This window comes from Macrosteles quadrilineatus, unplaced genomic scaffold (assembly GCF_028750875.1).
Source record: "Macrosteles quadrilineatus isolate MER2022 unplaced genomic scaffold, UCM_ALF_1.0 Scaffold_4__1_contigs__length_99947679, whole genome shotgun sequence".
Taxonomy (NCBI): Eukaryota; Metazoa; Arthropoda; class Insecta; order Hemiptera; family Cicadellidae; genus Macrosteles; species Macrosteles quadrilineatus.
The window spans coordinates 61909924-62027381 of NW_026542597.1; the positions used below are offsets into that span (position 1 = coordinate 61909924).

The 117458-nt window shown below is 35.9% G+C and overlaps 3 protein-coding genes across 6 annotated transcripts; 1 reads left to right on the top strand and 2 right to left on the bottom strand.

Moving 5' to 3' along the window:
* Positions 1 to 18327: 18327 nt before the first annotated feature.
* LOC128992974 (uncharacterized) lies at positions 18328 to 35187 on the bottom strand. Its single transcript, XM_054416722.1, has 5 exons — positions 35064 to 35187; positions 30305 to 30426; positions 23951 to 24032; positions 19886 to 21309; positions 18328 to 18470 (listed from the first exon to the last, which is right to left on the bottom strand). Exons 1-5 carry the CDS (start codon positions 35185 to 35187, stop codon positions 18444 to 18446), a joined length of 1779 nt encoding a protein of 592 aa, XP_054272697.1. The 3' UTR covers positions 18328 to 18443.
* Positions 35188 to 43222: 8035 nt separating this feature from the next.
* Positions 43223 to 59958, bottom strand: LOC128991445 (uncharacterized). 4 transcript variants are annotated; one of them, XM_054414326.1, is made up of 4 exons: positions 59864 to 59958; positions 49771 to 49928; positions 46806 to 46950; positions 43223 to 43942 (listed from the first exon to the last, which is right to left on the bottom strand). In XM_054414326.1, exons 2-4 carry the CDS (start codon positions 49921 to 49923, stop codon positions 43800 to 43802), a joined length of 441 nt encoding a protein of 146 aa, XP_054270301.1. In that variant the 5' UTR covers positions 49924 to 49928; positions 59864 to 59958; the 3' UTR covers positions 43223 to 43799. The 4 variants fall into 4 exon arrangements, with proteins under 4 accessions (XP_054270301.1, XP_054270300.1, XP_054270299.1 ...); XM_054414325.1 differs by having other exon boundaries at positions 59844 to 59957; XM_054414324.1 differs by lacking the exon at positions 59864 to 59958 and adding an exon at positions 59675 to 59796.
* A 4224-nt stretch (positions 59959 to 64182) lies between these two features.
* On the top strand, positions 64183 to 115954 carry LOC128992975 (zinc finger protein 708-like). The gene is made up of 5 exons (XM_054416723.1): positions 64183 to 64323; positions 69142 to 69232; positions 91493 to 91635; positions 99462 to 99599; positions 114169 to 115954. Exon 5 carries the CDS (start codon positions 114671 to 114673, stop codon positions 115952 to 115954), a length of 1284 nt encoding a protein of 427 aa, XP_054272698.1. The 5' UTR covers positions 64183 to 64323; positions 69142 to 69232; positions 91493 to 91635; positions 99462 to 99599; positions 114169 to 114670.
* The last annotated feature ends 1504 nt before the right edge of the window (positions 115955 to 117458 follow it).

Below are 117458 nucleotides of genomic sequence, written 5' to 3' on the forward strand. Positions count from 1 at the left end.
ATCCCGATCAAAGGGTTGTAGGTTGACGTTTATTTGATACACTCAAATAAAATTGGATTCATTTCAACAACGGATGGATAAAAAATAACATTTTCAAAATTAAACAACTATTGCGCGATGTCGTCATTTAAAGATGAGCAATAGTTTCAGATGTTTAAACTTTAGTTCACCTTAATCGTCTTCTATTCAATAATCGTCCTTAATTCGCCTTCTTAAACCACGTTTCTTGGAGTGTCTGCCATGTAATTTAATAATTTACATGGACTGAAAGCAGGTGTGAGTTATGTAGTAGATTATCACATAATACAAACGTCTTGACAGTTTGTAAGGATTTTACATTTTCTGCATAAATCATTTAAAAGAATTGATCGACGTCATTATTCAGATAATGTACACTCCTATCATATTTTCCGTTTATAGCACACCTTGAAATCGACGGGAACCCCCACTTGTTGACTTGTTATAGGCGTGTGTCACTGTGTCCCCTTCTAAGCAAAATAAACAGTGAAATGAAAACTGAAGCTGCCTCAATACGATTAAAAATGCAATCCTGATAGAATTTTTGTTATGAATCATTTCGTTGTTTTCTATTTTATTAAACTGTGAATTTTCTGTTTAAACGATATCCAACAATGTAAATGCAGCTGAAGCACTTCGTCCCCTTAACGATAAGGTTGGAGTGCCCCTTGGGTCATGTCCTTGAACTCTAGAATCTTATCACTCACCTTGTCACGTGGCGTCACGCTAAGTTCTTTCTCCAGCTCCTGCGATACTGAGGTGGAGGATTGATTCAGTAACTTCCCAGCCGCGCCGTCGCGCACAGCATTGTTGTGACTCGCTCCTAGGATACCAAGCTGAATATTTACACCTACCTCCTCCTGTCAATGTGTACACGCTATGATACTGCATACCTTTGATCCTCTACACACAACATTGATCCTGATATCCTACACAGTACACAGCATTGTTGTGACTCGCTCCTAGGATACCAAGCTGAATATTTACACCTACCTCCTCCTGTCAATGTGTACACGCTATGATACTGCATACCTTTGATCCTCTACACACAACATTGATCCTGATATCCTACACAGTACACAGCATTGTTGTGGCTTGCTCCTAGGATACCAAGCTGAATATTTACACCTACCTCCTCCTGACAATGTGTACACGCTATGATACTGCATACCTTTGATCCTCTACACACAACATTGATCCTGATATCCTACACAGTACACAGCATTGTTGTGACTCGCTCCTAGGATACCAAGCTGAATATTTACACCTACCTCCTCCTGTCAACGTGTACACGCTATGATACTGCATACCTTTGATCCTCTACACACAACATTGATCCTGATATCCTACACAGTACACAGCATTGTTGTGACTCGCTCCTAGGATACCAAGCTGAATATTTACACCTACCTCCTCCTGTCAATGTGTACACGCTATGATACTGCATACCTTTGATCCTCTACACACAACATTGATCCTGATATCCTACACAGTACACAGCATTGTTGTGACTCGCTCCTAGGATACCAAGCTGAATATTTACACCTACCTCCTCCTGTCAATGTGTACACGCTATGATACTGCATACCTTTGATCCTCTACACACAACATTGATCCTGATATCTTACACAGTACACATATCATTGTTGTGTCTCGCTCCTAGGATACCAAGCTGTATATTTACACCTACCTCCTCCTGTCAATGTGTACACGCTATGATACTGCATACCTTTGATCCTCTACACACAACATTGATCCTGATATCTTACACAGTACACATATCATTGTTGTGTCTCGCTCCTAGGATACCAAGCTGTATATTTACACCTACCTCCTCCTGTCAATGTGTACACGCTATGATACTGCATACCTTTGATCCTCTACACACAACATTGATCCTGATATCCTACACAGTACACAGCATTGTTGTGGCTCGCTCCTAGGATACCAAGCTGAATATTTACACCTACCTCCTCCTGTCAATGTGTACACGCTATGATACTGCATACCTTTGATCCTCTACACACAACATTGATCCTGATATCCTACACAGTACACAGCATTGTTGTGACTCGCTCCTAGGATACCAAGCTGAATATTTACACCTACCTCCTCCTGTCAATATGTACACGCTATGATACTGCATACCTTTGATCCTCTACACACAACATTGATCCTTATATCCTAAACAGTACACAGCATTGTTGTGGCTCGCTCCTAGGATACCAAGCTGTATATTTACACCTACCTCCTCCTGTCAATGTGTACACGCTATGATACTGCATACCTTTGATCCTCTACACACAACATTGATCCTGATATCCTACACAGTACACAGCATTGTTGTGGCTTGCTCCCAGGATACCAAGCTGAATATTTACACCTACCTCCTCCTGTCAATGTGTACACGCTATGATACTGCATACCTTTGATCCTCTACACACAACATTGATCCTGATATCTTACACAGTACACATATCATTGTTGTGTCTCGCTCCTAGGATACCAAGCTGTATATTTACACCTACCTCCTCCTGTCAATGTGTACACGCTATGATACTGCATACCTTTGATCCTCTACACACAACATTGATCCTGATATCCTACACAGTACACAGCATTGTTGTGGCTCGCTCCTAGGATACCAAGCTGAATATTTACACCTACCTCCTCCTGTCAATGTGTACACGCTATGATACTGCATACCTTTGATCCTCTACACACAACATTGATCCTGATATCCTACACAGTACACAGCATTGTTGTGGCTTGCTCCTAGGATACCAAGCTGACTATTTACACCTACCTCCTCCTGTCAATGTGTACACGCTATGATACTGCATACCTTTGATCCTCTACACACAACATTGATCCTGATATCCTACACAGTACACAGCATTGTTGTGACTCGCTCCTAGGATACCAAGCTGAATATTTACACCTACCTCCTCCTGTCAATGTGTACACGCTATGATACTGCATACCTTTGATCCTCTACACACAACATTGATCCTGATATCCTACACAGTACACAGCATTGTTGTGGCTCGCTCCTAGGATACCAAGCTGTATATTTACACCTACCTCCTCCTGTCAATGTGTACACGCTATGATACTGCATACCTTTGATCCTCTACACACAACATTGATCCTGATATCCTACACAGTACACAGCATTGTTGTGGCTTGCTCCTAGGATACCAAGCTGACTATTTACACCTACCTCCTCCTGTCAATGTGTACACGCTATGATACTGCATACCTTTGATCCTCTACACACAACATTGATCCTGATATCCTACACAGTACACAGCATTGTTGTGGCTTGCTCCTAGGATACCAAGCTGAATATTTACACCTACCTCCTCCTGTCAATGTGTACACGCTATGATACTGCATACCTTTGATCCTCTACACACAACATTGATCCTGATATCCTACACAGTACACAGCATTGTTGTAACTTGCTCCTAGGAACCAAGCTGAATATTTACACCTACCTCCTCCTGTCAATGTGTACACGCTATGATACTGCATACCTTTGATCCTCTACACACAACATTGATCCTGATATCCTACACAGTACACAGCATTGTTGTGACTCGCTCCTAGGATACCAAGCTGAATATTTACACCTACCTCCTCCTGTCAATGTGTACACGCTATGATACTGCATACCTTTGATCCTCTACACACAACATTGATCCTGATATCCTACACAGTACACAGCATTGTTGTGACTCGCTCCTAGGATACCAAGCTGAATATTTACACCTACCTTCTCCTGTCAATGTGTACACGCTATGATACTGCATACCTTTGATCCTCTACACACAACATTGATCCTGATATCTTACACAGTACACATATCATTGTTGTGTCTCGCTCCTAGGATACCAAGCTGTATATTTACACCTACCTCCTCCTGTCAATGTGTACACGCTATGATACTGCATACCTTTGATCCTCTACACACAACATTGATCCTGATATCTTACACAGTACACATATCATTGTTGTGTCTCGCTCCTAGGATACCAAGCTGTATATTTACACCTACCTCCTCCTGTCAATGTGTACACGCTATGATACTGCATACCTTTGATCCTCTACACACAACATTGATCCTGATATCCTACACAGTACACAGCATTGTTGTGGCTCGCTCCTAGGATACCAAGCTGAATATTTACACCTACCTCCTCCTGTCAATGTGTACACGCTATGATACTGCATACCTTTGATCCTCTACACACAACATTGATCCTGATATCCTACACAGTACACAGCATTGTTGTGACTCGCTCCTAGGATACCAAGCTGAATATTTACACCTACCTCCTCCTGTCAATGTGTACACGCTATGATACTGCATACCTTTGATCCTCTACACACAACATTGATCCTGATATCCTACACAGTACACAGCATTGTTGTGGCTCGCTCCTAGGATACCAAGCTGTATATTTACACCTACCTCCTCCTGTCAATGTGTACACGCTATGATACTGCATACCTTTGATCCTCTACACACAACATTGATCCTGATATCCTACACAGTACACAGCATTGTTGTGGCTTGCTCCCAGGATACCAAGCTGAATATTTACACCTACCTCCTCCTGTCAATGTGTACACGCTATGATACTGCATACCTTTGATCCTCTACACACAACATTGATCCTGATATCTTACACAGTACACATATCATTGGTGTGTCTCGCTCCTAGGATACCAAGCTGTATATTTACACCTACCTCCTCCTGTCAATGTGTACACGCTATGATACTGCATACCTTTGATCCTCTACACACAACATTGATCCTGATATCCTACACAGTACACAGCATTGTTGTGGCTCGCTCCTAGGATACCAAGCTGAATATTTACACCTACCTCCTCCTGTCAATGTGTACACGCTATGATACTGCATACCTTTGATCCTCTACACACAACATTGATCCTGATATCCTACACAGTACACAGCATTGTTGTGGCTTGCTCCTAGGATACCAAGCTGACTATTTACACCTACCTCCTCCTGTCAATGTGTACACGCTATGATACTGCATACCTTTGATCCTCTACACACAACATTGATCCTGATATCCTACACAGTACACAGCATTGTTGTGACTCGCTCCTAGGATACCAAGCTGAATATTTACACCTACCTCCTCCTGTCAATGTGTACACGCTATGATACTGCATACCTTTGATCCTCTACACACAACATTGATCCTGATATCCTACACAGTACACAGCATTGTTGTGGCTCGCTCCTAGGATACCAAGCTGTATATTTACACCTACCTCCTCCTGTCAATGTGTACACGCTATGATACTGCATACCTTTGATCCTCTACACACAACATTGATCCTGATATCCTACACAGTACACAGCATTGTTGTGGCTTGCTCCTAGGATACCAAGCTGACTATTTACACCTACCTCCTCCTGTCAATGTGTACACGCTATGATACTGCATACCTTTGATCCTCTACACACAACATTGATCCTGATATCCTACACAGTACACAGCATTGTTGTGGCTTGCTCCTAGGATACCAAGCTGAATATTTACACCTACCTCCTCCTGTCAATGTGTACACGCTATGATACTGCATACCTTTGATCCTCTACACACAACATTGATCCTGATATCCTACACAGTACACAGCATTGTTGTGGCTTGCTCCTAGGATACCAAGCTGAATATTTACACCTACCTCCTCCTGTCAATGTGTACACGCTATGATACTGCATACCTTTGATCCTCTACACACAACATTGATCCTGATATCCTACACAGTACACAGCATTGTTGTGGCCTGCTCCTAGGATACCAAGCTGAATATTTACACCTACCTCCTCCTGTCAATGTGTACACGCTATGATACTGCATACCTTTGATCCTCTACACACAACATTGATCCTGATATCCTACACAGTACACAGCATTGTTGTGGCTCGCTCCTAGGATACCAAGCTGAATATTTACACCTACCTCCTCCTGTCAATGTGTACACGCTATGATACTGCATACCTTTGATCCTCTACACACAACATTGATCCTGATATCCTACACAGTACACAGCATTGTTGTGACTCACGTAAACATCCTCTTAGATTATTTAAATAATATGTTATGCCCTAATATAATACTAACAAGTCCGGTGCTTTACTTCAACAAAAGGGAAATGAAATGCAAAGTTATAAGATTGCTGCTGTTAAAAGTATTTGTAATAGTTAGTAAAATTAAGTAATAAATAATACTAGGGGATTGTAGGGACAGAGTCACAGTCCCTAAAAAGATCAAATGTAAAACTAATTATTCTAATATTTTAACAAACTAAGAATCAAATAGTATATTTCGTACCTAGGGCCGAAAATGAGGTTTTGCCAGCTCGAGATAGTTTTTAAATCGATCGAGAGCTCAATAACCATTTCGGTCCGTGGTACGAATTTTTGAGACGTAGGAATTGGCTAACTCAGGAACTCGCTAACTCGGTCGTGTGGTGGAACTGGCTAATTCTGGAACTGGTTAACCGTCTCAGTCAGGAATTGGCTAACTCCGGAACCCGCTAACTCGATTTTGTCTCGCGGCGGAATTCGCTAACTCTGGAAGTCGCTAACCCGGCCGCGCCCACTGCTCGGAGCGTTGCCAACCTTGTACGACAAAATAATCGTACACTGCCGTATTTCAAAATGTCAGTGTCTATAAAGATACAGTAAATGTTATTGTTTTTTGTTATCAATTCCACTTTTAACAGATAACTAGCCCAAAGTAATTAAAAGACAATTAAAAAATCATGAAAAGGTGTTTTTTTTATTATACTGTACAATGGCCAGTTAAATGTTTATGATTTCGATCTTAAATATAAATGCCATCAGTATAAAAGAAAATAATAGAATATGAAAAATATTCAAAATTTAGTTTAATTGGTAATAAATAATTAAACCTCTACGAAATTAAGCTAAAATACACGCAAGTTCTTAAAAACGGAAAACAGATTTAATTGTAATGTCGTAATAAACCAAAACCATTAATTAATACAGTCATCAACCATCGTAACTTTCATAATTAATTCATAGATTTTAAATTAAACGTTCGTCGTTGAACCGTCCAACTTACGTGTACAAATATGATGACATAGACTAAGTTTTTATCTAGGCCTAATAGTTTGAACCAAAGCATTGTAGGCCTACTAGTAAATAGTTGCCTAATTCTAAAATGTGTTGAATTTTTTAACAATGATGTTACATGTTTTAAAACGGTTTTTAGATTGTACACCTAAGCACCACTAGTAAAAAATAGGAGAAGATATAATATTCATATAATAAAACGTGACAGGGTTATTTTAATTCACGATTTTTAATAAACTAATTGACGGATTTTCCTGATTTGAGTGTTGGGTTTCCTTTATATTGCTTTCACAAACGATATAAACTATGCCAAGCCATTGCTCGGTTCACCGTTCCTTAGTATTGAGCTACACAATAGACATTAGCTTTGTTTTTGGATAAGATAGAACCAGCCTGGAAAAAAACTCCAGACTTTTAAAAAGTAAGCCTACTGAAAGACGTAAAACTAATATTAATTCAACACAATTAAGAGGATGACCCGGGTTCTACACTAATAGCCTACGATAAAAGAAATTTACAAGTTGTATTTATGCATAGTCTAACTTTTAATGCAATCCATGAATACATTAGGCCTACCACTTTATAATGTATTGATAAATATTTATTTAAATTCAATAGCTCTATTTAAAAATACATAACCACTACAATGTAATTCTGTAATGACGTTTAACGTGTAAATTTTATTATATTTATGATTTAAGGTTACAACAAGCCCAGTATATAAAATACGAACTCAAAAATTTTATTTGCAGAAGTTCACAAAATGGTATTTATTCGAATAAAAGAAACAAATGGCGGACTACGAAAATAGATATTTCATAACATGCAATAGATCCAAATTAAATGTGCATTTTTATCTTTTTCATACCAATAAGCTACTATTTAAGTAAGAAACCCACATATAAAACATACTCCCTTATATTAGTACATTTCTCATCCTTATGGATGATCTGAAGACAGTTGTCTTGTTAGTTCTGTCTGGTGCACTGTCTTTAGAGGTCGTGTTTTGTTTACAATTGTTTCTTGTTTTCAGTAATTTAAAACCTCGTTTAACCAAATAAAACGTTCTAATCACAACTAATAACACGTCCCCTAGTTATATAACCAAACAGTAAGGAACAAATCATGAAGTTAACTATAAAATAATAGAAACACAATTTTGTCGACACTAGCGATCAGTGTCACCGGACATGAACTAGACACGAAAAACTAGCTTCAAAGTTTACAATGGGATGTAAAGTTTACTTGTGTTGGTTAGTCTATGGTAAGACTATAATGTATTTTCCACCCTAATAATCATAAGAACTTCTCTGTGGCTAAACATACTTCTAAATATATTTATTTTATCGACTACGTTGCTCTTACTCCTAATTAATGGTAGGATACGACATTATGGTGCCGATACGATATAGGTACTACACTTTCGGCAACACTGGCCAAAAATATTCGTGCTTGGCTCCCATTGGACGGCCCGCGAGGCTTCTGATTGGGAGTTAGCGAGTTCCGCCGAGGGACCGAGTTAGCGACTTCCGTACGAGGACGGAATTCGCTAACCCGGCTCTAGAGCGGGTTAGCGGGTTCCGGAGTTAGCCAATTCCGAAACCGAACAAGTTAGCGAGTTCCTCTCATCGACCAAATTTGAAGATAGGGCATTTAACATGGGGTTAGCGAGTTCCAGAGTTAGCCAATTCCGCGGACCCGAATTTTTCACCACATTATACCCTATTACCACTATTCACCACTATAAAAATGCACACTGATAATCAACACAACTGCAACTGGTTATGTAAAGAAATAATTTGAGGAATCAGCAAAAATAAAAATAAAAAGTTGTTAGGCAACGGTGATAATAACACAATTCTATTGCAATGCTATGGATTTTGATTGTGTATTTAAAATGCAATCATGTTATAAGTAAGTAAGCGGACAGGTGATTTTGCGGCCCCGGGCTGTAAAAACCTGCTCGGTCCCGAAACTACGCTGACAGCTGGCATGGCCAGCAAAACGTAACTTTCAGCCACCAATTAACGTATGCAATACAGCCAAAAACATCATAGTGTGGTGAAAAGATATTTTCACCACACTATGATGTTTTCTTACTTTTAAAACATGAATGCATTTAAAATACACAATCAAAATCCATTGCATTGCAATAGAATTGTGTTATTGTCAACGTTGCCTAGCAACAATTAATTTTTATTTCTGCTGTTTCCTCAAATTATTATTTCACATAACCTTAAAGTTGTTGTTGTGTTGACAATCAGTGTGCATTATTATAGTGGTGAATAGTGGTAATAGGGTATAGTGTGGTGAAAAATAGCGTTCATACCACGGACCGAAATGGTTCTGCAGCTCTCGATCGACTTCGTCTCGAACTTAAAAACTATCTCGAGCCGGCAAAACCTCATTTTCGGCCCTATGTACGAAATATACTATTTAAGTACAGTGTGATGTTTTTAGCCGTTTTACAAACGTTTATTGGAGGCCGAAAGCTACGTTCATGCCAGCTGTCATCGTCATTTGGGGGATGAGCAGGTTTTTACATCCCTATGGTCGAAAATCAGCTGTTTGCTTATTTTCTTAAAACATTAGTGCATATTAAATACACAATTAGTATCCAGGTGGAAGGAAAATACACAGTTGTGCTATTCCTCCCCCCATCATATGCTGACGTCACCCAGATTGCAAACACCGTTTCACCATTTAAAAATAATTATATAAACAACTAGCAGAGTACCCGTCCTTCGTCCGGGGTTGATGTATGTTTTGTATGTGATGTATGAATGGTGCTTTTTGAAATCTGAAATGGAAAATAGTGTAAAATAAGATTCAATTCCAATAATTGTACCTATCAAAAACTTTTAACTTACTAATTACATTTAAAAAAATTCAAACAATAAAACAAATAAAAACTTTAAGCTTTTACTTACTTTTAAATGAAAAAATCACACATAGACAAACAATAATTTGCAACATGTTAATATTACGATTTCAATAGATCTTGCTTCTAAAAAGCATTGCTCACATAGCATTGATTATAAAATTATCTCATTATATACTATGTGAACAAACAAAAACATTAACACTCTTACTACTAAAACAAACAGAAATGTAGGCCTACTTAGCCCTACTATTTATAGCTCCTACTATTCATGCACCAAAGGCAAGTACATATACAACTTAGTTTTTTATTGTTGTTTTTAAATTAAAATATTTGTATATCAGCTTAGAATTAGGAAATTTAACGCCATTCAAACAATGTTTATGTCGAGGGTAGGTTAAGTTAAGAGGAACTTAGTTGAAAATATACATGTAATGACCATGAAACGCTGGTTAAAAGTTATTCATTATTAGAATAGAATGTGAAATCTACAGGAAGTGTCAAAAGTTATAATATAGATAGGTAGTAGTTACCTCTGGATTAGAAAACATGGTGGAAAACATCATAACTAATCTATGGGTAGTTATATGAAATTATGATTAAAAAATCTGTGAAAAGGCAAATGGTGTGAACAATATTTCACTCAAAATGGCAAAAATATACGATTTAACTCCTTGAGAAAAAAGTTTCAATTTTTAAGGTGTGTGCCCTACTCTTTTTTTTTTTTTTTTTTTTTTAGGGAGAGGTGGGAAAATGCATTTATGCACACAGGTTGCTAGCCTGTAGTGTGGGACTCCAACGGGCTTAAGGCCCAGAGACTACCCACTAAAAACCTCCTCTACTCTTCGGACACTAGCCTGGGAACACTTGTCGCACTTCATCAGAACTAGGCCGAGTTTGCCTACGCCCGAGGGGCTTACGCCGTGTCTAGCCGTTTATTTCTTATCAAATCTAGACTATGTTCCGATCTAGATCATTCTTTTTAGCTTGAAGGACATTCCGGACAAAGTGCGACCAGCAGTCCCAGTTGTCCTCACCCTTCAGCAAGGTCTCACAGATCGATTCAATCGACAGCACCCCAAGATGTTGAATGGCCTCCTGGCGAAGCATATCCCATTGTGGACAGTGGAAAAAAGTGTGTTCCGCGTCGTCGGGAATGCATGGGCAGTAAATGCAGTCAGGTGAATTCGTTTTGGCCATCAAGTGCAGGTACGACTGAAAATAGCCGTGACCTGACAAGAACTGCGTGAGGTAATAGTCAACCTCACCGTGCCGCCGTTCTACCCACGGTTGGACCTGCCTGATGAGTCTGGCAGTCCAACGTCCTCGAGTCTCCCTTTCCCAGCTTTCTTGCCACATCTGAAAAGTGCGGGAGCGCTCTTCTGTTCTTGCAGCGTCCTTTCCAATGTAGCCTTGTCTCTGGTAGATTGCCTTCCTCTCCGCTGCCAAGAGTTTGACTGGGATAACTCCAGCGATCACCAAAACGGCCGGTTCGGACACCGTACGGTACGCGGAAGCGACCCTGAGTGCCGCCTGACGCTGCACTCGTGCGAGCCTCAACCTATACGCCTCCTTGTTAAGCGCGTCTGCCCACACCTCAGAGCCGTAGAGAAGCACGGACTGGACTGCAGACATCAGTAGTCTTCTACGGCTGGACCGGGGACCACCGACATTGGCCATAAGCCTACTAAGAGCAGCAACACTCCTAGCAGCCTTGTCCGCCGTACGGAAGATCTGGTCCCTCCAGCTCAGCTTGTTGTCCACCATGACACCAAGGTACTTGGCGGTTCGCGTGGTTTGGACAACTACGTTCCCAACTCGTAGCGGAACGATGGTTTCAATCCGTTTTTTCGTGAGGATGACGATCTCTGTCTTGCTCAGAGCGAGTGTCAGACCATGATCAGTCATCCAGGCGTTTACAACGCGCATGACTTGGTTCAGTTTCAGTTGGGCTAGCTCAACGTTGCGTGCAGCAATGAGGGCTGCGACGTCATCGGCGTACCCAACTAAAACGGTCTCCTCTGGCATCTCAGATCTCAGAAGGCTGTCGTAGGCAGCGTTCCACAAATCTGGGCCGAGTATCGAACCTTGCGCGGCACCGGAAGTAACATCCATCGTCCGCGAACCATCTTTAGTTTCGTAATTAAGAGTTCTGCAGCGCAGGTAGTCCTCGATCAGCCTCAACAGATATGCTGGTACGCGGAAGCTATTCCTCAACGCGCTCAACATATCGACCCATCTCGCCGAGTTAAAAGCATTCTTGACATCTAGCGTAACAAGAAGCACGATACGGCGAGAGTAATGATTGAAGCTCTCGGCACGCTCTACCGCTCTGTGTACCTCGGATATCGCGTCGATTGTTGACCGACCCTTTCTGAAGCCGTACTGACGAGGAGACAAATCTCCGGCAGCTTCCACGGCAGACGTCAGGCGGCAGCGGATCAGTTTCTCGAAGAGTTTTCCGGCCACATCCAACATACAGAGGGGTCTATAAGACGACGGCATATTCGGGTCACCTTTCCCCTTGCTGATTAGCACAAGCCTAGCCCTTTTCCAAGGAGTTGTTGCCCTACTCTAAACACATGTTAATTGTTAAAATGATTCAAGTAAATGTGAACTTTATAATTTCACTATTTTGTACACCAAAATCTTCCAATACAATTATTCACATTAGCGAAATGTAAATAATTAATTAGGGTTAGATACAGCAACAGATATACAATCTCACTTATTTCATAAAATCAATAATCAATGAACCATCAAATATAAGAATAAATAAACATGTTACATGATTTATTTATTCATTTATTTATTTGTTCACGGTATAACACCATTTTTACAGGGTTGACATGCTGATGATACAATATTGAAAGATTATTGTATATATGATTATTGAAGATATGATTGTAGAGAATATTATATGCCTATTTATAACCCATCTGTGGAATTGTGAATTAATGTGGTTTGACAGTTCAGCTTGTTTACATTTGGGTGGCATAGCAAATTGCAAACATTGTATTTGTTCTCATGGCAGCCATGGAGACCAATCAATATTTACTTTTAAAATCATCACCTCAGAACTTTTAAAGCCAAAGGAGCAAATCCCACGGCCAGTATCGAAGTGTGAATAGTCCTATAAAGGTCATTGGTATGGTAGATATATTTTTGTATAATTTAAGCCCGGTCACTTCAGTAGTTTATGCGCCTATTAGTAACAAACATACAGACAGACACCACGAGATTTTTATATAATAGTACAGAAGATAGATAACAACCAAATCAAAACAAATATATACTTTTATGGCAATACAATCAGGTGATTTTTTTTTCAATTTGGTTTACGTTTGAAGAATGAAGGGAATAACGCTCCTATGTATTTTTCTTCCACCATGTGTACCTATCCATAACATTGCAATAGACTTGTTTTCTTGTCTCCGCTGCCTAGCAACTATTTATTATTATTTTTGCTGATTGCTCAAATTATTTCTTCACATAACCTTAAAGTTGTAGTTGTGTTGACTATCAGTGTGCATTATTATTGTGGTGAATAGTGGTAATTAGTGTTTAATGTGGTGAAAAATAGCGTTCGTACCACGGACCGAAATGGTTCTGCAGCTCTCGATCGTCAGGAAAAAAACTCATTTTCGGCCCTAGGTACGACATATATACTATTGTGTCAGGATGGAATAAAAATTCCTGTACACCATATCTTTGTGTAAAAACCTTCCCTTTGTAAGCTTTGGTTTTGTTATTTTCTATACATATTTTGATTCCTTCCAGAGTTTTAAATCTGCTAAAGGAAATAAATGTAATTGTTAGTGGAGATGAGAGTACCAAGTTATCCACATAGCCACACAAAAATGTCTGGTGGACTTATTAAGGTCTGGTGACCTGGCAGGCCAGCGAACCACGCCATATTATTATCATTAAAATATTCATAAATAGTCAATTATATAAATTATATAATTATATAAATAGTCATCCAAGTTGTGCATTTTGCACTGAGTCAATCTTGTACATATCGTTTGAATGTACCATAGTTACTAACACCGTAAACGACATTTAATTTTTCTCAATGCCTAAAAACCCAAGATTGGATATTGATCACAAGGCATGACGATGTTAATCCTATCAATTCCTTAATATTCTTATTATGAATTTTATAAGGATTCTGAAAACTACAATAAAGCCCATTTGAGCATTATTTTTAATGCAGGTGATGCCATATTTTTAAGCAAAGACATGCTTTTTTACTCTATTTTAGCCGTTCCGTGTTTTTTAAGAGGGACTTTTAAATTGTATGATACCACTTCAAAGAATCAGTAGGTTTTATAGGCCTACACCATTTTAAAAGTTATTATTTGAAGAAGTTTTTAAACCTTCATTGCTGAATGAGGTTTTATACAGATGTTTTTTTCTCAATGACACTATGTAAAACTTACTGTTACTATTAGAAATTTAATGAGGATTCTGAAAATTACAATAAATTGGAAATAAAATAATATTTAGTATAGGCATACTTATAGCAATTTTATGTAGGTAGGTAATTACATATATGTTGAAAAATTGTAATTTGTCTTTGATTTCTTACATGTGAGGGTATGGAAACATAAATTGGTGCCATTTGTCACCAATTTTATTTAACACCACATTTTATTTAAAAATGTGTTAGGTTTAAGGGGGGAGTCTGCGAAAAAAATTATTTTTTTTATTTATTTGAATATTTTATCCCAACCTTAATAGCATGTTTGGGTATGCTTCAGAATAAAAAATTGAGGTTTGATTTTTTTTTATACCCACCCCCCCCCCTTGGGGGGGGACTATTTGAAAAAATTGCGGTGACTTACAGGAAACGGTCTTGAGCCTACAGTTGTTTCCCTACATTAATAATTTAAATTGTTTTTGTTTCCTAGCAACATTATCTATGACATGGAGTATGGGTTTGTTTGATATCCAGAAAATAGTGTGGTAAAAACATTTTTGAAGTTCTGATTTTAAAAAAACTAAAATTTTGTTGTTTCTTTATTTATTTTTTAATATTTAGTCACAACCAAATCTAAAACCCATACTCCATTTCATAGACAATTTAATGTTGATTAAAACAAAACCAAAATCATGGTGATATCTCTTCAAATACTTGAACTAAAACATTTCTCGTCATAAAATAACACACTTTCGGAAAACGCCAAAAAACTTGACACAAGAAGGTTTAACATAAGATTTATTGCTTGTAACTTACTGTTTTCAGTTAGAAATCCCCAGCTCCATACATTGGACCTTCCTCCTCTATTTTCTTGTCTTCTTCTGCAATATTCTTCATTCTTAAATAGTTTCTTCGCCTCTTCAACCTCTCTGATTTACCTTGATTGATTTTCAGCTTTCTGCGACGATCACGAACTTTTGCTAAAACGACACTTTTCCTCCCTGGAGATAAATTGGATTTCTGAAGGGCATGAATGACAGCAGTGTTTCCAAAGTTATACTCACTCACACCTTCTGCTACTGCTAACTCAACTAGTTTTTTTGAAACGCTCCTGGTTTTTTCACATCTGCGCCAAATGAAACTATGCAAACTTTCATTCGCATTTTGAGTTTGCCCCCTAAGACATCTTTGTAACAGAGAGGTCTCAGTTAGCCTCTTGTAAATTGGTGCTATGTTACTTAGCACTACCTCATTTAGTGGTGTTTTTATATTGTCAACATGACTTCCAGGAACTTCACCATTGGCAATGGCACGATTATAAAAACACCAGGACTGTTCATCCGATGGGCATTTTGTGTGTCTGGGCTTCTCATCTGTTGATGAGCAGTGGTGAAGTGTGGCTAGTATTGAGTTTCTCACTGAAGGTACATCTTTATTTATGTTACTAAAAATGGCATTGTGATAGTATCTGGTCAATTTCTGTATTGTGGTGTTCTTCAAGCTTCCATGAGTTTTTCCACCGAGAGTTATTTTCCGGGCCTTACTTATTTTCAGTTGGTTTCGAAGAGCTGTACCAAGCCTTTTAGACACATGGTTGATGCATTCTTCCTTTTTCAGTTCAAACTAACTGCCATACACATTTAAACTCTGTAAGTGTGAAAAAACTTTTGAGTCGCCATCACTAATTATGGTCGAGTACCTGAATTTGTAGTCCACTGAGCGGTTCCACAAAATTTCCGCAGCAGCAACCTCCATGCCTGGTGATGAACCTTCATAGTTCTTGTCACAATCTAATTTATGACCCTGGAACCACACTTCAAATTCAGCGGAGTCTTCACCTAGGTCATGTTTAGCCATTGCACAGTTGCGACAAAACTTTGACAACACACAGTAGGTAGTCGATGACAAGACCTGTGTCAATGTGAATAACTGATCCCACGCCGTAATTTGAGGTAAAGCCTCGCTTATGCCATGACCCATCAAAACTTACAGCTAAATCAAATACACTATCATCCTTCAAGCAACTATTCTCAGCTAGGCAGTGCTGTCGGACGCGCGTCCTTGCTACGGACAGACATTCGACTCCCGACATTTTTCCTTTCTTTATAACTTGTTGCGAACATTTATGGTACAGATGCTTGCTCATACAGTCCATGTTCATAATCATTGAAAACTGTTCAAGAGCAGCATGACCTTTACTAATAGAAGTGAAAACTTTCGCAACCCGTATATTAACATCATACCCATCATCGTTGGGAATTTGAGTAGAAGTTGATACTGACACAACGCTATCGGAGCAGTTCTCACAATCTACGATCAGCTGTGAATTGAAACCACATTTCTTTGAGACCACTAGTTTGAGTCCAGATAAATTACAATTAGGACATACAAGTTTTTCAAACAACTGGCTCAAATGTTTTTTGTCTACAAATAAATACTCAGGCGCTGCTTCTAAATTTTCGCCCTCGTTTAGGCCTACCGGTAGTTCAATCTTATTATTCACAAAATCTTGTTTCCTTAGATTTGAATATAAATCACCATCAGTATTTTGATTAGAGATGTTTTGTTCAATCACATTACAATTAGTCTCACTTGTATGTGGCTCGGGTGATGGGCTAGGCCTATCTTCCAATTCAGGTACAGAAATGTTCGGATTGTCAGATTCACTTTCATTTTTTCCCCATCTTTTACTGATAGCTGCTTTTGCCCTAGCTTTTCTAGACTTGGGAGTAGTTTTACTGACCTTACATCTTGTCTTGGTTGGTGCCATTGTATTAGATAACAAAAATAAAACAAAAACCTACAACCAGGTTACCGGTACTGAGTTCAAGGCTATGGCCTAGGTTGGTTCTCACAAAACTTCACTCACAGAAAGTAGGATAAATGCAGCTTTCTATAATACAAAACTAATAAATACTTCTCTATAATATCACATCACTAAACAATAAAAGAACTGAAATAAAATAGAGTTATATTTTCAATACTGTGCAGATAAACAACAGAAGATAAACAACAACAGAAATCAGCTGCTGTATTATAAAAGCAGAAAGCTGATAAACAGAGACAAACAAAACAAAATATCACTGTTATGTAGTGGGCTGGGGGCAAAGGCATTCAAATTAGTTAAAGGTGATTTCTACATTCTGTATATATAATAATGCAGTAATCCTAACTTGAATATAAGAGTGAATGACGAGCAGCAGCGTTCATGCGAAGGTGGGAAGCTAAAATTATTCAGTGTAAGGTTAACTTTAAAAAATATTTACGGGGGTAAATAAAACTTTTTATTGCATGTTTTATATATTTTTTTAATCACAAATGTATACAGAAAAAGAAAAAAATATTTTCAAAAATTGGAAAAAAAATAATTTTTTGTCATTTTAAGTGCAGACTCCCCCCTTAAACAGCTAAAGGCCCTACTTAGTAATTTAACACGTAAAATCTTTAACTCCAACTTCGTTCCACCCTGTATAGGGTGGATACTTTAATACTTTTCTTTGAAATGGTGACCATACAAAGTAGGTATTTTAAGCCACCCTGTACATGATTTGAATTCAAGTTTTCAAAATCTTTAAATAGATTCAAATGTTGGCAAACGTCCGAACAAAGCAGGGTTTAGTAAAATAGTGTAGGTACCGGTAGTTAAAATTGTTACATTTTCGTTGTTTGCCTATAATTAACAGAACATAAAATATTAAAGCGACATTTTGGGCCTAAGGTACCTTATGACAGCGCATAACTTTTTTATATTTTTATACTATGTAATCAATGCTTCCCATTACGAATCTTAGCCAATATAAATATATAGCTTATAATATTACTTAGACATATAATGTGGGTAAAAATAATCCATAGACATTTTCAAAAGGACGTTTATTTTAACAATATTTACAATTTATCACTACTCACTAATTTCATTGGTGAGAAAAATAAGTTAAAACTGTACAAAACAAGAGTTAAATAAATTACGTGATTTATGAAGAACTGCTACTTGTGATATCCTAAAACAGAAAATAAACATTAATAACATTTCCAAAGGCATTTTAAAATCTTTTAAAAAATATACTCGTAAATGTTCTAAGTGTTTAGATTAGGAAAACTTTTGTACGGATTATCATGTAAACTTTTTTTTTACTAGGGTGCATTAGGTTCAAAACGGTCCCCGTTTATGACGATCGAGTACACTAGAACACTCTTGAGTTGACATTTACCAACTGCTGGCTAGCTATTAAACAAACATTTTCATTTTTCAGTCATCACTCATCAGCTATCAACGTTACATTTTGATCATCCGACTGCAATGCACGGACCCTTACCCGGTACAGTATTTAGGCCTACTTATTAATCGTGTGGCTCATAGATACAGAGAATTAATGCGTAGATTCACAAGCAATTTACTGACATGAAGTATAATGTAATTTACATTGGTTATGTTCGCGTGAAACGTTTTGTTTAGTAAACTAATTGGGAACATAGATTCTTCACTAAATTTGTGTATCTAAATTGCCCTAAAAATGTAATCGTTGTTTCGCAATTAAACTAAATTTAATAAGATCAATGTCCAAATACCGATATCAAAGGTCTGATAAGCAAACATGTGTAGGTAGATGGCTTTATCACTTGAAAGTGTTAGGTTTAAATAGCTAAAGGTAAAATTGTTTTTGTTAATTGCCTTTCTATTTCCATTATTTATGTAAAATAGTTCATTTTACATTTTGATAATTGCTCCGTAATAATCCTAAAAAATTTGAAATGCAACAAGAAAAGTTTAAAGGCATCGCATATGTTAATTAGCAGTGTAATAACTACTGGTACAATTTTCATTTGGTTAAATCATGCTAAACAAAATTCATCAAACATTATCAAACTCATCAACTCAAACATCATACAAAACTCATCAATGACAGATAACAACAAAAACTCCCCTAAACCCAGCGTCAGCGTCGACAACGCGACCGGACCGGTAAAACTGGCAGAAAAAACGCGACAGAAATGACGCGAGTTCTGTTATACGGGCAGGTTTTACGCGGCAAATCCGAGCTTCACCCCCACCATACTTCTCCGACAGGGTAGTTCCCAGGCGCCAGTTGTGCAATACTGTTGTTGCGTTGAAAAATGCAAAATCTGTCGCGTTTTTTCTGTCCGTATAAATGGGCCAAAATGAACAAGACAATCAATAGCGACTCGTTTTATACGGTTATTGGGTTCTGTTGACCAATTTAGGGATGTGTGTCGGTATACAATACTTACACGTACGACAGTTTTTATTGATAACGTCAATGTAATCAGTTAGTAAAGAATCCGTCGGTGGCTGGATATGAAACAAGTAAAATTGACGACCAGGGATCGGTTAAGGTCATAAATTATATTCAATATACTGTATCTTAAATCTGGTTTACTAGCTGTAAAGACCTACCTGAGGCTTGAGACTCTGCCATCCTGAGAAGTGGGAGGGTTTGAAGGCTCCACTACTACTGCTGCTGCTGCTGAGAGGACTAGAGTTGTAGTAGCTGCCCTGGTAGGAGCTGGCGTACCCGTGGCTGTCTCCAGCTCCACCGCCGTGCCCTCCTGACGAGTATCCACTCCCGTGGCTAGAGCTGCCGCTGTATCCTCCTCCAACTGGGCTAGAACTGTAGCCGTGGCCACCGCTTCCAGAGTACCCGCCGGTGCCATGCCCGCCACTGTAACCTCCGAGACCACTACTTCCGGAGTATCCGGTACTTCCGGAATATCCTCCGTGGCCACTGCTTCCGGAGGATCCTCCATGTCCACCACTTACGGAACTACCATGTCCGCCCCCTGACGAGTATCCTCCATGGCCAGAGCTTCCGGAATATCCTCCAAGACCACTGCTTCCAGAATATCCTAGACCACTGCTTCCAGAATATCCTCCATGTCCACCACTTCCGGAACTACCATGTCCGCCCCCTGACGAGTATCCTCCATGACCAGAGCTTCCGGAATATCCTCCAAGACCACTGCTTCCAGAATATCCTAGACCACTGCTTCCGGAATATCCACTACTCCCTGAGTACCCACCATGCCCCCCACTGCTATACCCTGGACCACTGCTACCGGAGTACCCACCGTGACCGCCACTTCCCGAGTAACTACCGTGTCCACCACCTCCAGAGTACCCCCCATGGCCACTACTTCCAGAGAATCCTCCATGGCCACCGCTGCTGTAGCCTCCACTGCCACTGTATCCATGACCCCCGCTGCTGTAGTCACTTCCGGAGTAACCACCCCCGGCACCGCCGGAGTAGCCTCCCAGGGTTGCTACTGTGTGTCCGGAACTGTAACTTCCATGTCCACCACCACCGCTGTACCCTCCGTGGCTGCTTAGGTCGTTTCCGGAGAATCCGCCACTGTAACCACCTCCACTACTTCCCGAGTACCCACCGTGTCCTCCACCACCAGAGTATCCTCCATGTCCTCCACCTCCAGAGTATCCTCCTAGACTTCCACTGCTGTAGCCTCCACTTCCATGTCCTGGGTATCCACCGCTGCTGTAGCTACTCCCGGAGTGTCCGCTGTATCCACCGTCCGAATATCCTCCTCCGTAACCCCCGAGGCTACTCCCGTGTCCGCCACTATATCCACTGTATCCTCCATGTCCACCGCCTCCTCCGAGGTTGCCGAAGAGGCTCGACAAGCTCTTCCCGCTTCCTCCATCTCCTCGGATGACGATGGTCTTCACCTTCCCGTATCCCTTCCCTCCAAAACCTCCGCCTCCCTTGTATTTGCCACCGCCATGAAAGGAGTCCTCGTCCAGGTAACCTCCATGCTTGGCTACCTCCAGGGCATGACCTCCTCCACCACCTCCATGGCCTCTATAACCTGAAAAAAACATTGTTTAAATACAACAAATCGACTTGTAAGATTGTAGCCTACTGGTCATTGCCATTTATTACAGCCAATTCTTCAGCTAAGGTATAATTCACTGCAAGAGTAAAAAAAATATAAACGTACGTGTCCAACAAAACGTACCAACTAATGATTTTAATATTTAATTATCAGTCACTGAACTTCCATGGTTGGATTTTATATGACAGTTTTCCATAGCACTAGAAATGTTTGTTTAGTGTAAGGAGATACTTGTACAATACCGGTATTCATTACTTAGATTACATTTCATTCACAGCAAGCTTAATTAAATGTAAGTTAAGCCTTTGTATTTACCGATTCCAAAACTAAAATACACTGTTCAATGAAATTAATCAGAGTTTACGACATCGTAATCCTCAAATATTTTTATAAATTACAAATGACAATTTTACAAATTGTAATCCCAATATATTTTCTAATAAAATACAAACCTTCGTGAAATAACTATTTCAGGATATTAAAATAATATTTATGATCAATGCTTACTATCCACACAACAGTAATATTTTTGTTCTTTGGTATACCTATAGAAAACTAGGTACGGTGTACCTATCTAGGTTTTGCCAGATCGTAAACCTTATGTAACTTAAGTCTACCTGTGGGCAACAAAAAATAACACTTTCCACCGTTCTACCTAAAAGATATATTCAAATCGGTGCACAACTAAGAATCTTTACATCTAAACACCCCTAAAAGTATGTGTACGGTGAACCGTTTTCTGGAAATTTCCAAAAGTATTTATTTATGTAAAATCAGAATCGCACCCATATATTACAGCTATCACATGATCTGGTCCTGCGGTCAAACAGGTATATGCCCTGCTCTCTCTAGGCGGTCAGAATACTGTAGAAAGTGACAGGGATCAAGTGTCGAAATGCTAGGAAAGCAACCATGAAATTTTAACCTGGAAACCTACAAGTGTCGGGTGCACTTTTCTATTTAAATTAAGTTAATTCATCTTGTACATATATAATGCTTTCCAACTTAATCAATTGGAAAATTCTTATGATATAAATCTGAATAACTGTCGTTGATGCCATTTTCAGCTTTAATGTTCACAAGTTTTTTTTAGGATTAGTTAAATTCAGATTTGTTATAATATGCAAAATGTTATAAGATAATTATCGTTAACAACTTATAAAACGAATTAGAGGTCGTCCAGTGGTCGAAAACTCTACCAAAAATATTTAATGTACAGACTCTATTTTCATCCCACGCTGTAAATAAAACACGTGATTGGAATTTCTTTCATTTGTTTTGATTTTCTTTTTATGTTTCGTTGTTATTTCGTCACCAACATGGCAACCCATAAGGCCTATGTTATTTTTATTTAAAATCCATTTTTTTTGTGCTTATTTTGAGCCTATTTTAATTTATAAAGGGATTCTGCACATCTACAGATATATCTTTCTAACAGTATGCGATGAACACGAGCAGAGAAAAAAGGTTTTAAAGAAACATGCTTGCCTATTAATATATAGATGCCATAATACAAGTTTGAATATATAATGTGTTAATTTAAGTAAAGTCTAATCTAATAAAATAACTGAAAAAGGTAAACTTTATTGGATTTATATGTGCATTCACTGGATAACTAAGCATAAATTTGTTCGTCTAATTATGTCGTACAATCGATCAATGTAATAAACAATAAGTATTCTCGCCAAAAGGTGATTGAAGCAGGTTTCCAATTCAGTAAAATTATAAAAGCTAAAAGCATTATAACAATTAATCTATAAACAAACATTAACTGTTTCTGGTTTAGATGCATTATATCTTTGATTGTTCCCAAAACCAATGATTGCATCGTTAACGTTTGGCTATTACCATGACATGCGTTTAATATTAAAATAAAAATAAAATTAGAAAATGATTCAATCCATATCCTAAAATCAGTTCAACCGGACAATGTCAACAAATTTTTCTAAGGGTTACATTATAAGTGTTTAATTTATGAATCGTTGCGTGTTCATAACCAGACTTACATCAATTCAACATAACCGTCTCATCCCATTCGCAAAAGTTGTTTTAATTGTGTTTTTCTATTAATTTGCATATGCATTGATCACAGCTTATCATTGATACTTTTTAATACTTTTTAATGAAATGGTGACCATACAAAGTAGGTATTTTAAGCCAAGTATGAATGGAGATGAGTGTAGGATGAGTAGCGCGATCTTGTAGTCTTGTTAGTGACTAAGGCCGACATATCCTTAGAAACAGCTGTTAATTAATAGACCATGCAGCTAATGGCAACTAAGGGACCTACAGTTTATAGTGGAATCCGAACCACATTTCATTTTCACTTTAGATATCACAAACATATCTAAATAATCATCACTTATAATTTCTTTGAAGGTATACCCTTAGTTATCAAACAACCAAAAGACTCATTAGTGAAAGTACAGTTTCAAAATTGCAAATCCAAAACACATTATCACACTAGTTACGTAACAGAGAAACCCTCCAAAAAACCCAGCTGATCGCCAACATGCCGGAAATGGAGGGAACTGGTCCGTATAATGATACAGAGTGATTATATCGATGAATATGAGCGAAGAAAGTAGTCAAGGTCAGGGTGAAAGTTACTCACCAGAGGGGGGCTCGCCGGTGGCACACGGGGCGAGTGCCAGGAACGTGTAAGCGAGTGCCAGGAACTGCGTTACCAGTGAAACCTGCAACAGTGATATCACAACGATTAGTGAGGTTAACATACTGTAGATTACACCTTGGCGTTGAATACATTGGTTTCTCCCTTTCCATTAATTTTTCGCACTTTCTCGTCGAATAAGTTTGCTCTGAAATGTGAGAAGCTTTGATTAAACTGTCTACTAAGTGATGGAACTTTGAAAAGCAGGTTGATTGAAAAGTCGAATGAGATAATCAGTGTAGCTTTGTTGTTGACTAAGATCTCAAAATCCTATTGATAAAGAATGCTGAGCCTTGCGAACCACCAAAAGCACCTGAGTTATATCAGGATCGAACCAGATACTGTTTGATTGCAGGACAAGTGCTACATTAACTGACAAAAATGCGTTAGTAAGGCTAAAACTGTATACCTTTTAATGTGTTTGATGCTCAATCTAGAAATATATGATATTAGTTTTTATCTTGGCTTAGCTAGGTGTTCTTTTAGTCTACGCTACGAGAGATATACCACTTGCTACTAAATTGCTTAATTTTACTTTATTTCAATATGAAGAATTTTCAACTCATGAGAATCAAATCAATGTCATAAATAATAACTTAAACAATTTTTTGTGATGTACAATAAAATTATGTTACTATAACATAGCCAATTACGTAATTACTTAACTTAAACTCTTTCACACTAAAACATTTCCCCGTAGAACTCGACCAAGTCAGTAGATAATCTATGGGTGGTTAAAGAAAAAGACCTAATATACCAACAAAAATAGTACATTGGAAGTAAAATGTACTAGTTAAAAGATAAATTACCTTATACAGTACCTTATAAGTCTAATTAAAACCATTCCATTTACATGACCATGATTAGAGACTTCTTTATACCAACGAGCACATAATAATATATTAATATTATGTGCTCGTTGCTTTACACATTTTGACACGTGTTTTCACCCAATCTCCCCCCCCCCATCAAAGTAAACAGTACTACATTTTATATGTTAATCTAATGGGAACTTAGGGTTTCATATATTTTATTAATGAGTTTTCTTGATTTTGAATAATTACAATAATAATATTTAGAAAATTCTATTTGAAGGTTTCAAAACTGTAGATTAGCCTATGCGTTACCTCTGAAAATGGGCTTCGTAAGGGACCTACCGAAAAAAATCCTTTAGCAGCATAAAGATAGTAGACCTATTTAATCTATGATTTTAGCTGTAACTAAAGAATGAATACGAGTATAATATTCTTGTCTTTATGGTTTTGGTATTGCATATCCAATATGAGTATTGTGACTCGGCATCTTCATAAATCAATCTTTATTGTTGTTACAAACAACAGCAGCATTATAACATATTAATAGAAAAATTATCACATGGGCTTCTGCCTGTGCTTGATAAGTTCCACAATCCACACTGGCTGCATATGATTATCTTCATGTTGGATCAACCAAGAAAAAAGCACACTTACACTTCCTTAAACTAAATACATCGGTTTAGGCAAGGTAATGGATCTTGGGACTGTGGGTTTGGTCAGTTATCGAGTAGACCCAGTTTCTTCTATTATGACAACTGTGATTAAGAAGATCCAACATTGTATACCGACTGGAAAACGGATAGTTAGTTTCAAACATTTCATTTGACATTGCTCCATAAATATATTTATGTCTAATTTACTGTACAATATTTCCGTCATCTTTCTAACTACTTCATACAACACTGACATGCTAAACTCTACAGGTCTAATTATCAGTTAACATCTGCCTAGTGTACAATCTGTCTAGTAATAGTTTTAGTTTCGTCCCATTTTCCCTCGGATTCCATTCTATCTAATGATGGAATAACCCCCACACCCATACCATTACAATCTCATGAGGCAAGACAAAGAGAAACGAATCCGTAGAAAGCATCTCGCTTTAAACACTGTGTTTGTTATAATTTGACGGTAGAAAGTAGACATAAATCAACAATGCTAGAAACTATGTTTTCTTCATACGTCCAGCGATCGCTTGTCCGTAACTGTGAAGTGCTAGAAAGTGACATAACGTGAAGTGATGAAGTGCACACGTTCACGTCATGTGACAATTACATGGACTTTTTACTGAGTGTCAAAAAATTCCTGGACGGTTTGATACAATGTTAAAATTAAAATTTGGATTCTATCCTTTTGGTAAGTTACCTTATGCATGCTTCCACATGTTTCAAATCATGATTAGTCACGTTTAAGGTATTTGATATGAGATTTGTTATCAGAATGAGTAATCTGTTATAATTTGCTATGTTAATTACAATTATCAGACCCAACTTTTATTCAAACTTATTTTCGCTTACGAGTGTCATTTTTTTTTATCTGAAGTTATGTTAAATTTGGGTACTTACATATGTAACATATGTTACATATGTTACATATGTTATGTTATATTTGCAATATGATACAATATTAACTCATGTCTGTACTTTGGACTAGTGATTCCTTGTCAGATGTCGAACCGTTAAATATTAAAAACAAAACAATTTTATACTCGACAGTATCCCACAGCAATATTGTTTTTTATTCTCAATCTGATTTACAATATATATATTCTGTTGGTTTCTTTAAATGGATTGATATCAGATAGGGATGGATTGTATTGTTAACTGACGCTAGGCTTTATATCATATCCAACAATGTCACGCAACACGCAACAATATTGTCAATCTTTGAACATTATCATGCTTTTTGTGTTTATCTGTACTGTATAAATGATTAACCAATTAGCGATGTAATAACAAATTTTATTAGGATTTACTCTCTTTTAAACACAGTAAGATGTAATTATACATTGGAAGTATGATTAGATGTTCTTGTATAATCCACGATTCTTTATGGGGCGGGATTTAAAACAAACCTGTCATTCATGGAATTACTTTTGAATAATTCCCCAACTGGTTTATTTGTGAAACAAAGAATTTGCTTGAGTACTGAAGTCGATTGTTTTAAGTGACATTCCTTACGACTTACACGTGGGAAAAATTCCCTGTGCGGGGAAATCCAGTAAATCAACCGAGAAGGACACGCTTGGCAACTCCCTGTAAACATATCTCGTCCTTGGTATCAACCAACGGAAACATCTTCCAGATCTCTTGATTGTGAAAACATGTCGGAAGTCCAATGTTGAAGATTTGTTTCCTGTGAACTCTTTGAAATTCGTGGTTTCCTGCGTTTTGCGAGTTTTCCTTATCTGTAATGTTGATGTTGGTGTTGATGTTGTGCAGGATGTTGATGAGTGAAATGTTCCAGGTGTTGATTAACGATGGGGATTTATACTTTTGTAATTGTCATAATAAAAATAGTTCTTTGCAAACTCCTGGTTAAGTTGAAGTCATTTTATGAAGCGAAGGTATATGTTATGAAGGTATCAAACATGATCAAGATTACAACTTATGTCAGTTTTGGAATTAGGAAATGCCTCTGAGGCAGATTTGAATCCAGAAGATTTATGAAGATGTTGTATTTCACGAGTATTGTGTTATTATTCAAGTCGTACAAATAGTATTGCAAATGAAAGAAATGATTGTCCCTTGCGACTCGTAGTTCTGGCTACACAGTTGTCTGAATCCAAGTCTGTAATAGGTGCGTGAACCTCAGGGATCTACTGGATTTATTTTCTACTAGCAGAGTAACCGTCCTTAGTACGGAGTTGGCGTATAAGTATAAAATTCTTATTCCAGTATACTCTTAATGACACAGCTAATCCAGTATAAAACTGGTCTTAAGCATAGATGGAGGTAAAAAGATATATAAGTCATTACATAAGTTTGACTTGGTAAAAAAAATCGTTGATTCAACAGAAATTTTTCATTTTAATCAGCGGAATCTGGTGGTGGCTCACATCAACTACGACTAATTTAATTTAAAACCTGGCGACAACTTTAACATGGGGATGGAATTTCTAGTTGTAGGTCAAATACAGGCTTTCCTATTTTTACCCCACGCTGTAAATAAAACATGTGATTGTAATTTTTCCTTTTGTTTTGAATTTCTGTTTATATTTCGTTGTTATTTCGTCACCAGCATGGCAACCCATTAGATCCATGTTAATTTTTACAAAATTTTAAACTCATTTTGTGTGCTTATTTTTTAGCCTATTTTAATTTATAAAGGGATTCTGCATATCTACAGGGAAATATATTTTCAACAGTATGCGTATATTTTCTCTGCGATGCACACAAGCTGAGAAAAATGGTTCTAAAGAAACATGCTTGCCTATTAATAGATAGATATAGATATAGATACTAATAAGGTTAACATGGAAAACTCTAGAGCCACTGGAGTGGAGCCCGAAAGGATTTTTGGGATAAGAATAATATGTCTACATGATAATCGGGAATGTGAGCTATCATTATACCAAATTTCAACCCAATTCGACCAGTATGTTATAATGCGTGATTGAACTTCAAACAATCAAACGATTTGAATGATTTATCATTGGTTTTATCCTTTATAGAAATGTAAATCGAAATCGTTCTTACAACTGAATTTGTTTTCCTATCAATGCTCTGTAATTTTAATCCCGTAATTATTTTGAGTAAAAAAGAGAATACAGCAGTAATAACTTTAGGACAATAAGGACATACCAAGAAAAATACCATGTGCGTATGAATGTTGATATTAAGGTGTTACCATACTGTAACATCAACTAAACCGTCTTCTACGCATAAAAGTATCGTGTGTTTAATAAAAGCCTTACCTTTGCCCATAAATTAATGTACTTGGCTGGTGTTTTACTTGTACTGTATTCACCTCTGAATATTAAGGTACTTTTTATCATGCCATCAAGATATTTCTGTTGATCACAATTCAAACAATGATTATTTTTTTCCGATTTGAGATACTACGTTTATGTTATCAACATTGGGGAGGGGAGGGGGGTTCAATATCAGAACTTTTTTTACTGTAACTGGTTTTTTTAATTGTATTTGTTGTTTTTACAGCATTGCTTAGGTACGATGTTACTTCGCTATCAATGTATTCAGACATTGTAATTTCAGAACAATTGGTTTATTAATTGGCTTGTTGTATTTAAATCGATTGGAAAAATCATTCAAACTATATTTAATTACAAATGTTATAAGAAAGAGTTCTACGGGTCTCGAATTAAAAATAAGGGTTCATTTCATCTGTGAAAATATACGTGTTTGAGTTAATAAAGGTTTCACCCATAACACTGAATGTGCCAAAAGTATTTATTCTTTATAATAGTTGTGATAAATAGTATTTATGTCATGCCAGTGATTAATAGACGTATATAATGCCTTAAAACCAATGTAGTCCATACGTCAAAAAGCCAAGAAGTAACTATTTACTTGTTTTTGGCATTTTATAAATGGGGAATCGTGTGCAAGCTTTATCTTTTCGTCAATAATGAAAACCAAGTACAATTTAAACTTTTCACAGCGGCTTTTAGAGGTCCATTTGTGTCGATGCAAGCACTTGTTATTTAACTAATTTTATCTAATATTTTGGTGTATTTTCTTTTGGAAAACTACACCAACATCACCAAAAATACGAACAATATTGATACAAAAATTGCTACTCTCATTTTGAATTACTTTTGATTTTTCATTTTGCTTCGTCACTAATTATGAACAATTCCGATATCCCTAGAATTGTATTGTTGACGAGCGTATTGTAATAGTGTTTTTATTCCTCGAAAAACTTAAAAAGTTTATGATGTTATTAAATAAATCTTAATATAGCCCTTTTAAGGCTCTACCGTCGTCAATAATCTAAATTCAACCTCCCGCCAAACATTTCTCAGCATTTCTGGAGTAACATGTGCAATACGCTCTCGCAAGTGGTTCAGGTTTCTAACTTTGTCAGAATATACAATGCTCTTTATATAGGACCAGAAAACCATCTACCCATAAAAAAATTCAATGCAATGTTAATTCCATCCCCGAGAAATGCAGCAAAGGTGTGCGATGTGCTAAATTTTGAATTAACGCCGGCAGAGCCTTACACGGTGACCATATTGAGATTTATTGAATATCTTCAAAAAGTTTTTGAGTTTTTCTTTCTGTACATAATATGTTAATGTTACCATGTAGTTAATATGGTGTAAATAAAAATGTATGTTAAAATCTCTCAGTTCTTTTTGGACCACCCTGATATATTATCAAATACACATATATTCAAAAATATATTATTCCTGACACTAAGTAAATCCAAATTTGATCAACAAAAAATTCAAAACACCAACATCTTTAAATTAAAATTGTTTTCCAAACCTAAAGTCATATTGGTAGTCAAAACTTACCCACATGCTGAAGGGTCGGGAGTCACTAAGGTGGCGGGCGGCAAAACCAGCTTTATACTGACCTTCGGGGGCGGGAGATGACTCCAGGGGGAGAGGGGGGGGCGAGAAAGTGAATCTGAAGTCTGGAGGCGGTAAACACCACAAGAAAGTCCAAACTGCTCTAGACAATCAGACATAACAGGCGCAGCATGAAACTGTCATAAAGCCCTGCAATGCGCCCAGCGTATTGTTGCAAGGCGGTTTAAACTATTAGAAGCACCTTCGTCGCCTTCATCTACTGTCGCCTTCTGTGATGGTATTTCCTGCCCAATGCGATGGTATCAGCTAAATAGACGAGTAGTTAGAGAGTTTGAGACAAGAGAGTTTTTTGGTCATTCGAAAACACCGGTTCGACCTGAGAAAGGTTGGCTTTTGATTGCTCAAAACTGAGTCTAGTTCATGCGGGGGCTGAGCATACTACTGACCCCAGACCCCACTGTTTTTAAACGGGTTCGTTTGGTAGAGATTCAATTTAAACAAAACTCAAGACACGGGTAGCTAAAACATTTAATATCTAGGTACTAAGTGGTACTGATGATTCTCTTATATTGTAAAAGGTAGCCAGTTTTTTTACTTCATAGCTGGCTTTGTATTTAGATAAGTCCGTGCTATAACTATAATAGCAGTTTTTTTACAAGGGGTTTAATAGACTTTCCATTTACCGGCAACACGGTGCATACTGCATATTCAGCCAATATAAACTACAGCAGAGTGGTTTTGCTCGCATTGTATTTAAAACGTTACCAATTTTTTGCTGGACGTTGCCTGACAAAACAGCTTTATGGTTTAAATCAAAGTATAGCTAATGTTAGATTAAACTGAACCCACTAGGCCTTCTGGTCCCATAGTGGTTTTAGAGAAGAATCAAGTTGTACACATTTACATCATCATTTAACTTTGATTTAACTTAACTCAAGTTTCGTGTTTCCGGCACAAATATTTGGGTATTCCTGGGTTAGTCGAGTGGTTGAAGTGCTCGCTTTTTAATTAGAAAGTACCAAATTCGAACTTCAGAGAACCAGAACTGGACCCAGCTGTCGCTCATCATTGAGCTTTCAATTAATTATCCCTGCCAAAGAAATTTGGACTTCATAACGAAGCTTCAAAACGCAAAGCACACTAAGTAACTTATACTATTGTGACTTTGAACCTTTGAATTAGAGTTAATAATTGCATGCATTTGAATAAACTCTTTTATTGAATGAAATATTTATAAACTGTAAATTGAAAAGGTAAACATTGAACTACATTGTTTTATGATTATAATAACAACATCTGATCATATAAAGTAAATGATATAGGAAGTTACTCTACTTGTATTCAGCTCAAAGCAAAAAATAACCATAACAAATCTATTTACAGTTTGATTCCCAGACTGCAATTTGTACATGGATTTAAAAATTCCTGTCAGCAGTTTCAGACACAAATAATTTAACTAATTAAATTAATTTATTAAAATCCATATCACTGATATCTGAAAACACACACAAAAACAAAACTATACTTGATTTTTCACTTAAGACAACATAACATTTCACGAGTATTTTAAAACCATGGCCGATTCGATGAGTTTGAGGTTATCTAGAATACATCTACGCATTTTGCACGACATAAAACGCATGCTCATTACTCTATTACTCAATGCTCAATCAGTGATGAACATAACAGCAGTAATAGCGGTAACAGCCAATCACAACTGATATTCTCTACAAGAGCTTCATGACGTCAGTGTCAGTATAAATCACGAATCCTAGAAAAATAAAGTAATCGTGGTATAAATGCACATGTAACATGTCGTAATGATAAGTCAATACTCTGTGGATGAATATTTTTTAAAGGCAAAATATTAATGCAAACGAGAAAATAATTATTAAATTAATTACTACACAACAGGTGGCCTTTGCTGAATATGACTGCAAGTTCACAGTAAGGTGATCTGTGTAGCTTCACAACTGACTAAAATCAGCTGTTATATTAGTCAGGGTCATTTATTAAAAGCCCAAAAAGGACAGCTGTGCCCAGTTTCAAACTATAAAAAACCAGTTGACTTATCTCAGGATCGAACAGGCGACCTCCTGATTATGAGGTTATCACTATAACCACTACCCAACACTTTTATCCGTAATATTTTAATAACATTACAAACACTAACTATCAACCTTCCCCCTCCACTGAGCCCCCTGACAAGTTTATATCAAATTTGCAATGACAACTAGACGTCGGACATCCAGCGATTCTTCCCAGCAAGGACAGACTAACATACGAGACACATTGATTACGTCTTCAAACATAATAATCATCCAATCGCAGCTGCAGGAAGTCCGTTCAGTTGTGGGTCAAGGTTTGTATTGTGCGGTTGTAATCATTCCATTCAAACGGTTATCTATCTGTGGACATCTCCGTCGCACTGGTGACCAAGAGCTTGGCTTTGTGTAACATCCTCTAAATGTGCAAGGTTCATTTGAAACATACGTTCGATGATCTGATTAAATCACAAATGATCAAACATATTGTATAATCCTTAGGGGTTATTGAATTAAAGTTACTTAAAATTGATGAATGACTCGGAACGGACCTCTCGTTCTATAGAACAATCTTAAACTGCCCAGGTTTGGACAACACAAGTTTGAGGTGTGTGTTATAAGTTAAAACTTTACGTAACAACAAAGCTTTTTTTGTTTCCTCTTCAAGTTATTAATGATTTCTTATCACACTCATTTATCTTAAAACTAGCTGGCCCGACAGACGTCGTCCTGTCCTATATGTGGTTTTATGTCAAATGTTCGTCCATTTTCAAGATGAGCTCGTTCGCATGGCTCAAACACGTCCTGGTCGAAGTTCGTTATCTACGCTCACTCACCTTTAGGTTGGAGCTCGTTCGCTACGCTAACTCGCCTCCAGGTTGAAGTTCGTTCGCTACGCTCACTCACCTTTTGGTTACAAATTAGCTGTTGTCATAAATTTAAAAAATAATACAGTAGTGTTGCACCCTGTTGGTAAATCTATTAACTTTTTATGCTATTGAACATCACAGAATCAAATTGTTTAGTTGAACAAGCTGTTAAGATTCTTTAATTCCATTTAAATATGAGTACTCATAAGGTTAACATGGGAAACTCCAGAGCCACTGGTGTGGAGCCCTTTTGACAGATCTGCACCAAACTTCACACAAACCATCCTTGAATAATGCTTATAATAATGCCTGAAAGTTTCATTACAATCTGTCGAGCGGTTTCGGAGTCCATAAAGGACAAACAAACAAACAAACATACAAACAAAATAAATTGGATTGTATATAGATAGATTTGCTATATTGTTTCTAAAATCAAAAATGCATTGCAAAATTTCTAGCACCAAAGTTTGGATTCCTTTTAAAGAAAATAACTTTTACTGCAAGAACTTTCGCGGAGAAAGGCAACCAGAGTCGAAGGTAGTAATTAAACATGGAATTTCTCAAACACACCTTTTTGTATGAAACAACTTCCAAGCCAATATCGTGTTAATCTACCCAGTCACTGTATTGATTGACAAACTGTAGAGAGTTTAGATGAAATAATTAGCTCATTGTATTGCCTATTATCCATCAAGCTATACCCACGGCTAGCATGCGGTAGGCGAACTTTCACTGCTTTATATTGCTGTACTGTTTATGTCTATAACTGACGCGAGCACGACCGTAGTCCATTAACTCAATGAGGTTTCATTAAGTTGAATATTGATATTTAAATGATTGTACAGTAGTCGCGAATTGTTCACGATAAACAAAATCTACAGTAGTAATGAATAGCAATGCGTATTGTGATGGTCCGGTAACCCCAGTTGTACAAATCAAACATTTCGTAAATCTGGTATCACAAACTGTTTTTATATCCTTTAAAACAGCATTGTTATACCAATGTTATATATCCTGCAGACAGAAATAACCCATGAAATGGAGGTTTGTAGAACGACATATGCCAACTAATTAAGAGTCTTCCTTAGTGGAAGCCATGTTGGATTTCTTCCCCATAAGAACAATGTTAAACATTACATCATTTGTGGACACGTAGCGGCGTTATTTGTTAAGATATAGCTTTGAAATTTATAATTTGTATTTTTAACATAATAGACTCGTGACTGAGGTTTTTGAATTTCGAAAATCCATTTTCATTTCCTTTCAATAATTAGCTTAATTTTAAGCTAATTAATAATCAATTATTCATTATAAAAATTAAAAATTGTGAAATAAAAAACGTCAATCTCTAGAGGACCGCAATTCCTTAAATTTAACTCCTTATCCATAATTATATGACAATTTGCTGATGAGATATTTGGACCCAAAGTTAACATTGTTCTTATGGGGAAGAAATCCAACATGGCTTCCACTACGGAAGACTCTTAAATTGTAATATTAAAGGATGAATAATCTGTAATGTATAAGCAGTTATATTAATTGTTAATATAATATTTGTAACTTTTTAGCGAATTTACCCATAGGGAAGTAGCCATTACCGTAGGTGGCACGGTAAGACCTAAACCCGGGACCGATTTACTTTTAGCGAATTTCCCATATAGGGAATAAGCTATTACCGTAGTACTCATGGTAAGACCTGGACGCGGGACCGATTTTTTTTTTCGTTTTGAGGTCCCTAGAGGCCAAAAACACCATCCGTTCAAATTCATATATATACATACATATATACATATGTATATACATACATACTTACTCTTACTTACTTACTCCTGTGGCCACACAAATCCAAGGAGATTTTTGGCATCGCCAACAAGGTGCCTCCATCTTTCTCTATCTTCTGCCTCGTCCAACTCTGCGCCCAGTCTTCCGATGTCTTCAGCAACCTGGTCATCCCATCTAAATCTCGGTCTCCCCAGTGGGCGTCTTCCTTCAGGCTTTCCCCTCCACACTCTTCTTATACTGCTGCCTTCTTCTCTTCTTCTAACATGCCCAAGCCATCTGACTCCCCTACTTCTAATTAAAGCTACAATATCAGGTCTTTTATAAAGGTCCCTTAACTCTTTATTCTTTCTAATCCTCCACGCCCCATCTTCCAAAGTTGGTCCGTATATTCTCCTCAGTATTTTATTCTCAAACGTTATTAATTTTCTCTCTATGTTCTTTGTGAGGGTCCATACTTCCGAACCGTAGAGAAGAACAGAAATATATATATATGTTTATATATATATATATACATATTGTGTGTGTGTCCTTCAGCACGATAACTCGAGCAAAAATTATCCGATTTTGATGAAATTTGCTACAAACGTGTAAACCTACGTTTATTCGAACGAGTTCGCGATCCAGCATGATCGGACCATGGGAACGGGAGTTTACGGGGGGTTTTATGTGGTAAAAATAGGGTTTTCCCATTTTTGACCCAAAAAACATAAAATTTAGCAATTTCTTTCCAAACCATTTTGTAGAGCTTAAAAAAACAAATAATTTAGTATATTGAAGCGTTATTATGCGCCTAATGGTTACGGAGAAAATTCCAAAAAATTTTAAATTTAAAATTCCCATGTTATTCTTATGGAGAATAAGTAAACTGTTGTAGTTTGCTTGTTTGTGAACATATTTTGATCAAATTTGGAAAATGTTTTTATTTCTTACTAACTATTCACATTTTACAAAAAAAAAACAGTTTTACCCTCCCTGATGCAGCAAACCTAAGTACTTGTTAAACTAATTCTATTTAAATCAAGAATAAATGTTATATTTTTAAGTAGACATTTCAGTGTAAATCCAATCAGTCAAATGGAAATTCGCTTAGTCTGCAGGTTTGCTGCGACGGGGGTATTTAATTTTGACGTCCCCAGTGGCCAAAAACACCAGTTGTTCAAATTTATATACATAGAAGAAAATTGGGGGTTTTTATTGAAATATTCATAGCTTAGTATGAAGTAAACAAAATTTCATTAAAATATGTCCATAGATAAGCAAGCTTACAACAGTGTATTTATTCTCCATAAGAAAAACATGGTAATTTTAAATTTACACTATTTTGGGATTTGTTCCGTAACTGTTAGGCATACAACAATGCTTCAGTAAAAGAGCTCGTGCGTTTCCTGGTAAAGCCTGGGGGTAGGGTTGAAGCCCATACAAAACCGGTTCAGAGCCACTATAACCACCTACCCCCAGGCTTCACCAGGAAACGCACGAGAGAGAATTATTTTTTTTAGTTCTACAAAATGGTTTGGAAATAAATTTCAAAATTTTATGTTTTCAGGGCGAAAATTGAGAAAACCCCATTTTTACCCCATAAACCCCTGTTCCCATAGTCCGATCATGCTGGTTCGTGAACTCGTTTGACTAAATGTAGGTTTACACGTTTATACCGAATTTCATCGAAATCGGATCATTTTTGTTCGAGTTATCGCGCTAAGAGACATACTGTATATAAATAAAGTAAATAAATATATAATATATATGAATTTGAGCGGATGGTTTTTTTTGGCCTCTGGGGACCTCAAAACAAAAAAGTGAATCGGTCTCGGGTCCATGTCTTACCATGAGTACTACGGTAATAGCTTATTTCCTATATGGGAAATTCTCTAAAACATGGAAAATTTATTTATCTTATACTGTACCTACTAAGCTATTAATATTTTACTAGAAAACATACTTTATTAATTTCCTTGTAGCAGAAAACCTAGATACTCGTTAAACCAACGCTATTTAAATATATTAAATTGAAAATTAATTCAGACACAAATTTTGGTGATCGGATTGATAACAGCCCATGATAAACCCATGACTTCAGGACGAGGACAGAACTTCCCAACTACACTAGCTGTTCTCTTCCAATGTAACTGAAATGGGACAACAATATACGATGTCCTTGCTTATCTAGGACAATTATTGTTGCTTCAGAATTTACTGGCTGAGCGCTCATTCACATTTCGCCGAGTCTGGTAGGTTAGGTTGTTTGAATGGAACAACTTCCCCAGCACCCCTCCCTTCAGGGGCGGATACCGATAATCACCCGAGGTCACGGCGAAGAACCGACCGCTCCAGGAAAGCGGTTCTTCACTCAAAGAAAGTGAACAATCACAAAAAATGTAAACCCGTAACAGCCGGAAAGTGAAGTAACCCTGACTTTCTAAATCCTGTTTAGTTTATTCCCAGTGCGATCGGAAATTTGGCAGATGGTTCGCTAGAAGAAATTCAACTCAGGTTCCACAGTTGTGGCGTCTGGCAGGGAGTGTACATATGCGATGGCTGGGTGAATGGTGGACGAGCTTTGCTCAAAATATACTAGAAAACCACAGCCTCCCTAATGTTGTGGTGTTTCAATACAATCTATCTATCTATAGTATATTACTAGGCAAGCATGTTTCTTTAAAACCTTTTTTCTCAGCTCGTGTGCATCGCAGGGAAAAATCTACGCATACTGTTGGAAAGATATTTACCTGTAGATGTGCAGAATCCCTTTATAAATTAAAATAGGCTAAAAATAAGCATAACAAATGATTCTAAAACTTTTTTAAATTAACATGGATCTTCTGGGTAGCCATGCTGGTAACGAAATATAAACAGAAAATCAAAACTAATGGAAGAAACTCCAATCACATGTTTTATTCACAGTGTGGGATGAAAATAAAGAAGTCTGTACATTAAATATTATTTTTGGTCGAGTTTCGACCACTGGACGACCTCTAGTATGTATTAAAGGCTACTCACAGTAATCTCTGACTACAAAATATGACATAATGTCAAATATTCACCAGTATGTCTAGATGTCTTGTGTACTAAATACCCCCGCCGCAGCAAACCTGCCGACTAAGCGAATTTCCATTTGTCTGAATTGATTTTCAGTTAAATATATTTTAATAACATTAGGTTAAACGAGTACCTAGGTTTGTTGCTACAAGGAAACTAATAAAGTGTGTTTTTGAGTAAAATATTGATAGCTTAGTACAAAATAAATAAATTTGCCAAGTTTGATCAAAATATATCCATAAACAAGTAAACTACAACATTTGACAATATTCTCCATAAGAATAACATGGGAATTTTAAATTTACAATTTTTTTAATTTTCTCCGTTACTAATAATCGAACAAAAATACTTTTATATACTAAATTATTTGTTTTTTAAGCTCTTTAAAAAGGTCTAAAGAGAAATCGGGAAATTTTTTGTTTTGAGGGTCAAAAGTAAAAAAACCAATTTTTACCCCATAAACCCCCCGTAAAGCCCCCGTTCCCATGGTCCGATCGTGCTGGTTCGCGAACTCATTCAAGTTTATCCCGCTTTACACCTTTAAACCAAATTTCATCAAAATCGGACAAAAATTACTCAAGTTATCGCGTTCACGGACGTATAAGACATAAGACATAAGACATTTATTCATAATTTTTTACATATGTATGTTAAGATATATATATATATATATACATATATAAAAATTTTAACGAATTGTGTTTTTGGTCTCTGGGGACATCAAAATGAAAAAGTAAATCGGTCCCGGGTCTAGGTCTTACCGTGCCACCTACGGTAATAGCTACTTCCCTATAGGGGAATTCGCTAAAAAAAAGCTGATTATTTAATGATTAATTTATACCAGTTGGATTACCAGTTCTAAAATTAGCAGTAAAGCCGTAAAGCATATTTTTCAACCAATTCAACCTCCGGCAACCCATTAATTTCTTAGTACAGTAGGATATTTTCGTTATACTGAAAAAAAATATTCTGATCATTTTCTGCTGTATCGTTGAACATGGCGAACTCGATAAACTATAATTTTCTTCAAATGAATATTCAGAAGCGTGTGAGGATGTAAATTTAATGCTGAAACAGCAATACAAGCTACAACTGTTTGAACTGTCAACAAAATGTAGAGAACATTTTTTAGCAAATATTGTTTGAATTAGTATAATTAAGTTTGAATGGTTCGGTACAAGACAGTCAATGGTACAAGACAAGAAATTTACAATTTTGTAACAATACAAGTAGATTAATTTTTAATGTAAGAGTAAACTATTATTAATACCACTACCGTTATAACTCTCCATGTAGTAATGTGACACGGTTCCGTTCTACCATGAGTATGATTCTGTAGTAGCTTTACTTCTAAAATTAAGCTTAGATGAACATAATTTTCAGAATTCTTAATATATACAGGGTGGCTGAAAAGTAACTTACACCCCCACTTAACTTTTCAACCATTTGAGATGTTTGAAATCTGTTTGTGGCAACCTTCTTAGCTATGAGGGCTACAATAATTATGGTCAATTGCCCTTAGTAGTGGGGAGCTCAACATTTTCAAATCACAAGTATAGTCGAGTTTTGTATCATTTTACAGGTCTTGATGAAACATAAAAATTGACATAAAGAAAACCAAAATTGGCCCACTAATAACAAAATGGCAACCTAAAACGTCCAAATAATCATGGGTGGCTGAAAATTAAAATTAAACTGACCATAATTATTGTAGCCCTTCATATCCAAACAAGTTACTACAAACCGATTTCAAATATATCAATAGTTAAAAAGTTAAAGGGGGTGCAAGTTAATTTTCAGCCACCCTCATGGTTATTTGGATTTGAAACGTTTTAGGGCGCCATTTTGTTATGAGTGGGCCAATTTTGGTTCTCTTTATGTCAATTTTTATGTTTTGTCAAGACCTGTAAAATGATATCAAACTCGACTATACTTGCTGTTTGAAAATTTTGAGCTACCCCTGAGGGAAAAATTAAAAAAAAACTGACCACAATTGTTGTAGCCCTTCATATTCAAACAAGTTGCTGCAGACAGATTTCAAATATCTTATGATATATATGGTTGAAAAGATAAGGGGGGGTGTAAGTTACTTTTCAGCCACCCTGTATGTAATATGTACCATCCGAACCATTCGGAAGATTGAATTACTCTATTTAGGTTATTAACTATGAGTACCATGGAGATGGGAGATAATGTATAGGATACAAAGTGTGTTTAAGAATGTAGCCTTATTGACAGGCTAACTGCCAAGATCAGTAGCCTACTTTGTATAAAACATCAATATGATAAATGTAGAAAAATGAAAGATGGGTTTCAGTTCCAACCACATTTCACTACGTGACTTAATACAAAAATGATAGTTGTTTAGTTTGGTGTAAATGTAACGATTCATTTCATTGTCTACCCCCATATGGGTAGACTTAGCAGAGAACCTATGATATATTATGGGATGAATAACGATATATATTGAAACTTTTGTATGGTTCAATATATTGATTATAGAATAATTTATTTTTCTATGTAACCATTGATCTCAAAATTGTTTTGTTTACGTTGTTGATATTTAATAAATAGGACTATGAATTTAAAAGACTCATGGGAAAAAAGTTACTTTGATCTAATTGAAAATTTCAAAATGGCCGCCATATTTTTTTTTTAATTTAAATTACTACAAAATTGCAGGTTTTATGAAAAAAATGTCAAGAACTCTTTTATTTATCAATTAAACTCCCCTATCAAATGACACCAAGTTTAAGTATATTCAATAACAAATAACTAAACAAATCACGATTATTAGTAGTTGCAAAATCGGGTAGAATTAAGTTTAACTATTGAGGTTTGCCTAAGTGTGGCTCTGACTTGTAGAGGGCAGTTGCCGCGACCTTATGATAAGGCTGCCTTAGCTGATGGCAACAGCCTTGGTTTTGGTCCCTAATTTTCCTTGGTGGTACCGTAACCACAATTTTTTAAATTTTGTTTTCCTATGTGATTGGTATTGTTTATATTTTTTTGTAAGGGTACGATCCAAACCCTGGTGTTTTAATACTTAATACTACTTTTCATTGAAATGGTGACCATACAAAGTAGGTATTTTAAGCCAAGTATGAATGGAGATTGTTACTGTCTAGCATCGACATAGAACCAACAACAAATTTAATCTAAAAACACTGTATTATCTATATATTAATTTGAAACTGTTTTTCTTTGTGACAGCTAATTTGAGAGAACGGCTGGGCGTAGAAACTCGGTAGGGGTGTCTAAAGAAAGGCCTTGGTCTGTAGATGAGCCATCAAAAGAGAAACGTGGTAAATTGCCTCGGGGCTCTACCCCAGTGGCCTTAAAAATTCCCATCCCATGTTATTCTTATGGAGGAAAAATGGGGGTTTTGTCACAGCTAATTTGAGAGAACGGCTGAGTGTAAAAACTTGGTAGGGGTGTCTAAAGAAAGGTGTTGGTCTGTAGGTGAGCCCTCAAAAGAGAAACGAGGTAAATTTTCTTGGGGCTCTGCCCCAGAGGCCTTTAAAGTTCACTCAGCAGTTTTGTTTACATTACGACCATATGGATAATTTTACACTACTTTTAATGAACCAGCTGTTAATATTAAAATTGTATTCAAAGGTCTACTGAAACTGTCAAAATTAAATGTTTACACATTATTATTTATGATTTTAATTGATTCTCCACTGCATGGCAAGTTTTTTATAGTTTCAACAAAATTATGAATTTATGATACGTTTTAAATGTTTTGTTGAATAATCTATGCTTTATTGCTCTTTAAAATTTGAAATTATGAAATCTGTGCGACCTATTAATTTTAAAGGAACATATAATTATTCCTTATCGGGTTAGCTTATACACATTGTAAGGTTCAAGAATATTATTGAATTCAAGAAAGAAGACCAGAAATTCATTTTTTGGTATAATAGTTTTCGATAATCGGGTGGAAAATTGTGTCATAGATAGGTACGTTGAGAATGAGAGCTGTGTTCAAGTTTTGCAATAGACTAACTACGGAGTATGTTTCATCCATGGTTTTGGTGAAGTAGGTAAATTAGTGTCAATTCAGGTATTTAAAAAAATGTGTACAGGGTTTTTACTTTGAAGTACACATCTAGCTAGGTCGAACAACGTATCTAAACCTCACTACATACATACAAAACATTCGGAAACACAACAGTGCCATCACATCTTATCGCATTTGCAAAATTTGTTACCAAGGCTGGACTAGGTTATGGATTTGGTTCCCCAAATGTTCATGATTTGTGGTCAAATTTCCTACAATTATGGTTCATTCCATCCACGAAATACATGCACAGCTTTATGTGATCGATATGGCCATTGCAAAACTATCCCATAAGTTAATCAGTTAGCAAGTAAGTACAGGTTGATTAAATACATGGGTCGATGTGGCAAGAGAAGGAATTAAAATCGCTTGGATCGAAGTAAGAATGTTACTGCTTTCTGGAGAATCAGATATTTTTATCAAATACAAAAAATAAAAAGATTTAATATGCCTCCCGTTGATAAAATTCAGTTTTTTTATGACCAAAGATGGTGATTTATCACTTATACAATCCAAAATATGATCTGAATGATTTTCCCAAAACAGATGGAACAAGCCATTTTAGTAATATTGACTCTTTCCGTCATATGACAGACCAATTATATGAACTCCTTTCCCCATATAGTGAAAGAGGCTTTAACATGAACAAGTCATGAACAAGAAACAATAGTAAGACTCATGAAAAGCCTTTTCGGCAACCTAAAGCCGTTGATGTAAGGACAGAAAATATTGAATTCAACGAATTCATCAACCACGCTTTTTAAGGTTCACTATCGTCTTAGGTACTCATAATTATGTTTATCCTCCCTAAGATTTTAATAACTTTGCTCGATCCATCACAGTTAGCTGAATTATGTAAAACCTCAAGAGTAACCGTCGATTTCGACGAGATTCACCTAGTTGTTATTTTATTTCAATAAACACATTTCTTCTTCTTCTTCTAACAAATTTAATAGCAAATTGGGTCTAGAATTGATAAATTTGAATTGAACCAGATTTTTATGACCACTCGGATAACCAGATAATTTACCACGTCTTGGTCCATCAGCTGAGTTGGAAAAGGAAACAAAACACAGTTTAAACAAGTTTTTTATGTATAAATTATGACGTACATCTTTTTATTTGCTTAATACAATAACTTATTTCCACAAAAATACTTATTTTAAGGAAAACCCTTAAGCTTCTAATCCAACAATAATTAACTAACAATACTGTTATCAAAATTACCTATTATTTAAAGTAGTATTTACCACCTACAGCAGTTATTGTTATAAAACTGGACATAATTTAAACTTTACAATAAAGCCTGGTGTGAGCAAAGAGTTCGTACAAAAAGTGCATGAAACACACAACATAAAACACATAAACATTAGGTTTTAAACAAATTTGTTCAAATTTAAACATTAAGCACACAACATAAAACACATAAACGTTAGGTTTTAAACAAATTTGTTCAAATTTAAACATTAAGCACATAACAACACAACATAAAAGCTTGTAATCGAACAAATTAACTAACCGTACTGTATTCAAAATTCACGGTAGTATTCACTACCTACAGCAGTTAGAAAGTGGTAGTTATTAAACTTATCAATATTGAAATTTCACTTAGAATCCAGGTTGAGCAAAGATTCTATCCAACAAGTGTAGGCCTAAGAATCAAAATGTGTGAGAGTGGTTCACAGGATCACAGTATCACTGCTTATGGCTATCAAGAATTTGAGACCTTTCCTAGCAGCAGAATGTAAGGCTTGCTTTTCATTTAAACCTGATCCGTCAAATGTGAAAGGGGGTACAGTGTTAATTTCTATCATCAAGATTTCTAGAACAAAAATACACAAATTAACACAAAATCATCTTAGTTAAAATATAAAATAAACACTGAAAACTGCAACTTCTCGGGTTAATATAATAACTGCAAATATGTCAAACAAAGTAGGTATGGAACACTTTTCTTTTATACTTTTGATCAAATATTAGGAGCTAAAAAAATCTTGAATAGTGATGTAGTGAAAGTGAATGTAGTGATAGTGATAGTGATAGGTAGTGATAGTGTTGAATGTAGTGATAGTGAATCCAGTATCTAACAAATAAACTACCTATAAACTTGTTAACAATTTAGGGAATCACAGAACTGTAGGGGGAAAATCGTAGACAGAGGCGGCCCTACATAAAGGCGAACAAGGCGGTGCCTAGGGAACCCACACAGCCATATTTCAGGTATTCAGAGAGGCACGCTATTGAACTTTGCCTTGGGCCCCGGAATCCCATAGAACGTAGCTCTACAATAGGCTACATATTTTTTGAGCTTGCAAAAACACTATGTTGTGTTTTATAGAAGTCACCCGTGGTCGAAAACTCAACCAAAAATATGTATTGTGCAAACTTCTCTATTTTTATCCCACGCTGTAAATAAAACATGTGGTTGGAATTTCTTTAATTTGTTTTGATTTTCTGTTTGTATCTTTTGTTGTTATTTCATCACCAGCATGGCAACCCATAAGGCTCATGGTTATTTACTCATATAAAGGGATTCTGCAAATCTACAGACAAGTATCTTTCTAAGAGTATATGTAGATTATCCCTGTAATGCACACAGGCTGAGAAAAAAAGGTTTTCAAGAAACATGAGGACTCTTGTTGTGACCTGGTAGTGAATGTGTTAAGGGAAATTCCCCTCCCCCACTTTTTTGTATTAAATAAAATGTTATTTAATCAGCTATTGAGCTATTGTTTTATAGGTAAGGATCAAGTAGATTTCTTCCCTTAAAACCGCCTAAATATTGTGAACAAAGTATAACTGAATCCCACTATCCTATCCTATACTCTAAAACAAGCGTGTGTAGGCTACTGTGTACGGGCAAACTTGGATATTTGATTTTCTTTTTAATATGGGGTATTTGGCCACGAGAAATTGATTGGAGTGGGTAACAACTGGCAAAAATCCAGTTTCCGTCCAACAGCCCTTTAAAGTTCCCATGTTATCGTCAATACCGTTTTTAGCTGAGTTAACCAACAGTTAACAGCTGATTCAGGTTATTTTTACAGTCATAATTTATTTTGATTTGATGTGTAAACAAATTGGTTGGTTTGGACTAACAATTTTAAAGAATAGTTATATTTAGTATGGTTTACTAGGTACATTAGTGTTAAATATTTTGAAGATTAAAATGAAACGCAGAAGACCTCAGAAGCGAAAATATATACATAATTTGCAAGGATGAGAAGCTATACTATCGATTGTCATTAAACAAATTTAGCCTCTTTGTCTGGGTGATCATCTTGAGCAAGAGCGTCAACGAATTTCTGCTCGACGTTTGGAAAAACGTCACCAGAATGCAACTTCTCAATTCTATTAAGTTGCCACGTCAGTGGATTAGAATATTCACAATTAGGTCAGTTGCACGTGGCATGCATGCACTGTGGAGCCATATATCTCCATGAAGACGTGTGTGAATCAGTAACGGCAGAGATTCAAGATTCATTCGGTGATTGCTGTCTACACAGGAGATACAAATACACGCCATGATTCCGGTAAATATGTATTGTGTTTGTTTTATGAATATTGGTATATTTATTTGAATCATATACAATGTTTTCACATTCATTAAATAATAACTCATTTTTACTTTAGTTAATTCACTTGTCTAATGTTTAATTCAATCCAAGCAAAGCTCGGTGTCCTGGTACTGTTAACTAAAAAACAAGCTCAGTTTACTAATTACATAAGTTGTGATTAAACTCAAAATGTTGTTTGGTTTGGATGAATAGGAATTTTAAAATGATTGATAAATTACAGACAAATACCATTATCATTTCAATCAACCAACATTTTAGGACATTACAGTAGAGTTCCCAAAAGTGGATTGTGGATTTTGCATGAGTGATTATTATTTAATTTAAAGATAATATTAATTGAAATTACAAAAAAAATATCTAAAAAATTTTTACATTTAATATATCTTATCTAAGACTTGTATGGTATAATAAATATATTTACACTTACTACGGTAAATACATAAAAGATGGTAAGTGGGGATCGATTCTGATTGGACAGTCCAATCATCATGAGACCCAATAGGTGAATGACAAGAGCCCAAGTTTTTTGTTGTTAATTATTGTTAAACGTTTGATGAAATGTTAATGTGACCATAAAACGGTTTTAAAACAAGTTTTAATAATCAACATGCAAACAGCTTATAATTTAAATGATGCAGCAACAGTTTCCAGCTAGAGTCATTCTTTAAATAGATAATTACCATTTAAATTTATGTAGTAGGTAACTTACAAAAAGTACACCCAAAATATTGCTCAAAACTGGTTTTGGCATTCCTTATGTTGTTTGCAAACAAGTTAGGCCAGGTCAAGAAATAGAAAGCCAAAGGCATTCTCACAAGTTCAATGAATACAGAATAAACAGTAAAATCTAGACTTGTGCTCTAGTTTTCCCGGAGTAGACAGTGTAAATTGGCACATTATGGCCATTATTATTGACAAAATACAAACAGACAAAAATTGATATAAGATTAGTTTTAGCGCCCTTAGGCCATGAAACATAAAAATACCCAGAAGACTTCATGAGTCTATGCAATGTAGAGAGGAAACTATAATTTTGCATGGATATTAAATGGTACAAATTTTACTTCAAAATCCTAATTCTGGAATGAACATGGAAAAATATCTTACTAGTATGGGCGTTATGGCCTTTAAACTTGGGATCAATGGGCACTTGTACTATTTTGTATCTAATGCTCAACTCTTCCAATATTTTATAAAATGTGTCTACGCTGCATTCTTCAGGCAGCACATTTCCATGTTTTACAGCGTTGCTCTGAAACAAAGTTAAAATAAAAAGGATACTGCAAAAATTGTTCTACTTTTATATAGGTACCACAACTAACTAATATTTACAGACAGGTGCAGGAATAGGGTAACACAAGCTGCTATACCCGTGCTTTGCAACGGGAGGAAAATGTGACCTAGAGAGCTATTAAAGTGGTGCTGATGTACGTTTTAAAATACAGCAACTCTATGGTTTAGTTTGAAAATATAAACTGATTTAAAAGCGTAAACCTACTTACTTTCAAACCCCTACTTTTGATGTTAATAGATCCATAAGAATATGACAACATACATTAATGTAGCAATAGCAATAATAGCATCAATTGCTTCATATTGATGATTCATGAATGACATGTTTTACAATAATTCTTCAATAGTCAAGCCTCTTCACATGTAGCTTACTATATAAATTAAAAAATAAAACATTGAGTAATACTTTACAAAACGTATACAACCTCACTTTAAAACCAAACATAACCCTTCTCAATCTACATAAAGCATCACAAACATCTTTTTCGAGTAAATAAACAAACACCAGTTCATTGTACTGACCAGCTGTTTCATTAACTAAATTAAATTAAATCATTTAAACATTGGAAGCATGCCAGGCGTAGCCTTTTGGAAATCAACCTGTGGGGCAGAGCCCTTAGGAAGTTCGCCCATATCAATACTTTTCGGCAAATCTACACACTCTAAGCTTCATTTTGATGTGCCATATGCCTATATTTTTATTTGGTAAATGGCCTTAACCATTTACATATAATTTGATTGTATCACTTTAATAATATAATAGATTTTACTTCAAATATTGGCAGTCAAAGATTGTGATAAAAAACTTATTACCGTATATTATTAACTGTTTAACTCTATTTCATAACATCACATTCATCTAGATTGTTAAATATCCATATTCGGCTTAAACCTCCCACAGAGTCGTAGAAAAGCAATCATATATTTTGATGAATTGGTATTTATTTAGAAATACTTTAATTGCCTTAAGATAAATACTTAGGTCCAGGTTATAACAGAGGGAAATTTAAAAACTTGATTTAGAGGTAGGGAGCAATTCACAGCCAAAATTTTGTAGTAATTTTTAAATGTTTACCACGAAAAGTAGAGGAAAATGTGTATATTCAACTCAAGGCCACCAAGGATGGCTAGCAGGTGCCTATACATATTTACTCGCAACACTGTCTACAAAGAGTTTATCCAATAAGAAGATGTATCATGTCAATTTTTGAATGACTTCTCCTTAAACATCACGCTTATATAAAAGTCGATACACACAATACGTGTGGTGCACGCATGGCTCATGTACACGCACAAGGCACCATTTTCAAAGCAACTAAAATCCAAATTTTGCTGTACAAAACCAAACTAAATGCAAAAGAATCATTTGGGGACAAACATAGAAAATATTTTAATAGATCAAAGAAAAAAAAAATGGCAAAGATGGCATGTAAATAGCGAGAGCAATCAGGCCTTCCCCCACCTCCACCTTTATACAACCAACAAAACTCCATTTTGGTCAGAATTTAAAGGGCTATAACATACCGGTACCTACTTAAGTTTTATCAAAATTGTTCATTTTTGAAAAAAATTGATTGTTCTGTTATTTTATAGAACAATCACCATAACAAATCAATACCCCCGCCGCAGCAAACCTGCAGACTAAGCAAATTTCCATTTGCCTTATTAGATTTACACTAAAATGTCTCCTTAAAAATATCACATTTATTCCCTTTAAATAGCATTAGTTTAACGACTACTTAGGTTTGCTGCAACAGGGAGGGTAAAAAGTTAGTTTTTTTTGTAAAATGTTAATAGTTTAGTATGAAATGAATGCATTTTCCAAATTTGGGCAAAATATGTTAATAAACAAGCAAACTACAACAGTTTCTCCATAAGAATAACATGGGAATTTTAAATTAACAATTTTTTGGAATTTTCTCCGTAACCATTAGACGCATTATAACGCTTCAATATACTAAATTATTTGTTTTTTTGAGCTCTACAAAATAGTTTGGAAAGAAATTGCAAAATTTTATGTTTTTTGGGTCAAAAATTGGAAAAACCCATTTTTACCCCATAAAAGCCCCCATAAACCCCCGTTCCCATGGTCCGATCATGCTGGTTCGCGAACTCGTTCGAATAAACGTAGGTTTACACGTTTGTACCAAATTTCATCAAAATCGGATCATTTTTGCTCGAGTTATCGCGCTAACGGACACATATATAAATATAAATATATATATAAATAAATATATACATATGAATTTGAACGGATGGTGTTTTTGGTCTCTAGGGATCTCAAAACGAAAAAAAAAAATCGGTCCCGGGTCCAGGTCTTACCATGAGTACTACGGTAATAGCTTATTCCCTATATGGGAAATTCGCTAAAACTTGAAAAAAGTGAGAAAAAATGCCTGGAGATACCATGGATTAGTACCTACATACCAAATTTAATCAAAATCGGACTGTACACATCCACACATACAGACACACACACACAGACATCACTTCTAAAACCACTTTTTTGGGTCCATAACGGATATTCACTCAAAACTCAATATAAAAAAAATTGACTAAAACAATACTTTCTCCATATACTATTGTATAGGGGGGGGGAAGTAAAAAGGGCTCTAGGTCTGGGTCTTTTTGTGCCATCCACGTAAATAGTTAGGCCTATTGTAATTACCTATCGGGGAAGTTAAATATTATCATAAACTATTGGAATACTTATTATCTACTCTGTGTAAACCAACTGAAGTCAAAAACTTTCTGAAAAGTCTACTAGGTACCTACTTACATTTATAAGGGCGTTAAGAGTGGGAGATTTCTTGGGTAACTCATTGGCTTTACCCCACATGTGTAACTCACTAATTTTTATGTTGTTCGTGGCATGTTTTCTCCTTCTATCTGATTTAGACCAAAAGTTTTCAAAGTCTTCTTTTGATGCCATCTTGTCTGTAAAACAGAACAAATAATTATCCTAATACCCTTTATAAGCAAACTTTAGCCTAATAGGCCCAATTATAACTTAAATTCATCAAGAACTATATATTTCAAATTTAATCATAAAATATTATTTTATTACATCAAATTCATTGAAATCATTTGGCATCTTTCTTTGGACATTATCAGATTACAATAGCATAACAAACCTAGCCTATTCCAGAACAATAAAAAAATTATCTGCATTTAAGTTAAAGCCTAATACAGTATACCATTCGAACCGGCAAGACCACCCCTCCCTGAGATCAAAGAGCTTAGGCCTATCTCTATCTATACTATTATATAAAAATCTATATCTACATCTATCTATCTATATCTATCTATATCTATATCTATATTCTATATATATTATATAAAAATCTAATGGTGTCTGTCTGTATGTGTATTACTAATAGGTGCAAAAACTACTGAACCAACTGGGCTTAAATTATACAAAAATATAGCTACCATACCAAGGACCATTATAGGACTATTCACATTTCGATACTGATTGTAGGCTTTGCCCCTTTGGCTTTAAAAGTTCTGAGGTGAACATTTTAAAAGTAAATATTGATTGGTCTCCATGGCTGTGATGAGAACACTAACAATGTTTGTTTTTCATTTGCTTTGACATTTAAATGTAAACAAGAAGAACTGCTAAACTGCATATTTCACAATTTCAGACAGCTGATACAAAGAAATTAAATATAATATTTTCCATAACTATGAGGTAGGTTTATTGTAATCTAACCTTTTATCATGGATTATTTATTATAAAACTACTGTATGTCAATAATTATAGAAAAAAAATTCTATAACCGTTGCTGTATCAACTATGGCTCTGCTTTGGATTTTTTAAAGCGTCTAAGTTATGAAAATAATGTTATTGATATGTTTTCATGGAAACAGTATTAAAATTACAAAGTAAAGATGTTTTATATGAATTTGGAGGCTACTTTAAATAAATTCTAACTGCTTAACATGTGTTAGATTAACTTAACATAACTTGCACATCACATTGTTTTTTATATGTATATCTAAATATATAAAAGGCAAAGCCCTCACTGACTGACTCACTCACTCATCACTAATTCTCCCACTTCCCATTTACCTAGGAGGCTGAAATTGGGTACACCGATTCTTTGGGCATTAAATAGGAAAATTAATTAGTTTTTATTCTGATCGAGCTTTCGGGCTCCGCCCCAGTGGCTCTGGAGTTTCCCATGTTAACCTTATGAGTACTCATATTTAAATGGAATGAATGAATCTTAACAGCTGTTTCAATTAAACAAGTTGGCTCTGTTCTACGATGTTCAATAGCATTAAAGTTACAAGGATTACCAACAGGGTGCAGCACTATTATTTCTTTTACATTTATGACAACAGCTAATTTGCAACCAAAAGATGAGTGAGCGTAGCGAACGAACTTCAACCAGGACGTGATTGAGCCATGCGAATGAGCTCACTTGTGAAGTTAAACGGGGCAAAGCCCGCGGGTACAGCTAGTCTATATATAAAGCCAAAAGTACCCATGAACTTTTGAGGAAACTACAAGTCACACCCCCATAAACCATATACTTAAAATGTTCATCATGACGAGAAAACTTGCGCAAAATTATCCATTATTTCTTTAATTGCCCTATAAGGTCGTAATTGCTTTCCAAAGGGAACTTTCCATATACCTAATGTTAAAAATACCTCAGCTGTAAGTATGTTTTGTTTATTTCAGCTAAGCCTAAAGGCCTTTTCACACCGGCGTACTGGACGTACTGTACGATTGGTACGTATTTTTTCAACAAATCGGTGCCCATGTTATCATATGAGCTCGTTCACATCGCGCGTACAGAACGTACTGTACGTCCAGTACGTACGCGATGGTTTTGTGTGAATCGCTCATAGAGCGATATTTCTAAAACGTACGTGGCGTACATGGGCTCGCGCATGCGCAGTGAACACTTCCAAACCACGTGCTCAGCCAGTATTACTTATCTGACTGCAACCGAACAAGTACGTTTTGGAAGTTTCTGTGCGGTGTGAAAGGACCGCGTACAGTACGTCCAGTACGCCGGTGTGAAAAGGCCTTAACCAATCAACAATTTTATTAATACTTATGAAGTCAAACGGGGTGAAGCCCGTGGGTAACAACTAGTTTAGGTAAATTAAGTTATTGTGTTTTGCTTGATGCTTAAATTAAACTAAAGAATATCATCAATTACTAAATTGTACGTTAATTTTTGTTTTCTAAAATCTGTTGTATATATGTAACTATATTTAATTATCAAATGCTAATACAAAATACTCTTATTTTATCTTAATCCTAGGTTTCAGTTCACATTTACTTTATTTGATACATTTATTATTTGTGTTTTGCCACACCACTGATTAAATTATAACCAAGGAAAATATCATAAAACTAAGCAGTACACAGTGTTTTTTGTTTCTAAAATCAATGAAATATCTATTACTATGTTTACTTAATGGTAAGTGTGAAAATGAAAAGGCAATGGACGATGGAACTAATTAAAAGAACAAGTTTGTATATTAAGTTGTTTGTTGATATTTTTGTAGAGTAGAATCAGAGATGCAATGAATGAAACATTTACTGTATTTGCTATTAAATTTTTTAGTCCTTGATGCTTTTATAATCATATTAGTTTTGTCTGCTGTCTTTAATGCTAAATTATTTGTTAAAAATTTTTTACAGTACCTATAGATATAGTTTCTTCAAAATATTTCAAAAAACTGTATTGATAAGGCACAGCAATATTTTTAAAGTTTATAACAGCGGACTTAGTTTTGATAATGATTTATTGTGAGTAAAGAAACTAAAGATGGAAGGATTTGTGATTTAATATAAAGAAGAGTGTAATTTTAAAAAATGTTCATTTAAATTTAATAATTAGTATTTTTGCAGCTTCAAAATTGAAATTTTAAATGTCAATAATAAATTAAAAGATATGTAAGATGAAGGTACCTAAATCATGTATGTCAATGTTTCATTCGAAGATTTGTTAAGTTTTTCTCATATCAGCCTACACAAGATTTAAAATTAATCAAAACCAAAATGGTGATATCCACTACTTACCAGATTTAAAAGTCATATAACTTAAACGTTTCTATTTAGGCTATAAAAGTTGAATTTTGTTTCTAAAAGCGTTGGCAGATGTGTAACTATTACATGCAACAGATGTAAAGATTAAAATGTTTCTATTCTGTGTCCTCTTCCTGTTGCAAAGCACGGGTACAACAGCTAGTATTAGCTAGTATTATATATTTACTAGCTGTTGTACCCGTGCTTTGCAACGGGAAGAGGAAACAAAATAGAAACATTTTAATCTTTATGTCTTGCATATAATAGTTACACATCCGCCAACGCTTTTAGAAACAAAATTCAACTTTTATGGCCTTAATAGAAACGTTTAAGTTATGACTTTTAAATCTGGTAAGTAGTTGATACCACCATTTTGGTTTTGATTAATCTTGTGTAGGCTGATATGAGAAAAACTTACCAAATCTTTGAGTAAAACTTTGACATACATTATTTACCAGATTTACCTTAGTCTCCCTTAGTTACACATCTTTTAATTTATTATTGACATTTTAAATTTCAATTTTGAAGTTGCAAAAATACTAATTATTAAATTTAAATATCTTTATATTAAACTCTTCCTTATATTAAATTACAAATCCTTTCATCTTCAGTTATTTCACTCCCAATAAATCATTAGCAAAACTAAGTCAGCTGTCATAAACTTTAGAAATATTGCTGTGCCTTATCAATACAGTCTTTTGAAATATTAAAGAAACTATATCTATAGGTACTATAAAAAATTCCAAACAAATAATTTAGCATTAAAGACAGCAGACAAAACTAATATGATTACCAAAGCATCAAGGACTAAAAAATGTAATAGCAAATACGCCCCTATTAGACGAGGTAGCCTGGCGACGTCGCCAGTGACCAAACTGGCTACTCAGCTTGTCATGCATGGGTCATTGATTCTTATGGATGTTATTACACGAGGGCAGCCAGCGACGCAGCCACACTTTGGCGACTGACTGGCTACCGAGCCCCGTCGCCACTGCGGTAGCCACTGGCTACCCACATTGGCGATGCTGCGTTGTAGCATATGGAGCTTATTACACTAGGTCGCCAGTATCACGTCGCCACTCGGTCAGTTCATAACACGGGGGTACTTGCACACTGTTGTGTTGCGTTCTGTTGTGTTGTGAGTGGGTGAATTGTTCACTTCAGTTGATAAAATGTCTACATCTGTATTGGATATGTCTATATGGAATCTATGGAAAATGTCAGTCTATATCTGTATCTGGATTGTGACATACAAAAATAATTGAAACATTTTGTATTGTCCACGCACAGAGCTCATCAAAAAGGGTGTAATATAACCCTTTCGATTCTCTTGCACTAAGCATTGGATGAACGTATATTTTTCTCTTCCTTTGCCTCCTTTTCTTCAGAAGTAACAAAAGGAGAAGATAGCCTACTTTTAATCACTCAATATTCACTGTAAACATACCGCTCATAACAAGTACAAGTACAAGACAAGCACTCACAACAAAATGAGTAACGGCGGTGGGCGGTAAAATTCTAGCTACAGTAGACCCCCTCTTAACCGACCTCGTATTAACCGATAATCGGATTATACGCCTTCGATCGTAAAATAATACAGTTTGTTTTAACCAACCTTGCTTTGAGTGCAGCTCGTTTTAACCGCCGCTTTCTAGGAATCCCGGCATTTCCGCTCCCACGCTGGGCGATGAGAACCGAACCATACGCTTATCTCCACAGGATATGACTAAGAATAAGTTATTTTGTGTTGATCACAAAAAATATAGCACAGCCTATTGTCAGTTTGTCATCATCGTTCGTAGCTCGAGCGCATCTGATCTGTTTGTTATCTGTGCGGCAAATGTATAACATCATAAAGTGTGTTATCGAGAACTGATTATCTTATCGCTGGAGTAAACAAACAACGCAACTTGTAGGGAGGGCAGGGAAGGGGGGTTAACAGCTCCAAGGTCAAGATAGTTTTTGTGCCTCCTAAACGTCCTGTCTTGTAACAAAATGGTTGCTTGTATCTTTAATTTTGACAAGAGGTTCTGTACCGTATTACGATGGATTTGTAAAGCATCAATTAATAAATTACAGTACAAAAGTTATTAAAATAGGAATTTTATTGACTCTTGCCTAGTATTATAATATATTCCACTGAAAGTAGGCCTATTTGACTTAACCGTGTTTTGTGTTTATTTGTGACTTTTCTATCAATAGGAAAAAGGAGATAAGAGTATAGTTTATTTGATAAATAATGCAATTATGATTTCAAAATAATGATTATATAATTCTAAATGAATAGCACTTCATTATGTTATGATTTTAGGGATTGTCCGTTTTATCCGACCTTTTGAGTTATCCGACCTAGGTCCCCCATTAGGGTCGGTTAAGAGGGGGTCTACTGTACTCAACTGGCTACTAGGTGTGGTGGCCAGTGCTTCGCCAGCTATTTTCGCTAGCGACGTCGCCAGGCTACTTTGTCTAATAGGGGCCATATAGTATATGTTTCATTACATCTCTGATTCTACTATACAAAAATATCAACAAACAACTTATTAATCAGTTCCATCGTCCATTGCCTTTACATTTTCACACTTACCATTAAGAAAACATAGTAACAGATATTTCATTGATTGACTCCGCATAAAAAATATTGATAGTAAACCTAATACACATTTCAGATCCACACTGAAGACCTGGTTCAAAAAAAAAAAAATTTTTAACCTAACTTAAGTTAGATCTCAGAGTAATAAAACAAAATTAGATTAATAATTTAGTAAGACATTTTTGTTATTTCTTAGTTTTATCGTAATTATTCCGTATAGGTGCCTCCAAACAAATTTTTAATTTTGATATCTTACTTTATAGTTTTTTTACCTCCTGAATCCAAATATACCATTATTTTTCACAGCTGATGAATATTTTTCAAGATATCGCCGTAATAATATACAACATTACAATAAACAAGGTAGCTAAGTAGGATGGATGACATTTACAAGTGGATTGAACTATGGGTTAAGTAAGCCAACAGCTGATTGTTTTCAATCATAGTCAAGCGAATGGAAGTGACAGATTAGCTAACTCTGATTCTGCAATATAAAAATCGCCTGATTAAGTTACGCTTTTCACTTTCTAAGACCAATAAGTTAATACATTTAATAAAATGTACCTATTATTGTTACCAGTATTTTATCCTTATTAATGATTTATTGATTTATATTTCGCCGTTTAGAAATTACATAATAAAATGGTGCTATTCTAACATAACCTAACCTAACCAAACCTCTAGAATGTAAGCAAACTCCTTTTGATGTCAGAAAAGGCATGTCAGGGTGGTAGGTCGTGCTTTTATGTGAATTGGTGACTGCATTAAGTCCTTTGAAGGTAGGTTAGACTAGGTAAGTTAAAGTTTAGGTTATAATGTATCGAGTTGTTAGTTTATGTTGCCTGCAGACTGTTTTTGTAAAATTAAAATCCAGAAACAAACACTTCAAATAACTATTCTATTCAATAGAATGCAAGCATTTTTTAAATAGTTAACTTATTTCAAGTGTTTTTCATAATATATCCTGTATATTATGACTTATGTCCTGTCAAATGATGTAATGACATGTAATGAATTAAATAAAAAAATATACAGTCTTGGTTTCGGGGTTCGACCGCGTCCTCAGGTTATGTACACTATGTCACAGAAAACATACTACCGTACTATAACCCAGAATGCCAACCGCATGGTAAAAACCATTAAGTGTTTTGAGAGAGCTTTGCCTGTCAATTCGTAGGCAGCGCCACCAGCGTTGCCATGTACTCAGCATAGCAACGCTGGTGGCGCTGCCTACGAATTGACAGGCAAAGCTCTCTCAAAACACTTAATGCTTTTTACCATGCGGTTGGCATTCTGGGTTATAGTAGTATACGTTTTCTGTGACTATGTACAGAAACTAATATACTTTTATATATAAGTGAGGACTGTGGAAGCCTATCCATAAAGATTAAATAGCCTAGTTTTAAATATAATATTGAAAAAAAATTTAAAGGTCCCCTAGCCCCTAATTTAAATACTTTTGGTGCTAAAGTAAAAATGTTGACAAGTTTCTGCTATCGGTAAAAAACATCGATGGCAAACATTACCAGTGAATTTCGCTCGATGTCAAAAATATCAAATATCGGCCTTAAAGTAAGAGTTAGGCCTAAATCGATACCAAACACAAATACCCCCGTCGCAGCAAACCTGCATACTAAGCGAATTTCCATTTAACCGGCTTGATTTCTACTAAAATATTCCCTATAAATTTTCAGATTTATTTCCTATTTAAATAACATTAATTTTAGTGAGTAGTTAGGTTTGCTGCTACGGGGAAGATGTTGAGGTGTGTTTTTTCAATTGAAATATTGATAGCTTAGTTTGAAATAAGTCAAATTGCCAAATTTGATTAAAATATATCCATAAACAAGCAAACTAGAACAGTTTATTTATTCTCCATAAAAATAACATGGGAATTTTAAATTTACAAGTTTTTTTAATTTTCTCCGTAGTCAATGAACATTCAAAAAAACTTCAATATACTAAATTATTTGTTTTTTTAAGCTCTTCAAAATGGTCTAGGGAGAAATTTAGAAATTTAAAGTTTTTAGGGACAAAAATGAGAAAAACACATTTTTACCCCATAAAACCCCCCATAAACCCCTGATCCCATGGTCCGATTATGCTGGTTCGCGAACTCGTTCGAATAAATGTAGGTTTACACGTTTGTACCAAATTTCATCAAAATCGGATCAATTTTGCTCGAGTTATCGCGCTAACGGACACATATATAAATATATATATATATATATATATATATATATAAATATATATATATATATGAATTTGAACGGATGGTGTTTTTGGCCTCTGGGGACCTCAAAACGAAAAAGTAAATCGGTCCCGGGTCTAGGTCTTACCATGAGACCTACGGTAATAGCTTATTCCCTATATGGGAAATTCGCTAAAAGGAACTGTATAACAGTAAGTTAAACCTTCTCTGGCTTTTGCGAATCACGTTAAGTACCTAATTGAAATATGTATCCCCCTGATGGATTTGAAAATAACAGACATAACTTACTTAGCCTAGCTCAGGGTACAGTTTCTTAACTGGGCTATGCTAATATTGATTGAAACTATCGAATTGGAAACATTGATTAGTAATCAATATTTTTAACCCGAGTGTTCCTTGTTTTGGCCTTAATGTCTGCCTATTTTTTGCGCATTTGCAAGGTTTTATTAAAACGGATCTGAGAAGCTTAAAAACAATGTTAATTATACTGTTCTATATATAACATTTTGTTTGGAAAATCATGGGCTTCAATATTATACATAAAACATAAGGAACATTTGTCTCAAAAAATTTTTTTAGGTAAAAAAAAATATTTTGGAAAGTTAAAAAAAAAAATAAGTTTGCGCTCAATGAAATTGTATACATTATAGGCCTATAAATATTTGAAAATAGCCACTTTGTTCAAAATTTTATGAGGATTCCAAAAATATAGTAATATAAGGAAGTACATTTGCAAATAAATAAGTTATGGGCAAAAAACAGATTTCGGTACGTAAGTTTAGCGTTTAGCTAAGAATGCATAGCCTAACCATAGCTAGGAATCTGGCTGATAATTTACATCAATATCACTACCTACCGGTACTTCTTCAGGATCATCAACCAGCCCTTCAAAATCACCTAAATCTTCTTATAACGCACCACGTATATCACTACTTTTGATTTTTAACACTAAAACAATGATAAACGTAGGCTAATAAAACACATCAGTCATCGGTGCGAGGTTAACCAAGCTGTTTACAAATACGTTTGTCAGCTGTCTGCTACAATTATGATCGGCTCGAGAAAAAAAAGCGCTTAGAGACAGACCTCGGGAGAAAGCTTAGAATCTGCCAAATAAAACGATACCTAACTCTATCCAGTTCAATCCGATTTTGTCATAGAGCCTTTGCCGTGTAAACAGTGTTTGTGAGTTGAAGCTTCGACAAATAACACTCGGAGGGTTAAATAATATCTATTATAAAATTAAACTATCATAACCTAACCTAACCAACCAAACTTGCTGATGGTGAAAAAATCGCATGAAGGTTTACTAATTGAATCGATAGTTTCAATCGATTTTAGCATAGCCCAGTTAAGAAACTGTACCCCTAGCCACAGAAAACATATTACTATAGCCTAACCCAGAATGCCAACCGCATGGTAAAAAGCATTAAGTGTTTTGAGAGAGCTTTGCCTGTCAATCGTAGGGAGCGCCACCAGCGTTGCCATGCACTCAGCATAGCAACGCTGGTGGCGCTGCCTACGATTGAATGGCAAAGCTCTCTCAAAACACTTAACTTAATGCTTTTTACCATGCGGTTGACATTCTGGGTTATAGTTGTATTTTTTCTGTGCCCTAGCTCGTATTGTATAGGCCTAGGATAAATTAACTGTTTGGAAACTAGGCCTAGGCCTAGTCACTCAAGTCTAAACTAGGATTTAGCCTACGTGAGGATTTAGCCTAAACCTGTTTATACTGTCAAATCTAACCAGTTTCAGAGGATATAGCTACCTATCTATACATCTTTTATTCGAAATGGCTCTTAATAAAAAAATAATTTACGTACCAAGTTAAATAAAATGGATGTATAATAATATCAATTCAATTTTCCTTTAAACATAAAACCAAACCACTGACATGACAAAACATAGGCCCTTCCTCAGTACGACAGTACATAACATAACACTAACATATAACTCTACTCTCTCTAACTCAAAACTAAAAAAAAAATTCACTCAAAATCAAAATATTTCACCACGGGGCGGGGTTCGGGATCCGGGAACGGGAACTGGACTGGAGATGGAGACTGGACTGACCAGTTTCCTTTAAACATAAAACCACTGACATGACAAAACATAGGCCCTTCCTCAGTACGACAGTACATAACATAACTCTAACTCAAACTCAAAACTCACTCAAAATCAAAATATTTCACCACGGGGCGGGGTTCGGGATCCGGGAACGGGAACTGGACTGGAGATGGAGACTGGACTAACCATAACCAGTGAAGTGAAGAGTAAGGTAGGAGGGAATTTCTCTGCTCTCTGGAGGAGTAATAATTTATAGTGGGGATGGGTAGCAGGAAAATATTTCAGTTCTGGCGGGGAGCATGTAACTTAGGGTGGTGATAATAAAAAAGCCTAAGAATGTAAAACCGCCCAGAGCCCAATTTTTGAGGACCTCGGTCGTCCGTATTGACGTCATCAAGATGGCGGTCGTAAGAGGAAGAGGATGCTGGGTCGCCATGAATTGGCTATAACCCATAACACTCAAATGTGTGAACCGATTTTAATGAAATTTGGCATACAAGTACTTGAATACATTATCTTGGCACATTTTGTCAATGGTTGAGTTTGATCAAGTCGTTTCAAAATGGCGGCCATTAATAACTAAAATAATAAAAATGTTTCAGTGTTTTGTCGTTCCAGAGATCTGCAGCAACCTATTCATTTTCCTTGCAATCACAGGTTGTGATACCGCCTCTGCATATTATGGAATAGGCAAAATACCCCCACCACAGCAATCCTGCAGATTAAGTGAGTTTCCATTTCCCTGATTTTTTCAATTTAATCAATTTCAATAACATTGGGTTTCATGAGTTCCTGTTTACTGGTACAGGGAGAGTAATAAAGTGAGTTTTTATTAACATATGCGTATAGCTTAGTTTAAAATAAATAGATTTTCCATGTTTCATTGAACTATAATCCTACTAATATTAAAAATGAGAAAGTTTGGATGTATGGATGTATGTTTGTGACAAGTGAACGCGAAAAATACTGGTCGGATTGGGCTGAAATTTGGCATGATGATAGCTCACATTCCCGATTAACATATAGGCATATTCTTATTTCAAAAATCCTTTCGGGCTCCGCCCCAGTGGCTCTGGGGTTTCCCATGTTAACCTTATGAGGTAAAGGTATATATTTATTCTTTACTGTTTGTTTACCTTTGACTTGAGCTTTGAGCTGATTGAAAAGGTGTTTTATGATTATGAAAATTAAAGTGCTGTGAGGGCAATGAAGCTGATTTAATTGTTATTAGGTATTGACAATTAAATGTTTTGCGTGCATGAATTATTAATAAAGTTTTAAAAGTTCACTTAACCTATATTTTTCGGATTCCTCAAGAAAGAGTGATTGTTAATAGGTTAATTGAACTTTTTCAAAGGCAATAACTTAAACTTAGACCTAAACTAAACTCAACTGAAAGGCCCAACTAACTTCTTAAAATAAACCTAGACCTACCACTACCAAAACTGCAATCTAACAAATTCACACACAAACACAACTCAACCTAACCTATTAACGATCACTCTTTCTTGAGGAATCCGAAAAATATAAAGTGAACGTTTAAAACTTTATAAATAATTTATGCACGCAAAACATTTAATTATCAATAGGCCTACCTAATAACAAATCAGCTTCATTACACTCACAGCACTTTAATTTTCATAATCATAAAACACCCTTTCAATCAGCTCAAGCCAAAAGTAAACAAATTGTAAAGAATAAACAAACACCTTAACAAAATTACAATGCACAGTTCGCAAGTCGCAACTGTTAAAAGAAACAACTATCTAACCAGGCCAATAAAGATATACGCTATAACACAAATAGCTGTTATCCCAGGATCTGTTCCAAGGCCTTCTGTGCATGTGGAAGCTGAGATGCTCGTGGGTACAGAACGTCGAGTAACCACCTAAAGTTGCAGCCTCCCCGCCAGAACTGAAATATTCTGCCACTAATAGGGGCACTATATTATGCAGCTATAGGCTACCATAGGCTACAACCCCACTATAGGGGTGAGAGGGACAGTGAGACTGGTCGGAGAATACGGAGTGGAGTGATCAAGACCACTGGACTTACTTTATTGACCTAGCTGACCTGACCAGTGAGAGTGAATTGAATATTACGAGACCGAGCCGAGAAACGAGAAAGAAAGCGAGACCCAGAACGGAACGGAGTCCAGGAGACGTCCATCGACACAGGAATGGGCACACGGGAGGGACTAAGGCTAAAGGTGTAGTGACGTCATATCTCCAGTGGCTAATGTATACTCTTGAGGCAACACGATTACCGTAACGAAACGTTGAGTTCTCAGCGGCGTTCGTGGCATAGTTAGTAGCGTTTCGATTTGATGTTCTGGAGGTCCCGGGTTCTAATCCCGCTGGTAACATCAACTTTTTGCCAACAAATTTTTCATATCAGCAAGTTTGGTTGGTTACCAACCAACCAAACTTGCTGATATGAAAAATTTGTGACAGTTTAATTTTATAATACTAAATTTTAAAATTAATTTTATAATTAATTAAAAATTATAAGTAATCATTAATTAGATTTTTATCTTATACAGTTTTAATATTAAGTTATCAGCAAGTCTGGTTGGTTAGGTTATGTTATGACAGTTTTATTTAAAAAATTAAAAATCTATATATATAAAAGACAAATCCCTCACTGACTGACTGACTGACTCACTCACTCATCACTAATTATCCTACTTCCCATTTACCTAGGAGGCTGAAATTCGGTACACCGATTCTTTGGGCATTAAATAGGACAACTAAGTAGTTTTTATTCTGATCGGGCTTTCGGGCTCCGCCCCAGGGGCCCTGGAGTTTCCCATGTCAACCTTATGATCTTACTAATATTATAAATGTGAAAGTTTGTGTGTTTGTTTGTTTGTTTGAAGTTCAATCACGCATAAACCACTGGACGGATTGGGCTGAAATTTGGCATGATGATAGCTTACATTCCCGATTAACATATAGGCATATTCTTATCTCAAAAATCCTTTCGGGCTCCGCCCCAGTGGCTCTGTAATTCCCCATGTTAACCTTATGAGTATTCATATTTAAAGGGAATTAAAGAATTTAGTCAGCTGTTTCAACTAAAAAAAGTTGGTTCTATGATATGGAAATACATGAAAAAGTTTTTAAGATTTACCAACAGGGTGCAGCACTATATTTTTTTGCATTTATGAAAACAGCTAATTTGAACTAAGCAGCAACAAAAAACTGTGATTCGCAATGAGAACTGTCAAAGTAGGATTGTTTACAGTTATGTATATGTTTTTCATTTCATGAATAATTTGATATTTTGCGAATTGATAATTTATTTTTCTCTATTGTTTAGGTAAAATGGTAGAACATTATCCGGCTTTGGTAGATGTGTAATACTATAGAATACTGTAAATTTAAAAAAGCAAATTTTATCAAACTGTGTCCTCCACCCATTGCAATCGCAAAGCTTGAGTATAACTGCAATAAGCATTTTATACTTATATTCCAACCCCGTACGAAGGACGGGTACTCTGCTAGTGTTTCATATTTAAAAGGAATTAATGAATCTTAACAGCTGTTTCAATTAAACAAGTTAGTTCTGTTCTATGATGTTCAATAGCATTAAAGTTACAAGGATTACCAACAGGGTGCAGCACTATTATTTTTTTTATTTATGACAACAGCTAATTTGCAACCAAAAGGTGAGTGAGCGTAGCGAACGAACATCAACCTGGAGGCGAGTTAGAGTAGCGAACGAGCTAGCCTGAAGGCAAGTGAGCGCAGCGAACGAGCTCCAACCTAAAGGTGAGTGAGCGTAGCGAACGAACTTCAACCAGGACGTGATTGAGCCATGCGAACGAGGTTATCTTGAAAATTAATAAGTTAAACGGGGCAAAGTCCGCGGGTATAGCTAGTTTATTTTATAATTTTAAAACAATATTTTATAATTAAAAAGTTAATTTTATAACTAAATTTTTTCAAAGTGGTTCTAATAATTTTAGCTCAGTGGCGAACGCTGACACTAATGTTAGCCTTAGTCCCTCCCGTGTGCCCCACCGTCCTCACACATCTTTGTTCTTGTCGTTGTCTGTTGTCTTATATGGCCTCATGAATTTTATTCAAGGCCACATTTGTGCCATTTAGAAAAAAAACATCTCAGTCAAATGATTTGTTTTTGTTTGTACCTTCTTGTACCTGTACCTAACTTTGTGTGTCGTGTGTGTAAACTGAGGTTATGTCTACGTTTTTCTTTCTTATTTATTAATTACCGTCCAGCCATAGCCAATTGAGCCAACCAGCCAACAGCCAGTTAGTTCCTACTTTGTCTTATCGAAAGACTGATTGTTTGTAGTCTGTTTTTTCATGGTTTGTGTGATATAAGATCAAGCTTCCATTAATTTGATCTAATTTCTCCAAAGCACACAATTTTTCAGCAGGTATGTTGGTAGCAAATGCATGCTCTTGGCCAATGTCTTTACCTAGGCCATTGAGTATAAACCTAACCTATAAACCTAAGGGTTAGGTTTATACTCAATGCCTAGGCCTAGGTAAAGTGTTTGCTAGGGCAGGGTTATTGTGATATTAAACTAAGTTAGTTTATAACAACCGAATGAGTAATATTGATTATTAAATTGTGTAATTTGATATATCGTTTGGTCAGTTAGGTTACGGTAGGTTAACCTTCTCTAGGCCTACCTAACTAACCAAACAATATTATCTAACTTAATAATCGATATATCGATATTTTCATTTGGTTGTTTGTGCAACAGATATGGAAGTGTACCCCAGCCGTTTGCTTGCAATTTTGAGCGGAGCTAGCAGATTAATTCAATGTCAATGATATATTTGTCTCACTTAAATAGAATGCCGGGTACCCAGAATGCTTATTTGCAGTTTTCAAAGTCTATTATGAGTCTGGTTGTTGTCCACGTGAATGAATTGTCTACTTGCAGGAACAAAATTCTATGTTTAATTTGGTTCTCATATTAAGTTAAATAAAAGTCTAGGCTAGGCCTACTTGCAGTATCCAATGTCAATGATATATTTCGTTCACTTAAATGGAATGCCTATTGACAGTATCCAAAGTCAATGGTTCGCCTGGTTCATTTAAATGAACCAGTTAGATCCAGATTCCCCATTTACTAGATCACAACTGTTGTTCACACACAAGAATACAAATTTACAACTAGTGTAACAACAGATCCATTTATGTCTGAGATGACATCTTGGTTGCCAAGCTTAATTAGCTGTGACAAAGCTGGAGTAAGAAAAAGACAATTACCATCAATCACATAGCTTTGTAATGAAAGGAAATAGTCATTTATAATGCTGTCATCAACCCATTTGTCCTTCAATATAATGTTTAAATTAGTGATCTCCTGTTGCACTAAACTATTCTTAACTTTAAGATCTACAATAACGTTCAATTGTTTTTTTTTTGTCTGAGTCGATTGTTTTCATAGAATTTGTCACTTCCACCAATTTTACATTTATCGAGCTGTTCTCGGCCATTAAGGAAGTCATGTCATCTCTTTCTCGGAGTTTCTCCTCCAGCAGCCCGATATGTGATGTCAATGAAGCGATCTGAACAGCGGCATCGTCTTGAATTTGAAAAGAAGTGTTCATCTCGTTTTGAAGACGGTCTTTTTCCCAACATAGTTTGGAAGACATAGTTTTCACGTCAGCCATACACTCTTGTAGATCATTAGCCTTTTTTCCCTGTCATCATTTAAAAGTTCAAAGTTTTGTTATAATTTAGAAATATGTCGGGAAAGCTTAACCAGAGATCCATCCGGGTAGGTGGCTTGTATACTATTTATCTCTTTGGTCAGATCAAGAAGCGTAACGTTCTTGAAACTCTTGTATTACCGGTACGTCACCCGATTCGGTTTCATTAATAAACTCATCTCCGCTATTCATTGTCAATAAGTTGGAAGTATTAGTTTGGTCAATAATATAGCGTTTGGTTAGTTAGGTAAGGTTTAACCTAACTAACCAAACGATATATCGAATTAAACAATTGAATAAACAATATTAGGCCTAGGTACTCATTCGGTTGTTTGTGCCAACAGATATGGATGTGTACCTACGGTGTGTCATACACTAAAGGCATTCTCTGTTCTTCTGTCACTTTCTCGACTTTAGTTCTTACTGCTGCCAAACACGCCCGTTCAACCCAAATTTCGTGCGGGAAATCGTAGTACACACCGTAACCCGTATTTTTCAAGTTTTTCACCCTACTTATTATGTATTCAATATCTGAATCATAAGGCAAGTGAGCAACAATAGTGTCTTTTTCCTTTCCTAATGGATGTACCGGCCTATTGATGCAAACTTGGTTAATTCCAAAAATTTCACTACAAAAGGTGCCTACAACGTGCTTAAAATCTGATGTTCTTGGACCCCATATTAGTCCCCTGAATATAAGGTTATTCCTTCTGGCTTCCAACGGCTTTCCAAATCAAGCAACTTATCCATAATAAGCCTATTTTGGACCTCAAGTTCCCTAATCTGTTCTCTTTTGGAATAATTTTCTTCCTGCAGGACTGCTACTTGGTTAGATAGGTTAATTAAATCACTTTTTGTGGCCAAAGTAGTGAGTTTGGTGTCAAGAAGCTCAGACATAACATCTCTTAGAGCACATCTTAATGACCTTTAGTTAGATCACCCACTTTTGCCTCGTCGTTTTCCATGTCTATGTCGGTTAATCCAATACACTTCTGAAGATTACCTGGTGAGGCAGGTGACGAACGGGATCTTCTCCGATTTGCACTTCTATTCGGAGTAAAAAAGTCACTAATTTTACTTTCAGTCATTAAAATTGGCACTGTAATAACTGGTAACTACTGTAGATTATCACAGGAACCCGCACTAAACGAACAGTTCCTAGAACGAACTAGAACGAAATTGTCCTCGGTCTCGGCAACACACAAACACGCAAACCTGTCCGTCTCCGACCACGTGCGGACTGAACCACAACTACTGATATCTTAACGACCAGTTCACTTCCCGACCCGAATTATCAGTCAATATCTTCCTTGAAGTTATAATTTTCGGTAAACACAGTACTGATAAACAACTCGGTAATAAACATTTATAGTTTACCAAATTATCGGTAGCTATTGACAAGCATGTCATACAACAACTGCACCAGTGGTGCCAACCTGGTTGATTACTATGACTGCTAAGTTTCGTGCAGATTGCTTCAGCCGTTCAGGAGGAGTATTTGTAACAAAAGCAGGAGTGTAGTATAAGAGCAACACTCGCTTCGCTTCGCTCCACTGAACAAGATGGCTAGGATACTATTCATACAACAGTCAAAAGAAAGGTAATTATCTATCGATCATGGACGAGTCTCGCTAAAATAATATTTTTGTCCCTTTAATTATGCTACCGTAAATAAAGTCCTGAATTGAAAAAAATGGTTGTCATTTTCCCCGAAAAAGCAGATAAAAGGAAAACAACATTTTTTCGAAGTAGGTCATGTGGGTTCTCAAATTAACCGGCGGAGTGAGATGAACAAGAATATGCAAGACTTTTCAAGATCTGATGGTGATTAACGGAGGTATACGGAAAAGCGTCGGAAAATCCAGTTAGCGCAAAAATGACAAAAACTACTTAAGCTAGGTTGGATTAGGTTAAAATAGATTAGGTTGGGTTAGGTTAGACAATAAATTAGATTAGCAATCAAAACCAGAATTTTGTCCCCTGTTCATATAACTAGCGTTTACACAACTGTAGATGTACAGCCAGGATTTTTACCCTCGGATTTTCCCCCCCGGAATTTTACCCCCAGGATTTTTACCCTCCGATTTTTACCCCTGGCCAGATATACAAATTATTGAGAATGATTAATTTTCTTCTTTCAGTTTTAATTTAATAGTAAACATTTTTATTATTATAGTAGTCTATGTTAATTTATTTGTAATCTCAACTAAGTAAACAGGATTTTGCTGTTTTATTTTGATATTCAGGATTTGGGTTTCTGGGGCCAACTGTTGGTATGTATGTAATAATCAAAGTAACTAATTTAAATGATAATTTGGTGAACAATTCTTAAACGATTAACCGTGGAAAAACAATTTATTTCAATTCTGTTGTACAATAACACAATATATGCCTTTTTGTTTCTTAAGGCACAAACCATAAGCTATTTATGGTTTGTACTGAGGTAGGTCATCGAAATACCTGTTGTAAAATGTAGTTTTAGGCACCCGGTACAAAGAATTCGACCAATTGTTGTATTGATAAGGCCTACTGCAAGGACACCAAAATGTTTGTATATAAATATTTAACCAACAGTTAGCCCTAAAAATCGAATCCCAAAACTCGAATATCAGAATTGAAATTCAACCCTGTTTGATTAGTTAAGGTTACAAATAAATTGAAGTACAACTTATCAAATGTGTACCTACTATTAAATTAAAACTTAAAGAAGAAAATTAATCATTCTTACTTATTTCTATATCCGGCCAGGGGGTAAAAATCCAGGCCGTACATATTGAGCTGACCTCATGAAGGGGGTAAAAGTCCGGAGGTAAAAATTCCGGCCCGTACACTCTAGGTTATTATAAATTTATGTGTTCTGATAAATTCTCATCCGTGAAAATATACGTTTAAATCCATCCAGGACGATGCCACTGTTGGGACGGTTGGGTCATTTGTAGCACTGCCTGGCCCTATTTATTGTATTGACATTGATTATTGTAATTAATAGGGCCAGACAGGGCTACAAACGAAGGTTAGTACATTAGATAGCAATATTGAGATAGAAGATGAACATTTTTCTGGTTATCCGACATTCAATAGTGAAGCAATCTTTCACTTAATGGGAATGGTTAACAAGTTAATGTGTGGATTTAGGCATCTGAGGCTTGGCATGTATGTATGCAAAAATAAGGGATTTGGCCAAACTGAATGTCGTTTGTGAGGTGTCAAAGAACAAAGTGTAACTGATGTTGCACTCCAGTCATGATGGAGAAATGGTTAATTCCCCAACCTGAAGGTGACATGAAAGACTGTTGAACCAGGACGGGGCTCCACCTCGGCACTACGATGTCCCAAGTTCTTTTAATGACAGACTCGCAGATGGTTTGATTGGCCTCTGTGCTGAGAATTGCTAGGCTCTCTCCTAAGGATCTAGTATAAACTTTTGTAATATTTTTAAATAAAAGCTTTTGAAATTAAGTTTAAAAAACTAGCCTACCTGAAGGTTGCAATCTATGTATATATGTAATAAAAATGGTCTTTTTCAGAATAGGCAGTCAAATTGAAGAGGAAAAGGAACTTATATTCATGTCGCAAGAAAGATAATTGACATAATCTGATATTTAAGTACATTAAACGGTAGGTAAAAAGCTTTTACTATACTAAAAGTACTACACAATGGAAGTAAGGGGAATGTTGCTGGAAGTCAACAGTCCCGGAAGATCAAATAATTTATACCTGTGCCGCTAGGTCAAAAACTACAATGTTTGCAGTGTCTGTAGATCAAAAGTCCCAGTAAGTCAAATAATACAGTCCGAGCTAAAAACGTGGTCTATGTTAAAGCAATTGACTTATTGGGAATTTGACCTAATGCAACAGCAGTTTTAATATAACGAAATACGGTAAAATACAAGTTCAGTTTCGCTGAGTCAATAGTGCCGGAAGATCAAAAGCAATAAAAGTGAACGTCGATTCAGTGTAAAGTAGACCTCCTGCAACGCTTACTACACCAACTAAACTCGCTTTTAGTTACTTCGTGTTTTGTCATAATTAGAATAGAGCTAAAATTATCATATTTGGTACATAGCTTATCTATTAATGCTTCTTGCCAACTGTTTGGTCAACACTGTAAATAGGTATAGCCTTTCGTCAAAATTTGTGGCATAAAATACCCGCAAGGACGATCTGAAAATTTCTGGTTATTATATACGTTTGTAAAAGGAGATCCATTGAATTGTAGAACTATTTTATGAGTTATAATGTAGTCTACATATAAACTGTGTAAATGTATTACGCCTCGGAAGGGTTGAAACCTGTCCAAACTATCATATACATTATTAAAACGTAAATGGGGTTTTTTCACGATTCTGAATCAACCAGACGATGGATTTTCATTAGTTTTGTGTTGAAAGAAAGACAATTTTGAGAACTAGGGAATTTCAAAGCTATAATTTAAAATTATAGTGTCCCAGTTTTTTATAAATTAAGTTTTAGTTTTTAAAAAGTCTAGCAGCCGATGCTAACCTTCTCCAATAAGTCAATGCTTCTAGCTAGCTTTCAGTACAATATAATTTGCTTAACATAACAGCTATAACATTCAGCATTTGTGACACAAATTCAGCATTTGGAAGAAAATTCAAATACATACTTATGGTTGGCTTATTTATACTATGTGTAATGCTGACCATTGATACATTTGATTCTTCGGTACGAGGATGGCAGATTAATTAAATATGCATAGTAAAATACAGTAGTAGGATGTTCAAATTATTTTTTAAGGTATTCTTTCTAATCATCGATTTGTTTTAGTCCAATATAATTTGTTTTAACTAACAGCTGGTTGAATGTGCTATGTATACTTATAAAAGGCAAAGCCCTCACTGACACACTCACTCTCACTCACTCATCATCACTAATTCTCCCACTTCCCATTTACCTAGGAGGCTGAAATTCGATACACCGATTCTTTGGGCATTAAATAGAAAAACTGAGTAACTGATAGGGCATTCGAGCTTTGCCCCAGTGGCTCTGGAGTTTTCCATGTTAACCTTATGATTTTTCATATTTAAAAGGAATTAATGAATCTTAACAGCTGTGTCAATTAAACAATTTATGACAACAGCTAATTTGCAATTAAAAGCTGAATGAGCGTTTCGAACGAACTTCAACCTGGAGGCGAGTTAACCCCAAGGCAAGTGAGCTCAGCGAACGAGCTCCAACCTAAAGGTGAGTGAGCGTAGCGAACGAACTTCAACCAGGACGTGATTAAGCCATGCGAATCTTGAAAATTAATTAGTTAAACGGGGCAAAGCCAGCGGGTACAGCTAGTTATTCTATAGAATTATTAGGTTTTTAGCGAATTTCGCATATAGGGAATAAGCTATAACCGTAGTACTCATGGCAACACCTGGACCCGGGACCCATGTAATTTTTCGTTTTGAGTCCCTAGAGGCCAAAAACACCATCCGTTCAAATTCATATATATGTAAGTGTATAAGACATTTTGGGGACTTGACTTTTTCGGGTCTCAAGAATTTATACGAAAATACACTATTGCAATATTTTGAGGACTTGAATTTCCGTATGTGTATAAGACATTCTGGGCACTTGACTTTTTCGGGACTCGAGAATTTAGTACTTTTCGAGGACCTGTGCAAATTATTCCATTCCAAATGCAGCGCGTTATCGATCTTCACCCTTGTGTGGGCCTCCCATTCACTGACGGAATGTCTCGTAGCGTATGACGACCGGATATAAATAGTCACTTTACACTCACTTATCTCGTTATTTTTTCAGCATATTCGTTGACCCGTCTGCAGGTCTTATGTTGACGGGCTGTCGGAGCGTCTGTTGTAATAACTGGAATTCCTTATGTATGTTTGCTGCTGATTACGGTGAAGTATTGTTAGAAATTCCACTTAATCTTTACCTATTAAAGTTACCTATTAAATTCATAGAAATAATACTATTTAACTGTTTGACGAGTACCCCTATTGTATTCAAAATACTAAACGGCCCAACCCAATATTTAATACAAGCCAAAGGTGTCTTATAGATTCCGAGTAAATTATTATAAACTATCAAATGGAGCATGTAAAGTGCATTATAAATAATCAATAAACCCTAACATAATTGACTATTGATTCAGTTACTGATTCGGGAATTACAATTGCTGATGATAACTGAATGCTCTGACCTGAAGCAGTGTTCTTCTTTACTTATTTACCTATAAAACACATGGGATACAGCCTTTCTTCACGGATCACGTAATGCGTGATTTTCTATAAAGTCTTGGAAAAATAAAAGGAAAAATAGATAGAATACAGGTGTACTGTATGTGGTTTACACACAATTATTCATCAAACTGCGTGATAGTTTGTTATTGCAATGAACAATTTGAGAGTATCGTATTGTTTAAGTCGATGGGAAATCTCTGTTGATCCTGTTTTACAAGCAAACCAAAAAGATACAGTAGTCACCACTCTATGCGACATATTCTAACCAGAAAATTGTAATCGTATGATTCTATAAGCATTGGTAGGATTGCAAAGTACTACACAAACATTATTTCAAGGGTAATAACAGTCACAATTTCCGCTGACTTTAATAGAGTCAACTAAACTATTATACTGTAGTGGCTGACAGATTTATCAGCTGACAGATGTTTTAAATAGTCTTATTGAATTTTGGTTACTATGAAGAGAAAAATAAACAAAAGGACATTCTTTTAGGCTTTTCAACCAAAGTGGTTCATTTTTATTTGCTCTAAACAATTAATTGTTAATTACTTGTAAAAGTATGATAAATTAAACAATAATATTTAGTGGAAACCTCTAGACTTTTATTTAAAGTATTTATCCCATTAAAATGAGGTTGTTTTCACTAAAATTGGTGACCCCGAATTGAACACATCAAGAACACATAATGGAAATCAATGAAGAAGTATTGGCTAGACTAAAACTGATGGAAGAGCAAAACCAAGATCTCAGAAAACAGCTTAATGATGTCATTGGAGTTGACTCTGAATATTCAAGACAAAATGGTGATTCAGAAGAAGATTTTTTGGTTAATCCAATGAATCAGAAAACTCAAGAAAGAAACAATTCAGTAAATCCAAGACCGTCTGACAACACAACTTCAATGCAATCTCCACAATTAAAATTTCCCAATTTTTGGCGTGAGAAACCAGCACTTTGGTTCATACAGATTGAGGCGATTTTCTCTTTATGGAACATTTTCGATGAGAGCCTTCGTTTCACACACGTTGTGACACACTTAGATGAGATGACTGCTTCCGAAATAGAGGATTTACTCTCAAACCCAAATCTGGAAAACCCTTACACGAGCCTGAAAGAAGAACTGAAAAGAAGATTATCAGTATCAGAACATAAGAGGATTAAGCAGTTACTCGTAGAAGAAGAACTTGGGACAGATACACCATCCCACTTTCTCAGAAGACTGAAATCGTTAGCCGGCAGCAGCGTACAAGATGACTTGCTGAGGATCATCTGGATGCAACGACTTCCTGTGCATATTCAAGGCATCCTGCAAACCCAGTTAGGCGCTGGGGTCAGTACCGAATCATTGGCAGTTACAGCGGACAAGATTCAGGAGGTTCAACCTTTGAGTTCACCTGCAATAAGCTGTGACGCTATTTTGTCAAACCGAGGTAAGCCAACGAATACCTTTTCTCAGACCCCACATAGTCACAACAATCTCAATCAAGGAGGAGGTTTTGAGGCAATTTTGGAGAAACTTTCAATGCTGGAGGAGTAAGTTAACTGTCTCTCAGATGACTTGATGACATATAAAAATAGTAAGTTCAGATCACAAAGTCAAAGCCAGTCCAGTAAACAGCATAGTAACTCACCCCACAATGACATCTACTGCTGGTATCATAACCGTTATGGATCACGTGCCACCAAATGCGTGACTCCTTGCTCTTACCCTTCTACAAAAAAACGAACTAGGCAACTAGATGCGGTGTCGACTAGTTGTCATGTGCCTAGACGCCAAACTCATGAATCACCCGGAGTTGACAGCAACCACAGCAACAGGTTACAAGTAATTGATAACAATTCTGGCTATAAGTTTCTGATAGACACAGGTTCAGACGTGAGTTGTATACCAATAAATTTAGTCAAAAGACCCTTAAAACCATCTGGGATAGAACTCAGAGCTGCAAATAACTCTGAAATACCCACTTATGGTAGTTTATGTCTCAACTTAAATATTGGTCTACAAAGAACTCTAGTCTGGAATTTCATAATAGCTAAAGTAAGCACTCCAATTATTGGTTCTGACTTCCTAGCTCACTATTCTTTATTACCTGATTGTAGTAACGGTTTCTTAATTGACAACATTACACAATTAAAAAGTAAATGTCAGTTCATGAATACTCAGCAATTTAGTATTAAATTAATTACTTCCGACCCATCAAACTATCCACTGTTATTGGAATTTCCAGAAATCACAAAACCTTTAGGAGTACCAAGATTTATTCCTCATAACACAGTACATTACATAAATACGACTCCTGGCCCACCAGTCTCATCAAGACCAAGAAGGTTAGCTCCGGATAAATATAAAATTGCCAAATTAGAGTTTGAATCCATGGTAGCAAATGGAACTGCTTGTCGTTCCAAAAGCCCATGGTCATCACCACTTCATATGGTACCTAAAAAGAATGATGAGTGGCGACCATGTGGCGATTACCGAGCATTGAATGCCCGCACCATTCCAGATTCTTACCCTGTTCGACATATCCATGATTTCTCAAACTGTTTACACGGTAGTAAAGTTTTCACTGTGATAGATCTTGTAAAGGCATACACGCAAATCCCAGTTAATAAAGAAGACGTGCCCAAGACTGCAATAACGACCCCATTCGGTCTCTTTGAGTTCCCGTTCATGTCTTTTGGGTTGAGGAATGCTGGTCAAACTTTTCAAAGGTTTATTGATGAAGTCGTAGAAGGACTAAGTTTTTGTTTCCCCTACATTGACGATATCCTTGTTTTCTCAAAAGATCCTGTCGAGCACGAAGAACACCTTCGTATTCTGTTCAAGAGGTTAGTCAAATATGGCGTCCTTATAAATGTGAAGAAATCTGTATTTAACACTGACTCAGTAGTTTTTTTGGGATATCAAGTAACCGCTGACGGAACCAGGCCTGTGCCTGATCGCATTGACGCCCTTCAGAATTATCCTTTGCCACAAACTGCCAAAGGTCTTAGGCGATTTTTGGGAATGTTGAACTTTTACCGCAGGTTTATTCCTCACGCTGCAGAATTTCAAGCCCCTCTCCACACTGTCCTTTCGTCATTAAAAGGGAATCAGAAAGTCCCTTGGACTGATGTATTGACTGAAAAATTCAGTAAATGTAAGGATCATTTAGCCGAAGCTACATTACTTTGTCACCCCAACACTAATGGTAAATTAGCACTTTTTTGTGATGCATCGAATACTGCAGTAGGATCAGTACTACAACAATTGAATCAAGATGGAATATGGGAACCTCTGTCCTTCTTTTCCCAAAAACTAACACCTAAGCAAGCCAGTTGGCCCGCTTATTATAGGGAATTGTTTGCCATCTATTCGTCTGTTAAACATTTCAGACATATATTAGAAGCTAACTCCTGTACTGTCTATACTGATCACAAGCCCATCACTTACGTTTTTCAACAAAAGAAGGACAAACTACCTCCTGTTCAAACTAACCATCTCTCATTTATCTCACAGTTCACGACTGACATTCAACATGTTTCTGGTGCTTCAAACATAGTAGCGGACAGTTTTTCTAGGATAGAATCTATTTCTGCCAACAAGACTAGTAAAATTGATCTGCATCTCTTGGCAGATTCTCAATCCCAACTTGGATGAGGAACTTAAGTCTATTCTCGAAAACAGTACTTCACTTTGTCTTCAACCAGTTCCAGTTCCTGGCTCTGATGTTTTTGTCTACTGCGATACAAAGAACGGTAGAGAACGATTGTATATCCCCAAATGTTTACGAAGAGAAGCGTTTAATTCAATCCATAACTTAAGTCACCCTGGGATAAAATCCATGAATAAAATGTTAACTTCAAGATATGTTTGGCCTTCAATAAATCGTGATTGTAAAGAGTGGACCTTGTCCTGTCGAGAGTGTCAACGTTCAAAAATTACTCGTCATGTTCAAACACCTATCAACGATTTCCCTTTGCCAAATTGTAGATTTGAACATATTCATGTGGATATAATCGGCCCATTACCCCAAGTTGGAAATCTTCGTTACTGTCTTACAGTAGTAGATAGGTTCACCAGATGGCCGGAAGCACACCCCTTGCAAGGCATCTCTGCCGAAGAAGTCTCGTCAGCTCTTTTCAATTGTTGGATATCAAGGTACGGTGTTCCCTTGCGAATAACAACAGACCAGGGTAAACAATTTGAATCTGCACTCTTTGCTGAGTTGGGAAAATTGTGTGGATTTTCAAGATTAAGGACAACAAGTTACCACCCGTGCGCAAATGGCATGGTGGAACGTTTCCACAGACAACTCAAGGCGGCCATCATGTGCCACTCCGCCTCCACGTGGGTCGAATCCTTACCCACAGTGCTTCTTGGAATAAGAAATGCTTTCCGTGTGGATCTGAACACCTCGTCTGCTGAAATGGTTTTTGGAGAGGTTTTACGCCTCCCTGGCGAGTATTTTATGCCAACAACCCAGCTAGCACCCTTAGAGGATCCGACTAATTTTGTGTCTCGATTACGACTCAAGATTTCATCAATGAAACCAACAAACATCAAGAGACACGGCATTAACCGAAGCTTCATTTTTCGTGATTTGGACACATGTTCACACGTTTTTCTGAGAGTGGATGCTGCGAGAAAATCTTTACAACATCCATACACCGGACCTCATCCAGTGATCAAGAAAGACAGTAAAACTATCACAATAAAAGTGAATGGTTCTAATGTTAAAGTTAGTCTTGACAGAGTTAAACCGGCCTATGTCCTTCAGAATGATGAAGTTAAGCCCTCAACTGTATCTCAGACTTCAAACGATGTGGATTTTCAAAAGTCGTATACGACAAAGTCTGGAAGAAAAGTGACATTCAAGAATCCAATTTCAGTTTGATGGAAATTGCCTTTGTCCTGTGTTATTTTTTTTTTGTTATTTGTTATTTTTTTTTGTGACTTTTCTGAACCCTCCAAAAACTCCATGGACTTCCAGTCTTCGTAGGGGGCTCCTGTAGTGGCTGACAGATTTATCAGCTGACAGATGTTTTAAATAGTCTTATTGAATTTTGGTTACTATGAAGAGAAAAATAAACAAAAGGACATTCTTTTAGGCTTTTCAACCAAAGTGGTTCATTTTTATTTGCTCTAAACAATTAATTGTTAATTACTTGTAAAAGTATGATAAATTAAACAATAATATTTAGTGGAAACCTCTAGACTTTTATTTAAAGTATTTATCCCATTAAAATGAGGTTGTTTTCACTAAAATACTAATGGACACACAACTAAATGGAACAACTAATGGAAATTCTCACGATGTACATTCGTTCGATATAAGCATTGAGTATACACGTCAGTACATACGTGTATACCCAATGATATAAGCAACGGTTCTTGCAATTTATTGCTTATTGTTTTTTTAGAGTTGTTTCCGGACTTACTCTGTTTTCAGACTTACTCACACTCGTATAAGGTTTTCCACGTTTGTCATTGATAATGTAGCCATGTTGCTTTGAAATGGCGACCATACAAATTTATGCATTTTAAGCCAAGTATGAATGGAGATGAGTGTGGGATGAGTGGAGCGATCTTGTTGTCCTGTTTGTGACTAAGGCCGACATAATCCTTAGACACAGCTGTTAATTAATAGTGCATACAGTCAATTAATAGCAGCAGAGGTCAAGATTGGTATCAAATTAAAGGTTTTATTCATAAAAATACATAGCCGCAAACCCAAACTCAAACGACGATGATGATAATAACGTTAATGATGTCGCTAAAACGTATCGTTTGAAATTTAACAGCTGAAAATAAGTGAAATAGAAAAGGTTTTGGTTAAATCCATCAAATTGTAATTGGACACTAGTAAATACTAGTGCACTTGTTGCTACCTCCCCCCTTCGGTTTAATGTATTCCTCTCAATCAGTTCAAACCTAGGAGGATTAAACATTAATGTTACCTAATTAATGTTAAATCCTCCTAGATTCAAACCTGAAACACCCAGTGACCCAGATCGAAACTCGCCTGTCGTTATTTTACCATCGCCTTTTTTTAAATATATTTTTCAAAAAAGAAAGATTATATTGATTTACTTTGGATTTTAAAAATGTTAACGTTTTATTTTGTTATAGATTTATGGTGATACGTAAATATTGTGGTGTAGTAAAGTATATTATATTGTAGTTAAGTGTTAAATTTTGAAATTTTAGGGTGAATCGAGATGAATCTTTTTTATAACATGGGTCTCTCCTACCTTAACATACATACCAAGTTTCATAAACATCGGTTGGAAAAGTGCAAAGATAAATATTTGTATGTAAAAAATACAAAATGGTGGATATCTGGTTAACGAAACGATTTCGGAAAAAATGTTATCCGTGATTTTCTGTTTATTTTGACCCGAGGAATTACTAGGTAAAGTATCTCCCCGCTTATTTTTAACACCCTGTTTATGATGTATTCTTATAAGTGAAAAATGTAAGCTGGTAATACAGAAAGATGTTTTATAAATAATATGAATGTACTGGTGATCTGTATATTCATCTTTTTCTTGTTCTTAGAACTGTAAATTAAAAGTCCACTCAGCAGTCGCATCGTACGATGTAGTTCTTTCCATGCGTTGCGAAATGCTAAATTTGCCGTCCTCTTCAACCCAAGTTATCTATTAAACCACTGATTGTAAAAAAATTAAAAAAATATATTTTACGCATCACACTTTTGGCTACAACTTTGCCACAGACGAAACATCTCTAACCCAAAAACAAAAAAAATCTCGCATGCTAACTTTTTCATGTTAGAAATCACGATTTAAAACTATTTCACCATACATATAAATTTTTATTAATTAGATCGGTAAATAGTTTAAAGTTCCAACAAAACAGTCATCGAGTAGTACTAACCAAGAAGCTCTGTGCCAATTTTAAAAATTTTAGCACAACTTTAAGTACACCAAAACACGAAATTATTGAAGTCATGCGTCGAGAGGACTATCGTTGTTTTTAACAGATTATACTTTTGACCTTCCGGCACTGTTGACTCAGCGAAACTGAACTTATATTTTATCTTATTTCGTTATATTAAAGCTGCTGTTGCATTAGGTCAAATTCCCAATAAGTCAATTGCTTTAACATAGACCACGTTTTTAGCTCGGACTGTACTATTTGACTTACTGGGATTTTTGATCTACAGAAACTGCAAACATTGTAGTTTTTGACCTAGCGGCACAGGTATAAATTATTTGACCTTCCGGGACTGTTGACTTTCTGCAACGCGTCCGAAGTAAGTTCACTATGTAAAACTTAAAATTCAATTTATGCATAACTTTTATATGGCTGATGCAATTTTATTTGAAAACTACATGAAATATAGTTTTTGAAACAAAGTTTTCTTAAATAGGCTAATTTAACTTGATGGAACATCAAAGTCAAGACAAAATACCCCCGCCGCAGCAAGCCTGCCGTCTAAGCGAATTTCCATTTGGCTGAATTGATTTTCAATTGATCTATTTAAATAACATTAGGTTTAACGAGTACCTAGGTTTGCTGCTACGAGGAAACTAATAAAGTGTGTTTTTAGTAAAATATTGATAGCTTACTATAAAATAAATAAATTTGCCAAGTTTGATCAAAATATATCCATAAACAAGCAAACTACAACATTTTACAATATTCTCCATAAGAATAACATGGGAATTTTAAATTTACAATTTTTTTAGTTTTCTCCGTAACCAATAACCGTACAAAAACACTTTGATATACTGAATTGTTTGTTTTTTTAAGCTCTTTAAGAAGGTTTAGAGAAAAATTGGGACATTTTGTGTTTTGAGGGTCAAAAGTGAGAAAACCCAATTTTTACCCCATAAAACCTCCCATAAAACCCTGTTCCCATGGTCCGATCATGCTGGATCGCGAACTCATTCAAGTTTATCCCGCCTTACACCTTCAAACCAAATTTCATCAAAATCGGATAAAAATTACTCAAGTTATCGTGTTCACGGACACATATATATATATATAAATCTATATATATATATATCTATATATATATATATATATATATATATATACATATATAAAAATTTGAACAAATGGTGTTTGTGGCCTCTGGGGACATCAAAATGAAAAAGTAAATCTGTCCCGGGCCTAAGTCTTACCATGAGACCTACGGTAATAGCTACTTCCCTATAGGGAAATTCGCTAAAAGCAAATTGCCTCGAATAGGCTATGTTGTTTGCAGTGTTGGGAAGTAGCGCGCTACAAGTAGCGACGCTACAGTAGCGCGCTACTTTTTTTGTAGCGTTAGTTGTAGCGACGCTACTTTTAAGATTTTGTAGCTTTAGCTGTAGCTAGCTACATTTTTAAAGTAGTTGTAGCGGAATTTTAGCTACTTTTTTCGCTACATTAACATGGTTTGAGATAGTGATTTTTACCATAACCTCAACCTTACGTGAAACAACATCTTTCAAACTGAGATTTTCAAAACAATTAAGCCTACTTTCTTGGCTTCATACAGCTGGTTGCAGCCGTTTCATTCCCTATTACAACGTTGTGTAGACATGGAGGCCATTAAATGAGTGTTATCCACATTTTTAGCTCTCATTTCCTTAATTTACTACTCTATGATTACTGTCAGATAAAATAAAATCGCTAGATGCAGACGACGTTTAAACGTTGCCGGTACCAGTGACAAGACAAGCTATTGAATGCTTGCAAGTGATTGACAGGGAAATTAGTAATCAATTTATAGTTTCTTTGTTATATCAATAGTGTTTTAACTAGGGTTTTAATGGAAACCAACTCTAAACCTTAAAATAATGAGAAAGCTGGTCTATCAACCTTTGCTTCAGCTGTTGATTGTGGTTCATCGTCACAAGCCCTTCCTTGGTTAGATTACAAAGATTTTTCAAAGGTTTACTAAATTAACAAAGAGGAAATTACCTGATGAGATTTAAGATATGCCTAGACTACATGATAATTGTAACGAAAAAATCTCCACATAACATGAAACTTACATTTAAAAACTAGCATAGTTTGCTCCTGCTAACAGCTCTTGTATTGGACGATTCCTAGGCTATGCTATGGTTTAAGACGAATACCAAGTTCAATTATTAGGAATATATCTGTTTAGTCCTTGCAAGAACAAAGCTACTATAGCCAACTTGTTACATAGCCAAGTAGGCCTACATGTTATTTTTACTTTACAAATTTCAACATGTTTAAATTAAAAGCCAATTTCAGGATAAGTTGCTGAATACTGTTTTCTGTACCAATTAGGTTGAAGCACAATTTGCCCTATGCATAATGAAAATAAAGGACGATTTCTTGACATTGAAAAGTGTTATTCATAGTAACTTATCACTATGGTTAAAAGTTATAGCAATGTAGTTTTTAACATTAAAATTAAACGTTTTTAAACTCCAATTTCTATAGGCTAGGCTCTGTAACACAAAAAAGTATTTTTAAATAATCGTTTTACAGTTTAAGTGGTCTTAATTGTTGATATAAGACATCTATAAATGAATCTATATAAAAGAAATAAAATGAGCTTTTAAAATATAGGCCTAGTTTGGTTGTATGTCCTTTGAACTTAATGAAATTTACATATAAGATGCTTAAAAATAATGCAATATTTAAAAATAAGTACTAAATATGATGGGACACCCAACTATTTGATGCTGTTGTTGTAATGTTAGGTTTATAATGTCAACAAATTAAATAAAATCTAGGAATAATTTGTTTTCCAAGTAATGTTAGATACAATACTGACATTTCTTGTTTAAATGTTTGTTCAATAAAAATGTTGTTGCAATTAATTTTACATTTACTTAATGTGCGTGGAATAAAAAGTAACGTCTTTGGGAAAGTAGCTAAAATTGTAGCTGTAGCTACATTTCATTGTAGCTGTAGTTGTAGCTAGCTACTTTTTCGGAACTGTAGCTGTAGCTGTAGCTAAGCTACTTTTTTGGAAATGTAGCAGTAATTGTAGCTAGCTACATTTTAAAAGTAGCTTCCCCAACACTGGTTGTTTGATAATTAATACAAATACTATTTGAACATTTTGAGTTGATGAAATGTTATTGATACATATCTATATCTATTCTATACTATTCTATTCTATACTATTATATAAAAATCTTGTGGTGTCTGTATGTGTATTACTAATAGGCGCATAAACTACTGAACTGACTGGGCTTAAATTTTACAGAAATATAGCTACCATACCAAGGACCATAATAGGACTATTCACACTTCGATACTGACCGTGGGCTTTGCCCCTTTGGCTTTAAAAGTTCTGAGTTGAGGATTTTAAAAGTAGATATTGATTGGTCTCCATGGCTGCCATGAGAACAAACACAATGTTTACAATTTGCTATGCCACCCAAATGTAAACAAGCTGAACTGTCAAACCACATTAATTCACAATGCCACAGCTGGTTTATAAATAGGAGGCATATAATATTCTCTACAATCATGTTTATTTATTCTTATATTTGATGGTTCATTGATTATTTATTTTATGAAATTAGTGAGATTGTATATCTGATGCTGTATCTAACCCTAATTAATTATTTAAAATTTTGCTTATGTGAATAATTGTATTGAAAGAGTTTGGTGTAAAAATAGTGAAATTATAAAGTTCACATTTACTTGAATCATTTTAACATTTTTGAACAATTAACATGTGTTTAGAGTAGGGCACACACCTTAAAAATTGAAACATTTTTCTCAAGGAGATAATTAATTGTATATTTTTGCCATTTTGAGAGAAATATTTTTCACACCATTAGCCTTTTCCCAAATTTTTAAATCATATTTTCATATTACTACCCATAGAGTTATGATGTTTTCTAATCCAGAGGTAGCTGCTACTCTATATTATAACTTTTTACACTTCCTGTAGATTTTACATTCTATTCTAATAATGAATATCTTTTTACGAGCGTTTCAAGGTCATTACATGTATAATTTCAACCAAGTTCCTCTTAACTTAACCTACCCTTGCAATAACATTGTTTGAATGACATTAAATTTACTAATTCTAAGCTGATATACAAATATTTCAAATTAAAAACAACAATAAAAAAGTTGTATATATGCCTTTGCCTTTGGTGCATAAATATTAGGAGCTATAAATAGTAGGACTAAATACTAAATAGTCCTATTATTTAATAGCTAAATAGTATGTTTTTGTTTGTTTTGTTTTAGTAGTAAGAGTATTAATGTTTTTGTTTGTTCACATAGTATATAATAAGTTTTTTTTTTATATTCAATGCTGAGTGAGCAATGCTTTTTAGAAGCAAGATCACCTGTTTCATTTCATTCAAATTAAATGCTATACCATAATATTAACCAGATGTTGTAAATTATTGTTTGTCTATGTTTTATTTTATAATTTAAAAGTAAGTAAAGGATTTGAGATTTTTATTTGTTTATTTTTTGAAAATGTTTTTTAAATGTAATTAGAAAGTTAAAAGTTTTTGATATATTAAGTTTTATATAAAGTTTTTTTTGATTTATTGGAATTTAATCTTTTTTAACATACATGTGGGACTTTCGGATATTAAAATGCCTAAAAGAAAAAAGAGCAACCTCTCCAGTCGTCCTGCTAAGGCAAGGGCAATGGCATCTTTGCGAGAAAGGGAGTCCTTTCAAGAGAGACAAGTCCGTCTGCAAAAAAACGCAGAAACTACAGCACTACAACGATTTTCTGAAACTTCAGAACGTCGTCAGGCTCGATTACAAACCAATGCTAACAGGATTGCTTACCTACGGTCCCAAGAAACTCCTCAACAGCGTCTGCTACGTAGAGAAGAGGATTCAGTAAGACACGCTGCACAGCGTTTAACTCAAACTAATGAACAGCATGAAGCCAACCTACTCGCTCGAAGAAATGACAGGCAACAATTTATGACAAGAAAGTGGGATTCATTTAAACACATAGCATTTAATTATGACCCAACAATTGATTACAAAAACCACAATCTTCTTTCAATTGGACATATTAATAGTATATGTAGGCATTGCAGAGCAGCCAAGTGGCCAGGAGAATCTGTTGGAATGTGTTGCTCAAGTGGCAAAGTCAAAGTTACTCATTTGGAAGAGCCACCTGAACCCCTTCTCACTTTGCTCAAGGGAGAAACAAGGGAATCAAAAGATTTCTTACAAAATATTAGAAAATATAATATGTGTTTCCAAATGACATCTTTTGGAGCATCTGTTCAGACTATTGTTCCTCATTTTCATACTACTTTTACTGTTCAGGGACAAGTTTATCACCGCATTGGTAGCCTTCTTCCTCCTTCAGGAAAGCCCCATAGCTTTCTACAAATATATTTTATTGGGGATCAGGACATTGAAACAGACACACGTTGCAACAACATACCTGGTGTTTGTCGTACAACGGTCGAAGATATACAGCAAATGTTTCATGAAGAAAATCAATTAGTACGTTCTTTTAAAACTGCTATGGAACTTCTTCCAACAGATAACTACAAAGTTGTAATTCGTGCTGACCGCCGTCCACCTGGTGAACATGAACGCCGGTACAATGCTCCTACTGCAGATGAAGTGGCGATTGTCATTGCTGGAAATGAGTTTGAGAGCCGAGACATTGTATTAAGGAAACGTGATGGCAATCTTCTCCGAGTGTCTGAAACTCACCGCTTCTACGATGCACTACAATACCCACTAATTTTCTCAAAAGGACAAGAGGGGTATCATTTTGGTATCCCCATGATGGATCCAAATACTAATCTCCCTACAAACAAGAAGGTTTCGTCAATGGATTTCTATGCGTACATGTTAATGGTACGCGAAGACGATTTTAATACTATCTTGAGGTATAGACAGCTCCTAAACCAGTTCATAGTTGACATGTACGCCAAAATAGAAACTGAACGCCTAATGTACATTAAGCTCAATAAAAAAAAACTTAGGGCTGAGAGCTACGTGCATTTGAGAGATGCTTTGAACAATGATGCGACACTGAGTGCTAATGATATTGGCCAATCTGTTATCCTTCCTTCAAGTTTTGTAGGATCTCCGAGGTATTTAAGTGAAAGGGCACAAGACGCTTTGACCTATGTTAAAAACTACGGTCGCCCGGACTTATTTATAACTTTAACATGCAATCCAAAATGGCCCGAAATATTGGAATCCTTGCTTCCAGGGCAGAAAGCAACAGACAGACATGACATTGTTTCACGTGTGTTTCATCAAAAAATAAAGATTTTTGTCGCAGTGATCAACAAAGGGGAAGTTTTTGGCTCTGTCAGATGCTTTATCTACACTGTAGAGTGGCAGAAACGTGGATTACCTCACATCCATTACCTCCTTTGGTTATGTGAAAAAATCCGTCCTAATCAGATTGACAGTGTCATTAGTTCTGAAATCCCAGAACGTACCTCTGATCCGGTTCTTCATGAGTATGTACTGAAACATATGGTACACGGACCTTGTGGTGCTTACAACCAACGGTCTCCATGCATGAAAGACGGCAAATGTACGAAACACTACCCAAGGCCCCTGATTGAAAACACCCAAACAAATGATGATGGTTATCCTATGTACCGTAGACGGAGTCCACATGATGGTGGATTCACGGGTCATATTAATATGAAAGCTGCTGGAAATGTTGCTGTGGAGATAGACAACCGCTGGATTGTCCCATATTGCCCAACTTTGATTAAGATCTTCAATGCGCACATCAATGTAGAATACTGCAGCTCAGTTAAGGCCATAAAGTACGTTTGTAAATACATACACAAGGGAAGTGACCAAGCTGCATTCAATTTGGTGAAAGGCGCACAATTAGACAATCTAAAGGATGAAGTGACTATTTATCAAACCGGACGTTACTTAAGTAGTAATGAGGCTGCTTGGCGCATATTTGGATTCCCAGTGCATGAGAGGAAACCAACTGTGACTCATCTATCAGTACACCTAGAAAATGGTCAGCGGGTATACTTTAATGAGGAAAACATGAATGAAAGATTGCAAAACCCACCACCAACCACGTTGACTGCATTCTTTGATCTATGCCAAAATGATGATTTTGCAAAAACACTTTTGTATCATGAAGTTCCACACTATTTCACTTTCAACGCAACCGAGAAAGTATTCAGGCGCCGAATTCAAGGAACACCTGTCCATGGTTATGCAGATGTTAAATACTCAGATGCATTAGGTCGTGTATATACTGTTCATCCGGCAAACTTTGAGTGCTATTGTCTTCGTTTGCTTCTTCATAAAGTAAGAGGCCCTACATCTTTTCAGCAACTAAGGACAGTAAATAACCAAATTTGTGGCACATACAGAGAAGCCTGTCAGGCCCTTGGTCTGCTTGAGAATGACAACCATTGGGAGTCAACGATGGAAGAAGCTGTTCTGACTCGCTCAGCTTCTCGTGTACGCCATCTATTTGCAATATTGATAAGTACGTGTGAGTTGTCAAGCCCTATAACTTTGTGGGAATCATTCAGAAATGATTTGTCTGATGATATCTTACATCGACACAGGGAAGTCGTCCCTGACCTTCAGTACAATGACATAGTTTACAATGAGGCCCTAACGAATATCCAAGAACTGGTGAAGTCTATGAGTGGGAAAGATTTAAGTTTGTTTGGTTTACCCGCTCCAAACTTATTGAATGGAATCAACCCTGAACTTCTAAAAGAAATGGCATATAACATCGACGATATGCAGCTCCAAGTACAAGAGATGTTACCAAAACTTCTACCCGAGCAACAAGTGGTTTATGATACAATTTTAGAGAGGATTGAGAGTAGAAAAGGAGGAATTATCTTCCTAGACGCTCCAGGTGGAACAGGTAAAACTTTTCTTATAACTCTCATATTGGCTAAGCTGAGAAAAGAAAATCACATTGCTCTTGCGATTGCATCCTCTGGCATTGCTTCAACACTTCTACCTGGTGGAAGAACTGCACATTCTGCATTGAAACTACCACTTAACCTAGCAACTGCTGAAACCACACAATACAATACAATACAATACAATATTCTTTATTGTTAATTCGTCAAGAATTACAATAGTGTCAATACAATAGTGAATTGTACATGTTAATTTTCATAAAATTCCTTTATTGAGTAGAAGGGTCTTGCAATTAGCCACTTCTTCAGCTCCTGGTGTAGCTTGTTGCCAGTCAGGTCTCTCAGGTAGTCAGGTAGATGGTTCCTCAGCTTGCAGCCGGTGTAGGAAGGTTTTTTCTCCCAAAGAGTTGTTCGGTGAACTGGTAGTGCAAATTTGGAGCCATGACGGGTGTTGTAGTGGTGCAGGTCTTGGTTTCTTGGGGGGTTTATTTCATTCACATACTTAATGGTTTCAAGTATGTAGAGAGACACCACTGTGAGGATTCCTAGGTTTACGAATGCTAGTCTGCAAGTCTGTGGTGGTACAAGGTTGGCGAGGGCTCTTATGGCTTTCTTTTGAAGGACAAGAATTCGATTCATATTTTTTGTTGAAGTTCCTCCCCACACTGTCAAGCCATATCTAAGATGCGACTCTACCAGTGCGAAGTAAGCTGTTTTGGCCACAGAGAGTCCGCCTATGTAGTTTATCCTTCTGACGACATGTATTCCAGTACTGATTTTTTTGCTTAGGTGGTTGATGTGCTCTTTCCATGTCAGTTTGTTATCAAGGATAACACCGAGAAATTTTGTGTAGTTTTCTATTGTTACATCCTCTAATTGAGGGACTATGTCTTTTTTCTTACTGAAATTCAGAGTTGTAGTTTTTGTGGGGTTTATTGCTAAGTCATTGTTCTTTGAGTAGAGGATAGCTTTATTTAAGATCGATTTTGAATTAAGGTAAAGGCTTTGGGCTGTGTTGTCCTTGATCAAAATGGTTGTGTCATCTGCATACATGATTGCAACAGCATTTTCACTCTCAATTTGTTTGGGGAAGTCATTAGTCAATAAGATGAATAGAATCGGGCCTAATACAGAGCCTTGTGGAACTCCTCTTGTCAGCTTGCTTTTTGAAGATTTGAAACTTTCTGTGACTTCTTTTGATGAGTTTTTCAGTTCCACAACTTGTGAACGTCCCGTTAGGTAGCTTTTGAACCATTCTAGCGCAGAGTTTCTTATACCGAGTCTTTCAAGTTTCTTGCCTATCAGGTCGTGGCCCAGGCAGTCAAAAGCCTTACTGTAATCAAGGAAGATAGCGGAAATGTATTGTTCGTTTTCTATCTGGTCTAGGACGTACTCAATTAGTGCTGTTATAGCTGAGGATGTAGATTTATTCTTCCGAAAGCCATGTTGGTTGTCAGTTAAGAGTTTGTTAAGATTAAGATGTGCCATTAATCTAGCCAGAGCAATTTTTTCTATGATTTTAGAGAAACTGGAGATGAGAGAAATGGGCCTGTAGTTTTGAGCATTTTCAGTTGGTCCTTTTTTATGTTTGGGGTATATTTTACTGACTTTTATGGCGGATGGGAATTTGCCTTCTTTAAATGATTTATTTATAAGATAAACCAGAGGAGAGATGAGTTCTTGAGAGCAGTGCTTTATCATCTTAGAGGAAAACTCATCTATTCCACTTGATGTTTTGGCTTTTAGGGAGTTTATTATCGTTTTAACTTCTTTATAGGATGTTGAAGTTAGGGTAAGGTGTATTGGGCAGACTGGTTCCTTTCCACTCAGCACTGTTTCAGGGTCTATAACGATTGCTCTGTTTTGGTCAAGGGTATTTTCTGCTATATTTGAGAAGAATGTGTTGAAGTGTTCGGCCATTTCTTTTGTGTGCATATACACATTCATATAGTGCAAGACACAATGCAATATCAGCAAAACCTCTGATCGAGCTGAAGTCCTCCGACGTTGTACATTACTGGTGTGGGATGAATGTACAATGTCTCACAAACGAGCATTTGAAGCATTGAATGCAACACTTCAAGACATCAGAAATAGTCAAGATTTAATGGGGGGCTTAGTTGTTTTGTTGTCAGGGGACTTTAGACAAACCCTACCAGTTATCCAACGTGGAACTCCAGCAGATGAAATCAATTCCTGTTTGAAAAAGTCTGTCCTATGGAGTCATATTGAGCAGTATCACTTGGTTCAAAATATGAGGGTAAGTCTCCATAACGACTGTGATGCCAGACAATTTTCAGGTGATTTGCTCAAGATTGGTGAAGGTAGAATGAAAACTGACCAACATAAGATGATTTCCTTCCCAGAAAACTTTGGTCACATGGTTGCTTCTGCGGAAGAGCTTATAGCAAGTGTGTTTCCTGACTTACAAAACAACCACTATGATCCTGAATGGTTATCCTGCAGAGCAATTTTAGCCCCCAAAAATGACGATGTGAACAAAATAAACAGCAAAATTATGAACATTATTCATGGTGAAGTTAAATCTTATTTGTCCATTGATTCAATTACAGAAGAGGAGCAAGCACTACACTACCCTGTTGAGTTTCTTAACACCTTGGAACTGCCTGGTATTCCCCCGCACAAGCTTGAATTGCAATTAGGAATCCCAGTAATACTACTTAGGAATTTAGAGCCACCTAGGTTGTGTAACGGTACTAGGCTTTTAATTACATCATTAAAAGAAAATGTCATAGAAGCTAAGATTTTAACTGGTTCTGCAAAGGGGGAAGAAGTACTCATTCCAAGGATTCCCATTACAACAGCAAACCTACCCTTCAATTTTAAGCGCCTTCAGTTCCCCTTAAAGGTTGCTTTTTCAATGACGATAAATAAAGCACAAGGACAGACTCTACAGGTTGCAGGCCTCTATTTGGAAACACAATGTTTCTCCCATGGGCAATTATACGTTGCTTGCTCACGTGTTTCTAGTGGAAAAAACCTGTATATTTTCACAAAAGATAGGAAAGCTGTAAACATTGTTTATAAGTCTGTATTGTAAATATATATTTTATTTTAACATGTTCATATTAAAACTTTTTCACCTCCCTTGAGTTTACTTATTTTACAATGTTTTTAATTTCAGATTTCAAAAAGCACCATTTAAACATACATCTACCCCGGACGAAGGACGGGTACTCAGCTAGTATATAATAACTGTTCAACATTTAACAAGTCCTACAAAAAAAAGACATATATTTAAATAGAAATGCAGAGCCAACCGACTAATTCTAATTAGTTACTAGCTTGTCTGTAAGAAATCAGAAATAAAAAAAAACTTAAAAATGTTGAATATCACTGAAATGCCTCTCATTAAGTGTCCAATATATAGAAAAATGTTTCCAACTCTATCAACAATGAAGTGTCATATATACTTATGACCTCATGAATGAGCGCACCACATCTGGAAGATCCATCCCAAATAGCTGCAATATGATGTTTCATACATTTACATTAATTCATTATTTGTCACTTCCTGGTTATTGGCGTTTATTGGTTTCCTGGCTGTGCGTTTAAATATGATTTTTAGCGAATTTCCCTATGAAGTAGCTATTACCGTAGGCCCGGGACCGATTTACTTTTTCATTTTGATGTCCCCAGAGGCCAAAAACACCATTCGTTCAAATTTTTTATATATATAGCCTATATATATCCTACTAATATTATAAATGAGAAAGTTTGGATGGATGGATGTATGGATGTATGGATGTATGTTTGTGACAAGTGAACGCGAAAAATACTGGTCGGATTGGGCTGAAATTTGGCATGATGATAGCTCACATTCCCGATTAACATATAGGCATATTCTTATTTCAAAAATCCTTTCGGGCTCCGCCCCAGTGGCTCTGGAGTTTCCCATGTTAACCTTATGAGAAATGGAATTATTGAACCTTAACAGCTGTTTCAATTAAACAAGTTGGTTCTGTTCTGTGATGTTCAATAGCATTAAAGTCACAAAAATTACCAACAGGGTGCAGCACTATTATTTCTTTTACATTTATGACAACAGCTAATTTGCAACCAAAAGGTGAGTGAGCGTAGTGAACGAACTTCAACCTGGAGGCGAGTTAGCGTAGCGAACGAGCTATCCTGAAGGCAAGTGAGCGCAGCGAACGAGCTCCAACCTAAAGGTGAGTGAGCGTAGCGAACGAGCTCCAACCTAAAGGTGAGTGAGCGTAGCGAACGAGCTCCAACCTAAAGGTGAGTGAGCGTAGCGAACAAACTTCAACCAGGACGTGATTGAGCCATGCAAACGAGATAATCTTGAAAATTAAGAAGTTAAACGGGGCAAAGCCCGCGGGTTACAGCTAGTATATATATATAAATAAAGATATATATATATTATTAAGTAAATCAAAATACCACAGTACCCTAAAAACATTTTATTTTTTATATATATATATATATATATATATACAGACTTAATACATAGGTGTGCTATTCCCGTCATATGGTGACGTCAATCAGATTGCATACACCATTTTTACCATGTAGAAAAATGATAAAAAAATAAAAATCAAATCAAAACAAATCTAAATAATTAATACGCTACATGAATCTTTGTCGGTTGAACTCCTCCGCCATTTTTTTGTGCGGTGTCAAAGACCAAAGTGTAACTGATGTTGCATTTCCGTTCGAACCATGTTGGAGCAATGGTTGTTTCCCCAACCTGAAGGTGACATAAAAGACTGTGTTGAACCAGAAAAATGATTTTGAAATTAAATTTTAGAAAACTAGCCTACCTAAATGTTTACAATCTATGTATATATTTAATAAAAATGGTCTTTTTCAGAATAGGCAATCAATTTGTAGAGGAAAAGGAACTCATATTCACGTCGCAAGAAAGATAATTGACAATCTGCTATTTAAATACATAAATAACAGCTAAAAAGACAGAGTTTTTACTGCCTATACTAACGGTACTACACAATGAAAGTAAGTTCACTATTTAAAACTTAAAATTTAAATTATACATAATTCTAATATGGCTGATGCAATAATATTAACAAATCCAAAAAAAAAGACAAATATTTAAATAGAAATGCAAAGCCAACCGATTGATTCCAAATAGTTACTAGCTTGTCTATTAGAAATCAGAAATAAAAAAAAACTAAAAAAAATATATAATATCAATAAAAAGCCTCTCATTAAGTGTCCAATATGTAGAAAAATGTTTTCAAGTTTATCAACAATGAAGTGTCATATATACTTACACACGGGCGAGCGTCCCTTTAGATGTTTGACTTGTGATAAAACATTTATTAAGCTACACCAAGTGTAGGCTTAATAATATATGTATTTAGCAGATACCCAAATGGCGGCATGAGAGTATTTTTAATGCATGATGCTAGACTCAAAATATATTATAATTTATTGTATTTATTTGTTCTAACTGACCGCACTACTTGAAAAGCGGCCAGTCAATTTCCAATACTGTAAATGCATGTAATAAGTTTGTTCTCAATGGAAATAAATTCATTTATTCATTTATTCATTTATTCATTTATTCATTTATTCAAATGTCATTTGTTGACACATTCTGGGAAGTGTCCTTATAAGTGCACTACATGTGGAAAATACTTCAAAACCAAGGCCACTATGAAGAATCATACAATTATTCATATGGGAGAGCGACCTCATAAGTGCACTATATGTGGAAAATCCTTCCAAACCAGCAGCAACATGAAGATTCATACATTAGTTCACACTGGAGAGCAACCTCACAAGTGTAATATATGTGGAAAATCCTTCAAAACCAAGGACAGTATCAAGATTCATACAATGATTCACACAGGAGAGCGACCTCATAAGTGCACTATATGTGGAAAATCTTTCCAAACCAGCAGCGATATGAAGAAACATACATTGGTTCACACAGAAGAGCGACCTTATAAGTGCATTACATGTGGAAAATCCTTCAAAACCAAGAGGGAAATGAAGGCTCATACATTGGTTCACATGGGAGAGCGACCTTATAAGTGCACTATATGTGGAAAATCCTTCAAAACCAAGGACTATATGAAGATTCATACAATAATTCACATGGGAGAGCGTCCTCATAAGTGCACTGTATGTGGAAAATCCTTCCAAACCAGCAGCAACATGAAGATTCATACATTAGTTCACACTGGAGAGCAACCTCACAAGTGTAATATATGTGAGGCGTCGAGAGGCCAAGGGAGATATGTGACTTTTTAAAAAATGTCATTGTATTTTTTTCATAGTCATAAAAAATAAAAAAAAATAAAAATAAATTCACTTATACCCCTTGGCTTCCAGCTCTTAGGTGTTTAGTTTGGAGGCCAAGGGATATAAGTGAATTATTTGTTGAAATTCCACCCTTTTTTAACAAAACCCGTTACCATGACAATATTTTTTTAAAAGTCACATATCTCCCTTGGCCTCTCGACGCCTCATGTGGAAAATCCTTCAAAACCAAGGACAGTATCAAGATTCATACAATGATTCACTCAGGAGAGCGACCTCATAAGTGCACTATTTGTGGAAAATCCTTCAAAACCAAGTATGAAGTGAAAGTTCATACATTTGTTCACATGGGAAAGCGACCTCATAAGTGTACTACATGTGGAAAATCCTTTAAAAGCAAAATAGGCATGAAGCAACATACATTGGTTCACACCAAGTAGAGACCTTATGTGTACTATGTGGAAAATCCTTTTGATTTAGTGGCAATATGAAGAGACATTCATTAATTATTCACATTGGAGGACCTCATGAGCGCACCACATCTGAAGGATCCATCACAAATAGCTGCAATATGATGTTTCATACATTCATTCATTATTTGTTCATTCATTTCATTTGGTTAGGTGTTCTCAAATTCTACTATTAAGAAAATGAAAGAGTCAGCATTTCACGGCCACTAAAAATGTTTCTGGAGCCGCACCTGTCTCTAGACCTTTTAAAGAGCTTAAAAAAAAAAATAACTTAGTATATCAAAGTGTTTTTGTACAATCATTGGTAACGAAGAAAATTAAAAAAAAAACTGTAAATTTAAAATTTCTATGTTATTGTTATGGAGAATATTGTAAAATGTTGTAGTTTGCTTGTTTATGGATATATTTTGATCAAACTTGGCAAATTGATTTATTGTATACTATCCTTAAGTTTTACCAAAAAACAAACTTTATTAATTTCCTTGTAGCAGCAAACCCAGATACTCATTACACCTAATGTTTTTTTAAATAGATTTAATTGAAAGTCAATTGAGACAAATGGAAGTTTGCTTGGTTGGAAAGTTTACTGTGGCGGGGGTATTTTTTACACTGAACCCTGTTTATTGTATTCTTAGAGGAAGATGAAATCTTAAAAAAAAATAATTTGTTTTGGATTTCATGTAATTGGTGCTCAAAGTCAGCGTTTTGGTTCATAAATAGGAAAAAACAAAATTGTTTTTAACAAATTTTAAAAATACTACACACCCTCCTACATGTACCTTAAAAACCTCAATCAATTTATATAGCAAATATCAAAATATAATTTTTTACAAGCCCAAAGAAACCTACATTTAGATCTGATAGTTTTAACTTATCAATTAAAAAAGTTTACGTATTTGTATGATTTACGTGTTATAGTTGAGTAAAGTTTCAGGGTGTCTACCAACCGGGAAAACCGGGAATTGTACTTAATTTTTTATTGGCCATGAAATGTACGGGAATTGTCCTTAAATGCCAGACTATGTCCTTAAATTTTTATTGGGCCATAATTTTATTGATCGCTAGTTGGTTAGGAGCACATAAAAGGTTTATCAGATGTTTGTTTACATTTTCATAATTTATTACTATAGTTATTATGCAATAAAAATCCCATTAGCAATTTCAAACCCATTAATATTTTATCACGACAATCAAGTGTCAAGTCAAGTACTTCCAAGAACTGTTGACTCAGTTATAGCTCATAAAAGTTGTATCACTTTTATTCCTTTACAACTTCTTTTTTTATTACTAGGGTAATTATTATGAGATCCCAAACCTATTTTATCGTGAAAATAATAGATTTATAATGGCTGTTAAATTTAACTTCTTACTTGTACTTTGGCTTGAAGATTCGATTTGCCGCGGCCATTGCCTAGTGCCATAAAACTGTTTATAGTTTCATATTAAACATGTAAATAATCTACAGTTTTATTTTGTAAGTTAACCCTTTTTTTATGGATATTTGATCTTTTAATTGACAAAACCACAAGCAATGTTGTTTGCATTAATGTTTTATCACTATGTAGGCCTGCTTGGTTTCAAGTTATGTCATTGCATTTTCTGTATCTTTGTCTTATATTGTTGGCTATTCAGGTTTCAATGTTTTTTGTTTCCCATATATTTATTTATTTTGGGTTGTATGCTTTAAGCAATCTAAATCTTATGAACTAGAATGATGATAGTGACTTTGCTGCTATTATAACCTCATTGTTTGTTACCCAGTTTATATAGGCCCTCCTAAATAAATAGGTCTAGGCCTGGGTATTTTGATTCTTGAAAGAGCTGTAAAATATATTAAGAAAATGTAATTGAGCCTAGATAAACAATTAATGATTGCTATGTGTCTATATTAACTTTGCAAATGAAAATACAATAATCTTACTCTGTGCTTATTGCTTATTGGTAGCCGCTTACCATACCTTGATTTTGTACTAAGAACTGAGTAACAATATGCATTAAAGATTTTTTTCAAAAGTAGTCGAGAGCCTAACGTTGTGCCAGGGCGAATCATGCCAAATTAATCCGCCTGGATTGGATAAGCTATGTTATGAAGTTTACGTGACCGATGGAGATATTTGTCGCTATTGCAGGAGACAATGATTGCGTTTCTCGGTTACACTATAAAAGCTTTACCTAAAGTATAGGTAGGCCTATACTTGTTTACTTTCAATAAATTTCTATTTTGAAATTTTTAACTCTTATCTATTGTTATTTACTGTTCTCTCTGGTACAACTACAGTAAATAACAAGATTAATACAGTTTGACAAATCAGGAAAATTATTCGAAAGACCTAATGACACCGACAAAGGTTACGACAAAGTGTCCTTAAATGTACGGGAATTGTCCATGAATTTTTTATCCAGAATGTAGTAGACACCCTGAGTTTGGTTTGGCTATGTAAGTTGGAGATAACCTGGTTCATGTACCTTTAAAGCCATGTAAAACGCTCGGTAGATCAGGCACGCACACTAAGATAGTTTTACAAGCGCTCGGACTCGCACGCGCCAGTATCTCCCCCCTTCACCCCCTCGCCACGCCCAGCCGACTCCTCCGAGTTTTTATTATATTTAACCTATTTGTAAGTTTATTGAACGGAACATATCTTTACTTAGAAATCTCCTCAAAAGTGGATAGCTTCATTAAGTGCACATAAACAGCGGGAACTGAGCAAAGGACGCAAATTTACAAATGGCGGGTCACATCACTTTTGTTCGTCTCAAACTTAAGTTTAAATAAACGGATATTTCGCTTGTAACCGGAAATGTGCATTTCCGTTTGGTCATTATCTAATGCACAATTGAACAGTACAATAATCAAATCTCAAACAAATCTCTCTCTGTCCAGTAGGGTTTCAGCTCTCTGGATTGGAACATCACAAAGAACAGAACAGAAAAGAGAGGTTAAGGTACTGTAAACAACTTGACAGTTTAATTTACTGACAACAGTGACAACCTGCGTCTTTTGAGGCCGTAGTAGCCTACAGCACTTTAACACTCTCGCAGAATTAAATTGTACTAGTGCCAATCTTTGACGAGTATAGTATAGATAGTTGAGTTCACGCGCTCGAGGATCGATGAACGATGACATGCTAATTGTACAGTTAACCAAATAGGTTAATACGTTGGTTTCCTTTAGTTTTCCTTAAAATTACTAACAAGTATTCTTCCACGAACTAAACATTAGTGTGGAAAGGCGAAATTTCATATTCCATATATAATATTTCAAACGCCTGACCTACAAAGCGGGACATTTAGGCGTCCCCTGGCCGATTGTAGCGGGTCGTATGGCCACGTTAACTATGGATGTTAAGATTATGATACATTTGTCTTATAGAGGTCACGTTTGTCTTGTAGAGGTTTTGTGCTAAGAATATTCGTTGTATAGAGGTTAATCAGTCCTAGCCCATGTCACAAACAAATTCGTCTTATGGAGGGTTTTAACTTAATTACTACGTTGTATAGAGGTGTTTTTAGCATTAACCTATATGAAAGTGTCAAGGGGATAAAAAAAAATCGTCTTATCGAGGAATTCGTTTTATTGAGGTTCGTACAAACAAGGTTCAACTGTACTAAAAAACCTAACACTTTTTGAAATGAACAATGATTTTATTGATGTAGAAATTAACAAATGATATTAGTGGACAATATAATTGAACTATGGTGAAATAAATTGCTAGAACTAAACTAATGCGGTTGTAACTAAATGTGAATTAAGACCAAAAGTGAGGTACGTGGAGGGAACTGCCTCTTACGTCCTATACAAAGCTATGTGAAGTTAACAATGTGATTATATATATAGATAGACTAGCAGAGTACCCGTTCTTCGTACGGGGGTGGCGTATAAGTATAAAATGCTAAGTGCTTATTGCAGTTATACTCTAGCTTTGCGTTTGCAATGGGGGAGGATAAGGCTTGTGAGAATTTGATTCTTTATATTTACAGTATGCTATAGTATTACATACTGTATATATTACTGTATAGTATATTCAATATAGTATTACTAATCTACCATAGCCTTTCTGTTCTATCACTGCACATAAACAATATAAAAAAGTAAATCATTCACACAATATCACAAATTATGTATTAAATTAAAAACATAAACATTACTTTAAACAATCCTACCTTGATAGGAGACTGATTGGGTTAGACACCAGCTACCTACGCACACCCCCGTGAACACAATGGGGACAATAAATGTGGTAAGGTAATAATAATGAATCTTATCACTTTGAGATCGATAGTTGGTGTGGTGTGTGCACTCAATGCTGCCTCCCACTTCCTAGAACATTCATTTGCTCTCGGCTCCTATTGTATTAAACCATTGACTAAACATAACTTGTACAGTACATGCCGAGAAGGTTAGGTTTCAGCAGTCTGAACCCACTGTTCTAAAATATAATATTACTAGCTGTTTTGCCACCTCTTGGTTCGGGTAATGTTTTGTAAAATAAATTTTAGAAATACAGCTGTAAAAACTCAGACGACGGAAATTAACTGCCAATTAAATGGTGTACAAGTCTAATCACTTTGAAATACAGCAATGGAACCATATACAGAGTTATACAGGGTGTCCACATTCTGGAAAGTCAGGGATAGTCATGGAAAGTCATGGAAAAAAATTCTGGTCATTGAAAGTCATGGAAATAGGCAAAAGGTCATGGAGAGCCATGGAAATCCCCAATGATGGATGGATTTCAGAGGTCCTTTCAATGATCTAGTGGGCCGTAACCCCGACTATTGTAACATTTTTCCGAATTTTTCACAAATGTACGACAATTCAATTTATACAGTTGTCTTAGTTTATGGGTTTTGAGTTTGTAGGCCTATTTAGTTCATTGTTGTACCTGTTGTACGCCATTGTTATCTGTTAATACATATTTTAGTATTTTCTATCTAGGCAGTATTATAATTTGTGTGTTTACGGTATATTATAATTTGTTAGTAAAGTTCGTGAGTCATGGAAATCAATGGTTAATGGTCATGGATAGTCATGGAAAGTCAGGGAAATTAATGACAAAATTTCTGTGGACACCCTGTTATAAGAAGGATGGAGGACAAAGTCAAGGATTATACATAATTTATTTTCTCCAATTACTATCCACTAGTCATTGCGGGTAAATGTGGTTGTTCCAATCGCCGGTCCATCATCCTGTCATTGTGTCTCTTATTTTGTCATCTCTTACATTGTCAAATGTAGTTTTGTAGTTTTATTTGTAACAGTTTTCGTGCTTCTGTTAAAATTAAACTTATGCTAACATAATTTTTCACAATATACAAATTAATTCATATAGATATGAAGTATTCTTGTTAATTGTTGTTAATATTAGCCGTCAGTCATGGTAAAAAATACAAGGTGTCTGTCAGTTGGTTAAACTAAATTTCAGTGACTTGAAAATGAGATGGTCAGGCATGCAATAAGCCTATTTTTAAATGGAATATTATTTATTTACTCAGTCAAAGTAAAGGCCACAAGGCCCGTTTTTATTTTGTGCCGTATTGTAACAATATTGTTTTTGTTTAAAATGGCTGACATCTAAGACAAGTTGTAGCTCTTGGTCTCAGTGCAAATAGGGACATTGGGACTATTTTTATTTTTATACCAGTTGTATCGGTCTCGGTATCGAATCAAGCGATACCTGATCGGTATCTAAAGAAAATACCCAGTTTCGGTATTCCATGATATATACCATGACTGAATGTCTTTTGTGCGGTGTCAAAGACCAAAGTGTAACTGATGTTGCATTTCCGGTCATGTTGGATCTGTGGTTTTTTCCCCAACCTGAAGGTGACATGAAAGACTGTGTTGAACCAGGAAAATGATTTTGAAATTAAATTTAAAAAACTAGTCCACCTAAATGTTTTAATCTATGTATATATTTAATAAAAATGAACTTCAACCTGGAGGCGAGTTAGCGTAGCGAACGAGCTCCAACCAGGACGTGATTGAGCCATGCGAACGAGATAATCTTGAAAATTAAGAAGTTAAACGGGGCAAAGCCCGCGGGTTACAGCTAGTATTTAATAAAAATGGTCTTTTTTCAGAATAGGCAGTCGATTTGAAGAGGAAAAGGAACTTTTATTCATGTTGCAAGAAAGATAATTGACATAATCTGCTATTTAAATACATTAAACGGCAGCTAAAAAAAGTTGTTACTACAATAAAAGTACTACACAATGAAAGTAAGTTCACTATGTAAAACTTAAAATTCAATTTATACATAACTTTTACATGGCTGATGCAATATTATTAAAAAACTACATGAAATATAGAAGCAAAGTTTTCTTAAATAAGCTAATTTAACTTGATGGTACATCAAAGTCAAGACAAAAAAGCAAATTGCCTCAAGTAGGCTATGTTGTTTGATAATTATAATACAAATAATATTTGAGCAAGGGTTGATGAAATGTTATTGATACATATATATAATAACTGTTCAACATTTAACAAATCCTACAAAACAAGGCATATATTTAGATAAAAATGCAAAGCCAATCGACAAACTCCAATCAGTTACTAGCTTGTCAGAAATCAGAATAAAAAAAATGTTTAATATCACTAAAAATCTTACAAATAAGTGTCCAATATGTAGAAAAATGTTTTCAACTATATCATCAATGAAGTGTCATATATACTTACACACGGGCGAGCGTCCCTTTAGATGTTTGACTTGTGATAAAACATTTATTCAGCTACATCAAGTGAAGTGTCATTTGTTGACACATTCTGGGAAGTGTCCTTATAAGTGCACAATATGTGGAAAATCTTTCCAAACTAACAGCTATATGAAGACTCATCATACAACAGTTCACATTGGAAAGCGACCTCATAAGTGCACTTTATGTGGAAAATCTTTCCAAACCAGGAGCCACATGAAGAATCATACATTGGTTCACATGGGAGAGCGACCTCATAAGTGTACTATATGTGGAAAATCCTTTAAAAGCAAAATATATATGAAGCGACATACATTGGTTCACACTAAAGAAAGACCTTATAAGTGCACTATATGTGGAAAATCCTTCAAAACCAAGAATGAAATGAAGCTTCATACATTGGTTCACATGGGAGAGCGACCTCATAAGTGTACTATATGTGGAAAATCCTTCAAAACCAGCAGCAGTATGAAGAATCATCATACAATGGTTCACATGGGAGAGCGACCTTATAAGTGTAATGTATGTGGAAAATCTTTCCAAACCAACGGCTATTTGAAGATTCATCGTACAACGGTTCACATGGGAGAGCGACCTCATAAGTGCACTATATGTGGAAAATCCTTCAAAACCAGCAGCATTATGAAGAATCATATATTGGTTCACACGGGAGAGCGACCTCATAAGTGCACTATATGTGGAAAATCTTTCCAAACCAGCAGCCACATGAAGAATCATACATTAGTTCACATGGGAGAGCAACCTCATAAGTGTACTATATGTGGAAAATCCTTTAAATGCAAAATATATATGAAGCGACATACATTGGTTCACACTAAAGAAAGACCTTATAAGTGCACAATATGTGGAAAATCCTTCAAAACCAAGGATAAAATGAAGCTTCATACATTGGTTCACATGGGAGTGCGACCTTATAAGTGTAATGTATGTGGAAAATCCTTCCAAACCAACAGTATTTTAAAGACTCATCATACAATGGTTCACATGGGAGAGCGACCTTATAAGTGTAATGTATGTGGAAAATCCTTCAAAACCAGCAGCAGTATGAAGAACCATCATACAATGGTTCACATGGGAGAGCGACCTTATAAGTGTAATATATGTGGAAAATCTTTCCAAACCAACAGCTATATGAAGATTCATACATTGGTTCACACAGGAGAGCAATGTACGTGATTGGTGGTTCTGAACCTGGAACCCTGACTGACAAATTGAGAAAAAATCTTATTCCTCTATAGAGCTATGCTCTAGAGCCAGCAACCTAATTCCTGCTAAACTCTAACTAAAATCTAACTAATCTAAAACTAAGGATTCATCTTGATGCCATCTTCCCTTAACAACACCCTAAATCAAATATCCAGCCTGTTTTAGGCCTGTGAGAAGGCGATCAAAGTGAGTACCTATGAGGAGATAGAAAAGATAAAATAACAGTTCTTCAGCTGTACCTAATTTCTGGTTTTATTAAGATTTTGAATAATTTAAATTTTATATAACTTGCTTTGAAAACTTAAACATGGTAGATACAAATTTAAATAATTACAAAACAAACCTATCTGTTTTTATGACACTGAAATTTACATTACAGTACTTGTAATTTTATATATACAACTAGCTGTACCCGCAGGCTTTGCCCCGCTTAACTTCATAAGTATAAATAATATAATGTACAGAACTACCTTAGCTTGTTAAATAATCATAGTTTTATATTTGTTGTACAAAATCCAACTAAAATTACCAACACTTCTAAAACGCTTGTTGATCATACTTTTATCACACATGCCAATTTAAATATATTCAATAATTAACTGATCACTGTTTATTAGGTTTAAAGATGTACTATTCAAATAAGAGCATTATATCAAAAGAGCAAGATAGTTCATCCTATTTTCAAAACACTGTGAACTATGATTTAGTGAATAGGAAGTGAAAACTGGGAAGAATGTTTCATTACAAATGACGTAAATTATAATTACAACATATTTAATGGAAAACTAGTGTCTATTGCAAGTAATTCTATGTTAAGCTTCTATTTGAATGGTAAACCTTGGTCAACGGGAAATAAGTTCTGTTCTCTTTGTAATATGGGCGAAATTGAAACCACATTATATTTCATCGCTATATGTCCAATTTTAAGTAATCTTAGATTAACATTTTTACACAAAAGGGTCCTTTCTGAAGGGGATTATATTATTTTTTTAAATGGCAGGGATTGGCGAGTGTTAGTAAATTATTTAAAAAAACGCCTGGCAATACAGGTGGATTTTAATACAAGAATTTAACAATTGAAAAAAATATCATACAAATTTAATCATCCAAACATCTCAACACAAAAAAAACGATAAAACTATAGGAATTTAGAGAAACTGGTTAGATTGTATTTATATTTCTTAACTTAACTTTTTTATTTTAAAGGAATCCAATAACTGTTTTGTTAGATTTAGTTTTAGACGTGCCAACCCGGCAGACGACCTAGAGGTTATTGCTGTAGTGCGTAGGCACGTCCCCTGCGTGGGACAAATTAACTTGTATTGTGCACTGGGTATTTTGAAAATAAAACGCTTTTTCTTCTTCTTCTTCTTCTTCTTCTATTTTCAAAACACTGTGAACTATGATTTGGTGAAAAGAAAATTAGAAAGTGAAATATGGGAAGAATGTTTCATTACAAATGACGTAAATTATAGTTACAACATATTTAATGGAAAACTAGTGTCTATCGCAAGTAATTCTATGTTAAGCCGTAAACAAAACAGACTACATAAGGCAAAATCTTTCAGACGCTGGATAAATTCAAACCTGATTAAAAGATTAGATAAGTGTAAACAATTGTATGCTATACATAAAAAAGAACTTATGACTTAACTTTCAATAATTATTTCAATCGTTTCTGTGAGAAATTACAAACAGATATAGATACAACAAAAAATAATTACCTAACAAATAAAATTAATAACTGTAATGGTGATTCTGCTCAATACTGGAAGGTAATCAATAATACAATAGGCTGGAAAACGGCACTGTTTTAAGTGATCCAAAAAATGTGGCTGAAGAGATAAATAGCATAGATAAATCATACTTCCTTGCTTAGGCCTCTTTTATGCACAGCCTTTTCCGTCGGTCGGAATCTATCAGAATCTATCGGACTTTCCGTCGATGAGTGTTTTAACATGGTGTCAAATGGGACCCTTTTATGCACAACGGAATCTCCGTCGCGTTTCAGCGTTCCGTCGGCGCCGAGTTTCGGCGTTTCGTCGGAGCGTGTTTTTACATAGGTTCAAATGGAACCCTTTTATGCAACTGCGTTTTCCGTCGGGCGGAACGTAGTGCTGCCTGCCTACCCCACGCTCTGAATTTTGAATTTGAATTGAATTGAAAAATTCTTTATTGTTCTTTTCAAATACAACAGGTACAATACAATACATATTTATACACTAAGATTGTACATAAGTATTACATTAATATTACATGTTATTGTATTTATTCAAATATAAATTAAAAACAATATACTCTTCACAACATAACTAATTATTTTATTAAATAACGAACAATAAAGCCCTGAGGTTACAGAAGCTGTGCGGGAAACAAACATTTTTGGTAGTTGGAGCAACTCGTGGTTGGAAAGTCCAGCCCGTCTCCATTACCTCTGTCATCCAAAGTATTGAAATCGCCTCATTATAAATAGATTATCATTATTCATTGTAATTGATTGAAGAGTACAAATAAAGAGATGTAATTGGGGAAAAATTACTCCGTTAGAATTACATTTCTGTTTAAATCCACGGAATAATACAAACTTACTGTTTTGTAGGAATAATACTACTTTATTCCCCAGACTGACATGGGAATTTTTGTATCAAAGGTATACCCGGGATTGATATGGGAATTGTTGTACAAATGGCAATCACACCATCTCATTGGCAACCCTGCAGTACTGCCAACACTGTCATTGCTTTCAACCCTAAGACTTTCATTCACCGGGTGTACACTGTACAACCCACCTCCATCGCCGCCGTCTTTTTTTCTTTACGCCACAAATGGGTATAAACCAATAAACATGGATCCATCTTGGATTAATGACTATGGAAAAATGAACATAGTTGGCAGCAATGACTACCCCCACTGCGGGCATCATAAAAAACTAGCATATTCCGCTCGGCGGAAAAACTGCATAAAAGCATAAAAGGGACAACGATTCCCCCTGACGATTTCGCCCGACCAAAAACGTCGTGCATAAAAGAGGCCTTAAGCTTGGTTTTCCTAGGCGCGGAAGCGGAGAGCAGAGAGAGGAATGCAGAGAGCGGAATAGAGATTAACATAGCATTCCACTCAGCTTCTAGGAAAACAGTAACATTAAATTACCTAGGACAAGTATTGTTAATTGCTTAAAAAACAAATAGACTGTTACAAAGATATAAGCATTTTAATAACATTAAAACCCTGACGCAAATATGCGACGGCAGTCTATTTTAATGTGACTAGCCGTCGCATGCAACGGCAGTCTATGGGTGGAAATCGGCCGTCGCAGGTCCATGTGAATGAAAAATTCCGTACCATTGCAGTAGCGAACGTGTTAAAAGACCAATGATCAGGAACACTTGGGTTCGGTTTCGACCTTCAAAAAGCTTACCATATGACTTAGGCGTAATCAGGATCAAACTGGAAACCTGCTGATTATAGGCCTACTGCACTATATCGACTCAGGTACAAAGTATGAATAGACTAGGTGGCGTGCGCAGAGGCATCCACAAAATTGAGCGGAGTCATCAAGGGTTTATATTATATTGTTTTGGTCATACTGCAGTAATACCAGTCGTTTTTAATGCATGCGTTGCGGGTCTAAAGTAGCATTTTTACTCTTTAGGAAGTAAAAATAGTTTTTATCCTCTATGGAGTAAAAATCAGCTGTTGTCAACTCAGTTGTAAATTTCTATTATAAACGATTGCATGTATCGAAATATGTATCGATTCGTGCTTCGTAATTATTTTAACCTACAGTCTACAGTCTCTTCCCATAGCGTTTTAGCATTGCAGATACATTAATCCATTCCCGCACTCAACACGCTCACCTTTACTACTTCCTTCACCACCCCCTACGTCGTGGAGCTATTTCCCTCTCTTCCCATAGCATTTTAGGATTGCAGATACATTAATGTAATTGCCAAAGACAGTTCCCACACTCTGCACTGCAAGCCTTCCTTCACCATTTCCTACGACATAGACTTGTTTCCTTCCCTTCTCATAGCATTTTTGGATTAAAGATACATCAATCTAACTGCCACAGATAGTTTTCACACTATGCTTATACTTTACTACTTACTAAGCCATTTCCTACATCGTGGACCGGTTTTCATCACTTTCCATAGCAGTTTATGATTGCAGATACCTTAATCTAATCGTCATAAACAGTTCCCACACTCCGGACAGCTTGCCTTGACAACTTCCTTCACCACTTCCTACGTCGTGGACCTGTTTTCCTCCCTTCCCACAGCATTTTATGATTGCAGATACCTTAATCTAATCGTCATAAACAGTTCCCACACTCCAGACTGCTCGCCTTTACTACTTCCTTCACCACTTCCTACGTCACGGACCTGTTTCCCTCCCTTCCCATAGCATCATAGGATTGCTAATACCTTAATCTAATGGTCATAAACAGTTCCCACACTCCGGAATGCTCGCATTTACTACTTCCTTCACCACTTCCTACGTCACGGACCTATTTACCTCCCTTTCCATAGCATTTTATGATTGCAGATACCTTAATATAATCGTCATAAACAGTTCCCACACTCCGGACAGCTCGCCTTGACTACTTCCTTCACCACTTCCTATGTCACGGACCTGTTTCCCTCCCTTCCCATAGCATCATAGGATTGCAAATACCTTAATATAATGGTCATAAGCAGTTCCCACACTCCGGACAGCTCGCCTTGACTACTTCCTTCATCACTTCCTACGTCGCGGACCCGTTTCCTCCCTTCCCTTATAATTTTTGGAATGCAGATACCTAAATCTAATCGTCATACTCCAGACTGCTCACCTTTAGTACTTCCTTCACTACTTCCTACGTCACGAACCCGTTTTCCTCCCTTCCCATAGAATTTTAGGAATGCAGATACCTAAATCTAATCGTCATAAACAGTTTCTACACTCTAGACTGCTCACCTTTAGTACTTCCTTTAGCACTTTCTACGTCACGGACCTCAAGCTAGTGTCATCATTTTATTATATTTATGATTCATACCGTTTCTGTTCTTATATCTGTGGAATAATGCTATCAGCTATTTCTTTTACATTCAAAAGTCAACAGCTGATCATATGTCTTTGTTTATGTGTCAAATACTGCTTCCATAAGGATTACATTGAAACTTTGAGACCCAGTGGGGCGGATTCCTGATAGACTTTTTTAACGCCATATAGATGTTGGCACTCACCGATATGGTCTTTATCACCATCCAAAATTTGAAAACGATTGATTCAGCCGTCTAGGAGGAGTTTGCGTATTACGAAATGCATAAAAGTCTACGTATGAGAGCTTCGCTCAATAAACTGAAAATATAACCTACAACGAGAGTTATAAAGCCTCCCTTACATCCACTTAAATTTTATTTTGTATGCCTATGCCCAACCTTCACATCCTAGGACGACAGTTCTAGCCCGGAACTGTTTTGTAAATGACTTCAGGATACTCCCAGAGGGTTGCGGCATTATCACATAGTAGATAAAATCCATTGGCAATTGGCAGGATTTGAACTCGGGCAACGAAGCCCCAAGATCTACCACTAGACCAGCTCGCTCCTCGCCTCTTCTCTCCATCCACTACATCCAAACTTTATTCCCAATCTTATGTAGTTTATATTATATTCATTCAGGTAATTCATGATTTACATTTTAAAATGACTGGATGAAAAACATATTTGTATTACTTAAAAAAGTATGTTTTCATTTACTGACCGGCAGGGCCGCGTTAAGGGTCAGTGGAGCCCTGGGCAAACCCAAAGCAGTACCCCCCTTTTTTCCTAGTGCGGGCAGGCGATGGTTGAGGGGCACCCTGTGAGCGCCCCCAAACCTCCGGCGCCCCTGGGCATATGCCCAGTCTGCCCGTTTATAAAAGTGGGCCTGCTGACCGGTGTAAGAATTAGGATTGCAGCAACAACTTTAGTACAAGATGTACAATTATAATTTAATTTTAACAAAACTAGTCTAACTTTTCAACTGAAGTCTTAAATAATAAACTAGCCATATTCTCTAAAATATGTAACACACTTAAGAGCCTTCACTAATGCACATTGTATTTTCTCAAACATCGTTGTTGTCTTCTGGTAGTAATACTTTGTCAATTTTGTGAACAACTCCATTTGATGTCAAAATGTCACATTCTGATGCTGTTGCGCCATTCACCTGAAACAAATCGTTTTCATAAATTATTGCCAATATCTTACTTGGGTTTAGAAAATGTGAAAGTATAGTTAAGTTAGAATGTTATCAATCTTTAGTTTTATTTGAATGTTGTTTTCTTTTCTTTTTGCGCTAACTGCTTTGTCTGTTCAATTTCACTGTTAGACATTTTAAGATTGTTGCAGTTGAGTAGCAGAGGAATCCACTTCGGAGTAAGAGCGAAACGTCTGGTAGTTAACTTGATGTGACAATATTAACAGAAACTTGACTGCTTTCTATGACTATTGCTTAAGGTGTTATGTCTATTGTGATGTAGAATTTTGTTTTTATGACTATATAAACTATTGAATTGATCGCTATGATTCAAGTCGATTGCTTCTAATTTTTGACATCTAGATTTTTTGGAATGTGATGAAATCTGAGAATGTTGGTACATCTGACCATACAATGTGGCTCTCCCGAAGTCTAAGCGTAGGGTGGGCAAGCTTCTTGGTCATTGTAAATATCAACAAAGTATCCTAACTTTGCACTGGTTGACCTAGTTTTTCTAGAGCACGTAAATGCTTGTTTACAGAATATATTAATGATCTTACTCTAATCCAGACTACCTTTCAATTTTGTTGATATTGTATAGAGAAGCTATGTGATTGTTGATGAGGATTCTTTTGTTTTCAAATCGTTACTATCAGGACACTGATAGCTGGACCGTGAAGTGATGTTTTGAGGTAATGAAACTTTTGTGTATCTGTTAGTGAGGAGTTGTCACGGACGAGAGAATTAAATATTTCTTGAAACGATGTCCACTCCTTGTATTTCCCACCACATGTGGGGAGTGTTATAGTAGTAGTAGGCACTTTGACATTGATGAGTTATTAGAAACTACAGAACTAGATGGGGTTGAAATTGGTTGGTTGTCGGTGAGGAGAGCTTCTGCTTGGGCAATCAATTCAGAATAAATGTTTTCAAACGATTCTCTTTCAGCTTCGTGATCTGATTCAGTATCAAGAAGCTCTATGTCTCCTCGTATCTGTTCAAATTCTTGTAAAAGAGGCTGAAATAGGGCTAGTCTTATTTTTAATTGGGACACGTCATTATCTTCTATTGCATCTTCATACTTTTTAAATCTCTAGTAAGTTTGGCTTTGGTCTGTCCTCGCTTTTGGCATAATGTTTTTAACTGATGTTCTGTCATATTTTGTGTGTGCAAAGAGGCTTGTAAAAGGATGAATGTTGTTTGAAACTGAACGTGATGAGGTTGGGAGTGACTTACGGTGCTGCAGCTGTGTAAATCCAATCAATGGACACTGAGTCACTTGAAGACTTGAGTTCACTGAAATCGCGACAGAGACGGTTCGACACGTTCTGATGACGAAACTATAATGCTTACGGTACAATTGTTCCACGCGATCACTGATAAATAATCGCGGCTCGATGGACCATGTTGCGGCACGTGATGTGCGCCAATGTTTTGGTAATACTAAAAAACCTAACACTTTTTGAAATGAACTATGATTTTATTGATGTAGAAATTAACAAATGATATTAGTGGACTGTATAATTGAACTATGGTGAAATAAATTGCTAGAACTAAACTAATGCGGTTGTAACTAAATGTGAATTAAGACCAAAAGTGAGATACGTGGAGGGAACTGCCTCTTACGTCCTATACAAAGCTATGTGAAGTTAACAATGTGATTATATATGTAGATAGACTAGCAGAGTACCCGTTCTTCGTACGGGGGTGGCGTATAAGTATAAAATGCTAAGTGCTTATTGCAGTTTTATACGTACTCTAGTTTTGCGTTTGCAATGGGGGAGGATAAGGCTTGAGAGAATTTCGTTCAATATATTTACATATGCTATAGTATTACAGATATAGTATAGTATATACAATTAGTATTACTAAATCTACCATAGCCTTTCTGTTCTATCACTGCACCTAAACAATATAAAAAAGTAAATTATCAAACATTCACACAATATCACAAATCTATTATATTATTAAAGTGATACAATCAAATTTTATGTAAACGGTTAAGGTCATTTAACAAATAAAAATATAGGCATATGGCACATCAAAATGAAGCTTAGAGTGTGTAGATTTGCCGAAAAGTATTGATATGGACGAATTTCCTGTGGGCTCTGCCCCACAGGCTGATTTTCAAAGGGCTACGCCTTGCATGTTTTGAAGTTAACGCTATTCGAATAATTTAGTGAACAACAGCTAGCCAATGCAATTGACAATATAGTTTGTTTGTTTACATTTTTGTTTACTTATTTTATTATTTACTTTTATGTCCTTAAAAGAGGTGCGGTGAATTAACAGTGAAGCTGAAGCTATTTCTAACTGTTTGATACAAGTGAGTGATTAAAGGTTTTCGAAACACGATGAATATGAGACTAACAAACCATGTATGTTGTTCGTTCTAAAAGGTTGTCACCGATCTTTAACAGGTCGCTATTTCATTGAAAAGTATTGAAAAAGAGCGGCGAGTTCAGGTACAACCGTACCCACCTCGGCCACCTTAGGACGTAAGGTATGAAGGTTCCACTGCTTTTAACATCCTTTCAGATGAGAATTCCTCGAACTTGGGCCCTTTAAATGAAATATAAAGTCAAAGTTGAATAAAATAATTTAATGGTCGCTTCTGTACATCCGTGAATTCGGGGGTAGAACCTCTTGTTATGTATTAAATTAAAAACATAAACATTACTTTATCCTACTTTGACAGTTCTCATTGTGAACCTTATCACTTTTTAATGCTATTGAGTATCATAGAACCAACTTGTTTGGTCGAATCAGCTGACAAAATTAATTTCTTTTAAATGTGAATACCCATAAGATTAACATGGGAAACTCTAGAGCCACTGGGGCAGAGCCTGAAAGGAGTTTTGAGATTACAATATGCCTATATGTTAATCGGGAATGTGAGCTACCATCACCCCAAATTTCAGCCCAATCCGACCAGTATTTTTCACGTTTACTTGTTACAAATATACATACATACATCCAAACTTTTTCACTTATAATATTAGTAGGAATAGTAGGATAATAATAAGATAGGCTATATAGATGGACTAGCAGAGTACCCGTCCTTAGTATGGGGTTGGCATATCAGTATAAAATGCTTATTGCAGTTGCACTCAAGCTTTGCGTTTGCAATGAGGGAGGACATAGTTTGATAAAATTTGCTTCTTTAAATTTACAGTATTCTATGGTATTACACATCTACCATAGCCCTAATGTTCTACCACTTCCCCTAAACAATAGAGAAAAATAAATTAATACAAAATTTGCATAATGTCGCAAATTATTCATGAAATTAAACAAATTAACATAACTGTAAACAATCCTACTTTGACAGTTAGTTCTCATTGTGTATCACAGTTATTTTTTGCTGCTTAGGTCAAATTAGCTGTGCAAAAAAAATATAGTGCTGCACCCTGTTGGTAAATATTATAACTTTTTAATGCTTTTGCATATCATAGAACGATAGAACCAACTTTTATAGTTGAAACAGCTGACTACAGTCGGGACCACGCAAGTTTGCAGTTGAGGGAGGAGCCTATTTACCATATGGTTTTGAATGAACCAATGAGAACCGTGCGGTGTTGCCAAATCTAATAATACCAGCTGATTTGAAAATATTGCTCAGTATATTTTAATTAGTGTTGTCAACGGGCGATGTGGCAACGTCGCACTAGCCTTGTCTTGTGATTGGCTGCCACCAACTGCAAACTTACGTGGTCCCGAATCTCAATTCTTTAATTCCCTTTAAATATGAATACTCATAAGGTTAACATGGGGAACTACAGAGCCACTGGGGCAGAGCCCTAAAGGATTTTTGAGATAAGAATATGCCATATGTTAATCGGGAATGTGAGCTATCATCATGCCAAATTTCAGCCCAATCCGTCCAGTGGTTAATGCGTGATTGAACTTCAAACAAACAAACACACAAACTTTCACATTTATAATATTAGTAAGATGTATAACCAATGCAATATCATATCAAACAGCTGCTTGATTTATCACTTTAACACAAAATATTAGGATTAGGAGTTATTTATGACGGAATATAATGGCACTACTTATGTTAATAAAAAGGCTACTGTATTTGAAAGAGCTAGAAACACACTCATTTTTACTATCAATTTCTTATTTTCAACAATAAACCAATATCGTAGAAAGCTATGCCTAACTGATAAGGTTAGGCACCAGACCTACGCAAACCCCTGTGAACACAATGAGGACAATAAATGTGGTAAGGTAATAATAATGAATCTATCACTTGAGATCGATAGTTGGTGTGGTGTGTGCACTCAATGCTGCCTCCCACTTCCTAGAACATTTATTTCCTCTCTGCTCCTGTTGTATAAAACCATTAACTAAACATAACTTTTACTGTACATGCAAATCTTACACGGGGAAGGTTGGGTTTCAGCAGTCTGAGCCCACTGGTCTAAAATATAATATTACTAGCTGTTTTGCCCCCTCTTGGTTCGGGCAATGTTTTGTAAAATAAATTTTAGGAATACAGCTGTAAAAACTTAGGTTTATCATCAGACGATGGAAATTAACTGCCAATTAAATGGTGTACAAGTCTAATCACTTTGAAATACAGCAATGGAACCATATACAGAGTTATAAGAAGGATGGAGGACAAAGTCAAGGATTATACATAATTTATTTTCTCCAATTACTATCCACTAGTCATTGCGGGTAAATGTGGTTGTTCCAATCGCCGGTCCATCATCCTGTCATTGTGTCTCTTATTTTGTCATCTCTTACATTGTCAAATGTAGTTTTGTAGTTTTATTTGTAACAGTTTTCGTGCTTCTGTTAAAATTAAACTTATGCTAACATAATTTTTCACAATATACAAATTAATTCATATACAGGGAGCGGCAAAATAATCTGACGGTTTTCTTTGCCGCCCTGTCGAGCGAATGAGTGGCGTAGGGTGGTGGGAATAGGGGCATTACAAAGCCAACGTGTGAGCATTTTTAGTAGCCATGGAGCCGTGGGATAGCTGAGCAACATGTATTTGTAGTAGAAGTGTTTTTAAAAGTGGAAATTCCTGTGTAGCTGTTCAGTACACGTTTCAATGTGGGTCAAAGAAGAAAAGTCCCAAGTCGAAACACCATTTTGCTGTGGGTGGGTAACTTTAGAGCTACTAGTTCGGTGTGAAACTAAAGAGAGTGAGGAAGACTGTATGTTGTGGTTCAAAGTGTGATTCGTCGCTCGTAATGAAAATGTTGTTACGTGTAAGAAAATCAATCACTACTTGTTCTGAAAAAGAGATGCGCATTGCATCTCTGGGTTTCAACTGTTGCACAATTGCCATTTTGTATGATTGGAAATGCAGGTCGTATTGTAATACTCTTCTACCGAGCGGCCAGACAAGTACAGAGCTGCAGATTATTAACGTTTAGACCATTGAGGACTAACTTCCACAGCTTCTCTCACTCTCTCAGCGTTCTCTAGCGTCCGGGCTGACCTTGGACTTGGACAGCCTGTTGGCTTTTTTCAATACTGAACTAGTAGCTCTGAAGTTACCTACTCACTGCAAAATGGTTTTTTGAGTTGGGACTTTTCCCCTTGGACCCACATTGAAACGTGTACTTAACAGCTACACAGGAATTTCCACTTTTAAAAACACTTCTACTACAAATACATGGTGCTCAGCTATCCCACGGCTCCATGGCTACTAAAAATGCTCACACGTTGGCTTTGTAACGCCCCTATTCCCACCACCCTACGCCACTCATTTGCTCGACAGGGCGGCAAAGAAAACCGTCAGATTATTTTGCCGCTCCCTGTAGATATGAAGTATTCTTATTAATTGTTGTTAATATTAGCCGTCAGTCATGGTAAAAAATACAAGGTGTCTGTCAGTTGGTTAAACTAAATTTCAGTGACTTGAAAATGAGATGGTCAGGCATGCAATAAGCCTATTTTTAAATGGAATATTATTTATTTACTCAGTCAAAGTAAAGGCCACAAGGCCCGTTTTTATTTTGTGCCGTATTGTAACAATATTGTTTTTGTTTAAAATGGCTGACATCTAAGACAAGTTGTAGCTCTTGGTCTCAGTGCAAATAGGGACATTGGGACTATTTTTATTTTTATACCAGTTGTATCGGTCTCGGTATCGAATCAAGCGATACCTGATCGGTATCTAAAGAAAATACCCAGTTTCGGTATTCCATGATATATACCATGACTGAATGTCTTTTGTGCGGTGTCAAAGACCAAAGTGTAACTGATGTTGCATTTCCGGTCATGTTGGATCTGTGGTTTTTTCCCCAACCTGAAGGTGACATGAAAGACTGTGTTGAACCAGGAAAATGATTTTGAAATTAAATTTAAAAAACTAGTCCACCTAAATGTTTTAATCTATGTATATATTTAATAAAAATGAACTTCAACCTGGAGGCGAGTTAGCGTAGCGAACGAGCTAACCTGAAGGCAAGTGAGCGCAGCGAACGAGCTCCAACCTAAAGGTGAGTGAGCGTAGCGAACGAGATCCAACCTAAAGGTGAGTGAGCGTAGCGAACAAACTTCAACCAGGACGTGATTGAGCCATGCGAACGAGATAATCTTGAAAATTAAGAAGTTAAACGGGGCAAAGCCCGCAGGTTACAGCTAGTATTTAATAAAAATGGTCTTTTTTCAGAATAGGCAGTCGATTTGAAGAGGAAAAGGAACTTTTATTCATGTTGCAAGAAAGATAATTGACATAATCTGCTATTTAAATACATTAAACGGCAGCTAAAAAAAGTTGTTACTACAATAAAAGTACTACACAATGAAAGTAAGTTCACTATGTAAAACTTAAAATTCAATTTATACATAACTTTTACATGGCTGATGCAATATTATTAGAAAACTACATGAAATATAGAAGCAAAGTTTTCTTAAATAAGCTAATTTAACTTGATGGTACATCAAAGTCAAGACAAAAAAGCAAATTGCCTCGAGTAGGCTATGTTGTTTGATAATTATAATACAAATAATATTTGAACAAGGGTTGATGAAATGTTATTGATACATATATATAATAACTGTTCAACATTTAACAAATCCTACAAAACAAGGCATATATTTAGATAAAAATGCAAAGCCAATCGACAAACTCCAATCAGTTACTAGCTTGTCAGAAATCAGAATAAAAAAAAATGTTTAATATCACTAAAAATCTTACAAATAAGTGTCCAATATGTAGAAAAATGTTTTCAACTATATCATCAATGAAGTGTCATATATACTTACACACGGGCGAGCGTCCCTTTAGATGTTTGACTTGTGATAAAACATTTATTCAGCTACATCAAGTGAAGTGTCATTTGTTGACACATTCTGGGAAGTGTCCTTATAAGTGCACAATATGTGGAAAATCTTTCCAAACTAACAGCTATATGAAGACTCATCATACAACAGTTCACATTGGAAAGCGACCTCATAAGTGCACTTTATGTGGAAAATCTTTCCAAACCGGCAGCCACATGAAGAATCATACATTGGTTCACATGGGAGAGCGACCTCATAAGTGTACTATATGTGGAAAATCCTTTAAAAGCAAAATATATATGAAGCGACATACATTGGTTCACACTAAAGAAAGACCTTATAAGTGCACTATATGTGGAAAATCCTTCAAAACCAAGAATGAAATGAAGCTTCATACATTGGTTCACATGGGAGAGCGACCTCATAAGTGTACTATATGTGGAAAATCCTTCAAAACCAGCAGCAGTATGAAGAACCATCATACAATGGTTCACATGGGAGAGCGACCTTATAAGTGTAATGTATGTGGAAAATCTTTCCAAACCAACAGCTATTTGAAGATTCATCGTACAACGGTTCACATGGGAGAGCGACCTCATAAGTGCACTATATGTGGAAAATCCTTCAAAACCAGCAGCATTATGAAGAATCATATATTGGTTCACACGGGAGAGCGACCTCATAAGTGCACTATATGTGGAAAATCTTTCCAAACCAGCAGACACATGAAGAATCATACATTAGTTCACATGGGAGAGCAACCTCATAAGTGTACTATATGTGGAAAATCCTTTAAAAGCAAAATATATATGAAGCGACATACATTGGTTCACACTAAAGAAAGACCTTATAAGTGCACAATATGTGGAAAATCCTTCAAAACCAAGAATAAAATGAAGCTTCATACATTGGTTCACATGGGAGAGCGATGTCATAAGTGCACTATATGTGGAAAATCCTTCAAAACCAGCAGCAGTATGAAGAATCATATTATATTGGTTCACACAGGAGAGCGACCTTATAAGTGTAATATATGTGGAAAATCTTTCCAAACCAACGGCTATATGAAGATTCATCATACATTGGTTCACAGAAGAGCAATGTACGTGATTGGTGGTCCTGAACCTGTAACCCTGACTGACAAAGTGAGAAAAAATCTTATTCCTCTATAGAGCTACTCTATTAGCCAGCAACCTAATTCCTGCTAAACTCTACCTCAATAGAAAACTAAGGATTCAACTTGATGCCATCTTCCCTTAACAACACCCTAAATCAAATATCCAGCTTGTTTCAGGCCTGTGAGAAGGCGATCAAAGTGAGTACCTACGAGGAGATAGAAAAGATAAAATAACTGTTCTTCAGCTGTACCTAATTTCTGATTTTATTAAGATTTTGAATAATTTAAATTTTATATAACTTGCTTTGAAAACTTAAACATGGTAGATACAAATTTAAATAATTACAAAACAAACCTATCTGTTTTTATAACACTGAAATTTACATTACAGTACTTGTAATTTTATATATACAACTAGCTGTACCCGCAGGCTTTGCCCCGCTTAACTTCATAAGTATTTGCATGGCTCAATCACATCCTGGTTGAAGTTCGTTCGCTACGCTCACTCACCTTCAGATTGGAAATCGTTCGCTGCACTCACTTGTTTTCAGGTTAGCTCGTTCGCTACGCTTACTCGCCTCCAGGTTGATGTTCGTTCGCTACGCTAACTCACCTTTTGGTTGGAAATTAGCTGGTGTCATAAATTTAAATAAATGGTATCAGCATTCTGACACATACTTTCTCCCATAAGTTTGTCTACAACAAGTTTCTATACAACCTTTATCATGTGTAAGCGGTGAGAGTAAATATACGGGAATGGGATTAGTAAAATTTTGTTCAGAATTTAAAGGACTACAGAGGCCTACTAAATTTTTATCAAAATCGTTCGGGCCGTTTTTGTGAAAATCCGAATTTCCAAGTCATTCCTTTTATTTTTTATAATACTTTGATAAAGGATTTTATGTTTTAATATTTAACATTGGAGATTTTAAACGTTGTATATTGCACAGGTGTGCTGCGATTGGGGTTTAATACATTTGGACTTATTAAAGAGTAAAATTGTTTTCTGTGCTGCACCCTGTAGAAACACTGTGGCACTATTTCAAATCATGACTAATGCTAATACAGAATGTTGTGATTATTTAAACCTACAAAACAGTTGGTGAAAGTAAACATCTGCTTTTAAATTATATTTATTTGTAAACATTGTAGATCAAAAAGTCTGACATTGGCCCACTTAAAACCCTCTAGGGCAGAGCCCTTTATAAACATAGCCCTTTTGGTATGAAACAAACTCATGAACAAACAATTATAAGACTCCTAAAAAACCTTTTGGGCAACCTAAAGCCGATAAAAAGGTAGGAAATATTGTGTTAAACGAATTCATCAATCACGTTTTTTAGGGAAAACAATCGTCATACTTATCTTCCCTTCATTTAACTAAGATTTTAATGACTTCACTCTAGCCATCGCAATTAGCTGAATTTACATAAAACCTCAAGATTAACCGTCGATTTCGACGGGGTTCCACTAGTCTATATACTAATTTGAAACTGTTTTTCTTTGTGACAGCTATTTTGAGAGAACGGCTGGGCGTAGAAACACGGTAGAGGTGTCTA

Bases quoted from the DNA above. Each gene is read 5' to 3' on its own strand.
- LOC128992975 (XM_054416723.1), top strand. From the start codon at position 114,671: ATGTTTAATATCACTAAAAATCTTACAAATAAGTGTCCAATATGTAGA.
- LOC128991445 (XM_054414323.1), bottom strand. From the start codon at position 55,930: ATGGTATATTTGGATTCAGGAG. The intron at 49,929-55,908 runs GTAAAAAAACTA...TCTGTTTTACAG, and splicing joins GGTATATTTGGATTCAGGAG to ACAAGATGGCATCAAAAGAA. The intron at 43,943-46,805 runs GTAAGATATTTT...TTTTTGTTCTAG, and splicing joins AGGCCATAACGCCCATACTA to AAATCTTGATGATAGAAATT.
- LOC128992974 (XM_054416722.1), bottom strand. From the start codon at position 35,187: ATGACCAGGTTGCTGAAGACATCGGAAGACTGGGCGCAGAGTTGGACG. The intron at 30,427-35,063 runs GTAAGTAAGTAA...TACCGCCTCCAG, and splicing joins GGATTTGTGTGGCCACAGGA to ACTTCAGATTCACTTTCTCG. The intron at 24,033-30,304 runs GTAAGTTTTGAC...TCACTGTTGCAG, and splicing joins CCCGACCCTTCAGCATGTGG to GTTTCACTGGTAACGCAGTT.